This window comes from Schistocerca americana, chromosome 11 (genome assembly GCF_021461395.2).
Source record: "Schistocerca americana isolate TAMUIC-IGC-003095 chromosome 11, iqSchAmer2.1, whole genome shotgun sequence".
NCBI classification, from domain to species: Eukaryota; Metazoa; Arthropoda; class Insecta; order Orthoptera; family Acrididae; genus Schistocerca; species Schistocerca americana.
The window spans coordinates 63,271,970-63,416,148 of NC_060129.1; the positions used below are offsets into that span (position 1 = coordinate 63,271,970).

A 144,179-nucleotide genomic window follows, 5' to 3' on the forward strand; every position below is an offset into this window, starting at 1 on the left:
GGTCCCGAGTTCGAGTCTCGGTCGGGCTGTCCGTTTGGCAGAATGTGGGCGAGCGTCATGTTGCTGCAGGATGACACCTCTTCACAGTTCTCCACTACGTTTGAATCTGATTGTAGGTTATAGTTTCGTACGCAACACCTCACATCCATCATACAATACAGACCTGGCTCTAAAGCCTCGTTTACGCTGGGGCGACGTCTTGTAGAATGCTAGAACAGGCAACATCTTGCGGCGTATGTTGCATGCGGCAGGTTAATATATACCAAAGCAACAGAATTTGTGCCACACGTGTGTCGGTCTAACAGTATAAAGGATGATAAAGTATCGCAGCGTCGGCCTACTTGGTGCTTGCACATGCAGCTAACAACGGAAATGAAAACCAAAGAAAAAGAAAACGATGGTGGAAGAGAAGAGTACTTAAGGAAGATCCACGAAATAGTATCCCAGGAACTAGATGCAGACGATGGTGCGGTATTTAGTAATGTGTTCTCTCGTCCCAGGCGCGTTAGTCCGCGCCATACCGTTGCCATAATCTGGCCTAACAGTGAATGTTCGCACAGGTACTGGGACGGTCACCACCCTGTGTTAGGGCCTGGGGTGGGACTTTCAGCCCCCAGCTCACCCAACTCTGCGGTAGGACTGCTGCGGTATGACTGCCACACTACTTCCCTCGCAAGCTCGCAAGAAAACGGATGACGCACCCTAGACGAAAGCAACAATGACGACATGGGAATGATGGTTTAGTTCTAAATGTTTTGAAATGGTTAACTACTTCGTAACACTTTTTCAAAATTAACAAGGAAACACATTAATAGTATTAATAGTAAGACTGTATTAAAAACTTTCAGTGTTCGGCTCCACAAATTTAAATTACATGTAAAGTTTTACTCCAGTGCGTGGGAAATAAACATCCCAGGGTCGGATGCATAAATTAAAGCCAGAGGAGGGGATGGTCTGATACAGAGGGGGTGAAATCCCCCCAATCCCCCCCCCCCCTCTGCAAATCGCAGCACTGCCACTTGGAATGCAAATGAACACATTTGAGTGATTGGCTAGCACAGAGTGTGTTTGACAGTTGTTTTCAGACTCACTTCCTTCTGTTTGCCTCAGAGAAAGGATGACGGAGAGTAATTATTAGAGATAATCCCTCTTCTCACATCTTAATGAAAACTACGGGGCTGTGTGAGGAAAACAACACAAATTTCATTTGCATTCCACCGAACTGTAGTCTTATGCAGTCTTTAGATGTGGCTTATTTTTCTTCTCTGAAGAATGACTGGAGAGAGATTCTTTGTCAATGGAGGTAGACTGCAAGTGGAAAAAAGAAACATCGTTTTGCGAAGGGTGTATTTAGTGGCCCACTGTCGAAGATTTTTTAGATGAACAGACAGCTTCTACAAATTTAGTGAAAGGATTGAGGAATGTCAAATGCGCTGGAAGTGTGATAATGCCAGAAATAAGCCGTGTGTTATGAGAAGTGTCTAAACTGAATTCCAGAAACAATTGGAGAAGACGAGAAAGACAGTCAGAATTCATTGTGAGGATCGTCAAAACGTATTTGTTCCCCATAGAGTCAGGGATGATATGGACGTTGTTTCGGGGTAGGACATGCATTAAAAGAACAATCATCTTTCACAGCCATCTGTTTTTATGTAATTCAAAATACGTTTTAATTAGCTTGGACTTTGACAGAAGAGCGGTTTATGTGCCGTCGGCCTGCTTCGTATTGGTCAACCAAAGTATTAGCAAAGAGATCGACATTCTTGCATACAGGTGTTAATACTACTACAACTACACGTACTGCTGTGAGCCAAGGACCGGCTACCGCTCTGCCATCTCTTGGCGACGCCCCGCAACAGCTGTGCGGCCCGCCGTCCCCAACCAGTAGCAACAGACAGCTGGGAATCGCATTTATTTCCAATTTTGACGTCTTGTCGGATAGTATCTGAAGTAACGCTAATCTCAACAACTGCATATACTTTGTTCTGTAATGACGTTGATGTAAATGAACGAAGATTTACAATACTTCTTCGAAGAATGTTTAATACTCGTTCTCACGGTTGGTGGCAAATGCTATATAAGTTTCATTAACTTCATAAAACGTTGATGTGATACTTGACCGTAAGACATTGTGACAATTTTTGGCAGGTACAGACCGAGTTAGAGTCTGTGCCTGGCAATGTTAGTGAACGATGGGTTTAGTTAGCGACTAGTAGAATTGTTACTTTAATGTAGTGATGGGCTAAACTGCGATTTTCCGATATCAGTGATTTCTGTGAATGCTACTTTTCAGTATCTGTTATTCTTAACTGTGATTTGCCGCAGTTAAGAGTTACTTATCGACTAGTAGAATTGTTACTTTAATGTAGTGATGGGCTAAACTAGTGATGGGCTAAACTGCGATTTTCCGATGTCAGTGATTTCTGTGAATGCTACTTTTCAGTATCTGTTATTCTTAACTGTGATTTGTCGCAGTTAAGGAACCTAAGTCGCATATCCCTCCGCCACTGCTATTTCTGCCACTTCCGCGACTTCTGCGATTTCTGTGACTTCTGCTACTTCTGCGATTTCTGTGACTCCTGCGATTTCTGCAACGTACCACCGTACGAAAAAGTATCATCTGTCCACACAGAAAATTGCATCTCAACAAACCTGTCATTGGTAAGTATGTTTTACGTTTATTCTTCCGTTGGCTTTAATTTTGTATTAAAGAAACAACTGTGAAAATATTAATAGTGTAATTAATATGTAAGTAGCCGCACAGTACCGTAATAGTTCGTGTTTAGAAAATGAATTCTAACATATTGTTATGTTCACCATTCGAGGGTTGGATTCCCTCACTTCTTCGTCGAAGGGTTTCACTGCCTGGGCTACTCTCAGGGTGCACCTTCGACGTGGAAGATTCCCACCATTGCCTTGCCGTCTGCTCGACGTCACTACTGCGAGCAGCCGCCGCCGCCTGCCGGTGCTCGCCGCCGCCGTTTGGTCGCCGCCTGCCGGTCCTCGCCGCCTGCCGGTGCTCGCCGCCGCCGCCGCCGCCGCCGCCTGCTCGCCGCCTGCCGCCTGCCGGTGCTCGCCGCCTGCCGCCTGCCGCCTACCGGTGCTCGCCGCCTGCCGGTGCTCGCCGCCCTCGCCGCCGCCTGCCGCTGCCGCCTGCTGTCCGTCCGTCTGTTTCGCCGCCGCCTGCTGTCCGTCCGTCTGTTCGCCGCCGCCGCCAGCCGGTGCTCGCCGCCGCCGCCGTCCGCCCTGGTCGTCCGACCCTGGTCTTCGTCCGTCTGCGTCTTCGCCTGTTCCCCGTTTGTGTCCTTTCCTTTTCGTGCTGTGCGTTTTTTCTTCCTGTCGTCATGTCCGCCCCCACCACCACCGTCACTACTACCACCACCGCCATCGTCTATACATCCCCTTCCGCCGCCTCCACCACTATAACTTGGTGTGCCCAGTCCCCCCCCCTCCTTTCATCCCACCTCTCCTCACTTTCTCTTCTCCCTCTATCTTTGTCGCCCCCTCTCCCGCTTCTTCCTCTCGCTCGTCTCGTTCTGAGACTTTCCCCCCACTCCCCCAGCCTGTCACTGCAGCTCCGGCTCGGGTGGTGGCCCGTCGGGCCACTGTCCACGCCCCGCTCTTGCCGTCACCTTCGCCACCACCGCCGCCACAGCCACCGTCATCGTCATCGTCGCCGTCGCCTTCGCCTTCACCGTCCCCATCTCTGGCGCCGACTCCTGCCCCGGGACCTGCCACTCCCCGCCACATTCCAGTTGTTCCCGTCCCCCACACCTCCTCCGCCGCCGCCAAGCGCCCCAGTGGCACTCCTGTCTCGTCTGCCCCCAAAAAGGCTCCGCCTCGTCCCCCTTCCCCCACCCCTGATGCCATGGATGTCTCCCCGCCCGTCCCTGCCCCTCCTCCTCCTCCTCCTCTACCCCCTCCTCCTACCGCTACCTCCTCTCCCGTCCAGATCCCTCCCTCCTTGAAGCCCGGAACCTCACCCTCTTCCTTTGCCAGAATTGTCCTGGTGCCCCCATCTCCCTCCTCACTCCTCGCCGTGATTCGGTACTTATCTCCTCCCCCAGCCCTACCCTCCACACGGACCTCCTTTCCCGCATCCCTATCACCCGCTTTGGCCCTCATGCCTCTCTCACCCCTGCTCCATCGCCACCTCCCTCCCACCAACCCCAACCTCCGCGTCGCCCGCCGACCCTCACCGCCGTGATCACTCGGCTCAGTCCAGTGATCACGGAGGGGGAGGTGTTGGTGGAGCTTCAAGCCCATCCCCATCTGGAGGTGCGTGCGGTTCGCCGGATTCATAACGCTGCCGGCCCCACCCGCCTTATGCGCGTTTTCTCTGAGCACGCCCCCTCCATAGACCGTCTCCTGAAGGAGGGTGCCCTCCTTTTTAACCAGCGTTATAAAGTTGACCCCTCCCGTTCCCCTCCTCAATCCCTCCGCTGCCAAAGGTGCTTGCGATATAATGCGCACCCAACATCAGAGTGCCGCGAGGCCCCCACCTGCCCGCACTGTAGGCAAGCGCACTTTTTACGGCAGTGCCCCAATCTCCAGTCCTCCCCTCCTGTAATACCTGTAACCTCCCTCATCCCACCTACTCCCAGAAGTGTAAGGCCCGACCCCCCCCTACCACTCCTGAACTCACCGTTCCTGTCCGCCCTCTGGACGCCCCCACCCCTCCCGGAAACTCCCTTCGCCCAACCCCTACCGCCAAGGACATCATCCGATTCCTCACCATTGCCCTGCAGAATGTACATCCTTTTCAGCGCCCACACACCCTCCAACAGATCTCCCTCGCCGCCCGATCCGTATTCCACCTCAAAATGTACGCCACCTACTCCAACAACCAGGCCCATTTCACCTTCTCCCGTCTTGACACCCTCGTTTAAATCCCTGTCATGGCGCGACAGCAACGTATCCTTTTCGACAACATACGCTCCCTTCCCGCCAACAAACACCTCTTCCTGCACACCCTTGCCACCCACCGCGTGGATGCCTTCCTCCTCAATGAAACCTTCCTGCAACCCCACCACACAGTCCACACTTCGCCCTACCTCCTCCACCGCTCTGATAATCCCCTCCCGATTGCGCGTGGCGGAGTTGCCTTTGGGCACCACCGCCAGATCCCTGTTCGGCTCCAACCTCTCCTTCCCGACCCCACCGAACACCTGATCCTTAGTCTCTTCTTCCCTGGCCTTACCGTTACCTGCGCCACCATCTATGTCCGCCCTAACGCCCCTCTTCCCTTCGACTTCCTTTCCCACATTGACCGTACCTTCTCCTCCTACGTGATCGCCGCCGACCTCAACATCCATAGTCGTTCCGCCGCCCAGTTACGGCGGTGGCATCGGTTCCTCTCCTCCCTTCAAAGCGACCTCATTCCTATCCCCCAGCACACCCGTCCCGAATCCAACTCCACTCCTGATGTTATCCTCTCCTCCCCCAACCTCCTTGGCCGCATAAACGTGGATGTCCTGGAACCTATTGGTAGCGACCATCTCCCTGTCCTCCTCACCATTTCAGACGGTCGTCGCCCTCGCCCCGACCCTCGTACTGATCCTCCCCCTAAGTATGTCCACGACTATTCCCGAGCCGACTGGAATGCCTACCGGGATACCCTTTCCACCCAGGTCGATAGCCACCCTCTCACCTACCACCACCCTGACGATGTCACCCATGCCACCTCCTTTCTCCAGCAGACCTTGTCTGAGGCCGTGGAGGCCCACGTTCCTACTGTCGCCATCCACCCCCACCGTCCTACCTTACCCCCACAGGCCGTTCTCCTCCTCCATGAATCCCGTCGTCTCTACCGTGCCTTCCTCCGCACGCGTGACCCGGACACACTACGACGCCACCGGCAACTCCAGCGACACATTCGTAATTTGCTCGTGGCTAAGAAACGCCGGGACTGGCGACAGACAAGCACCCGTTTAAATGCAACCCTACCAATCAACTCGTCCAAGTTCTGGTCGGCCTTCCGTCGCGTTACCGGAACTAAACCTTCCCCCTACTTTCCTCTTCTCCACGATGATCACCCCTTGCCTGACACCCTTAGTAAGGCCAATCACTTTGCCTCCTACCTCTCCGATGTCTTCTCCATCCCCGATGATCCACAGTTCTATTACTCCCTCTTCCCGGATATCCGCGATCGAACTGACACCTCTGTCCCTCCCCTCGCTCCTGGTTTCCAGTACTTGGACAACATTACACACACGGAACTCAATGCCCCTATCACTACACAGGATCTCATTGATACACTCCGCACAAAACGCAACACCGCTCCTGGTCACGATCGTGCCACCTACCGTCACCTTCGTGAAGCTCCTGTCTCTTTCCTCTCCACCCTGGCCAGGCTCTACAATGTCGTCCTGTCCACCGGTTACTACCCCGACCTGTGGAAAACCTCCCGTATCCTCATGTTCCTTAAACCTGGCAAACCGCCGTCCGCCATCTCCTCCTACCGTCCCATCAGCCTTACCTCGGTCTTCAGCAAGGTCCTGGAATCTATCCTCACCCGCCGCATCCACCAGCATCTCCGCCAGCACCGCCTCCTTCCCGTCACCCAGTGTGGCTTTCGGCCATCCTTCTCTTCCGACGATCTTCTCCTTCACCTCACTCATCTCCTTTCCGAACAGCTTAATTCTCGTCGCTCTGCAATCTTCCTCTCCCTTGACCTCGAACGAGCTTATGACCGCGTCTGGCATTCTGGTCTCCTCTTCAAGCTCCAAACCTTTGCCCTTCCCATTAACTACGTCCGTCTGATCGGTTCCTTTCTCTCCCGCCGTCCTTCCTATGTCACCATCCATAACACAGATTCCTACACCTTTTCCCCCTCCGCCGGTGTGCCCCAAGGCTCCGTCCTCTCCCCCCTTCTGTACCTTTTGTACACGGCGGACATGCCGCCGCCGTCGCCCCCCATCCACCTCCTCCAGTTTGCCGATGACACCGCGTTCCTCGCCCTTGCCCCCACCCTGCAACGCTCCCAACGCCTTCTCCAATCCCATCTTGACCGGTTCACCGCTTGGTGCAACCAGTGGTTGCTCAAGGTCAATCCCTCCAAAACCCAGGCGATCATTGTAGGCAAAACCACCCCTTCCTTCCGCCTTCTTGATTTCTATCTCACCGTCTATGGCCGTCCTATCGCCCTCACTCCCACCCTTAAGTACCTTGGCGTCACCCTCGACCGTTGCCTCTCCTGGACTCCCCATCTCCAGACGATCCAAGCCAAGGCACGTTCCCGACTCCGTCTCCTCAAGCTCCTTTCCGGCCGCACGTGGGGTCTGGACCCCTCCACAATCCTCCACACCTATAAATCCCTCATCCGCCCTATCCTTTGTTACGCCCATCCAGCCTGGATCTCCGCCCCTTCTACCTTCTATAAATCCCTCCAAATCCTTGAACGCCATGCTCTCCACCTTGCCTATCGCATCCGTCTCCCCTCCCCCATGCGGATCCTGTATGATCTCATCCCCTTCCCTCACCTCCTCCTTTTCCTTGAAAGGATATGGATCCTGTACACCTCCCGTAAACTTGATCCTCCTCACCCGCTCGTGTCCCCGATCCTCTCCCACCCCCGCCCGCTGCCGCGCCTGTATTCCCACGTCCCACCCGGTCTCCATCTCTCCACCCTCCTTACCCTCTCCCAAGGTGGCTTCCGCCAGCTCCCCCTCCCTGATGATGTCCTCGTCCCCTCCATCTACCCCTCTTATCAACTTTGACCCTGCCCCCCCCACTTCCGATGTCCTTTCCCTTAGGCACCCTCCCTCCCTTCTCTTCCCTTCCCTTCTCTATCCTTTCCCCGTCCCCTCCCTCCACCCCTCTTCCCCCGGGCTTCCCCTCCCCCTTCCTCTCTCCTCCCTCTCTCCCCTGCCCGTGGCGTCTCTGCTCTCCCCTCTCGCTCTCCCACTCCCCCTCCTCCTCCTCCTCCTCCTCCTCCTCCTCCTCCTCCTCCTCCTCCTCCTCCCTTGGCAGGTCCCCGGACTCGCACACGCAAAGTGAACATTCGCGCGCCGGAGATCATCACCCTCAGTTTAGTGTCTGTGCCGCCGTGTTTGTGCATCTGTGTTTTTCGCCGTCCACGCTCCTTCGTTCACATGTGTCGTCTAACTCGTCAGTGTTTGTGCACAGTGCCGACAGTTTTCTTGTTTGTTTCGTCAATTGTGAACGGCTTCATGTTTTTTTTTTTTTTAATTATTGTATCTACTGTTTTTTTAACCGCCACTCTGTTCCTTATATGTCTCACATTCTTTTTTATTGTCATGCTTACGGCTGAAGAGCGGACTACACTTTTCCGCTGCCAGCCGACCTTGTATGGGGTGTTCAAATAACAATAAAGAAAAAAAAAAAGTTATGTTCATAGGTACCTGAACTACATTTCAGTCACTCAGTAAAGTGATAATTCAAAATATCATTGTCAACAGATCTGAAGAAATTGCCAGTCTTTAGACCGTTCTCGTCAGACGACTGGTTAGTTTCTAAGCGTTTTGATGGACTTAATTACTTCAGTGAGATCGTTCTTGCGAATGTGATATAGCAAATATTAGCAAATGTGATATAGCAAATATTAGCAATCTACTCTGTCAATTATATTGCTAGTAATTAGTGACAGCAAAAATTGTTTAATAATCCTTGTGTTTTTGCAGACGCAGTTCTGACTGATTACTGGTTGCTGTACATATCTATCCACATCAAGGCTGTTGAGAGAGACTCGTGAAGATTCAAGACAGCTCTTAGAGGATTTGCAGTTTAAAAGTGAAATAATTATGAAATAAGTGTGTGACTGATTAAAGTGTTTTAGTGAAGTTGTTGTGCGATTTTAAAGGAATAATAAATGTTAAATACATTGAGTGAATAATAAAAATCTCATTTTCCACATGTTAAGCCGTCCTATACCCGTAATTTTCCGCCACTTATTTATTGGTAAACACTTGTTGGATACCGACGTGCCGCCCCCCCCCCCCCCCCTTTCTCCACAATCTTGGTGTGACACTGAACAGTAACATATCCCGAAGTCTACAATATCCATTTTGATGCTGTTGATATGAAAGTGGGAAGTACAGATCTTCCAGTTAAATCAGGAATAGCTTAACTGCATTACTTGAAAGTGACACAGGAAAAGTGTCGGCAAAAAGTTCTTGTGTGTGAAGTTGCCATGTAGAACACCAGGTGTAGAACTTTTCTCCCGAGTCTTGAACTGTGTCGGAACAAAAGTGAGGCATTCATATGACTGTTTTCATTTCTCTACACTTATACAGATGTCTGAGTTCTGCTGTGTTAACATTGCAAAGTCCTGTAGGCATGTGGAGTATTAACCAAACCGGTCATATTGGAAGCAGAATCAAACACATTTGTTACGTTACTTGATATTTTCAGGAGAAAAAGGCAATGTTGCTTCTTATTAATATAATACATTCAGAGTCACAGCAGTATTTGACCAACCATAACTGATGCTGAATGTGCATGTCGTCATATAATATGAAGGGCTTATTTCAATAGTGGTACAAGTCCATTACCTACACTTTTCTGTCTATAATGCTTCTGAAATTAGTGATCCAAACAAACATAAATAAAGGTTCATCTCTAGCAAGAAGCCATATACTTGAATATTTCTGGTATCTCAACTGCAGATTTTTCAGCACTCATTTTTTTTTTCTTTATTGAATTTCAATTCCCCCCGAAGGGGGCGGGCTGGCAGCAGCTTAGTATGCCGCTCTTCAGCCGACAGATTTTGTGACAAAGATCAAGAGAACAGGCGATAAAATCGGAGACTTAGAGAGTAACAAGGCGAAAAGAAATCGTGGAACTTAAAACAACAACACAGGGATGATGACGCTAATAAAAATATATATGAAGCAGACAGGGAAAACAATAGACAATTGAAAAAAACACGGCGACAGTCTGGATTCTGTTCGCAAAGGACATAAAATTCACACCTAGCGACAGCATGGTTTCTGTTCGCAACACGAGAAAGACAAACAACACTGAATAGTCACTGGAACACTGCACTAAAAAGTTGGCAAATGTGACACCACAGTTGAGAGCAGGTGGGGGGAAACTGGACAGAAGATGGGAAAACAAAAAAGGGGGGAAAGGAGAGTAAAAGCGAAGGGGGGAACCAGGAAAGGAGCTGCTGGAGGATGAGGACTCATAAGAGGGGTGGGGGGCAGACGCGACAGGGAGTGGGGTAAGCAGAGGAGGGGAATACAAAAGGACTGGGGGGGAGAAGGGAGGTAGGGAGAGGTTTGGTGGGGAGAAAACAGGACGGAAGGGGGGGGGGGGGAAGAGGGAGCCCAGGGAAAGGACAGAGGAAAGGAGGGGGATTGAGGATCAGAGTTGATAGGAAGGATAAATGGAGGGAGAGAGGGCATCATCCGGGAGGGGGAGTTGACGGAAGCCACCTTGGGAAAGGAGATGGAGGGTGTAGAGATGGAGGGTAGGGGGGACACAACGGTGAAGACGTGGCAGGGGGCGGGGATGGGAGAGGAGAGGAGCAACCAGGGGGTGAGGGGGTTCAAGGGGAGGGGGAGTTGACGGAAGCCACCTTGGGAAAGGAGATGGAGGGTGTAGAGATGGAGGGTAGGGGGGACACAACGGTGAAGACGTGGCAGGGGGCGGGGATGGGAGAGGAGAGGAGCAACCAGGGGGTGAGGGGGTTCAAGACGGCGGGAGGTGTAGAGGATGCGGATATGTTCGAGGAATAGGAGCAGATGGGGGAAAGGAATGAGATCATAGAGGATCTGCGTGGGGGACGGGAGGCGGATACGGAAGGCGAGGCGGAGTGCATGACGCTCAAGGATCTGGAGGGACTGATAGAATTTGGGGGGGGGGGCAGATATCCAGGCAGGACTGGCATAACAGAGGATGGGATGGATGAAGGATTTGTAGGTGTGGAGGATGGCTGAGGGGTCAGCACTCATTTAACTTTACGACTCTATATCTCAAAATTAACAAAAATGGACTTGTACCACTATTGAAATAAGCCCTTCATATGCACACACAGCACATCGATCTCGTGAGGCACAAGGCTCTCATAACGAAGTACATACGTCGGTCAACAGATGACACTAGGAAAAGCATGTTAACTGCGCTTTTTAGTTGCTACTTGCGACTCTTAGTTGCGATTTGTCACAGAAATCGCAGTTTGACTCGGTAGCGAATAGCATAGTATGAACTTTTCTCAACAGATGGCAGTGCTAACTGCGCTTTTTAGTTGCTACTTGCGACTCTTAGTTGCGACTTGTCACGGAAATCGCAGTTAGACTCCACAGCGTACCGCAGAGATGGGCGTAGTACGAACTTTGACCCACAGATAGCACTGTTAAACGCGCTTTCTAGTTGCTATTTGCGACTCTTAGTTGCGACTTGTCATGGAAATCGCAGTTAGACTGCATAGCGTACCGCAGAGATGGACGTAGTACGAACTTTGGCCAACAGATGCCACTGTTAACCGCGCTTTTTTGTTGCTACTTGCGACTCTTAGTTGCGACTGTCACTGAAATCGCAGAAAGCAGTGCTAAATTCGACCAATAGATGGCTCACGTCTTTGAATGTGAAATACTACTTGCGACTGCTAACTGTGACTGAAATCGCAGTTAGATTCTGTAAAGTTGTGATCTGTGATTTCTAACAGATACGCGATTTCCTGCCCACCACTATTAAACACCACTGTAATTGCGAATATAATCATCCTCAAAGATAACAAAACAGGAAAGTTAAAAATCATTCTTTTATAAATCTGACACTTCACATTAAATATTATATATGTTTAAGTTTTGCCAGCAAGCTTTGCATCCTGTGGCGAAAATAATTTCAAGATCCTACATCGAATTTATAATAACACAAACGAAACCAGCGACGAGCGACACTGCCATCTTTTCTCAAAAGGAGCATTCAGTACAATTTTTGGCAGGTACAGACCGTTTTAGAGTCTGTGCCTCGCAATGCTTTTGAACGATGGCTTTAGTTATTGGCTTCACAGAGTTTCTACTCACTACGTGAACTTTTGGCAGGTAGAGTCTGTGCCTCGCAATGTTAATGAATGATGGCTTTAGTTATTGGCTAGTAGTTATTTCCCTTGGAAACTGCGAGCCAGACTCCGAACAGACAGGCTCGCAGAAGACAGCAGAGGTCTCAGCCGACACCCTCTGATGCACAAGCCTCACGGCGCAATTGTGAGTTCATTGCCTCTAGGTCGATGCTGCAAACCAGCGTTAGCGCAAGAGCTTTTACTTCTTTCCCGAAAGTGTAACGGTGTGTCATTTACGAAGAAATGGTGCCGCTCTTTATCTTTTACAAGGAAACTGTGTCGTTGCCGTCTGCTAAGGTGCAAAATGCATGTTAAGCTAGTTACAATACACTGTGACTTCCTTCTATTCTGCTGGAGGCTGTATGCAAACTTTAACTACTTGCGACAGAAACAGACACCATAGCCTGTAAATTACACTAACAGAGTTACTGTGACAGTGGTATCTAAAATAAAATTCAGCAGATAAGATGTCGCAATTATTCTGGTGATCGTATGTAAGTTTAATTACTTCGACAAAAATTTGATTCACTGAGACATAAATGACTCATTCACACAGAGAAAGTAAAATTATGTTCTACTATTATTTAAAAAAAAAAAGCTTCAAATATTTACCGAAAATTGCGAAAAAAGGATATAATAGACATACAAATAATAATAAATAAAATATAATAACATAAAATAAATAATAAAAGTAAATAATAGAAATTCAATAGGAAAAAAGAATATAAAATAAAAATATCGGCACTCGATACAGGCGTTTCGATATAAATATGTCGATATGTCAGAGTTGAATTTCACGTCGTAGAAAATCTATATATTTTGGAAAGGATATCGATATTTTAGGAACAGCTCTAGATGTTATGGCCGCACTGCCTTACCGTTCGACAGCTAGAGCGATACTAGCGCCCCGAGGGGTGAGAAAGCAATCACATACGTCTTAAGGATAGTGTTTTGTTTTTAGTTATTTTCTACTTAATTCAGGAAACAGCTGTTACATTTTTGCGTGCCATGTATTAGGAAGTTATCAAGAGACGTGAAGTATCATCAAATACATGTGAAAACAGCCCAACCACACTGGTTCAATGATGTAAGCTATAACTAATTCATTAAGAAATTCTTCCGAATACGTGTATTTGCAGTGTACTGCGCTGAAAGAAAGAGAATGTAAACGCATATGTCATGCACGAGTAGCATATATTTCTCTTGTTATTACCGTGGGCACTTTCCAAGCCACTTAAAAAAAATTTTATGGTGTCTAGTGATTTGCCCTTTCTAACACTTCACTCGACTTCCTAATACACAAGTATTTTTGTAAATGTATATGTATATGAATAGGATGCTAGTACTTCATCGTCTTCACTAGTACTAGTATCGTATTCTTCAACTGGACTATGTAAGTCACCTGAAGTACAGGACACAAATTTTATGTTTCTCCCTTTTCTCGCGTTCGCTAGTACTAGTATCCTATTTTTCAGTTGACACTAGTACCAGCGAAGGTGAAAAAACTGATAAACGTAAAATTCGTGTATATATCAACATAGGGCCCGTGCCAATGTAACGTATATCGCTTTATACTAGGGTTTTCTACTGTAAGAAATACACTCCCGGAAATTGAAATAAGAACACCGTGAATTCATTGTCCCAGGAGGGGTAAACTTTATTGACACATTCCTGGGGTCAGATACATCACATGATCACACTGACAGAGCCACAGGCACATAGACACAGGCAACAGAGCATGCACAATGTCGGCACTAGTACAGTGTATATCCACCTTTCGCAGCAATGCAGGCTGCTATTCTCCCATGGAGACGATCGTAGAGATGCTGGATGTAGTCCTGTGAAACGGCTTGCCATGCCATTTCCACCTGGCGCCTCAGTTGGACCAGCGTTCGTGCTGGACGTGCAGACCGCGTGAGACGACGCTTCATCCAGTCCCAAACATGCTCAATGGGGGACAGATCCGGAGATCTTGCTGGCCAGGGTAGTTGACTTACACCTTCTGGAGCACGTTGGGTGGCACGGGATACATGCGGACGTGCATTGTCCTGTTGGAACAGCAAGTTCCCTTGCCGGTCTAGGAATGGTAGAACGATGGGTTCGATGACGGTTTGGATGTACCGTGCACTATTCAGTGTCCCCTCGACGATCACCAGTGGTGAACGGCCAGTGTAGGAGATCGCTCCCCACACCATGATGCCGGGTGTTGGCCCTGTGTGCCTCGGTCGTATGCAGTCCTGATTGTGGCGCTCACCTGCACGGCGCCAAACACGCATACGACCATCATTGGCACCAAGGCAGAAGCGACTCTCATCGCTGAAGACGACACGTCTCCATTCGTCCCTCCATTCACGCCTGTCGCGACACCACTGGATGCGGGCTGCACGATGTTGGGGCGTGAGCGGAAGACGGCCTAACGGTGTGCGGCACCGTAGCCCAGCTTCATGGAGACTGTTGCGAATGGTCCTCGCCGATACCCCAGGAGCAACAGTGTCCCTAATTTGCTGGGAAGTGGCGGTGCGATGCGTAGGATCCTACGGTCTTGGCGTGCATCCGTGCGTCGCTGCGGTCCGGTCCCAGGTCGACGGGCACGTGCACCTTCCGCCGACCACTGGCGACAACATCGATGTACTGTGGAGACCTCACGCCCCACGTGTTGAGCAATTCGGCGGTACGTCCACCCGGCCTCCCGCATGCCCACTATACGCCCTCGCTCAAAGTCCGTCAGCTGCACATACGGTTCACGTCCACGCTGTCGCGGCATGCTACCAGTGTTAAAGACTGCGATGGAGCTCCGTATGCCACGGCAAACTGGCTGACACTGACGGCGGCGGTGCACAAATGCTGCGCAGCTAGCGCCATTCGACGGCCAACACCGCGGTTCCTGGTGTGTCCGCTGTGCCGTGCGTGTGATCATTGCTTGTACAGCCCTCTCGCAGTGTCCGGAGCAAGTATTGTGGGTCTGACACACCTGTGTCAATGTGTTCTTTTTTCCATTTCCAGGAGTGTAGCTATATGCGTCACATTACGTTTGAAATATGAATGTACATGACACAAGTCCCCGATCTGTTGCCTCTGTACTTCAATCGTTTGTTTCTCAACATTCGTCTATACTTTTAAATCTTTGCAATGCGAGATGTGTGGTAACATGTGACGTCATTGATCAAAGCTGACGGGTTGTATCCCATTCTTCAATATCCTCACACTTTTTCATCTTCGCTACTGTGAAATGATCTCTCCTACTGAACAAGTGCTCATAGCCATTTCAGTTACGAATTTTAGAGCTCACGTTTACTGTACTCCGTTCATCATAAGAACAAACCTGATTTAAACAAACACAAACGCGATGATTGATGAAAAACTGTAGCACACGTACACTGGTGTTGTTACGCTCTTGGAAATAGGTCCTACTTATCTATTAGATACATAGGATGTGTATTATTGCTAAGTTACGTTAAATGAAACTTCAAGATATTCAAATGTATTAACAGCCATCAAGGTTTTTCTTAATCACGCTTTAGCTACGTACTTTTCATTTCAAAAATCGTGTACAGTTACAGCCTCTGCAGTGTTGTGCTCGGATTGTCGCGTTGTTAATGAGCAGTAGGAAAATGGCTGAGGCTGCTTCCTGTTCCGTAGTGAAACACAAGTGAGGAACAATAGAGGGCCTATAACACTTCCTTGGGGAACGCCGGATACTCGATAACCTTTCTGGCAGGAAATCACGAATCCAGTCGCACAACTGAGGTGATAGTCCGTAAGCACGCAGTTTGATTAGAAGACGCTTGTGAGGAACTGTGTCGAAAGCCTTCTGGAAATCTAAAAATATGGAATCAACTCAGCATTCCCTGTCGATAGCACTTATTACCTTGTGAGTATGAAGAAGAATCTTGTGAAGTCGGGTCTGACAGTCTGCGAGGATCTGACCTCTGAAAGACTAAACATTTTGAAGAGCGCGATTTCGAAATTTGGGCTACAGAACTTATGGACAAATGACAGCAGGATAATGGTTAAGACCGAAAACGGAAAGAAAACAATTTCCAGTGTTAATGAACTCGAAAGCCTGTGCTTTAGAAGCTAAATCATGTCTAATCTTGCTGCCACTAACCTGTATGTTTATATTGTTTACACTGTCAACCATAACTTAACTAATGTATTATCAAATTTTTCGATTCTCCACGTAACTATACTTTATCCCTAATGGTTTTCTCGTGTAATTTTGTTATTATTTGTATTATCAACTTTTCGTTCCTCCACATAACTATTTTCATCTCTAATTGTTCTTCTCATGTAATTTTGTTAATTATTACATAAGGTAGTCTCGCTTCCATCTCTAATTAGCAACCCACCATCATACTTTAGTTGTTATCCTCATAAGTGCAATTAATATCACACTCTACCATTACGTGCAGGTTACTCCCGTTGTGTTTAGCGAAATTCCTTTTCCTGCCGGCCTATGGCTACTGCCAGAACCGTTGCAGACCTCGTTGACCTTGGTCGCAGATCCCGTTGCCTCCCCGGGGACGCACCCCCTCCGCCTCCCGGCCGTTTTCACTGCACAGAACTGGGGGGACACTCCCTCACCCCCCCCCCCTCCTTTACACGCCTTCCGCATCCCTCATGCCAGACCCTCTTGTCACCACTAACCACCACCTGCAAACATCGGTCGGCAGCCTCCTCGGGCAATCAACACCCGAACGCACCAAGCTGCATATTGCACATGCAAATTTCGTCTCTGCCAGCTCACTTCGACGAGTTCAATTATATATTTCAAACTACTGACATACACGTAATACTTTTGTCAGAGATTTGGCTCAAACCAAGTATTCCTACAACTTCCGTAAACCTAGATGGCTATATCTTTCTCAGGCATGACAGATGCAACAGACGAGGGGGCGGAGCAGGGGCGTACATATGCTCTGATTTGTTACCTACTGTACTAGGTACATTCGACAATAATGTAGATAAACAAGAGGAATATATGTTCGTAGAGATCAAATCAATTAACAGAAAGTGCTTAATATGTGTCCTTTACAAACCTCCTAAAGCAGGCGGCTTCACCTGCTTCGAAACTGCCCTCTCGAATCCTCATACCAACATGTAATTATAGCAAGTGACACTAACATTAATTTTATGCGTAATAGTCCTTCCACTGGGAAATTTAAGAGAATGCTTTCTTCTTCAAATATGACGCTACTTCAGCTGGCACCTACTCATCACACGACTACCAGTCATACTTTCATAGATATATTCGCAACCAAATCTCAAAACAGAATAATCTGCACCTCTCAAATATCTGCGCCTGGCATGTCTGCCCATGACATCATTTTCATGACGTCTTCACTAGAATGTCCTAGAAAGAAACCACAACTGTCTACACACCGAGACTTCAAACACATAAATTTGCCTAAGCTCGAAACTGAGACACAAGAAATGGTTTGGGGGATGACCTCTACTCCCCTCATGGACATAAAAGACAAACTCCAGGATTTCACTAACAAAATTACTCAACTATATGAGAAATATGCTCCAATAAAGACCAGAAAAGTAGAAAGGAAACCTGTACCTTGGCTGACTGATGAACTAAAACAGCTCAAATCTCATAGACGCTGCACATCGAGCATACAAGATGCACCCTACACCTGAAAATCATACTGTACACAAGCCGGAATGAAACATAGTCAGTCAAGCGGTGAGAAACGCTAAGCTCAGGCATGCCCGTACATTAGCTGACAATAGATGTAGACCAGCTATCCTGTGGAAAAATCTCTGTAGTCTCGGTTTAGGCAAAATAAACGTTGCAGAAAATACCATGGTTCCAGCTGAAGAACTAAACCGATTCTTCATATTACCTACAACCGCAACTGAACTGAAAAAAAAAGACAGAGGATCATTGATTACTTCATGGGGATGAACGACTGTAGCAAAGAAAAATTCTATCTACAGCACGTCACTTGCAATACTGTCAAGAAAGCGATAATGTGGATTAGATCAGGATCTACTGGACATGATGGCATCACTATCCAGATGGTAAAACTTATTATTGATCAACTACTGCCCTCTATAACAGACATTTTAAACGATTCATTAATCACAAGAGTTTTCCCTGAGGCCTGCAAACTGGGACAGTTTAAGTCACTGCCTAAAAAGGACATCGCCACAGCACCCTCTGACTACCGCCCCATCTGCACTCTTCCTGCACTATCAAAGGCCTTAGAATATATAGTCCATGACCAGCTCACCAACTACCTAACTACTAACAACCTACTAGACGAATACAAATCAGGTTTATGTAAACATCGAAGCACAACATCCACACTGATAAAGGTGACAGATGACCTGAAACTTGCCATGGACAGACAACAAGCGACTATCATTTGCTTCTTAGATTTCAGAAAAGCATTTGATACTGTCGCCTTCTACATCTTACTAGACAAACTTAGCGGTCTACATTTCTCACCAAGTGCAGTGCAATGGTTTCGCTCATACATGACGTCTCGTCAGCAACGCGTCCTGTCTGGGAATATAAAATCACAATGGCGGCAGGTAGAGTCAGGCGTTCCCCAATGCTCAGTATTAGGTCCTATACTCTTCTCTCTGTATGTCAATGATGTGTCCTCGGTTCTGACCTATTGCCAATATCATATGTATGCTAATGACCTTCAGTTGTATCTAAGTGCGAAACCAAGCAATCTTAAGAAAGCTATTGAAAATTTCAATACTGACCTCGATGCACTATCAAAATGGGCACAGGACATAGGACTCGAACTAAACCCATCTAAAACCCAAGCGGTACTTGTTGGTCTCTCTAAGCCCATTAGCCAAAAACATCGGGAATCCGTACCATCTCTTATCCTAAATGGAACAAATATTAACTTCTCTCCCTCAGCAAAGAGTTTGGGAGTAATAATAGACGAAAATCTAAATTGGACAGAGCACGTAACTGCAGTGTGCAAAAAAGCATCAGCATCCCTTCATGTCCTACAAAAATATAAAAAACTCTTCCCTTTCGATCTAAAAAAGAAATTAGTTCTAACGTTTATACTCCCAATTATTGACTACAGCGATATTATCCTACAAGGCCTCTCTCAGGAAAATTCGCGACGTCTGGAACTGGTCACGAATGCCTGCGTCCGATGTATCTGTGACGTTCGACTTTTTGATCACATTTCACCAGCATATGCAAAATTGTCCTGGCTGCGTGCAGACAAACGCAGGGATTTCCATACACTCTGTCTCATCTACTGCCTTATAAATGTACACTGTCCCTCATATCTCTCCTCGTCCCTAACACTCATGACGGAACAACATGACAGAAACACACGTTCCCGTCACAATGAAATCCTCTCTGTTCCACTGCATCGCTCAGTCACCTTCTCCAAGTCCTTTACAGTAGCGGGAACCCGACTCTGGAATAACCTCCCTCGTTATGTTAGAGAACTTAAAAACATGTCCAGCTTCAAAAAACAGTTAATGACGTATCTTCTTAAGCAACAGTAATGCCTTCCTCTGTACATGAAAGCACTTCACCTCATTACTACCCTCTTTCCCCCTCCTTAAATCTCCCTTCCCAAAACCCGCTATACTAGTAAACATCTGCACCAAGATATTAATGTACATCTGCTCAAATCTTCATTACTATTGCCAAATTTTTCTCATGTTTATCATTATTATTTGATTTTTTTTACTGTTATTGTTATTGCTTTTATCACAATTTGTATGTATATCACCTGTTGTAAAAATACTGCCAGCATTTACTTTATTAGGTCTTCGTCAATACTCTTTATTCATATTGTCACTAGAGTAATCTAATATTCTTATTGAGGCGTTACTTTCGTTTTGCCTCAGGTTACAGTAGGAAGTAATTATGTTTTATATATCGAGATATAAGTTTTTCTTTGAGTGTCAGCAGCTTCAATACTTTGCTGGGTGAAAGGAATATTTGGCGCATTTGTTTATTTATTTTCATTATTTCACAAAGAGGTCACACGCCGTTAATATGTATACTCCTTGTTCCACCCTGTATGAGCGTGCATGGGTATGAGTGGAAGTCAAGTGTAGCGAGGGCATGGACCAAAGGGAACAGTTTAAGGGAATAGCAGTCATTGCCAACATTACAAGAACAACGGCAGGTAGGCCAGAGCAGCAAGCAAAGATGGAACCAGGCACGGGGGTAGGTTACAAAGTTGGTGCGGGGGTGAGGTGAGTCTCCCGACCACCGCGTCTGAATAGGAACGCTGGTCGGATTTCGGCGCGTGGAGAGCACTGTGGGGCCAGCCATGAGGCGGACCGGACGCGGGAGCACAGCAGCTCGCAGATTTGGTGAGATAGAAATGACGTAATATGGCTAAAACTTCACGACAGGGTATGCTCATAGCACGCATTCAACATACATGCCTTCATCGGTACAGGTTACGGTTTTAATTTATTTGCAATAGTTTTCTCTGAAATGTGTTTGTGAAATTTTGCTTTGTGGTAGTGAGCATGCAACAGGAACCATCAGTTCATGCAGCTATTTCCCGAGTTATAAGCTTCACTTTTAGCTCAATGGGTGCAGATTGCGTATCGGATGGTAGATAGAGAAATTTCTGTCGCGAAATTTAATTGTTTTTGGTACTTTCTTTGTGAGTTCAGTTCGCACTTCATTTCGGTGCCAATAGTAGATCATTTTTGCCCAGAATCTTTTCTCTGATAGAGGTTATCTACCGTCAGCAGTGGCCTACCTTACATTTCTAGTGGTGCAATTCATGTATGACGATAAGTGAGTCTTAAAGAATGAATGACGATTTTCCCGCTAAAGACGGTGTGGCCCTCTTATGTATTTTTGTGTTATTATGAAATTATGTGTCATATATGAAATTATTCGTGTAGTGTTTTCGTTTTGTCATTGTCCTACCCATGAGAGGTAACGCTGATTCAGACATAAGTTTTGTAACTAAAGAAAAATTGTAATGTGTCGGCTTCTAAAGTTTTCATCAAAGTAGAAAATAAATCTATTAAATGAGAGTCAGCATTTCAGTTAAGAAATATTCCCCCAGTCACCTGACACATGAAATGGGTAGGATGTATCTTATTCAGTTCGATTTTCTAAAGTTAATGAAGGACAGAAATAATCTGCAATGTGAATTTGGATAGGCTCCCAGCTGCTATAGTGACGGCTTTGAGTTCAACCACCCCAGAACGTGTTATCTTAGAGAAACTCGTAATAGTTTCCGTTGCGTACATTTCAAAAATAATTAATTTGTTTACCAAGTTAATCAAATAAGGGTTAAAATATAGATACCATTTCTTATGGGCCTTGTATATTAGCAGCCAGGACGCCAAGTCGAGTACAATTCTATGAGGTAATGCGAGGAGATGGCCACACAGAGTCAATATAAAATATATATATATATATAAAGAACCAACATACAGCCAACCAGCAGTCATATAGTATTACTTAAGCTATTGTCATGATGTAACTGTGATGTGTGAAATGCTGCATGTGTGAAACACTGTTCTGATGTAAGAGAGGGCCTGATGGCCGTAATCTGATCAGGTTAAATAAATAAATAAATAAATATTGTCTGCAAATGGTGTGATCCCTCCGGTAAGCATTTGTTCCATTGTTAAAATCCACGCTTCATCGACAGTGTTAAGTGGAAGGTGTGCCACAGCAGCACCCATGCGATGAAACAGTCTGACTTCCTCCGTATCCCTGTAGTCTTCCGTTAATCCCAGTTCCTGTATCTTCTTCCGCAGACACTAGTTAAAGAGAAAATTACAACCGGAAAGTTGTGTTTCAGGGAACACTGAATTCATTGCTTTAATTTTAGCCATTTCAAAATCTAACACTACAGTTTTTGGTGACCACCCAGGCATCTTAGATTTCAAGTCTGTCCTATGATTTCTGACTTTTGTCTGGCGGCAAAGCTACTATACTTCCGATGTCGACATGGATTGTGTACAATTGTTTGAACTGTTTCGAACAGCTGTCAAATGTCCCATCCATAAGCACAGTTCCATTTTCACAAAGAATTTTCTCTGCTTCTTCACGAGAAAATACTACAAGTCTCTTGCCTGGAACAGAGCCATCATCATCAATCTTCAAAAAACTATTACCTTCCGTTAATTTCAAAAGGTCTCAGCTAAGATGAATTTCCGAACTACAGCCAGGGTTCTCGGTCGTTCCAATAGCTCCTCTTCTGGCCTTACACAATTGAGTCTTGGAGCTGTCACAATTCGGAATATATGCCACGAATGCTAATGCTTTATCTTTCAAATCTTGAAATTCCTGCTTAAAAATTTGGGCTACAGGCAGTGTCTTTACTTCACGAACTCTTTTTCTGCAGTTATGTAGTCTTTTCTATATCTCCACATCTGTTTTGTCAGGTGGACAAGAATGTTGCTGTTGAGCAACGATTTCACCATTTGCAATTTTTAAACGGCCTTTGCACCTACTCCGTTCATAATTGACGCACATTCAGTTTGTATATTCTTCATTTTTCCTATAAATACGGTAGCGATGACCATCCTTCATAAGACACGGCCACCCTTTCGTTGTTGTTATCACTTCCATCGTTTACACTGCATAGGACAGAAGCCATATAGCAAAACGGACGGAACGAAAGCTATCGAAGACGACACAGTCTGAGAAACGGTGACAACTCCTGCACTGAGGGTGAGCGACTGGGGTAGGCAAGCAGTGGGGGAGGCTCAGTTCGCAAACTCCTCGTTAGGGAACCGGTTGCTAGGGTCAGCTTCGCTACCTGCTGCACCCTTGTAGGAAACCCCACGATAGGAAACCCCACGTAGCCGTCTCTGCAGTGCAACTACTGTCATATCATTAAAGGTACAAAGCACTAGTTTAACCTTTTGTTTTTCAATTGAACCTGTAAACAGAGATTTTAAAGTTAGAGAGTTTCTGCATTGTAATAAATCGTCTTTTTCAATCATGTGAAGCACTTTAAGTGTTGTGACTAATGCAAAACCTCCCTCCGTGCTCACACTGAAATCAGGAAAAAACAGAATCTGCTCCTTTTCACTTAACCAGTTGTTACAGATACAGTTTAAAAGATGAATTATATCCACAAAATAGAACAGTGGGCGATATAGAGAAGTTTGTGCAGAGTGACAATATGCTACCTTTACTTCTGGCGGAGTACTACAGTTAGATATTGGTTTCTATTAATTGAATTATTGTCTGCCACTAAATCAACCACCACAAATCAAGCTGCTTCTAATTGAAGAATACTTCTTTTATGTATAAGAAAAGTACATCAGCCTCCATTGTTTAAGGTAGGAGAATGTATACCACATCCATGTAAGATGAATCTAAAATTTTTGTCATAAAAACATAAGCACTGGTTAAACAGAGGTCTAGCGGTTCTAGGCGCACAGTCCGGAACCGCGCGACTGCTAAGGTCGCAGGTTCGAATCCTGCCTCAGGCATGGATGTGTGTGATGTCCTTAGGTTAGTTAGGTTTAAGTAGTTCTAAGTTCTTGGGGACTGATGACCACAGATGTTAAGTCCCATAGTGCTCAGAGCCATTTTTTTTGTTAAACAGAAACATTTGTGACTGTTGAAGGCACCACCTACAATATTCACACTTTCGTAATGAAGCTGGGATTTCAAATGTATTTTATCAATTAACAGAAGAAATGTTTTATTCTGTGTGGTGAATGTTCCAGCTTTCTGTGAGATATAATTCATAAGCTGATCACATTGTTTTTGAATGACCGGAGTAGTTAAAAACTTACTACAAAGCCTACACAGTGCAATTGGATTTGGGAAGGAAATAATGCCAGTGCTTCTGAGAAACTTACATCTACGTGGGCTAATAGTATTTACTAATGGCCACATACGCAGAGTCGCGTAATATCTAAGCTGAAATGAACTTTTACATTTCAGGAGTGAAACCTGTCCCTTTAAGAAATATATTTCAGTTTCCATTTCTGGCAACTTCTCGACTAAATTTTGCAAATTATCCTCACTGAACGACAGAAGACTATCAACAGGAACCTCATCTTTACTAGACACCAAATAAATTTCCTTAAGAGCATGACTGCCTGCGACTTATGGGGTCCCCTTGGGCTGATGTTGGCGTATTGGAAAAATATGAAGGCCATCCCAGTAACTTTGAAGGTGTAGCATCTGAAAAAGAAAAGCATAATATAGAATGAGATGTAACTAAACAACCAGCTTCCTCCTTATGACATTGTAATTTACAAATGCAGGCCTCTGCCTAACATTTCGTTCTTTATCTAATTTTTCTTAAGTGTCGACGATCCAGTGGTGTTGTTAACAGTTTGCCATTTCTTGGGTGGTACATACTTGTACTACTTAATATACTTTATTCGCTGAAATGCAGCTCACAGACCTTCAAAGAAGAGTACAGTTGGTTGGTAGAGATGTTATTAAAATGACAGTTGAGTGGGATTGTGTATTGGTTTCATTCGTAATAGATTTCGAGATAAAATCTATTATGCATTACGATTTATGTAACGGTATTGTAATAGTTAACAAAAACAACGATAGTTACAACTGAATGTTGACTGTGCATCCAATCTTATCTGTGAACAACCGAGATCAATTTCAGTGTTAGAGATTCATCAAACGGAAAATAAAAGACAGAAACATTAGGCCCATTTCCGTAATTGCCTCTGCAATTTGGCACCCACAACCTCCGTGGTATTCTGATAAGCGCTGTAACTTATTTAGCACAATCTAAATCGTAAACAGTCACTCGATCCGAAGCACAACACACCATGTGATACTTGCAAAAGACTAAAACGGTAGGCATCTTTCTAAAAGATTGAGAATTCTTACAACAGCCTCACAGTGCATTTACTCATTACTGAAATTTGTACTCAACAACATGGACCAGTTTAAAAACAACAGTGACATCCATGATTATAACACCAGATAAAAGAAATATTTATACTATCCTTTACTATCTTTGGCACAAGGGGGAAAATATGCTTCAATGAAAATTTTTGCTAAGTTAAAAGATGAAATCAAATGTCTGACAGACAGTGGTAATAGCTTCAAACATAATCTGAAATCATATCTCCTTGACATCTCCTTCTATACTGTAGATGAATTCTTGAATAGGAATAAACAAATCTATAAATATAGTATATGCATTTTGTGCCATTTAAGGGAATGGAGTAAATAATAGAAACGTTAATCTTTAACACTTTTATATATATATATATATATATATATATATATATATATATATATGTGTATATATATATATATATGTATATATATGTATACATATATTAAAAGTCTTGTTTCATATGTGCATTTCTTGTGCACTTGACGCTTTCCACATCATAGCGGCTACTGTACTGTGCGATCGATCAATGGAACACCCAACCAACTAACTACCTAACTAACAGAAAGCAAAAGTGTAGGATTATCTGTCGCTTCAATACAACAAAATCTGGCTTTATAGTATGCCAATGTTTGGTCTGCTTGATACCATCTGAGAACTTATGAAAGCCCTTCATATCTTCATTTTAGTTTTAGGCACATTATTTACATTACTAAAATTTGATACAACGGTCGGCACTCATGCCTTACATTTCCATCAACAGAGAGGCTGTCAACGTATGAAGATCAGCAACAATTTTAACTGTTGGGTTGGGTAATGTCTCAGTGTTGAGAGACTACACAGGAATTCGAAATATCTATGTCTCACTGTGTGGAAAGATAGTCGCAGACAACGACAGTAGGATTGCGGTGAGATGTTGAGGCTGAAGCCGATGGAGGTTTTCTTCTTGATCTCGTGTTTTCATTCAAAATTGACGCAGCGAACATACCGTGAGTGTGACTCTCTGTAATTCCGTTCCCATTTGTAACAAATATTTAACCTAGAGCTGTTTTGGGGGCACTATTTCTTGTTAAATGCCACCTTAGGTGCTCTGTTGTCTGATCCTGACCATCTGAAAACTAGTGAGCTGGGGTGACTTGTAGTAACGAAGACTTCGGACTTCTGGCAGGATACTCGGACAGTGGAGCCCGTCTGCACTCGATATAGGTTACGAAGCACATGTTTGTCCTGTCATAGCACCATGCTCAAGTGTGTGGGACCCATACCAGACAGCACTGATAGCAGCTACTGAATGTATACAGAGAAGGGCTGCACAAACTGTCACAGGTGTGGCTGACGCGCGGGAGAGTGTCACGCAAGTGTTGAAACAGCTCAGTCAGCAGACACTTGAAGAGACCCACAAGTTACCCCACGAGAGACGTTTATGATATTTCGCAGGCGGCTGCTGAGCGAGGAGTCCAGGGGCGCTCTCCAGCCACTACGCGTCACTGACATAAGGAGGCGAGTCAGGCTGGCCACAGCACGGAGACGCCTCAGCACTCGCCCTTAACGCACTCCTTTCACGAACGGAATGGGAAAAAATTCGAAACTTTTTACCGTGCCAAGTACACTCTGCCATGCAGTTCGCAGTGGTTTGCAGTGTAGTACGGGGATGTAGATGTGACGGTCGCGTAAGTGGACGATTTAATGTCACAGTTGTGTACAATCGCGAAACACATGCAGCCATAAATGGTAATATATTGCACTTTTCCAAAATACATTTTTACGTCTCTGTATGCCTTTTAGCATCTGGTAAGACGATCATGTATTCTCACCACCGTGCGTGATGTAACTGCTTGCTGATTCAGAGATACAAATGTGAATAGTAAGAAACATCTTACAAATATTTTTGGATGGGGTCCGCCTTTAGCAAAACACTACTTTGTTTCACATCCCAAACGTGTTTCATTACAGTTGCACATCATCAGCGGACTTTTATTTAATTGCTGTTAAACATAAAGAATGTTCTTTGCTATTAGTTTTTAATATCCTAATTACTACCTTTTGAAGAACACGTAAAGTTATATACTCATACCCTTTTACCACGTGGTGTGGTCTTCCTGAGGGATTATGTCTTTATAGTGCCTGTTTTCTTTCACTGTGTCATCTGCATGTTAATGTAGACGAATTATTTACCAAAAAATACTATTTGGAAATTGTTACAGTTATGCCTGAAAATAATTAGTTCTCTGTGGAAGTGTGTGTGTGTGTGTGTGTGTGTGTGTGTGTGTGTGTGTGAAGGGTAAGGGGGCGTGGGGGTTCTATAAGTTGCTTCTTAGAGCACGAGAACAGAGGTCCATTGCAGAGAACTGTGTATTCATTTATCACTTGTTTTCCTTCAACTGTGGCTTTCACAGTATTTGATAGTTTTCTTCAATTATTAGCTTTTTTTGGGGGGTGTGGGGGCTCTTGTTGCATTTGAGAATTTTCTAGTTAGTATTGATTTCTGTTGTGGGTATTTTTCTTGTCCATAATGTCTTCAGCAAATGTGGAGTGAGAGCTGTTATTTTTTAATGCTGATCTTTGTATCTGGTATTAAAGTTTTGCTTGTCTGTCCTATATAAACTGATTTGCAGTCCTGACATGTTACTTGGTAAAAACGAATGTGTTGTCCTTAGGTTTCCCTGTGTTGAGCTGTCTGCCCTGTAGGCTATTTTTAGCCATTGTCTTTTGAGTATGTTCCCAATTCTGTGGGCTGTTCTGTTGTTGTAGGTAAGAGTGAACCAATTGTTTATTGTTGTTGGTGTTTCTTGTTCATCTGTCCTCGTATGTGTGTTCTTTGTGTTTGTAAGTTGGTGAGAATGCTTTTGTTTTTGTGTGTTGTGCGTCCTTTTCGAATGTGTTTTCATTTTGTTGTTCAGTGTATCTATAGTGTTTGTATCGTATCAGTTCTGTACAGCTATTTGTCTGATTGTCTGTTGTTCATTGTTATAGTTGTCTTCAGTGAGTGGGGTTTTGTTCAGGGTGTGCGGTATTTACTGGAAACCGACTAGTTTGTGTGCAATCGGATTATTAGAATATTTGTGAATGGCTGTGCTGGTGGTGTTCACTTTCCTGAATAAGGAGAATTGGTGCTGCTTGTTGCGCCTATATACTGTGAAGTCAAGGAAATTTAACATTTGGTCGTTTTCTGTTTCCATGGTGAATGTCTCTAATTTTATGTTCGTGGTCTTTTGGCGAGATACACGTAGGGAAAGGCAGTGTATTGATTGACTCTTCTAGCAATGGATGCTCTCGGAACATTAACACTAGACCGTGACGTGACGCAGAACGCCTCTTTTGCAGCGCCTGCTGCAGGAATTGGCTGAGGATCTCACAGACACTTTCCCGCTCACTAAACGAACCTGTGACGAAATGTGCTGCTCTTCTCTTTTTCCTCTATCAGTTCTGTCTGGTACGGATCCCACACTAATGAGCAGCATTCTAATATTGATCGAACGACTGTTTCGTACGTTACTTCTTTTGTCGGTGTATTACATCTCCTGTGGATTGTTTCAATGAATCACAGTCTGGGAATCTGGCTTGCCTCCTTTCTACGAGCAGTTTATCTTTGCAGATCGCTGGAGCAACTAAGATTATGTTGCAACAGGAGGAAAGCGCAGGTCATTCCAGTTCCAGGAAGGGTCATACGACAGATGCACGTGATTACAGGCTTATACGGCTGAAAGCAAGGGGAAACTACAGCCGTAATTTTTCCCGAGGGCATGCAGCTTTACTGTATGATTAAATGAAGATGGCGTCCTCTTGGGTAAAATATTCCGGAGGTAAAATAGTCCCCCATTCGGATCTCCGGGCAGGGACTACTCAGGAGGACGTCGTTATCAGGAGAAAGAAAACTGGCGTTCTACGGATCGGAGCGTGGAATGTCAGATCCCTTAATCGGGCAGGTAAATTAGAAAATCTAAAAAGGGAAATGGATAGGTTAAAGTTAGATATAGCGGGAACTAGTGAAGTTCGGTGGCAGGAGGAGCAAGACTTTTGGTCAGGTGAATACAGGGTTATAAATACAAAGTCAAATAGGGGTAATGCAGGAGTGGGTTTAATAATGAACAGCAAAATAGGAATGTGGGTAACCTACTACAAACAGCATAGTGAACGCATTATTGTGGCCAAGATAGACACGAAGACCACGTCTACTACAGTAGTACAAGTTTATATGCCAACTAGCTCTGCAGACGACGAAGAAATTGATGAAATGTATGAGGAGATAAAAGAAATTATTCAGATAGTGAAGGGAGACGAAAATTTGATAGTCACGGGTGACTGGAATTCGAGAGTAGGAAAAGGAAGAGAAGGAAACATAATAGGTGAATATGGATTGGGGCTAAGAAATGAAAGAGGAAGCCATCTGGTAGAATTTTGTGCAGAGCATAACTTAATCATAACTAACACTTGGTTCAAGAATCATGAAAGAAGGTTGTGTACATGGAAGAACTCTGGAGATACTAAAAGGTATCAGATAAATCATATAATGGTAAGACAGAGATTTAGGAACCAGGTTTTAAATTGTAAGACATTTCGAGGGGCAGATGTGGACTCTGATTACAATCTATTGGTTATGAAATGTAGATTAAAACTGAAGAAAATGAAAAAAGGTGGGAATTTAAGGAGATGGGACCTGGATAAACTGAAAGAACCAGAGGTTGTACAGAGTTTCAGGGAGAGCATAAGGGAACAACTGACAGGAATGGAGGAAAGAAATACAGTAGAAGAAGAATGGGTAGCTTTGAGAGATGACATAGTGAAGGCAGCAGAGGATCAAATAGGTAAAAAGACGAGGGCTAGTAGAAACCCTTGGGTAACAGAAGAAATATTGAATTTAACTGATGAAAGGAGAAAATATAAAAATGCAGTAAGTGAAGCAGGCAAAAAGAAATACAAACGTCTCAAATATGATATCGAGGAAGTACAAAATGGCTAAGCAGGAATGGCTAGAGGACAAATGTAAGGATGTAGAGGCTTATCTCACTAGGGATAAGATATATACTGCCTATAGGAAAATTAAAGAGACCTTTGCAGAACTGAGAACCACTTGCATGAATATCAAGAACTTTGATGGAAATCCAGTTCTAAGCAAAGAAGGGAAATCAGAAAGGTGGAAGAAGTATCTAGAGGGTCTATACAAGGGCGATGTACTTGAGGACAATATTATGGAAATGGAAGAGGATGTAGATGAAGATGAAATGGAAGATATGATACTGCGTGAAGAGTTTGACAGAGCACTGAAAGATCTGAGTCGAAACAAGGCCCCCAGAGTAGACAACATTCCATTAGAACTACTGACAGCCTTGGGAGAGCCAGTCCTGACAAAACTCTACCATCTGGTGAGCAAGATGTATGAGACAGGCGAAATACCCTCAGACTTCAAGAAGAATATAATAATTCCAACCCCAAACAAAGCAGGTGTTGACAGATGTGAAGATTACCGAACTATCGGTTTAATAAGTCACAGCGGCAAAATACTAACTCGAATTCTTTACAGACGAATGGAAAAACTGATAGAAGCCGACCTGGCGGGAGATCAGTTTGGATTCCGTAGAAATGTTGGAACACGTAATACTGACCCTACGACTTATCTTAGAAAAAGATTAAGGAAAGGCAAACCTACGTTTCTAGCATTTGTAGACTTAGAGAAAGCTTTTGACAATGTTGATTGGAATACTCTCTTTCAAATTCTGAAGGTGGCAGGGGTAAAATACAGGGAGCGAAAGGCTATTTACAATTTTTACAGAAACCAGGTGGCAGTTATAAGAGTCGAGGTGTATGAAAGAGAAGCAGTGGTTGGGAAGGGAGTGAGACAGGGTTGTAGCCTATCCCGAGGTTATTCAATCTGTATATTGAGCAAGCAGTAAAGGAAACAAAAGAAAAGTCCGGAGTAGGTATTAAAAGCCATGGAGAAGAAATAAAAACTTTAAGGTTCGCCGATGACATTGTAATTCTGTCAGAGACAGCAAAGGACTTGGAAGAGCAGCTGAACGGAATGGACAGTGTCTTGAAACGAGGGTAAAAGATGAATATCAACAAAATCAAAACGAGGATAATGGAATGTAGTCAAATTTACTCGGGTGATGCTGCGGGATTAGATCAGGAAATGAGACACTTAAAGTAGTAAAGGAGTTTTGCTATTTGGGGAGCAAAATAACTGATGATGGTCGAAGTAGAGAGGATATAAAATGTACAATGGCAATGGCAAGGAAAGCGTTTCTGAAGAAGAAAAATTTGTTAACATCGAGTATAGATTTAAATGTCAGGAAGTCGTTTCTGAAAGTATTTGTATGGCGTGTAGCCATGTATGGAAGTGAAACGTGGACCATTAATAGTTTAGACAAGAAGAGAATAGAAGCTTTCGAAATGTGGTGCTACAGAAGAATGCTGAAGATTAGATGGGTAGATCACATAACTAATGAGGAGGTATTGAATAGAATTGGGGAGAAGAGGAGCTTGTGGCACAACTTGACTAGAAGAAGGGATCGGTTGGTAGGACATGTTCTGAGACATCGAGGGATCACCAGTTTAGTATTGGAGGGCAGCGTGGAGGGTAAAAATCGTAGAGGGAGACCAAGTGATGAATACACTAAGCACATTCAGAAGGATGTAGGCTGCAGTAGGTACTAGGAGATGAAGAAGCTTGCACAGGATAGAGTAGCATGGAGAGCTGCATCAAACCAGTCTCAGGACTGAAGGCCACAACAACAACAATAACAACAACAACTATCATTTATGTCGATCTGCTGAAAATGTATGGGACAAGTTCACCGGACATGGACCTTGTCGTTCTTGGGTAACGAAAATATCTTCTATAAAATTGCAGACGGTTTCCACAAACAGGAAGTTTGCGAAACTCAGCTCGCGCTGTTCCCCCACAAGACATCGGCCCTCAGCTTCATGCCGTGTTTGTTGACTGCCAGAAGGCATTTGACACCGCCCCGCACTGCCGTTTGGTGAGAAATGCGAGCTTAGCGGGTATCGCATTAGATTTGACACAGGCTACAAGATTTCCTTACGGACAGAACTCAACACGTCGCTCTTAACGAAACAAAATGGAAATGTAACGGTTATTTCTGCAGTACCCCAAGGAAGTGTCAGAGGCCTTTTATTTAGATAGTATGTAAACTGTGTAGTAGGACGCATCGCGTGGCGTTTATGTCACATCCTGGCCGGCGTTTATTACATTTTTTTGCTGTGTTTCAATGCGCGGTATAGGAAGATTTTGCTCCAAGATGTGAGTCTTTTTATATTTACTGCTTAAATACTAATACACAGCTACAGCGGTGCTGGTGACGTTACTTGTAGCGAAAACATTTTAGTAATAATAATTTCAGTATCATTCAATTCTTTAGGAAATGCTACTTACAAATTTTACTTGCTGTCAGTGCTTGTTGATGGCACTTATGGACCGAGGGATAGGCGCCAAACTCTTAAGACAGCTGACGACTGGTCTACGATCGGTCTGCAAAGCGGCAACACGCGAACTAGAGTGAGAAGTGCATCTCCACATAAAGGCAGAGTTAATTGTTTCATTTGTGTGTACGATCTCACGCTGATTCTAGGATCGTTGAAGCATTTTTTACACGTTAGCGATGCTCGGGACCTAATGCTTATTGAGCAGGAATCTTGTTATGGATGTTAACGACAGACTGGCTTTAGATATCGTCTTTTTAACTTTGGGATTGGTGAAATAAAACAAAATTAGTCGCCATCCTAACATTTTAAGATGCTTGTCATGCTTAGCATTTAATCCTACAGAATAGTCACATGATTATGGACTGTTTACGGTTAGAGCGCTAAAGCGCGCGAAAAGTGGACGAGAAACCGACTGGGGCAACTCTTACGAGACGCGAGGTAAGAAAGTAGACTAAAAATCAGTTACGAGAAGTGTGTCGAGGACGCACCGGTCTTTCATATGTAAATCACACGTAGCAGCACTGTGCGTCCCCATGTACGTCTTGTGGCAGTCATCAAAGGCACACGATTCTGCCTTTGGCGCCGAAACCCCATATCGATGATGCTTGGTTGAACGGTTCGCACACTGACACTTGTTGATGCCCCAGTATTGGTGTCTGCAGCAATTTTCGGAAGTTTTGTAATTCTGTCACGTTGAATGATTCTCTTTAGTCGACGTTGGTTCCGTTCTTGTAGGATCTTTTACTGGCCGCAGCGATGTCAGAGATTTGATGTTTTAATTTTAATTTTGATAACTAACAGACTCAGTTGCACCGTTTGCCTTGAATTTACGTAGGTTTCAGTAGGGGTAACCCAACCTTCTTCAGAATAACAGTAACTACCGTCTTCACACAGTGGACATCGTCAAGCTAAAACTACAAATCCATAAATTAATACACTGAAACCTAGGTGAATTCTAGGCAAACTGTGCAACTGATGCTGTTAATAATTAAAATTAAAATTAATACTTAAACAGTTGCTGACCAGGCCGCGAAATGTTGACGGTATTTAAATTTGATGTTTTACCGGATTCCTCATATTCACGGTACACTCGTGAAATGTTTGTACGGAAAACTCCCCACTGCATCGCTACCTCGGAGGCGGTTCATCCCATCGCTCGTGCGCCGACTATAACATCATAGCAACCGCGCCAGTCTCTTGTTGTCTTACATACGAGATGCCGACCGCTGCCCCGTATTCTACCTGTTTACATACGTCTATATTTGAATACGCATGCCTACACCAGTTTCTTTGGAACTGCGGTTATCCCATCAGACATTATGTCTGTTTTTGTAATCGTCAGCTCTCTGGCTCTGAGCGCTATGGGACTTAACATCTTAGGTCATCAGTCCCCCAGAACTTACAACTAATTAAACCTAACTAACCTAAGGACATCACAATCATCCATTCCCGAGGCAGGATTCGAACCTGTCGCGCGGTTCCGGACTGAGGGCCTAGACTCTCTTAAGAGGTTGGCGCCTACCCTTCGGTCCGTCAATTCCATTAATAAGCCCTGACAGCAACTAAAATTTGTACTTAGCAATTCCTGAAGAATGAGTGATTTTGAAATTCTTATTAACTTGTTCTCGCTGCAAGTAACGTCATCAGCACCGCTGTAGCTGTTTATTAATATTCATGCAGTAAATGTAGGTGATGAAAGACTCGGTTCTTGGAGCAAAATCTTCCTATACCGTGCATTAAAACACAGCAACAAAAATGTAATAAACATCGGCAGGGATGTGACATGAACGTTACATCAAGCATCCTACTACACCATTTACATACTTTGTAAACAGCAAAGGCCTATCACACTTCCTTGTGGCACTGCAGAAATAAGCGTTACATCTGTCCATTTTGTTCCGTTAAGAGCGACGTATTGAGTTCTGTGTACTTTGGAAAAGCGTCGTGTATTACCGTTGATGGCTGCATATGTCACGCGATTGTACAAAACTGTGCTATTAAATCGTCCACTTAGGCAACGTCTTTACAGGCTCCAAATCCACCGTTATGTCTATATCTACATCCCCATACTACATCTACACGGATACTCTGCAATTCACACTTACGTGCCTGGCACAGGTTCATCGAATCATTTTCCTACTAATTCTCTACCATTCCACTATCGAATGGCGCGTGGGAAAAAGGAACACCTAAATCGTTCTGTTCGAGCTCTGATTCCTCTTATTTTATTATGATGTTCATTTCGCCCTACGTAGGTGGGTGTCAACAAAATATTTTCGCATTCGGAAGAGAAAGTTGGTGATTGAAATTTCACAAATAGATATCGCCGCAAAGAAAACCGCCTTTGTTTCAGTGACTGCCACCCCAACTCGCGTACCATATCAATGACACCCCTACAGCGCGATAACACGAAACGAACTGTCCTTCTTTGCACTTTTTCGATGTCCTCCGTCAATTCTACCTGGTAAAGATCCCATACCGTGCAGCAATATTCCAGCAGAGGACGGACAAGTGTAATGTAGGCTGTCTCTTTAGTGGGTTTGTCGCAGCTTCTAAGTGTTCTGTCAACAAAGTACAGTCTTTGTTTCGCCTTCCGCCCAACATTATCTATATGGTCTTTCCAATTTAAGTTGCTGGTAATTGTAATTCCTAGGTATTTAGTCGCATTGACAGTCCTTAGATTCGTGCGATTTATCATATACCAAAAATTTATCGGATTTCTTTTAGTACCCACGTGGATGATCTCGTACTTTTCTTTGTTTAGTGCCAATTGTCACTTTTCGCACCATACATAAATTCTCTGTAGATCATTTTGTAATTGGAATAGATCGTCTGATGATTTTACTAGACGGTAAATTACAGCGTCATCGGTTAACAATCTAAGGGAGCTGATCAGATTGTCACCTACTGGCAGATCATTTATGTAAATAGGGAACAGCAGGGGGCCTATGACACTACGTTGCGGAACACCAGATGTCAACTCTGTTCTACTCGATGATTTACCGTCTATAATTACGGACTGTGACCTCTATGAGAGGAAATCACGAATCCAAACTGAGACGATACTCTATATGCAAGCAATTTGATTAATAGTCGCTTGTGAGGAACGGTATCAAAAGCCTTCTGGAAATCTAGGAATATGGAATCGATCTGAGATCCCTTGTCGACAGCACTCATTACTTCATGGGAATAAAGAGCTAACTGTGTTGCACGAGAACGATATTTCTGAATCCATGTTCGTTATGTATCAATAAGTCATTTTCTTCAAGGTGATTCATAATGTTCGAGTACAGTGTACACTCCAAAATCTTACTGCAAATGGAGGTCAGTGATACAGGTCTGTAATTGTGGGTTACTCCTATTTCCTTTCTTTAATATTGGTGTGACCTGTGCTACTTTCCAGTCTTTAGGAGCAGACCTTTCGTCAAGTGAGCGGTAGTATATGATTGCTAAGAAAGGCGCTATTGTGTCTGCATACCTGCTTGGTATACCATCTGGACCTGAAGACTTGCCTTTCTTAAGTGATTTGAGTTGTTTCGCAACGCCTAAGATATCTACTTTTATTTCACTCATGCTAACAGCTGTTCTTGTTTCGAATTCTTGAATATTTACTTCGTCTTCTTTCGTGAAGGAATTATGGAAAACTGTATTTAGTAACTCCGCTTTAGTGGAACCATCATCGGTAACATTTCCATCGCGATCGCGCAGTGACGGTATTGACTGTTTTTTGCCACTGGTGTACTTTACATACGACCAGAATCTCTTTGGGTTTTCTACCATGTTTTGAGGCAATATTTCTCTGCGGAAACTATTAAAGGCATCTCGCATTGTTGTCCACAGTAAATTTCGAGCTTCCGTGAAACTTAGCCACTATCGGGGATTTTGCATTCTTCTGAATTGGCATGCTTTTTTCGTTGCTTCTGCAGCAGTGTTCTGACGAGTTTTGTGTACCATGGTGGATCAGTCCCGTCTCTTATTAACTTATGCGGTATGAATTTATCTACTGCGGTCGATAGTGTATCTTTGAATTTGAGCCATATCTGGTCTACACTTACGAAATTAGCTTGCGAGGAATGGAGACTCTCTATTAGGAAGGCATCAAGCGAATTTTTATCTGCGTTTATTTTTAGAGGTTTTGGTTGATATGGTTCTGAGCCTCGCTACCATGACCTTGTGTTCACTAGTCCCTGTATCCTTCATGACCCTCTCTATTACATCAGGATTATTTGTGGCTAGCAGGTCAAATGTGTTTTCGCAACCATTTACGATTCGTGTGGGCTCATCAACTAATTGTTCAAAGTAATTCTCAGAGAAAGCATTTAGTACAATTTCTGAAGATGTTTTCTGTCTACCATCGGCTTTCAACATGTATTTTCACCAACAAATCGAGGGTAGATTGAAATCTCCACCAATTATAACTGTATGAGTGGGGTACTAATTTGTAATGTGAGTCAAGTTTTCTTTGAAGCGTTCCGCTATTATATCACTTGAGTCGGAGGTCGGTAGAAGGAGTGAATTATTATTTTGGTACAGCTGTTGAGTATAACCTCTACCCATAGTAATTCGCAGGAATTATCTATTTCAACTTCACTACAAGATAAACTACTACCAACAGACACAAACAGACCACCACCTACTTTATTTAATCTATACTTTCAGAACACGGTTTGCGCCTCTGTAAAAATTTCGGCAGAATTTATCTCCGGCTTTGGCCAGCTTTTTGTTCCTATAACGATTTCAGCAAACCACTATGAAGTGCATGGTAGAGGGTACTTGGCACGGTAACAAGTTTTGAAATTTTTTCCCTTTCCGTTCGCGTACGGAGTGCGTTAAGGGCGAGTGCTGAGACGTCTCCGTGCTGTGGCCGGCCTGACTCTGCCTTCAGCCTCCTTACGGCTTTTCGGTCAAAAAATCGATTTTTCAAAAACATTGTTTTTTGATATAAGCAGTTTAATCTATGTTGTTTGTGAATTTTATCACGCTAGTAGCTTTAAAAATGCCTTTAAATTGTTAAACTGATTAATTCTTCACTTGGGGCCTCTCCCACCTTTTCTGAGATTTGGGAAACTGCTTCCTTCAGCGGAATTCTTTTCAGTGTGAAGGCTATTTTCTTTCTATATTTTGGCTGACATCTATATCTCTGGCTGACATCTACATCTTTGCCTGAAAGCTTTCTTGCAGTGGTTTATGTACGTTTCGACTATACTAACATATATTAGTGGGTGGACGCTTGAATTTGCAAACCTTTACGTGGAAGTTAAGATTTATGCATAATGTTGGTGGAAAAACTGTGTTTGGGTGACGCAGATTTAATGGAAATCGGTTTACCAACAAAAAAGAGGAAGCAGCTCGAAATGAAGAACATAAGCTCTCAGCTTCAGCATCGGAACTTGGGACAGGAGAATTGTACAGGTGCGTGGATGATGTTGATATCGATTCCACTGGATTCAGACTTATTGATTTAGAGCTTCTATGCCAGGCTATAAAGTTTCATGTTCGTGTGTTTGCTGTAAAAATACGCAATGCATGATTGTTGCTGGAGAAAGAAGAGTGGGAACAGCTTGTGACTTTAAATTAATTTGTAATTCGTGTGGCTATGAATTTTCATTTTCCTCCTCCAAGAAAACTGACACTGGTACCTATGAAAGTAATTTTAGGTTAGCATATGCTCTGATATGCATTGGACAGGGCAGGGAAGGAGGTAATTTATTGTGTGGTTTTCTGAACCTGCCTCCACCTTGTGCAAGGCGCGAAATTTAAATAAAGAAATGTCTGATGTTGTGTGAGATACTGCTACAATTTCTATGGAGACAGCAGTGCAGGCACTGGTGGAAACAATCCAGATAGATCCTTGAGTAGATGTTCATGACAGTGAATCTCCTACAAATGTTAATGATCAGTGTGTGTTTGTAGATGGGACCTGAATGCACATATCTCCATGGAGTTGCATCTGTTCTTGCTATTGACTCAGGTACAGTTTTAGATGTAGAAATTACGTCTAAATACTGCCATCAGTGTGCAACAAAGAAAATATCCAACAATGAAAGTGAGAAACTGTGGCAAGAAAAGAATGCAGTAGCATGCTCTAAAAATTATAGTGGCTCAAGTGGGGGCATGGAAGATGCTGCAGTTGTGAGGATGTTCTCCAGATCTGAGGACCAGTATGGTGTTAGATATACTAAATACCTTGCTGATGGCGACTTCTCTACGTTCACAGCTGTAACAGATATAAAGCTGTACAATACAACAACAGTAAAGTTGGAATGTGATGACCACATCCAAAAGAGGCTTGGTGGTAGGCTTCGTCGCTTGCTGAAAGAGAAGAGAGGTGAAGTACTTGAGGATGGAAAACCACTAGGGGGAAAAGGCATGGTTACTCTGAAAGAAACTGATTCTCTACAGTTATATTATGGGAGAGCTATCAGAAAAGGTACACATAATTTAGAGGCAATGTGGCGTGCAGTGTGGGCAATTTTTTTCCACAAACTATCCAGTGACCAAACACCAATGCACACTCTGTATCCGAAAGACGATAGGTGTAAGTTCAACAACAGCAACGAGATGTATTCACATAAACATGTAGTGGTTAATAAAAAAAAGAAAATGAGAAGAAAAGAAAAAGAAAGGGTTGAAAATGTGGGAAGAAATGGTGAATAAAATGGGGGTTTCAAAATCGTTATTGACCGTGAAAAAGGGAAAGAATGAATTGCAAATCGGACTTCGTATTACAGAAAAGTTATCGGACTTCGTGATTCGGAAAAGCTATTGTTGAGTGGTTCTTGTGGCGTTTCTGAGCAAAAGTCAAACAATTTCCACTACAAAAATTATTTGAAGGAGAGCAGAGAATAAGAAAACGTGATTAACAGGAGGAAAGGGCGTAGATAAGAGTTGATCCTTTACCATGTTAACATGTCTTCTCTTCTGCAGCGTCCAGGTCTTTAAAAATCTCCTACTTCATTTCGGCGTGAAAAGTAGTAGCTGCTCCGTAATCTTGCAATCGTCCAGTAATCACTAATTTATACAAATCAAAATCATCTTGATACCGAATGCAAATTATTTTACGTTGCTACTTCCCTCCTCCGAATTTCATACCAACTTCCACAATACCTCTGCACATCAATGAGTTTTTTCGTCTTAATCCAACCAAGAATAGCTAATAAGTAAGTTAAGCTTCCGCTCTCAAAGACAAAAGCGGGTAGCAAAACGGAAGGAGTTAAAATTTTTTGTACCTTCATATTCTTATTTTCTCTGCCGTCGAGAGCTCATACCGCTGTGACGGTGTAATTTATGTCTGAGGGAACGAGTGTAGCGCGGCGAAATTCAAAGTCCCGCTACAAACCCTCACTACCAGAACCAGTTATGAATTCAATGAAGCCCACATTCAGGTTTCTTGCCAACCCTGGTTTATTGAGGAAGTGTCTTCATGGAAAGACACAAAATTTAAATGAAATCCTCACTAATTTAATTTGTATTGGATGCTCAAAAAGGTCATTCTGCAGACTTGAAGCACTAAAAATAGGTGTCTATGATGCCGTTTTATGTTACAATAACGGAAATAATGGCAGAATTGAAGTACTGAAGAGAGTTGGTTTAGATCCAGGAACGTTTACAACAAAAGCATTCTACACCATCGACGAGAGCAGGGTCAAGAAAGCTAACAGATGAGTGTCTTACCGGCAAATACAGGGCAGTCAGATTCGAGCAGGAGAGAAGAGAAACCTGGAGTACGAGTATCAGTATGGAGAATAAAATTTTCAGATTAATTGCATGATTAGAATTTGAGTTATGGCTTTTTATGAAGAGGACAATAAAAAAATAAAATTATGTTCAGTGTCAAAATATTAATTTTGCATATTTATTATTTTTCCGTTAAAACAAAGCTCTTTTGCTTTACACATGAAAAATTTTGGGTTTGTACATTAATAAATACGGCTACAATGATTTTTTAAATAAGTGTTTACAGTTTCCGTTACATACCCCCTTAATAGTCACCTGCGAAATGTCGTAAGTGGCCTCTCGTGGGGTAACTTGCGGCTCTCTTCAAGCACCTGCCGATTGAGTTGTCTCAACACTTGCGTGACACTCTCCTGTGGGTCTGCCACACGTGTGACAATACGTGCTGCCCTTCTCTGTATAAGTTCAGTAGCCTCTATCGGTGCTGTCTGGTATGGGACCCACCACTTGAGTATCGTGCTATGACGGGACACACAAGTGTTTCCTAACCAACATCGACTGCAGACTGGCTCCACAGTCCGAGTGTCCTGCCAGAGGTCTGAAGTCATTGTGACTGCATTTCACCCCAACTCTCTAGTTCTCAGTTCGTCAGTATCAGATAACGGATCAACTAAGATGACATGTAACAAAAAAGAGTGCCACCAAAACAGCTTTGGGTAAAAATTTTGTTGCAACCGCGAACGGGATTTCGGACACTCACGCTCACGGTATTTCTGCTGCGTCAAATTTGAGTAAAAATGGAGTATTAGGACGGAAATCTCCATCGGCTTCTGCCGCACCATCTGACTGCAGTCCTACTGTCGATATCTCTCTGTCCGCACAGTGAGACATCAATATTTCGCATTCCTGTGTGATCTCTTAACGCTGGGACATTACGCGCCGCGACAGATATAGTTATTGCTGATCTTCATACGATGAACGGCCTCTCTGTTCATGAAAATGTAAAGCATGAGTGCCGACCGCTGGATCAAGTTGACGTAAAGTAAATACCTGTGCCTAAAAGTCAACAGCGAATATGAATGGCCATCTTAAGTACTCAGAGTGCGTCAAGCTGACCAAACATTGGCATATTATAAAGTCGGGGGTGCCATTGGTTTGTTCTAATAGAAGCTACAGATATTCCTACACTTTTGCGCTCTGTTGTGATAAATACTGACGGGAGAATGTAGTTAGTAGAAGTGAAACCACAAATCTTGGTACAGGTATGTTCCCATTAACAATAAACCAATGAAAGGTCTTACTTGACGTTATTGATATCTTGGAAAACTTCGCCAGAAAGAACAATGATCGTTCACAGCAGACTACTTGCTACTCATAACCATTTATTTGAAAAATAAGGTAAATGTTTTTTAAGAAACTGAAAGTAGCAACGTTAATTTTTTGTGTGAGGAAGTGAAATAAATGGGCGTGCAAAAGAAACAGTATAGATACTTGCTAGATTCTATTATGTTTTGAAGTATTTTATTTTCAATATCACCACGAGTTTAAAAAGAGCACACACTGTTTTGTGCTACCACATCCTAATACACTGCATAAGATCTCTCCTCATTTTGAAACGCACCCAGCAGGTAAGGAGCTGGGTGGCAATTTTCTGTTGTATACAAAGCAGAAGATTCGTATCCTTTGTGAATGAAATCATGTTGTTTCACTAATAGTTGACGAAATTATCTTGACGCCTTATTTGCACTTCACGGGAGATAACATTTTGGAAACTGGTTCAGTTCTAAAAATGCACTAGGCTCTGGTTTTTATCCTTACAGCGAGAAACATAAATGGTGAAGAACTCTTCACTCTAATTAAGAAAATAGTTTCTAGACTACATGCAATTGGTTATAATTATCTTGTGTTGTTAGTGACGAGAATTCAATTGAAGGGGCCACATTCTCTGCTTCCTTTCCTCAACTGTCAATAGTTTACAAACACCACTGTGATGAATCACAACCCCTCTTAAAGTTTTATTTTTTTCGCATATTAAAATGTGTCAGAAACAACTGAATCGATAAAAAAGATACTGATGAGGCAATAAAGTAACTACAGTTTTAAACAGATTCAAAAAGTATACAACTGGTTATGGCCAAGTTCTCTGCCGTTAAAAAGCTACATGATGCAGGGTGTATACAGATAATAAAATCTGCCAATCAACTTAAAAGTATCATTATAAAAGCCACCTAGAGCGACCAAATGTCAAACCTGTGCTTAATAGTTTCAATGAGATGACTGTTCAAGGTTTCTTAGCCTTGAGGGGACATCATCTTACTAAGTTCTGGGAGCACTGCTAAACTCATCAAAATTAATTTACACATGGCGGAAGATTTTAAATTTTACCTCACCTGGTAGAGATAGCCATTTCAATAATGCTCTTCAGTAACCACTTTCTAGAAAAAGTGACGAAAATATCAGATATTTAGAAAGATTTTTATCGTTGTTGGATATACAGACATATTGTCCTGAGTGCACATTTGGATTATCCAATAACACACATTTGGCCATATCAGATACCATTCACAGTCTAGAAATGACCAAGTATTGCAGTGAGGAAGTGCCAGGAAAGGTTCAGGTAGCTACTCTAGAAGCGAGATTTGGAAAACATCGAACAATGGCAGGATCTCAACGCTTGTTTTCTTGAGACAGGGATTTGATATTCAAATTAAAGCTAAGAATTCAGACCTGGCTGCCCTTGAAAATTCTGACATGTGCTCTTGAAGAAGTTGGAACAGATTCAGATTCTTTTTAAACTGACTGTGTAGTTGATAAGGCATTACCTCCACTCCCACCAACTTTGACAGTGAAATGGATTTCAGTGAGGAACATATTCAGTCTGTTCAGGAATACTTGACTATTTTCACATACTTGTCAGGGTTTTATACCAGATCTGTTCTTAAGAAGCTGAGATGTGAGACATCTAAAACGTAATTAGTGCTAGATAAAAGACTTTTAGTAATAGAAAATGATGAACACATAAGAAAGGTGAACAGATTTGTGTCGTGGTGTCCTAATAATGGGTCATTAATGTTGTTATTTTTACTTATTTTGTTGTTAAAATCATGGCATCTAGAGAACATGAACACAGCTTCATGAGATGCTCTTCACGCCGGCCAGTGTGGCCGAGCGGTTCTAGGCGCTTCAGTCTGGAACTGCGCGACCGCTACGGTCGCAGGTTTGAATCCTGCCTCGGGCATGGATTTATGTGATGTCCTTAGTTAGGTTTAACTAGTTCTAAGTTCTAGGGGACTGATGACCTCAGCCGTTAAGTCCCATAGTGTTCAGAGCCATTTTAGATACTCTCCCCTGAGATATTTACTGTTGTTGTAATTAAAAGAGAAGATTTCTAGCTAAGGGACTTTTCTTGTAGTAAGGTAGATCAGACAGACCACAGAATTATTCAGTGTGTAACAAAAGTACCGTGTATATTTTCTTCAATAATTATGTTTAAACATTTAACGAGAGCCATAATGGTAATAACAGCAAGATGAGAAAATATTCAACTTTATATTAGTTTGGAATAAATTTTCTGACAGGTTGACAAACATTTACTTTTGTCATTTTCCCCTCATTCCTAGTTTTCTCTCCTCAATATGCGTAACTGCACTTTTAGCACTGAATGTCCATAAAACTAGGCCTATATATTATTTTTTCATGTGTTGTTTAAAACTTGGTTACATGAGGGTTTAAAATTTAATTAATCCCAGCGACAATATCGATACGATCTTTGGTGAGTCATTTATGTCTCAGTGAACTACACTTTTGTCAAAGTAATTAAACTTAAGGTCATCAGAGTAATTACTTCATCCTGTCTTCTAATTTTTACTAAAACTATCTCTATCACAGATACTCTTGTAGGGTAATTTACAGGCTGTGATGTATGTCGGTTTCACTCTCAGCATTTTTCTTAACAAGCAATAAAATTTTGTATATCATCTCAGACACAATGGCAACGCGTTTGCGATAAATTTTCAGCGCCCTGTGACCTTGAAACGGCAATTGATAAAAACGTTAATATTTAACTTGAAAATGATTGACGATAAAAACTGACTCCTCAAAGAGCACTCCTATACGTAGACATTAACTGCCGATAATCGTTATATGGGTCTTAGTATTGCAATGACTATAATAAATCATTTCAAGGCTGACGTGTTTTTGTAAATATCCCGTATGCGCACATGAAGTCCTGTGAGAGGCCCGTATCGAACGCTGACGAAATTCGCGGTCGTCGACTTTTGCGTGTGCGGTGAAAGTGACGTCACGTTTGCGGGAAGTTGTGCGAAACGAGTGTTACCAAATTGGCTGTGAAGACAGCAATACAGGTAGAGATTTCAGTGCAGTGACCTCCTTCATAATGTTTCATTTTCAAGCAGTCAAATAATTCTTTCAGTTTACAGTGGAGTAATGTTATTTCAAACGATTAGTTACTGTATCGAAATTAACACTGTGACACAGTTAGTTGCAAGTTCATGCTCGTTTTAGAGAAACATTCCGTCGGTGAAAGGTTGCCACTACTATAGTATAACGTCTACTAAATTGAAACTGTAATAATAAATCAAGATACTACTACAATAAAATTGAGAAAGTGACTCGCTTTATCGTGAATTATCTGATTTTGATGATGGACCCTGTCAATACTACTATACTACTTATGCATGTAAGGATTGGAAAATTCTTATCCCAATTATAAAAAAAGAACTTCTGGTAGACAGTTGCACAATTTCTGATGTCACTTGAGACGAAGCAAGTTCAGTATCCTGGCTCATCTTCTATGTTTTTCAACCCCGATAAATTTTCGAAAGTAACTATAGTAATGATAACTGTAATAATGACAATATGATACTGTACCTAGTACTCAGGGAGTGCATAGTAATTTCAGGTTCTTAAATAAGCTTAGCCGTACTGACTTTCATTCTCATTACACACTACTTACTAATACAGTTGCAGTTATCTAATTAGTTAACTCAGAAACTTTGTTTATTGTGAATTATTGTTAATTGAAAAAGTTCATACAATACGACCATACAAATGTAGCATGTGGTAGGAAACGTATTTCAGCATGTTAACGAATATCATTTGAAAGTACCTATTAATTCCACAAGGTATCTAAAATTGTCTGAAACTAATTATCTTGTGAATCTATTATTATTAAAGCTAACTACTGTTACAAATTATGTCGAAATTACTGATAGATTCTGAACTTGGATTTTATAATTTTATTAGTAAATTTTTATGTTCCATTTGATATGCAGCATTTGTTGATTACATAGCTAATTATAAAGCTCAGTATTCAGAGGGTTATAAAATATTTTATGCAAGATGGTTGCTATCCATAATGAGTAGCATAGAACATATTGTTCATAGGCGAAACTATATACAGACCTAGTACATGTGAGGTAAGGCAGTCTGTGGCTGAGGGTAAATGGAGCAACATTTGTATCTCTTGTCATGAGCTGTGTGCTGTAGTCTGATAACTAACATTCTGAAATATTCACATATATTGTGTACTGTACGATTCCTTCATTCGTGACTTTTCTGACAGTAATTACTTATTAATTCCGAGTGAGAACTTATTATTCACTCCCATGAACGATGACCTCTTAGCAGGGCAGTGTTGTCGGACTTTATTATTTTTGCACACTATCTCAATGGTTTAGAGTTCCTTAAATGTGTATGAGAGCAATGTCATGGATTACTGATACGTAAAATTTTTGTTACATGTGAATCGCTTTCAGTTGCTGGGCTGTGTAGTGTGATTACTAAAACTAGGACAATTTAACAATATATGAATCAGTGTAGTAGATTTTCTTTGATTCGAACTACATGCGAGACCCAAATCCGGCCTTATCGATGAATACTTTACACTGTGAGTGTAATTAAAGTGTTTTAAACCTACCTCTGGTGTCAACCACAGTATCGCTTTAGACTATTAGTAGAGGCAATTGTGGAGGCTGCACAGCTACCGAAAACAACAGTAGAAACTTATGCAAAAGAAAACAGAATTATTCTATATTCTTCCTTCAAAAGTACTATAGGTTCAGTTCTAAATAAGCATAAATATTCATTCTAAGCCTCCAATTAGCCACGAATGTAAATCAGTAGGCTTACTATGTTTTTCTTCTACAGACCACTGGATGACAGAAACGTCCATACCCAGGTTCTCAGGGATGTGACACAAAACTTGTTATTCGAACAAAAATCAAGAAGATATTAAAAGAAATTACTTCTTTACGAATTTGCGAGAGCTGCAGGGAAGTGTGACATTCCAAGACAAGAAACATTGTGAACAAATTGAGAAACAAGAATAATGGGAAAGGTGGAAGGCCCACAGTTCTTACCAGGACTGGAGAAAGATCTTTTGTAAAAGACAGTATTTGTGTCAGTGATGTGGGTCTCTCAATATCAGTCTTTGAATTGAGGTGCATGGTTAAATCATAACTTGTTACCTATAAAAGGAAAGTAGACTGCCTTGCTGATAACATTGTGCAACAATGAAAATGTAAATCGAATGAAACTAGCCGATTCCTATCAGTTCTAATGTACTTATCGCGAATATCACAAAGACAATTCAGAATTAGCTCTAGTTTTCATTTTACACTGTTGAATTACGGTGAGATTATTATATACGGATTTTTATGTTAAGTTTAAAACCAAATATTATATTGGTTTGTTAAAGTCATAATTACTAGTAACAATGCATTATATTATTGTCCCTGCCCTTACCTGTGCATTATTTTAGTTATAAACATTTTGATATAAGTCTTAGTGATCTTTTTGTCTCCCTCATCTTCAACTTCATAGACCTTATGAATGCATGTAATAGTTTTTGCTCATTTGTTTCCAGATTAACTACCAATTGTTCAAGGTGACTTCTACTGAAGCGAACAAAAATGCCACGAGTTTGTGTTAACAGTGCTGACACATTTTTCTGTGTGTGGGGAGAAGTGACATTTGCTTTACAAAAGAGAGTGAACCTCTAGTAGACCCTAAAAGATTCTTCTCCCGCCCTTGCACATCAAGTTGGGTCTCATGAAAAACTTTGTTAAGGGATGAACAAAGATGGTGACGCATTTAAGTACTGAAGGCAAAAATTCCCTTACTTAAGTGATGCCAAAGTAAAGAAGGCCACCTTTGTAGGCCCACAGATTCAAGAGCTTTTTGGAGACCATACTTTTGATAGAATCATACAAGGTGATGAGAAGCACACATGGGAATGTTTTAAGGCAATCTATTAACAGTTCATATGGAACAAATGCACAATAAATTACAAGGAGATTGTAGATAACATGTTGTCATCTTATGAAAAACTAGGTCCATACATGTCACTGAAAATGCATTTCTTACATAGTCATCTTGACTTCTTCCCCAAAGATTGTGGTGCAGTAAGTGATGAACATAGGGAGCGATTCCATCAAGATACTGCCACATTTGAGAAGAGGTATGCCAGAAAGTGGAGCCCTACTATTTTAGCAGATTACTGCTGGACTGTCATAAGGGATGTTCCCTAGTTTGTGTATAAATGTAAAGTCAAGCGAAAACGGTCATCTTCTGTATTTATCTCCGAACAAAATATGTAATTGTATATACTATACATATGGATGTTTAACATTTCTAATCCTTTATATATATTTGTGGCCAGTTACTTTATATATTTTCTTTTGTGCTTTACATAGTTCTGGTACAATGTACACTTACAAAGTATTTTCATTCATGTAATATCATCTTCATTTTTTTCCTTATTACTTTACTTTTGTACTCCCAGAATGGCACTGAAATTCATCAATGCATAACATGTAACATAATTCAAGTAATTATTCAGTCAAAATTTGTTATGCTGAATCTTGGAACATGAATACATATTTAGTTAGTAAGTTATTTATACAAAAATGTAGATTACTTTTTCAAAAACTAGAGCTAAATGTTTATCAAGATGATGCATTTGTATCATTTTATATTGAAAGAAACATAACTAACTCAAAATCATGCAACTTACACGCTTCTACTTCAAATTTGTTGTTCAGTGTAATATGCTTGGATGGGACTGGGGAAAGGCATTTTTAGAGAGACAAATTCTGAACTGTCTCACATATTACAGTCAATATTTCAAGGAATTCTGCTAATGTAAATGGGAATGTATAACTTTTTAGGGAAATAGCAAGCTGAGGTTGAAGGCGTCCCTGTGAAATATCTTCAGTTTTGATAAAACTAAGTTTCAAGACATGCCAGCAAAAGAAAGCTCTTGTTTTGCCAGACATGTCGACGTCCTGAGAAAACCTCTCATGTTATTTGGGAATGCACAGGAGAATTCCTTCTCCCTTATCTTATTTAAAAAGAAAAGCCAAAATGGCCTGACTGGATTTACAGTCACCTCCTGGAATGGAAATGAACACTGCAGATCGGCTGGCTAGAACAGAGTTGTTTGGCAATTGGTTTCAAACTCTCTCCCTCCTGTTTGCCTTAAAGAGAGAAGGAAGGAGAGTAATTATTGAAGATAATCTCTCTTGTCACATCTCAATGACAACTTCGGAGCCGTATGAAGGAAACATCATAAAGTTCATTTGCATTCCACTGAACGCTACTAGTCTTCTGCAATGTTGTTTCTTTTTGTTCTCTGAAGAGTTTCTCTGGTGGAGGAGGATGACTGCAAATGAAAAGAAGAAACAGCGTTTTCTGTTGTACATTTAGTGGCGCATTGGCGAATATTCTGCATTTAGTTGAACAGACAGCTTCTACAAATTTAGTGAAACAATTGAGAAATGTGGATATTAAATGCGATGTGAGTCTTATAGCATCTCCCTGTTATGCCAGAAATAAGTCTTGCGCTATGAGACATGTGGGAACTGAATTCCACAAACGTTTGGAGACGGTGAGAAAGACAGTCAGTTTTCAATGTGACAAAATGTATATGTTGCCCATAGAACCAGGGGTGATATGGACGTTATTTTCGGATAGGATATGCATTAAAAGAACAAACAGCTTTCATAGCCATGTTATTATTTGATTTAAAATATCTTTTATTTCCCCTGAACTGTAAAGAGTGGTTTATGTTCCTTTAGCCTTCCCCTTAGTGGGGAATTAGTTTAAGAGTAGAGAAGTCGACATTCCTGCATACCAACACGTACTGCTGCATGCAATAGAATGACTACCGTACTGCCATCTGTTGGCGACGGCCGGCAACAGTTGCGCGGCCCGCCCTTCGCCTTCCAGAGCGGCCGACAGATGGCAGTCACGTTTATTTCGCTTTTTGACGTCTTGACGGAAAGTATTTGAAGTAGAGTTCATCTCAACAAAAGCATATCTCTTGTTCTTTAAAGACTTTGGTATAAGAGAACATAGATTTGCAGTAACTTATTCTAAAAATATTTAATACTCCTTCCTATATTTTTTGTCATATGTTATATATTTTACAGCACTTTCGATGAACAGTTGTTTAATATTGGCATCAGTTATGATTTTTGGCTGGAGCAGATTCAAAATGCGATCCGTTTCCCATAACTTTTATTGAACATTGGAACGTGTGGGTTGGATCTATGCATTAGTGATTCACGTCATATTTTGGAACCAGCGAAAGCCATTAGGTAATTCATTTCAAAACCCAGAAGCTCTAGAACTGATGCCTTTCGAACAAGCAAAATAAATTTGCTTCCAAGAAATAATAAAGGTGCTATAAAACAATAATATTCAAAATTGGTGTCACTTCCCTTGTAAACTGTGACTTAATAAAACGTGTTTTCTGTTGTTTGAACATAGCTGGAGGAGAAGATGTTCGATACTGGAACATATTTCGATGAATAGAGAACTTCCGCCCATTAAAATAATTTTCGACTGAGGACAAGGCTGGAACGACATAACCAGGCAGTTCAACGTCACATTCAACTGTCGAGTCAGGCGCACAGAAGGCTGTAGGGGGTTGAACCCATAGCTTCTGATTTACAGGCCTCATGGAGCAACTGTGACGTCATCGCCGCTAGGCTGTGGCTGCAAACTTCCATCATACTGCAAGAGTGAAAGCCTAACAAAATCACGAGACTTACATCTCGACTATCAATCTGTACGCCATTTACAGAGAAATAGTGCCGGCCTTTATCATTCATAAAGAATCTATGTGGTTCCTGTATGCTGTAGTGCAAAATCCATATTACGCTAGTTACAATTCTCTTTGATTTCCTTCTATTGTGTTTCAGATCATACTCAAAATTACGAGTGAAACCAACATACAACACAGCCTATAATTTGCACCACGTGAGAGAGATAGTTTTAGTAAAATCTATCAGCCGAGATGAAGTAATTATTCTGGTAACAAAATGTCGTGTGACTAGGGCCTCCCGTCGGGTAGACACCACGTCGGCGACTTGCGCGTAGACTTATTTTGGTGATCGTAAGCTTAATCACTGGGACAAAAATGTAATTCAGTGAGACATAAAGATCTTATCGATATTGTCGCCGGGATCGGTTTAATAGTAAATCGTCAGCGCACCAAGTTTTAACCAACGAAGAAGATAGAGAGATTTCATAAATCTGACACCTCCATCTCTCTGTGTCATCAGAACTGTAAATATGTACTTGAATACTTCCGTTAATGAAAGTAAGCAAAATATAGGCTTAGTATTACGGAATTTCAGTGTTAACAATGTATAGTGTGTGCAGGCACTATCAGCAGCTGATTGGCCTCCACGGGTACAATTCTGCGAATGGTTCATCCGACAATGTGTCAATCCTCATTTCAGAGCAAATGTTCTCTTTACGGATGAGGCTTCATTCCAACGTGATCAAATTGTAAATTTTCACAACGACACGTGTGGGCTGACGAGAATCCGCACGCAATTGTGCAATCACGTCATCAACAAAGATTTTCTGTGAACGTTTGGACAGGCATTGTTAGTGATGTCTCAATTGGGCCTCGCGTCCTTCCACCCACGCTCAATGGAGGACGCTATCACGATTTCATACGGGATACTCTACCTGTGCTGCTAGAACATGTGCCTTTACAAGTACGATACAACATGTGGTTCATGCACGATGGAGCTCCTGCACATTTCAGCCGAAGTGTTCGTACGCTTCTCAACAACAGATTCGGTGACCGATGGATTGGTAGAGGCGGACCAATTCCGTGGCCTCCACGCTCTCCTGACCTCAACCCTCTCGACTTTCATTTATGGGGGCATTTGAAAGCTCTCGTCTACGCAACCCCAGTACCAAATGTAGAGACTCTTCGTGCTCGTATTGTGTACGGCTGTGATACAATACGCCATTCTCCAGGGCCGCATCAGCGCGTCAGGGATTCCATGCGATGGAGGGTGGATGCACGTATCTTCGCTAACGGAGGACATTTTGAAAATTTCCTGTAACAAAGTGTTTGAAGACACGCTGGTACGTTCTGTTGCTGTGTGTTTCCATTCCATGATTAATGTGAAGAGAAGTAATAAAATGAGCTCTAACATGGAAAATAAGCGTTTCCGGACACATGTCCACATAACATATTTTCTTTCTTTGTGTGTGAGGAATGTTTCCTGAAAGTTTGGCCGTACCTTTTCGTAACACCCTGTATTTTCAGCATTTCCTTGGAACTGATGACATTCATACGAACACCTATACTGGGCAAGGAGGCATATCTCACTCACTCATCAGGCGTACAAATTAGATGCGTCGGTAAGAGGTTCTTACCACATGACACACCTACTGTCACTAATGCCGTGTATGACACATCAGACGTGTTTTCTGATGGAGGTTTCGGTTGACCTGTCGCCTTGTCCTCAAACGTTAGCGGTTCCCATTTGAAAGACAATTCCTTTCCGCTTCTAATAGAGAAGTTGCGCAGAATCAACTGTCAATGTAGGTCCCATTCTTACACCCTGTTGTTGCAAACGGATGTTACACCACGACACAGACACAAATTTGAATATAGCGAACAAAGAAAAAGCAAGCTGGCACGAGGTGGGTTTGAACACCACTCTCCCGCGTGGCGGCCCATCACCGTGATGCTACTATTTGTTTTACGTTATTGTTCACTGCATTTTTTCGGAGCGGATGTCCCATGACACCCGTTCTAGTTGTATCACAGAGGGCACTTAACCCTCTCCCCAAACACGCTGAGCTACCGTGCCAGCCCTTGACCACAACGCTGTTGCTGCACTACAAGCACTAAAGAAACTGGTATAGGCATGAGTATTCAAATACAGGGATATGTAAACAGGCAAAATATGGCAATACGGTTGGCAACGCATATGTAAGACAAGCGTCTGGCGATGTTGTTACATCGGTTAATGCTGCTGCAGTGGCAATGGAAAGATTTAAGTGAGTTTGAACGTGGTGTTACAGTCGGCGCACAAGCAATGGGACACAGCATCTCCGAGGTAGCGATGAAGTGGAGATTTTCCCGTACGACCATTTCACAAGTGTACCAAGAATGCCAGGAATCCGCTAAAACATCAAATCTCCGACATCTCTCCGCCGGAAAAAGATCCTGCGAGAAAGGGACTTACGACGACTGAAGAGAATCGTTCGACATGACAAAAGTGCAACCCTTCCGCAAATTGCTGCAGATTTCAGTGCTGGGCCATCAACAAGGTTCAGCGTGTGAACCATTCAGCGAAACATCACCCATATGCGCTTTCGAAGGCCCGCTTGCGTACTCTCGATGACGGCACAACACGAAGCTTTATTCCTCGTCTCGGCCCGTCAACGCCGATACTGGACTGTTGATGACTGGAAACACGTCGCTGGTCGTGATGAGACTCGTTTCAAATTGTATCGAGCGGATGGACGTGTGTGGGTATGGAGACAACCTCATGAATCCAAGGACCCTGCATGTCAGCAGGGGACTGCTCAAGCTGGTGGAGGCTCTGGAATGGTATGGGGCGTCTGCAGTTGGAGTGATATGGGTTCTAGATACGACTCTGGCAGGTGACACGTACGTAAGCATCCTGTCTGATCGCCTGCATCCATTCAAACACATTGTGCATTCCGACAGACTTCGGTAATTAGAACAGGACAATGCGACACCCAAACAGAGTGGGTTCAGGAACACTCTTCTGAGTTTAAACACTACCGCTGCCCACCAAACTCCCCAGACGTCAACATTATTTCGCATATCTGGGATGCCTTGCAACGTGCTGTTCAGGAGAGTTCTCCAGCCTCTCGTGCTCTTCAGGTTTTATGGACAGCCCTGCAGGATTCATGGTGTCAGTTCCCTCCAGCACTACTTCAGACGTTAGTCGAGTCCACGCCACGTCGTGTTGCGGCACTTCTTCTACGTGCTCGCGGGGGCCCTACACGATATTAGACAGGTGTACCAGTTTCTTTGGCTCTTCAGTGTAGTTACAAGTAGTTCGAGCTTTCATTGTCCACAGATTACTGGTTCAATTATTAAAGAAATCAATAAAAATGTATCGACTTTTATGCAAATTTCAAATGTACTCTAAATATAAATATACTGTAAATAATTGGGAATTCAGTTTTGAAAGGAAAAAAAAAAACGTAAGTTTTAACAAGTTGAAGATGATGAAAAGAGCGTACATGAAATCCATTTCGCCAAAGATAACGCTGTAGCGTGCAGTAAGCTTCGTAGTATTGATCTCACTGGTAGCTTGTCACTGTCATTCATCTGTCTCGATTGTCGTTGGGAAGGAGTAAAAGTTCTAATGATATCAGCAAATGTTTTGCATGCCTAGTCTGCGTCTAAATCTGGGAGGAATCTTCTAGACGTGAACGTAATGCTCTCGCCATGTAAAGTCCACCTACTCTACGTGTGGCTTCTTCTGCTTTGTCACAATGCGTGGCATGTTGCGAGTCTTAAGGGAGGAAAGGATGTGGTAAGTACATTGCGCTTTCTCAAAGTTCGATAGTCAACGTAACTGTTTCGTCTTAAGTATCCAAACACCTGAAACGTACATGCGTAAACGTGAAATTGAGGTTTAAGATCGTGGAATTGTCACAAATATACGTATAGAGCAATACTGAGTCTGCCATTTCGCTCGGAATTAATCAAGATCTACAAACTGTAATAAGAAATCAAGTCCTTTCTCGATGGAGTAACTGATTACGTAGACATCCATCGAGACTTAGCGTAGTTTGGCGATTTGTATTAGGGAATAAGGTTTTTCTTTTATTGGTACCGTTTGTCGCGGTGTCATTACAACCACAGTCTAATATAATTGCGACATTCATTACTGTGGATATTTTTGCCGTCTTGACAGCTGGTGTGATACTAGCGCCCCAAGCGACGAGAAAGCGACCGCAAAAGTAAAGTTGGTTTTTAACGGTTTTTCTAATCGATTAGCGAAATAATTGTTAAATTTTTGCATTCGAAGCATTAGTAAGTTGGCAAGAGACATGAATGACCGTGAAACACATGTAGGAACAACCGAATTTTCCTGGTTCAATGCCTCCCGTAGTGGCCGAGCGGTTCTAGGCACTACAGTTGTAAGTAGGCTGTTTAGGTTTTCTTATTGGTAACGCCACGTAGCGCTCTGTATGAATATCACTGGCTGTGCTGTGTGCAGTCTGTGGCTAGTTTGCATTGTTGTCTGCCATTGTAGTGTTGGGCAGCTGGATGCGAACAGCGCGTAGCGTTGTGCAGATGGAGGCGGGCTGCCAGCAGAGGTGGATGTGGGGAAGTGAGATGGCGGATTTTTGAGAATGGATAATCTGGAGGTGTGCCCATCAGAAACAGTACATTTGTACGAATGGATGTCATGAACTGCTATATATATTATGACTATTAAGGTAAATACATTGTTTGTTCTCTATTAAAATCTTTCATTTGCTAACTATCCCTATCAGTAGTTAGTGCCTTCCGTAGTTTGAATCTTTTATTTAGCTGGCAGTAGTGGCGCTCGCTGTATTGCAATAGTTTGAGTAACGAAGATTTTTGGTGAGGTAAGTGATTTGTGAAAGGTATAGGTTAATGTTAGTCAGGGCCATTCTTTTGTAGGGATTTTTCAAAGTCACATTGCGTTGCGCTAAAAATATTGTGTGTCAGTTTAAGCACAGTCTTGTATAATTGTTCTAAGGGGACGTTTCATACGTCGACCCTTAGCCGAAGATACCTCACTGGAATCTTCTGATTTTTTCTTGTAGTTTGTGTAATTAGTGTAGTTTTGTTTATTGCTATCGCGTAATTGTAGAGAGAATCTCCTTTGTAGTTGCAGTCTTTCATTGTTGTACAGTAAAACAGTTGTGGCATGCATGTAGATTTGCACCAAGTATTTCGCAGCTGCGCTTGCAATTAACTACATATTATTTTCAGTGCTATGTTAATGTGATCTCTTATTTTTGCTCTTCAAATTGTGTTTTTCTGTGTTGTCGTGTGAAATATTGTGACAATAATGGCGTGTGAAAAACGTAATACTAGGCTCCAAAGTAAACTGAGAAATGACAGTGAAGGCGAAAGCAGTGTGTTAGCGCCACCATGTAATGAATTAACTAATGTTCAAAGTAGTAATTTGGTAATTGTGCGTAGGGACATGGAGCGGGCTGCGCATAATGGTGTAGGCAGTGAAACAATTAGTGAACAGGGAAGCATTATCGATCGATCAGTCCGCAACGGCTCGCCTCAGGATTCAGAAACGACAGGACACAATCTTGCAAATACTGTAGATTCAGGTTTTGCGTCCTCACCGTTTTCTCAAATAAATCAAGACACATTTTCTGCTTTTCAAAATTCGAATATTACCGGTGCAAATTCACTGCCGAAAAACACTGAGGAACATGTTTCAGACACCAGTGCACTGTTATTATAGTTAATGCAACAAATGGGACAAAGGCTTCAAACGTTAGACACAATGGAACAAAATCTTCAAAAGTTAGACACCACGCTTGAACAAACACGTGTAGATTTAACTACTGAGTTACATAACATCGAATCGAAATGTCAAAAAGTCTGTAATGACGTAAAAACACAAAGTTGTGAGCATTTCCAACCTATTTTTTCGCGTCATCAAAATGCATTACAAAATCACGAAGCAGCCATAAAAGAACTGCAAACTATTGTTCATGGAAATCACGACACCTTGCAAGCTAAAATTGACTCAGTTGCATCTACCGATCCGGTTACGCAACTTGCAAAAACTCAAGAAAACTTAAAGGACACAGTAGATACGATTTCAACACAAATGGACATTCTGAAACTTGGTTCAGAAAAACACACTGAGGAAATAAGTGCACTATCGGAGAAAGTAGCCGAACTTTCGGATCAGTTCACTAACTTATCTGCAAAGGTAGATGATGATCTGAATGACACAAGACCTGTAGCCATCACTGACACAGAAGAATATGAACAAATTAGAAAATTCAAACAAAATCAAAATCAAATCAATACACAGTACAAAAGAGAAATCCAGGAAGTACAAGATCAGTTGGCACAAGTAATACAAGAATTACACTCGCGTTCCAGTACGAGAAGAGGGACATAGAAATACGGAACAACCACAAAATAATAACACAGGACACTTCGGAAATTATGAAAGAAATTGGCAAGGCGCATTGGATTTTGAGATGGAACCGCGGAAACGAAGTAACAATGAGCGATGTGCGACTCGCCGACACGATGATTTTGACTATAAGCTGTTCATTACTACACATAAATTCAAAACATTTAAGAATTCTGACAACGACATTCATCCACAAGCATGGCTCCATCAATTCTCTCATTGTTTTCCACCCAACTGGTCGTTAGAGCACAGATTAGAATTTATGTGTGGCTACTTAGAGAATGAACCAGCTGAAAGAATGCGATCGGTCATTCACGATTGTCACAGTGAAGGAGAATTTTATCATGCCTTCCTCTCACCGTATTGGTCTCATGCTACACAAGACCGTGTAAAACATAGCATCATAATGATGAAACGTCCCCTTTGAAAAATTATATACGACTGTGCTTAAACCGACACACAATATTTTTTGCGCAACGCAGTCTGACTTTGAAAAATCCCTACAAAAGAATGGCCCTGACTAACATTAACCTATACCTTTCACAAATCACTTACCTCACCAAAAATCTTCGTTACTCGAACTATTGCAATACAGCGAGCGCCACTACTGCCAGCTAAATAAAAGATTCAAACTACGGAAGGCACTAACTACTGATAGGGATAGTTAGCAAATGAAAGATTTTAATAGAGAACAAACAATGTATTTACCTTAATAGTCATAATATATATAGCAGTTCATGACATCCATTCGTACAAATGTACTGTTTCTGATGGGCACACCTCCAGATTATCCATTCCCAAAAATCCGCCATCTCACTTCCCCACATCCACCTCTGCTGGCAGCCCGCCTCCATCTGCACAACGCTACGCGCTGTTCGCATCCAGCTGCCCAACACTACAATGGCAGACAACAATGCAAACTAGCCACAGACTGCACACAGCACAGCCAGTGATATTCATACAGAGCGCTACGTGGCGTTACCAATAAGAAAACCTAAACAGCCTACTTACACAGTCTGGAACCGCGAGACCGCTACGGTAGTAGGTTCGAATCCTGCCTCGGGCATGGATGTGTGTGTTCTCCTTAGGTTTGTTAGGTTTAAGTAGTTCTAAGTTCTAGGGGACTGATGATCTCAGAAGTTAAGTCCCATAGTGCTCAGAGCCATTTGAACCTGGTTCAATGACAGAAGCTACAACCGAATGATGAAGTAATACTTTCGAATATGCGTATAATTGTAGCTTACTCTGCTGAAAACAAGAGTATTTGATCGTATATTTCATGCTTGAGAAGAATATATTTGTTTTGTTGTCTGTTCTAATTAAAACAGACGCTTTCCTTGACGCGTAACAACTTCGTAAGCAGCCTAATGTTTCGCATAGTCTTACACGTCACTTGGCTTTCTAATACATAAATATTTTTGTAAATCTAATTACTTTTGCTTCAAAATCGAATGTGTTGAAGATTCTAACTGTTTGTGAATCAGACGCAGCAACAATTACGGAGTTGGTTTCATCTGTATTGGGAAACAGTTTTATTGCTTCTATTCTTTTATTGTGACTCCAGTCGGGTTTTTCGTTGAACTACAGTTGTGGTGGTTTATCTGCTACTTTAAAGAACGTAGGTATTGCATTGCTTACACGTTTCCTATATTCCACGTGTACTGATTTGACTGGAAGTGCAGTGAAGAAAAATTTACGTTTTTGAGTAGATATATATCTACATCTACACAGTGGCGGATACAGAAGAACCTCAAGGATGGGGCGCTATAGATATCTTGAGCTACCTTTACTTTTACTGTAATAAAAATGCGTTTTTAGGCATTTTCTCGAAAATCACTATTACCGTAGATTACGAGTTAGGTAAGGGAAACTACTGTTACGTTATTGGTAAAAATGTTGTTACGAGTCTCATAACAATATTTTTCCTGAGAAGTTACTACGAATTACTATTATTAATACTTCACAATCAATTGGTCAATCTCACTCTTGACTAGCCTTCACACTTGCACTTGCTACAACTAGGACTTTTTGCTTATTCATTCTTCAATATTCATATTTCTGCTTCTGAATGTAAACTAGCTTCCCATTCGGCGAATAGTCCGTATTTATAACGCTACGTATCAAAGGTTCTCTGTACAAGGAAACAGTAGAATATTCGCGACTTTCTTGAACAAATGCCAGACAGGATAACGAATCGAGGTTACTAGAATGGTCGCGACTTTACTCGTAGGTGTGTGTTAGCTATTTATGTCCCAGACAAAAACGTATAAAATACGATCACGCGGACGCGCGTGCTACATAGGAAAGTACAACTAAAACTGGGTTATTTTGGAAATCAGCCTTATGTAAGCACAATTATTTTATTTTTGGTACAACTACTCCATATCTCGATTCAGTCGAGTCGACTGCCGAGAGAAACGAACGAATTGGCTCCGCAAGGGGGTGGGGGTGGGGGGGGGGTTCGACCCAGTATGTATCCGCCACTGCATCTACATGGATCCTCTGCAAATCAGACTTAAGTGCCTGGCAGAGGGTTCGTCCAACCACCTTCACAATAATTCTCTATTATTTCAATCTCCGAACAGTGCGTGGAAAAAACGAATGCATATATCTTTCCGTGCGAGCTCTGATTTCTCTTGTCTTATTATAATGATCGTTTCTTTCTATGTAGGTGGGCGTCAGCAAAATGTTTTCGCATTTGGAGCAGAAAACTAGTGATTGAAATTTCGTGAGAAGATTCCGCCTCAACCGAAAATGCCTCTCTGCAAGCTGTCACGTCTCCTTCTGTTTACTAGCGATGTTTTTGTTCTTAAAGAACACGACATTCTCTAGGAAATATTTGTAGGTTACAAGAAAATTGTAAATGAACTGTTCCATAATGTAGCAGTTCACATCTGCTAGGTATGTTAGGAAACTAAAAAAGAAAAATGTGATGTCTTCTTCTTGTTGTTGTTCCAATGTGCAGCGCTACATACGCTTCCGTTTGTGAAAACCATTCTAAAGACCAATAGAAACAATTACGCAACGCTTTCGCTTTTAAAAGATCTCACCGAACTCAACAGTGTAACTTCCTGGCCGCTAGGTGCGCTGCAACCGCTGTGGGCAACAAGAAAGAAATGGAGCGCCGTGAATGTTATGATTAGATTAGATTTAATAGATTTATACCAGTTTCATGGATCATGAATACGATATTTCGTAATGATGTGGAACGAGTCAAATTTTCCAATACATGACATAATTAAGTTAATTTAATAACATACTTAAGTTAATATAACAACCTTTTTTTTCCTTAATTTATATCTTAAAAGTTCCTCTATGGAGTAGAAGGAGTTGTCATTCAGAAATTCTTTTAATTTCTTCTTAAATACTTGTTGGTTATCTGTCAGACTTTTGATACTATTTGGTAAGTGACCAAAGACCTTAGTGCCAGTGAAATTCACCACTTTCTGTGCCAAAATTAGATTTAATCTTGAATAGTGAAGATCATCTTTTCTCCTAGTATTGTAGTTATGCACACTGCTATTACTTTTGAATTGGGTTTGGTTGTTAATAACAAATTTCATAAGAGAGTATATATACTGAGAAGCTACTGTGAATATCCCTAGATCCTTAAATATATGTCTCTAGGATGATCTTGGGTGGACTCCAGCTATTATTCTGATTACACGCTTTTGTGCAATAAATACTTTATTCCTCAGTGATGAATTACCCCAAAATATGATGCCATATGAAAGCAATGAGTGAAAATAGGCGTAGTAAGCTAATTTACTAAGATGTTTATCACCATGTTAAGACTGTGCCACAGCTGTAGTCTTTCCTTGTTTCACGGTACTTGGTTCGTTCCCATTTCGATAAATAGTTAAAGTTCTTTTGTGATAACCGTTCCAATTTTCTGCTGTCCCAGGAGCAACGGTCAATATTCAGAGATATGACAGGAATGATCATTCGAAGCAAAAATGTCTATTAAACATGAGCTCTAACATGCATACCTTAACAGCTATGAGCACTTCGTCATCTCAGATGCTGTTAAACCAATCTCTTCTATTGCAGCTCTTTGTTTTCCATATTTTGGGAGGTGTTCAGGGTCAAACGAAGAATGGGATAAAACTCGTCGGCTTTGACTAATGACGTCATATTTTAGTCATAGATATTAATTTATTTTCGAATGATAGGTAATAAATTGGTTACTTTCTGTGGTAATAATCGTAACTAGGAATAAATGACTGTTTTATTAAGAAATAAATAATGTGTACGATTTTTGATGCTGGTGGTAATTTTGAATCACTTGCGTAGGTCTTGCGAATTATACCTGTGTCTGATAGTCAGTCGTTCTAATTGCTGTTTCCTCTGCACTCGATTCATATCTTGTACTATGTAGGTCAGCTGAAGAAGTATTGGCGAAAGAAGAAGAAGCGACATACGCATAACTGGCATCACGTACCTCAGTTGAATTACGATGGTTGTATCCTGTTCTTCAGCTGACCTATACATGTATATAGGATACAAGTACTTTATCAAATGGCTCTGAGCACTACGGGACTCAACTGCTGAGGTCATTAGTCCCCTAGAACTTAGAACTAGTTAAACCTAACTAACGTAAGGACAACACAAACATCCATGCCCGAGGCAGGATTCGAACCTGCGACCGTAGCGGTCTTGCGGTTCCAGACTGCAGCGCCTTTAACCGCACGGCCACTTCCGCCGGCAGTACTTTATCGCCTTCGCTGGTACTAGTATCGTATTCTCCCACTGGACTATGTAGGTCACCTGAAGTACAGGATACAAATTTTATGTTTGTCTCTTTTTTCGGCTTCGCTAGTACTAGTATCCTATTTTTCAGTTGACGCTACTACCAACGAAGGTGAAAAAACTGATAAACGTAAAACTCGTGTATATATCAACATAGGCACTCCATGCCAATGTCAGATATATCACTTTATACTAGGGTTTTCTACTGTAAGAGAAAGCGATATGCCTCACACTACATTCGAAATATTGATGTACATCATACATGTGCACGATCTGTTGCCACTGTACTTCAAATGTTTGTTTCTCAACATTCGCCTATGGTTTTAAATCTTTGCAATGCAAGATGTGTGGTAACGTGTGACATCATTGATCAAAGCCGACGGGTTGTATCCCATTCTTCAATATTCTCACACTTTTTCATCTTCGCTGCTGAGAAATGATCTCTCCTACTGAACGTGTGCTCATAGCCTTTTCAGTTAAGCATTTTAGAGCTCATGTTTACTACACTCCGTTCGTCATAAGAATAAACCTGTTGTAAACAAACACAAACGCGACGATTGATGAGAAGCCGTAGCACTCGTAGACTGGTGTTGTTATGCTCTTCGAAGTACACTACTGGCCATTGTAATTGCTACACCAAGAAGAAACGCAGATGATAAACGGGTATTCATTGGACAAATATATTATACTAGAACTGACATGTGATTACATTTTCACGCAATTTTGGTGCATAGATCCTGAGAAATCAGTACCCAGAACAACCACCTCTGGCCGTAATAGCGGCCTTGATACGCCTGGGCATTGAGTCAAACATAGCTCGGATGGCGTGAACAGGTACAGCTGCCCATGCAGCTTCAATACGATACCACAGTTCATCAAGAGTAGTGACTGGCGTATTGTGACGAGCCAATTGCTCGGCCACCATTGACCAGACGTTTTCAATTGGAGAGAGATCTGGAGAATGTGCTGGCCAGGGCAGCAATCTAAACATTTTCTGTATCCAGAAAGGCCCGTACAGGACCTGACCTGCAACATGCGGTCGTGCATTATCCACCTGAAATGTAGGGTTTCGTAGGGATCGAATGAAGGGTAGAGCCACGGGTCGTAACACATCTGAACTGTAACGTCCACTGTTCAAAGTGCCGTCAATGCGAACAAGAGGTGACCGAGACGTGCAACCAATGGCACCCCATACCATCACGCGAGGTGATACGCCAGTATGGCGATGACGAATACACGCTTCCAATGTGCGTTCACCGCGATGTCGCCAAACACGGACGCGACCATCATGATGCTGTAAACAGAACCTGGATTCATCCGGAAAAATGACGTTTTCCCATTCGTGCACCTAGTTTCGTCGTTGAGTACACCATCGCAGGCGCTCCTGTCTCTGATGCAGCGTCAAGGGTAACCGCAGCCACGGTCTCCGAGCTGATAGTCCGTGCTGCTGCAAACGTCGTCGAGCTGTTCGTGCAGGTGGTTGTCTTGCAAACGTCTTCATCTGTTGACTCAGGGATCGAGACGTGGCTGCACGATCCGTTACAGCCGTGAGAATAAGATGCCTGTTATCTCGACCGCTAGTGATACGAGGCCGTTGGCATCCAGCACGGCGTTCCGTATTACCCTCCTCAACCCACCGATTCCATATTCTGCTAACAGTCATTGGATCTCGACCGACGCGAGCAGCAATGTCGCGATACGATAAACCGCAATCGCGATAGGCTACAATCCGACCTTTATCAAAGTCGGAAACGTGATGGTACTCGTTTCTCCTCCTTACACGAGGCATCACAACAACGTTTCACCAGGCAACGCCGGACAACTGCTGTTTGTGTATGAGAAATCGGCTGGAAACTTTCCTCATGTCAGCACGTTGTAGGTGTCGCCACCGGCGCCAACCTTGTGTGAATGCTCTGAAAAGCTAATCATTTGCATATCACAGTATCTTCTTCCTGTCGGTTAAATTTCGCCTCTGTAGCATGTCATCTTCGTGGTGTAGCAATTTTAATGGCCAGTAGTGTAGGTACTATTTCTGTATTAGGAACATAAAATACATAAGATATGTATTACTGCTAAGTTACGTTAAATGAAACTTTAAGATATTCAAATGTAGTAACAGCCATCAACGATTTTCTTAATCACCCTTTAGCAACGTAGTTTTCATTTCAAAAATCGTGTGCAGTTACAGCTTCTGCAGTGTTGTGCTCTGATTGTCGCGTTGGTAATGAGCACTACGAAAATGGCTGAGGCTGCTTCCTGTTCCGTAGCGGCCAGTCGGAGTGGCCGAGCGGTTCTAGGCGCTACAGTCTGGAACCGCGCGACCACTACGGTCGCAGGTTCGAATCTTGCCTCGGGCGTGGATGTTTGTGATGTCCTTAGGTTACTTAAATTTAAGTAGTTCTAAGTTCTAGGGGACTGATGACCTCAGAAGTTAAGTCCCACAGTGCTCAGAGCCATTTGAACCATTTTTTTCTTGTTAGTTCTCAGGCCAAATCCCGCAGGTTGGCTCCAGGTCAGTTCTCCCGTAAAAATGCAGCATTTGTATGATGTGCTCGATGCTGTGAAAATGATAGTTTTTCATGTTTCTACGGTACTTGTCTACCTCTGGGGCATAAAACGATGGAAATAGTCCAAATAAAGAGTATTTGGTTCTTCATTTTTGCGTTAAAAATTAAGTTGTTATGTTTTCTTACATAAATCAACTTTTATGAATAGTCTTTCATAAAACATCGATAGTTAGGAATTTGTATTTGAAATGGAAACAGGAATTTCGCGTCCAATATGTAATTAGAAACAAGAAGTCATGCATTATTCATAGAAAATGATGATAAGTTTTATAATTACGAGACCTAAGGATTTCAAATTGAAAGAGAGGAAAAAATAATGCATTTAGAGGAACGGCCCAAGTGTGACACTGAAGCATGGGAGCGTGTAGCCAACTGATCCCAACCCTCCCCATACCTGTCACGAATGGCGAATGTTAAAAATGATTGTCGGTAGCGTTAACTCTAATTTCTCCAATTTTTTTGTTGTTGTCATTTCGCGAAATGTTTGAGGGAGGAAGTAACGAGCCGTCCGACTCATCCCTTCTCGAAATTTCAGCAGCAAAACTCTCCGTGGTACACAGCGCCTCTCTTGTAGCGTGTGCCGCTGGAGTTTGTTGGGCACCCCTGCGACGCTCTCGCGCCGACCAAACGATGACGAGACGAAACGCGCCGCTCTTCGTTGGATCTCCTCTGTCCCTCCTACCAGCCCTACCCGGTAAGCGTCCCAGACTGCTGAACAGTACCGAAGAATCGACCGTACAAGCATCTTGTAAGCCACGTGTTTTGTGTATGTGTTACATTTCTTAATTCTTCTCCTTATGAGACTACTCATTGGTTTACATGGTCATTCCACATAGGGTCACTCTAGATAGTTACTCCTGGATATTTTAAGGTAGATACTGCTTCCATCAATTTGTAATCAGTAGTGTAGTTGTGCAGTAGTGGATTTCTTTTCCTGTCTATGCGCAATATGTTACATTCATTGACGTTCAGGGTCAACTCACAGAGGCTGCCGCATTCATCAGTCCTCTGTAGGTCATTAAGCAAATCGATACTTTCTTCTCGCGTCGCCACTCTCTTATAGACTGCCGTATCGTCCGCAAACAGAGTCGTAAGGCTTCCAACAATAACACTACCACAAGAGGGCTACAAAAGCTCTTGTTCAGTATATCGTTTCCCACTTTAGTCACACATCCATGCACAGGGATGCAAAGCGTAACTCTATCACAACAGACAGCGGAACGAATGTTTGAAATATCGTCTGCCACAATACGTAGACGGGGGTGCACAGTGCCCCTATGTGTGATTCACGTATCGAAGTCCAGTGCGTCCTCCCCTCACTTCTCGTAACTGGTTTGTAGTCGACTTTCCCACCTCGCATCTCGTATGACTTGCCCGACTAGGTTTTTCCTCCACCGGTCGCGAGCTCTAACGTTTGAGCCGTTAACAGTGCATAATAATGTGACGGTTGGGTAGTTTGAATGCTAAGCATAATAAGAATCTTGAAATGACAGGATTCCAACTAAATTTCAAACTTTATTTGACCTACCGTAAGATTAGCAAGACGATTTATAACGCTACTCTATCGTTAGTATCCATGACAAGATTCCTGGTCATTTATCGTTAGAGAACGCACGGACAAATCTAACAATTGAATCTGTCTTTATGTGGAGCTGCACACAAAAGTTCGCATCTTGCTGCTTTGGAAGTATCTACATCGCGACTTATTTACGAGCACCGAATATTCACTGTCACGTCTACATCTACATCCCTGTATGTACACTGCAAGCCACTGTGAAGTGCATGGCATTGGGTACTTGGCACGGCAACTTGTTTCGAAATTTTTTCCCGTTCCGTTCGCGAACGCAGTGCGTTAAGGGCGAGTGCTGAGACGCCTCCGTGCTGTGGCCGGCCTGACTCTGCCTTCAGCCTCCTTACGGCAGCGACGAGTAGTGGCTGGAGAGCGCCTCTGGACTCCTCGCTTAGCAGTCGCCTGCGACATTTCGTAAGCGGCCTGTCGTGGGACAGCTTGCGTCTCTCATCATTGTGTTGTTCCAGCAATTGCGCGACACTCTCCTGTGGGTCAAACAGACCTTTCACGATTTCTGCTGCCCTTCTCTGTAGACGTTCATTACCCGCTGTCAGTTCTGTGTGGTATGGGTCCCACACAGTTGAGTATCGTGCTATGACGGGACCCACAGATGTTTCGTAACCGATATCGGAGGTCCGAAGTGATCGTCACTATATTTCAGACCAGCTCACTAGTTTTCAGTCCGTAAGGATCTGGTAAAGCAACAACTAAGATGACATGTAACAAGAAAAAGTGCCCCCAGAATAGCTCTAGGTCGAAAAGTTTGTTACAATCGGAGACGGAATTTCGGACGTTCACCGTATTTCTGTCGCGTCAAATTTCAACAAAAATGCAAGATTACGATGATAACCACCGTCGGCTTTTGCCACAACAACTGACTGGAATCCTGCTAGGACTCTGTTTCTGCACAACGAGACGTAAATAATTCTGCAAATTCCTGTCTAGTCTCTTAACCCTAAGACAATATCCGCCGTGACAGTTAAAGTTATTGTTCAGTTTCATACCCTGACGGCCTCCGTTGACGGAAATGTAAAATATGAGCGCCGACAGTTGGATTTGAAGTAATGTGAATAATTGTGGCTAAAACTTAACAGCGCATGTTTATAATCATTACTAACTATTCTTTCTCATAACTTGAGCTACACATATCGGGGTAACGCGATGTTTCCACTACTTTCACACGTGCTTGTGAGTGTCGGCGAGCAATTGCACCATAAGCAGCGACGAAAACTCATCGCCATGTGAAAGGCATATACTGACGTGAAACACATCTGCGATGCTATAATTGCTGTATTCTTCAGTAAATGTCTGGGCTAAACGTAGCGTAGCGATATAAAGAAAAATCGTGATAAAACAAAAAATAACATTATACAAAAAAAAAAAAATGTTAGACAGTACCTATTGAAATTAGGAACAAAAACCACTAATTTAACTTAAATCAGAGAACCTCATTTATGGTAAATACATTGTAGATATCGTGTGCAAATTGCGACCGTCGATTATCTACTGTATAATAAAATATTTTAACAGAAAATGAAAAAGCGGCGTCGTATATCACTAACAGAGTATATTTAAGTAACAATTCTATTTTTGCAAGGAGTATTTATTACTTTCATCAAAAACTTGACGACGAAGGTGGGAATACTGCAGGTGGTGCATTCAACAGTGACAACTTTTTGTGTGCAACCAGTGTTTATGTTTTTAGGATACAAAGATTACATTCACCTTACAAGGATGTGGTATAAATTCTCCCATTTAAAACAATTGAGGCTTATGTAGTTTTCTCATACATAAAAGAAGTAATTTTTAAATTAGAAGCAGCTTGATGTGAGGTAGTTGGGTTAGTGGGAGACAATAATTCAATTTATAGAAAAGCAATATCTAACTTTAGCACTCCGCCAGAAGTAAAGGTAAAGTGCTGTCAACCTGCAAGGTCTTCTGCAGATCGCCCACTGTACTATTTTGGGGATACCGTTCATCTTTTAAAGTGTATTTGTAACAACTCGTTCAATGAAAAGGAGCGGATTCTGTGTTTTCCTGATTTCAGTAGGAGCATGGAGGGAGGTTGAAAAGGATGATTTATTACAATAGAGAAACTCTCTAGCTTTAAAATCTCTGTTTCCAAATTCAATTGAAAAGCAAGGTGCTAAACAAGTGCTTTTTAATGATATGACAGTTGTTGCTTTGCAGAGACTAGGCTCGAAGAAAGGAATTCAAAATTTTTAAAGTGCTGTAAAATTTATAAGAATAATAAAACTTCAGTGGTGTACTGTGAATGCGAAAACATTACTTAAGGGTCAGAGGCTAAGAAATGTTTTTCAGGAAACTGCAACTTCTTATTCCTATCACATATTTGATTTTTTAAAGAGCTTTGTGTCTTGGTTAGGTTTATGGCATGGCTTGAATGATAACAGGAAACTTTCTAAAGAAACACGCTTTGCTTTAACACATACAACAGCTGCTTTGACTGATTTCAGTAGTTACTGGCTGTCTATTGGCTCCTTGGAAGAGTATAGACTGACTGTTTGGAATTAAGTGGGGGAAAATACCATATTTCTCTTAGACAGGCTTTTGAAACTGAGCAAAAACCTAGTGCTGAGAGCACAGTCTATGGTAGTTGGAGATGTGGTTATTTACGTGTCATTTAGTTTTTAAACAACTTTTGAAATCCAGGGGTTAAATGATATCCCAGTACCAGATTTATTAAGTTTGGTGGTAGATGAGAATGATGTTGAAGGGATAGTGGAGGACAAATGGCTGTTATTTCACTACATATCAGGATACTGCTCACACCAAGTGCTGAAAAAAAACCTCACTGTGAGTATTGCACTGTGAGTATTTCTTATTTCAGATGATGTAAAGCAAGATGATCCTATGATAACGGCAAAGGATCGAGGAGGCTTGGCATATCCCAAAGAAGATGTATCATGTGTAACATATGTTTATTTAACTTTTCAAAAAATGTAAAAGAACATCAAATTTTGTTTCTCCAATAGGGAAATCAAAGGTGTGTACTTCTGAAGGTAGCATCCTGTAATATTCCCAGTGATTTGTTTGGTGGATTTCAATGTGAAAAACGAACATAGTCTTGAATCTATCAGGTGTTCCATACTGCTCTGTTGTGTAAATATCATATTAGATAATCATATTAAGAGAAGAAATTATGCAGCTATGAAGAAAAATTTAAAAGTTTTTTAAAAGAAGTAAAAACATCATTAGAGCATACTTGAATTTTTTTATTGATCTGTAGGAGAGTGTATTGGAAATCACATTATGAGGTGAAATAAAAAGTCAGTTTTATATTTTTAAATAATTATTCCATTTCTTCCCACCCCTCGCTTTCTGTGTGTGTGCTTTTTTTTCTGCCTGATGTGTGTAACGGAATATCTCTATTATTTTTAAGGGTCATGAAAGTGTGTTTTCTTACTCATTGATGACATTACATGAATCAATAGATTCCAAAATATTTGCATTGATTTGTGTGCCGCTCTTTAGATGTTTATTTGTATGAAAGAAAATTTTGGTGGCTAGGTTTCAGCTAATTCGGTAATTTTCCATTAATAAAAAATGAACATGGTAGGCTGCCTCTATATTTTGCAATTAGTGAATCACATCTGCACCCGTTTCCCATTAAGAGATGTTAATGTTTTATTCTGATTAAACATATACGTTTTAACATAAAAATGCGAATACGTGGACTGCTAATTGTAGCACAAAATGGTGCAAATTACGATTTATGTTTTGTCACTCTATGAGCCTATGTTAAAATTACGCAGCTGCACTTAAAAAAAAGTCGAAATATTGCAAACATGAGATTTGCAGTGATAATAGGAATCAGTGAAAGAAATTATGACCATATTTATTTTACGTTGTTTTAAATGATAATTTACGTTTATGCAAGACGCAGGAAGTAATGATATATTCACTTAAATGGACACTCCATGTTGCAGGGCATCCCAAAGTGCAGATATTGTTTGACTCCTGTTGTGACGTCACAACGCATGCTGTGAGGCTTTGTTTCCAGGAGGCAAGCTATACGCTAAAAACTGCACGTCGAGTAACGATCGTTCAGGACAAACATGAGGCTACTTACCGTGCTGCCATCTTGTTGCGCCGACTTGCAACAGGGTGTAGTTACGTGGCATACCGCTCGATGGCAGGACCAGCCGTGGCTGATTTCATTCCGTTTTCTTGCGTTTTGCAGGAACATGTCTTAACCAATTGAAGTTTTCATAGTTGCATGCATTTCTTACTTTGTTTTATTTACACTCTTGATATATGCGACAGTTAAGTGCAATGATTCGAAATGGTGTAGAAATGTTGTGTACCTCGTTGCAGACGAAATTATGGAAATGAGCCACGAGTAGCGGTGTTTTTTTCTCCTAAAATGTCAGAACTCCAGCAGAACTGGATAGCTCACTGCAATACATCATGAAAATTTCCATGTTACCCATAATTCAAAGGTAAGCTCAGTGTCTTTACAAGTCACTTAGATTGTGTCATGGTATGAGTGCTTTAATACAGAGAGCAAGAACAACTTGTCATGTGTTCGTGTGTGCGTGATGTCCAGTTGTTCAGGAACAACGTGATTTCAGTTGACCTGATGCCAATCTATAGCAGAGCTATTTCACTGTATAAAGTACCGAATCACTAGCGGACTGTGATATACTTATGCAGCTTTATAGCTCAAAATACTGAGTCAGTATTGAACTATTTGTTCTGAAAATAACCGACACTAATAGCATCTGTGCGTTAGTGGCAACCTTGCCGTTGGGTGTTATCACTTGTAGCTAATAAAATGTTTTTGTAAAATTTCAAGGTCTGCAAACTCCATTTCGCTGATGACCTCATTCAGAGACGTGGTGAATATTTCTACACATCTACAGGAAAGAAATATTCTGTGCCTCTTCTGAAACCTCGCCTTAGACCAGCAACTGTACCATGGATTCTACCTAACTCTCTGGAGTACCTTTCGTCACCTCCTTTTTCATTGGAAGAGCCTGGAAAACAGACACTAAGTACTAGCTATTGTAGCCAATGTAACAACTTATGCCCAGTATGAACAGGAAAGACATTTCGTAGACTTGAATGTTTTTCTTCAGTGCTTGGAGGGGATCAAGCTGCTCAAAGAGTGGCATACTATAAAGTCAGATAGTGTCATTAGTTTTGCTCTAATAGAAACAACAGTTACTCTTACACTTTAATGTTCTGTTGTGGTGAATACTGGCCCAAGTATGCAGTTACATCTTGGTAATGTGTAACCACAAAACCTGGTACAAGGAAGTTCACATTAACAATAAACCATTTGAACCTGGTATGCATACCCTGAGTCCAACAGACCTGCAGACAGTAGAAACTTTTAATTACAATATCAAAGACTTAAAATTGTGGCCCAACTCATTGGGTATGCTCTCTTGCAGTATTCAGTAACACATTAAATGTACCACTAGAAATCCATGTCATCAGTTATAAGTGTTACATACATTGTCATCTTTATACCACATACTTATATAACCTGTTATATACATATAGCTATGGTTTATGTTGCAGCGTTATCAAATTAGACTGGGCTGTAATCGATTACGTTTTGTTGAAATACAGAGAATACATTATTAGTACACCTACACATTGTTTTCATTGCAGGAAATATATTGTTACAGCTCGCAACAGATGGTGTACTCCTGTGTGGTGTAATAGAGCGAAATCCTGTAGTGGATTATTACGAGTATAATGTTGTGGGAGTCTGCTGCACAGCAGTGGTGTGTTTGATATTCGATAGGAACTCGGAAGAAAGGTAAGTGTCATTTGTAAAACTAAACAATAAAATGAGTTACAGTCCTACAGTCTACAGAAGAAGAGAGGTTATTTCTTCACATTTTTTCAGATATAATATCAGAATCCACATCTATAAATAGGAGCAGGAAAGGAAATAGCATACGCTTATCAAACCCAAATTTTGAATCAGATGTTAGTCAGTGGGGAGCTGAAGATGATGATTTCCTTTCAGATTAAAACCGTGAAATTGTTCCTTAGGCAACGGCATGCAGCTCTCTGAGTGAAGGACAACGTAGTGTTGGTGGTGATGATGATGTTAGTGACGATGATGATCGTAATGATGATGACAATGACATAGCTAATAATGCCTCAGGACAAATAAGCAGTGAAAATGCTACCATATATATTGCCCCAAATGGTATGCAGTGGGTTTAGTGCCCCCAGTGCCAAATAAAATGCCTGCACATAATTTGGTGAATAAATATTCCAAGACCAGCAAGGGGCGTAATCGCTTACACTCCCAAAGATGCTTAGGATTTATTTACTCCTCTAACTATTGCGGATGAAATCGTGAGATGCACAAACCTAGAAGCAAGAAGACTTTGTATACCAAAAAAATAAACTGGAATGATGAAGCTACAGACGAAATGTTCGCCTTCTGGGTAATTTTACTTAATAATGGCGCAGATAAGGTTTGGGATGTTCCAATTAGGGAATTTTTTCATGCACATTTTCCAATCCGTTATACAGTGCTACAATGTCTGTGAATCGGTTTGAGGCAATAAGAAGATTCATTAGATTTGATGACAAAAGAAGAAAGAGGCTAGGTTACAAACCGATAACCTTGCTGCTATATACTATGTATGGAAAATATTTACCAGACAATGCAAGAAAATAATGATACCTAAAAGTAATGTCGCTGTGGATGAACACCTAGTTGCATTTAGGAGCCATTGTGAATTTGTGCAGTATATGCCAAACAAGCCTGGAATGTATGGAATGAAAATATTCTGGATGTGTGAAGCTAAGCTGGTTATGCCATTGACAAGACTGTGTACACAGGAAGAGAACCAGGTTAGTCACCCCAGAAAAATGTGGGCCTTACCACAGTGAAGATGCTTACAGGCAATATTGCTGGTACAGCCAGAAATGTTACTGTAGACAATTATTTTACAAGTATAAAATTGGCAGAAAATCTGTTGTGACAAAACCTTATTGTTGTGGGAACAATGAGGATGAATAAAACAGAAATTCCAAAAGAGATTAAGCCTACTTGGAGCAGAGCAGAAAATTCAAGTCTATTTGCATTTACAAAAGAAATGACGAAGGTTCGATTATCACGAAAGAAAAACAAGTGTGTAGTCCTATGTACCATGCATCATGATAAATGTATAGATGAACAGTATCCAAACCTGACCCCTGACATTGTGAAATTTTATAACCGAACAAGGGATGGTGTGGATATTATGGATCAACTAGTGCGTGATTATACATGCAAAAGAGGAACTAAACGATGGCCAATGGCTCTCTGGTGCAACATAAGGGATGCACACACTCGAAATGCCTTTATTCATTACAAAACACAACATTCCACGTATCACAAAGCGACTTTACGCAGGAGGAGACTTTTCATCAAGGACCTTTCAGTGGAGTTGATCCAACTGTTTATGAACAGAAGACCGTCTAACCCCCTTCAACAGAAATCCATATACCTGGATATGGAGAAGTTTATTACTATTCCTAAAACAAAAAACTGCAGTAGTAACAATAGCAGCACTGTCAGTCATCAGAAGAGTCGCTGTTTATTGTGTCCTGCTCCAAAGGACACTGTTCTGTAAATGCACAAAACGTGTGGCAAGACCATAGAAGTGTGGTGCGAAACAACTGTAAAAATTATCATCCTTGTTTCCTTATTGATTTGTTCTTCGTGAATACTATAGCCACTGATCCGAGAACAGTCTGAGATAATACTGGTGGCTTGTTTTTCAGTATAAGTGTTAAAAACAATCAAAGCTGTCTTCTATTATACTGATAAGCTTTAAAACAAAATATTTCTGCATGTTAATGTCCACAGAATACGTTTCTATTTAAATTCTCGATTTATACATTATGGGTCCATTGGACCCAGGGTATGTAAATATGCAGAAAATATAGGTCATGCAAAGTAGGATTAAATGACTTAATTGACGTTATAGATAACTTGGAAAACCATGAGAGAACAAAGATACTTCAGAAACGGACTACTTACTATTCATAACCAATTATTTGAAAAAAAAGTTAAATTTTTTTGATAAAACTGAAAGTAGGAATATTAAATTTTTTGTTAGCTAGTGAAATGAATGGGTGTCCAAAAGAAGGGTTACAGATACTCGCCAGATTGCATTATGTCTTGTAGAATTTTATTTTCAATATCACCACACACTTACGAGTTTATAAGGAGCGCAAATTGTCTTGCGCTACCCCATCCTAATATACAGCATAGGATTTGTCTGAATTTTCAAACGCATTCAGTAGTTGAGCAGCTAGGGGGCAATTAACTGTTGTATTCAAAACACAAGCTCCTATTTATTTGTGAATCAGTCTTTGTTGTTCACTGATTAGTCTGTGATCTTAGTGACAAAAGTTCAGTTAACACATGGGTCACGTCATTCTTTGCTTCCCCTTCTCAACTGTCAATTGTTTACAATCTTCTTTGTAATGACATACAACCCCTTTTTTAGTTTAACATTTCGTTCACATATTAAAATGTGTCACATACCACTGGATCGATAAAGAAGATCCAGATCAGATAATAAAGTGCCCACAGTTTGAAACTGTTTCACAAAGCAAAGAACTCCTTATGGCGAAATTCTCTGCATGACGTGGAGTACAAACAGATAACAAATTTTTACGAAAAAAATTAAAGTATCTGCATAAAAACAACCTGGAGTGAGAAAATTTCAAAGTTGTGCTTGATATTTTCGATGAGAGGACTGTTCAAGGTTTGGTAGCCTTGGGGGAACATCATCTTACTGAAAGTTTCGAGAGCGCTGCTAAATTCATCAAAATTAATTTGTGCATGGTGGAACATTTTTAATATTGAAACTTCCTTGCAGATTTAAACTCTGTGACGGGCCGAGATTCGAACTCGGGAACTTTACCTTTCGCTGGCAAGTGCTCTACCAACTGAGTTACCCAAGCACGACTCACGGCCCCACCACCAAACTTTGACAGTATAATCGATTTCAGAGACGATCAAATTCAGTCTGTTCAGAAATATTTGCCTTTTCTTACACATACTTGTCAGGGCACTGTGCAAATGGTGTTCTTAAGAATCTGAGACACGACACATGTAAAACATATTTAGAGAGAGATTATATATTATCAGCACTAGAAAACAATGCAGGGTAATGAGGTTATTAATGTTGTTATTTCTGCTTATTCGGTTGGTAATAGCTTGGTCTCCTGAGAACTTCAACACAGCTTCATTAGATACCCTTCCCAGGGAAATTTACTCTTTAATTCTAGATGCTGATGAAATTTAAAAAAAAGACTTTTTCCGAAGGGAGTTTTCTTAGGTAGATCACATAGACGACAGAATTCTTCAGTGGGTGGTAAAAGTACCGTGTAATATGTTTCTCAATAATTAGCGATAACGGTAATAACAGCAAAAAGGGAAATTGTCAACTGTAAAGTAGCTTGAAATAAATTTTGTATCAGGTTAACAAACATTTACATTTGTCATTTTCCTCTCATTCCTAATTTTCTCTTCTCAATACGTGTAATTGCGTTGTTAACACTGAAAGTGCATAATACTAAGTCTATATTTTACTTATAAACATTTCATTTCATTAACGGCAGTATGCTGGTACATATTTGACAGTTCTGATCACACAGACAGAGGGACGTGTCAGATTTATGAAATCTTTCTTTTTGCTTTTTTGGTTAAGTCTTGGTTACATGAGGGTCTACAATTAAACTGATCCTGACGACAACATCGATACTATCTTTGGTGAGTCATTTATGTCTCAGTGAATTATATTTTTGTCGAAGTAATTAAGCTTATGGTCACCAGAATAATTACTCCATCCTATCTGATAAGTTTTACTAAAACTATCTCCATCACGTAGAATAATTTACCGGCTGTGGCGGTTTCACTCCCAACGTTTTTGTTAACAAACGGTAAAATTCTGCAAATGATCTCAAACACAATAGAAGGAAATCACAGAGCATTGCAACCAGCGTAACATGCATTTTGCACAACAGCATACAGGAAAGGCATAGTGTCTTTCTAACCGAAAAAAGAGCGACACAGTTTCATTGTAAGTGGCACACAGATTGATAGTCGAGAACTAAGTCTCGTGATTTTTTTACACTTTCACGAAAGAACTGCAGGCTTTTGCGGCAATCAGCGACGGTCTATCGGCAACGAGGTCACAGTTGACCGTGAGGCCTGTGTATCAGAAGCTGTGGGCACAACCCCCTGAAGTCTTCTGCACGCCTGGCTATCGAGAGCTGAATGTGACGTCGGACTGCCTGGTTATGTCGTTCGTCTCGCCTTCAATCGAACATTTTTAATGGGCTTAAGTTCTCCATTCATCGAATTCTATTCCAGTATCGAAAGTGCTCTGATGCAACAGAAAGAAGTTGAAGCACGTTTTATTATGTTACACGTTACGAGGGAAATGATCACCATTGTAGAACATTTTATAGCGCCTTTCTTTTTTTCTTGCAGAGTAATTCTGTCTTGCTCGTTCGAAACGCGTCAGTTATAGTGCTTCTGGATTGTGAACGGATTAACATATTGATATTACAATGAAACTCTGTATGTTGAACACGATTACCTAATATTAAATAATGTTCACAACACTGCATTCAAATCCTCGAGTGTCCTCATTCATCCGACATATTATGAACCTACTCCTAAGACAGACAGACTACTCCGTAGCTCTATGTTAACAATATAACATAGACACTGCAAATGCTTTGCCCACGTTACAAGGTAGAAGGTACAGTCCATGTTGGGATGTACCTCTCCAAAAATTGAAAACACAAATTTACGGAAATAAAGTAATATCATTCACGCTACTCCTGCAATAGCTGCGAACTATATAGCATTTGCCACGAACTATCATAACGAGTATTAAATATTTTTGTGATAAGTACTGCAAATATTCGAGCCCTTACATCAAAGTATTTAAAGAACAAGAGATATATCATTGTTGAGATGAACTCTACTTCAAATACTATCTGACAAGACGTCAAAATGCGAAATAAATGTGACTTCCAGCTGTCGGCTGCTACTGGTCGGCGAAGGGCGGGCCACACAACTGTTGCCTGGCGTTGCCAACAGATGGCAGGGCGGTAGTTAGTCTTTTGCTCACGGCACTACGTGTTGGTTAACTATGTAGTATTAACACCTGTATGCAAGAACATCGACTTCTTTACTGATACATTAGTTCCCACTAACGGTCAGACTGATGAAATATAAACCACTCTACAAAGTTTAGGCGAATTAAACAGCATTTCAAATTAAATAAGAACATGGCTATGAAATATGTTTTTTTTTTTTTCTTTTTGATGCACATCCTCTCCCGAAACAATGTCCATATCATCCCTGGTTCTATGGGGAACGTATACATTTTGGCGATCATCACATTAGAGTCTGACTGTCTTTCTCGCCATCTCCGAACGTTTCTGGAATTCAGTTCCCATGTATCATAACACAAAACTTCTTTCTAGCGCAACAGGGAGATACTCTAAGTTTCCCATCGCATTTAATATCCACATTTCTCAATCCTTTCACTAAATTTGTAGTAGTTGTCTGTTCACCTAAACGCAAAATATTCGCCAATGCGCCGCTAAATGTACCCTTCAGAAAACGCTGTAACAAAGAATCTCTTCAGAGGAGAAAAATAAACAAGATCTGAGGATCGCAGAAGACTAGTAGCGTTCGGTGGAATGCAAATGAGCTATATGTTCTTTTTCTCACAAAGCTCTGAAGGTTTCATTGAGATTTGAGAAGAGAGAATATTTCAAATATTAATCTCCTTCACTCCTTATTTGAGACAAACATGAGGAAGTGAGTTTGAATTCAATTGTCAATCAACTCTGTTCTAGCCACCCACTCTGCTGTGTTTATTTGCATTCCAGGAGGTGGCTGTATATCCAGTCAGTCCATTTTCGTTTACGTTTATCAGTAAGATAAGGCGGAAGGAATTCCCCTGCTGCATTCCCCAACAACATAAGAGTGAAGCACGGTCTTGAGGTGTCCTCAGTTTTCTCAGGACGTCGACATGTCCAACGAAATAAGAGCTTTCTTTTGCTGGTATGTCATGAAACACATTTTCATCAAAACTGTAAACTTTTCAGCAGGACCGCTTTCAACCTCAGCTTTGTATTTCTCTAAAAAAGATATTGATTACATTCTCATTTACAGCAGCACCCTTCGTTTAAATATTGACTGTAAATTTGTGAGACAGTTCAGAACTATGTCTCTCTAAAAATGCCTTTCCCCAGGCCAATTCAAGCATATTATCAGCAAGGCAGTCTACTGTTCTTTTTCAGGTGACATGATTTAACCATGCACCTGAAGTCAGATATTGATATTGGAAGAACCGTGTCACTGACAATGATACAGTCTTTTACAAAACATCTCTCTTCAGTCTGGGTAAGAACAGTGGGCCTTGCAGCTTTTCCGTCATTCTTGTTTCTCAAGTTGTTCACAGTGGTTTGTCTTGGAATGTAATACTTCCTTGCAGCTTTCCTGTGTCCATTTAGTCGAGAAGTAATTTCTTCTAATATCTTCTTGATTTTCATTCGAATGACCGGTTTCGTGCCATATTCCTGAGAACCTGGTTTTGGACGTTTCTGTCGTTCTGCAGTCTGTAAAAGAAAAACATAGTAAGCCTACATTACTGTTTTAATTCGTGGCTAATTGGAGGCTTAGAATGAATATTTAAGCTTATTTATAATTGCACCTACAGTACTTTTCGAATAATTTGGAAGAGTGTAGAACAATTCTACTTCCTTCTGCATAAGCCTCTATTGTTCTTCTCGATAGCCGCACTGGCTCCAAAATTTCCTGAAAGATGTTACTTCTACTAATAGTCGATAGTGATATTGTGGTCGACACTAGAGGTAGACTTAAAACACTTTAATCTTTAATTACACTCTCAGTGTAAAGTGTTCACCGATATGGCCAGATTTGTGTCTCACATATAGTTCGAATCAAAGGAATGCAGAGTACTACCTACTACACAGGTTCATAGATTGTTAAATTGTCCTAGTGTTAGTAACCACACGACACAGTCCAGTAGCTGAAAAAAATTCACCTGTGACAAACATTTAACCTATTAGTTCACCATATCACTGCCCTCATACAGACTTAGAGAACTCGAAACAATTATGATAGTGCACAAAAATAATCAAGTCCGTTAACACTGCTCTGCTAAGCGGTCATTGTTCATGAGAGTCATTAATCACGGATGTTCCTCTAATAAGTTTTCACTCGGAGTTAATTATTGATTACTGTCAAAAAAGTCACAAATGAAGGCCATAGTTGAAGAAAACGAACCGCACACAAATAGCGCGAATATTTCAGAATCTTTGTTATCGTACTATGGCACACAGCTCACGACAATAGACACAGGTGTTGCTCCACTTACCCCCAGCCGCAGACTGCCTGACCTCAGCTGTGCTAGGTCCATACGTACATTCGCCTAGGAACACTATTATTGACAGCAGTCATTTTGCATGAAATATTTTATTATCCTCAAAACACTAGCTTCAGAATTAGCTACTTAATTAACAAATGCTGCAAATCAAGGAGAACAAAAAAATCATTAACATAATTATAATGCCCCAATTCAGAATAATCAGTGTACTAGAAAAGTGGTAATTTTTTGCTGGTGCAATGTTACTCTAAAATGACATGAACTTGCAATTACATGTGTCACAGTGTTTATTTCGACACAGTAACTAATCGCTTGAAATAACATTTCACCACTGTAAACAGAAGGAATTATTTGACTGTTTGAAAATGAAACATTATGAAGGAGGTCATGGTATTGAAATCTCTGCTTGTATTTCTTTTTTCACAAACAACAAATGAGATAACACTCGTTTCACTTTACTTCTTGCACACGTGACGTAATTTTGACGTCATACGCAAAATCGACCACGGCTATCGAATTTCGTTTGCGTTCCATATGGGCCTCTCACAGGACTTTATCTTCGCGTACAGGATGTTTACAGAAAACGTCGTTCTTGGAATGATTTATTATAATCATTGCTATAATAAAAGTCGCATAATGATTTATCGACGGTTAATGTCTTCTTATAAGAGTGTTCTTAGGAATGAGTTGTTATCGTCAATAATTGACAATTTAAACATGAAACAGCTTATTTTATAATCCGCAGTATGCCGTTTCATGGTTACGAGGCGCTGATAACTTATCGCAGAGACGTTACCATTTATGAAGTCAGTTAATAACGTATCAACCGTTGAACCCTTCAACAGAGAATATGATAACGAAGACACAAGAAACAAATCACAACTGTGACGTCACCGTCACTACGCTGTCGCTGCAAACCAGCATCAGCGCAAGAACGTGTACTTCTTCCGTGAGAGTGTAACAGACTTAGTTCGCGACTGTCAGTCGGTGTGCCATTTACAAAGAAACTGTGCCATTCCTGTAGGCTATAGTGCCAAATGCATGACACGCTGGCTGCAACTATCTGTGATTTCCTTCTATTGGGTATGAGATCAAATACAAAATTTTACTGCTTTGCTAGTGAAACCGACATACACCATTTGCCTTTAAAGTATGCTATAGCAGTTAGTGTGATATAGTTTTAGTAAAAGCAGACAGGATGCAGTAATTATTCTGGTGATCACGAGTTTAATTACTTTGACAAAATTGTAATTCACGGAGACATAAATGACTCACTAGAGATCGTATCGATATTGTCGCTCGGATAGTTTAGTCCCTCATGTAACCAAGTTTTAATCAACAAAGCCAAAAGAGAGATTTCATAAATCTGATATGTCCTTATGTCCGTGTCATATGTACCAGAATACTGCTGCTAATGAAACGAAATCTTTGTAAGTAAAATATAGGCTTAGTATGATTATGCACATTCAGTGTTAAAAATGCAATTACGCATATTGGTAAGAGAAAATTTGGATAGAGGGGAAAATGACAAATATAATGTTGGTTTACGTGTCACAAACTTTATTCCAAACTACTTTACAGTTGACAATCTTCTCTCTTAGCTGTTTCTACAGTTATGGCAACGTTAATTTTCTTAACATAATTATTGAGAAACATATTACACCCAATTTCACTACACACTGAAGAAAGCTATGATCTGTGTGATCTACCTTGAAAGGTGGCTACACTGAGCCACAGCGCCAGAGATTGCGCCAAAGAGTTTTATTCGGCCGCCTCCACTGGCAGTGCTTGTCGAGATGTGGCAGTAGTCAGTGCTTGTGGAGTGGTGGTAGCAAGTTGGTGTTGAGATGTTGTAGTAGGGAGTGCTTGTTCCATGTTTTATGCAGTTTGTTTGATGGGCTAGACAGCAGATGTTGTTCGAATGGAGATATTGTAATGATCAGAGTGCTTTTCGTCAATATATATGAAGGTAAAAAAATTCCCTTTTCTTTTATTATTTCAGTGTCTTAAATAATGCGTCATTACAGGTTCAGTCAACAAAGCATCTGGCTTGTGTTCTTGTATTAGAGTGTAATTCTGGTTTCCTTACGCAATTACAGTATTTCTGTTCATTTTTTTTTAATTACTTCAGTATAAATGGTGTTTAAAATATCTGGTCTTATTGAGGAAGAACCGTGCCAGATGTGTACGTTGAATCACACTTCCACACACAGAACAGGTACACTTGTGCCTTGTTGTTTCGTAGCTTTCATAGTTGCTGGGGACTTAATTAATTAATTGTGTTAACGGAAATTTCATTTCATTCTTTGTTGTTGTTCTATGCAGCCAGATTGCGTACAAATACTAGTCAGGGCCAACCAGTTACGAGACTTCGTAATCGGGCAGACAGCGACTGAAAATTAAAATTGTTTGCATTCTTTTTAATAATTAAGCCCCCATGCACGAAGAAATTTAGAATCACAGATAGCAGAAGGGTTTGAAGAAAGTAACTTGTTTCATTTACGGGATGCAACAAGAGAGTGCCAGGCACGCGAACTTGACAATAATCGCCACTGTGACTGGGACAGACGCGGTAGGTCTTTGTCGCCACGAGGCGAAAACTTTGACTATAAACACTTTTTGACTGTTCGGAAATTTAAGATCTTTCGCAATTCCAAGAATGACATACATCCATGTTCATGGTTAGATCAATTTATGTACGCACTTCCACCAAATTTGTCACTAAGTAACTGTTATTTCTGCAGTACCACAGGGGTGTGTCATAGGGCTTTACCTTACACAGTATGTAAATGTTGTAGAACGATGCTTCGTGTGACGTTCATGTCACATCCCTGCCGGCGTTTATTACATTTTTGTTGCTATGTTTTAATGCACGATGTAGGAGGATTTTGCTCCAAGAAGCGAATCTTTTATCACCTATATTTACTGCTTAAATATTAATCCAGAGCTCTAGTGGTGCTGATGACGTTTCTTGCAGCTAGAACATGTTAATAACAACGTCTGACGGTTTATAAGACGATTGTGCCTCTCTACTACGACAGCTGTACCACTCGCAATAATAATTTATGAGACATGTCCGTCCATCATTGATTCCCGGTCAGTATTATTTCTTATCGCCAGCAATCAGTTATTTACGAAACATTATACTTAGTAGTAGGGGATGTGTGATAAGTTCCCCTTGAGCCCCAGGCTTATAAAGTATGTGTTTGTGCTCTGACATGTGCAAAAGAAATGACTGTGTCCAGTCGTAAGGAAGGTATGGATTTGACGTGGAATACTGTGATAGCAAAGCAAAGAGTATGTCAAGTCATAATAATGGTACAGATATTTCAATTTCCAGAGCCACAGCCGTCAGCGGGGTCTATTTCTGATACTTTGCCCATTGTAGCATGTCATCCAATTGAGACCGTGATCCTAATATTTGTTTGTAAGTACAGTGACGAAACATATATGTGTCCGATGTCGTAGGATGATTCTGTGTGTGTGTGCTCGGCGCGGCGGTGGCTGTGGCCTGCAGTGGGAATGACCCACGTCTGCCACTGACGGTAGGAGCCCTCCGAATGGAGAGGCCGTCCTCCAGGTTACGTTTTTTATGTGGACTGAGTGTTTGTGCACTGCATTGTTTTTGGGTGTTTAGGAATTTTGAGGGTTTTTGGATAGCATTACACATGCATTATTTCGGTGATCTATGAGCAGTTTGCATGTCTGTATGCTGTGTGTTGGATTATTACGGTTATTTACAAGTTTTGCGTCTCTGCAGATCAGAGTACTGCATTATTTACGAGTAGTTTCCTGGTCTGTAAATTGTATATTTTGACCCAAAGCATGTCAGGGTTACTGTTTTGTATCAATGTAATAAATAAACTACCGTCTCTAAATAAATTTTTTAAAAAATAAAGTGCACTCCTTCCTCTCACCAGCAGACCGAAACAGGCTGATTCCTTATCCCGCAATTTTCCCCTCCAGACCTCTGGGGCGATGAGTAGGCTGGGGCACAAGTGCGGCCAAGAAAAAAACTAGCTCAGTTCTCTGTTCTGTGGGATTGGAGGAAGTTGTCTCTTTTGTAGTGGGGGCTTATTCATAGGTTTTAGAAATGACAGACAATTCCAGCAGAGACAGATGTTTCCATGCATTGTGTTATGCAAAGCATTTATTTGCAGGACCTTATTCTTCTTCCTCTTCATATTTTCATGCATTAATGCCCGCTTCCGTCCTTCATGCATTGAGCTGTGGATGCAGTCCTTGGCTGAATGAGTGCATGTAACACAGTTATTACAACTCCCCCTGTCTGGCATCAAAATCTCGCTAGTTGAACACACGCTAATTCCACACTTATAGGTCAACAAGCACTGATATCTCAGCCTGCTGTGGTCATAGCACTACACTAAGCCACTAATGCTGGAGGTGAATAACTAATTTAAACAAATTTCGACAGATTTATACAAATTCGAACAAATTTAAACAAGAATGAGAGTGTGCACTGATATGAAACAGATTAAAACCGTGTGCCAGACTGAGTTCCTCGTTTAGAGTCTTGGTCTGGCACACAGTTTTAATCTGTCAGGACATTTCAAACTTATACAAATGTATACAAATTGAACGACATGAGCAGACTCTAGTGGGGGCAACACCATCTTATCCTCCCCCCCCCCTCGGCTGCATGAGTAAGTTCTTAGAGCATAATTCCCTCCAAATTTCTAAATCCCCACCCATTTTCCAAGAGTATGACACACCATTATGCAACAAAGTCGGAAAGGGGAGGGGTGGGGACCCATAGAAGCACGTAATTCAATTACCTGAAAAAATCTAATCTTCCGAAGATGGTGGCATGGCAGAGGGGGGGGGGGGGCGGGGGGTGCCGTGGTACTTGCCTGCCAAAACCCGCCATCTATAATATTGGTACTCATGTCATCAGATGACGTGACGGCCGCAATCTTGGATGGTGTCATGCTCTGTTGCCAAGTCTACAGGCCGCCATCTTGGATGACGTTATCGCCGCCATCTTGAATACATTTGACAACAATGGAGAGTGGGGTGGTATGAATGTTACCCTTCTACACATGGATTCGTGAAGTTGTTTCCATACCTGTACGTGTATGAGCAGAACGGCAATGTGAAATGAGACTCGTCCGACCAAACAATGTGTATCCTGTCATCAAAAGTCCAATGTCAGCGTTGACAGGCATATGGCCATGTGTAAGGCTTTTTGTTCTGTGGTCATCAAAGCTGCACGATTGGGCCATCGGCTCAGAAAAACAATATCGATGATGTTTGGTTGAGTGGTTCGCATGCTGAAACTTGTTGGTGCCCCAGCATTGGAATCTGCAGCAATTTGCAAGTTGCACTTATGTCGGATTGAACGGTTCTCTTCACTCGTCGTTGGTACCGTTCTTGTACAATTTTTTTCCAGCTGCAGCGATGTCAGAGATTTGATTTTTCACCGGAATCCTGATAATCATGATACACTCGTAAAATGGTCGCTGGGGTAAATGCCCACTGCGTCGCTACCTCGGAGATGCTGCGTCCCATCGCTCGTGTGCCGACTGTAACATCATAACAACGCGCCAGGCACTCGTTGTCTTATATAGGCGATGCCGACCGCAGCGCCGTATTCTGCCTGTTTAGGTATCTCTGTATTGGATACGCATGCCAATACCAGGTTCATTGGGGCTTCAGTGTATTCGCAATACGCTACATCTGTTTGTGCTGAGGCTCCTTTGTTGCTTCTTGCGTCGACCCAATGCAGGTCTCGCTGCCTTTCGCTACAGTCCTCTACCGCCGCGACTTCTCTGCATACAACGGCATTACACGAGTAAAGCCTCATGGAACGTCTGAAGATATCTACTAGGATCTCCAAATATGCCGTGTAAAGTAACGCACCTATGACACTCCCTTGCGACACGGCCGAAGTTATGTATGAGTGGAACGCTGAGTTCCGTTTGCTGAAAACTCTTCAATCGGCCGTGGGGAACTGTGTCGAATGCCGTAGAGAAGTGAAGGAACGTGGCTGCCCCTACCTGGGCGTCCTCGTCTGCTGCTCTCTGCGCCTCGTGGACGAACGGAGCGAGCTGGGCTTCACACGGCCGTCGCCTCCTGGGCCCACCTCGGTCGCTACACGGGAGACTTCCAGTCCCCAGAAACGTCACAGTCCGAGAGCGTGAGGCGTGCTCCAAACTTCTACAAGACTCGCATCAGAGGTACGGGCCTATAGTTTTGTGCGTCTTTTCATCGACCTCCTCGAAAGACTTATGGCGCACTGCTGCTAGAATAGGGACATGTTTCACTAATTCTGTGTAGAATCGAACTGGTGTACCGTCACGTCAAGTGGCATTCTCCATGTAAGAGCGATTTCAGATGCTTTCCTGTCCCTCTGTTACTCATTTGCATAGCTTTCATTTTGTCGTTCGTGCGTCGTTTAACGGGAGTAACTGCAATGTGATCTTCCTCTGCAAAACATAGATATACACATGCTGACCACATCTTAATCGTGAATCCAAGGAAATGCGTGAATTGGCGGAATACAAGAGCCATCGAGTGAGTAAAGTGGCAAACTGCATTTGCGAGAATAATGCTGAGTATTATCAGCCGAAAATTACCGTGGTTCAAGTTCGTAATAATACCGAGAAACTGAGTAGCCAGTGTGGAAAACTGGAAAGCAAAATGTAATTACATTTTATCACTACCTCGCTAAATGTAGCTCTAATCCAAGGTGATAAGTAATTTGTAGAGATTTATTTACAATACATTAACAGTTTGCACACAAAGCTGCTGTCCACTGTTGAATTAGAAGATAATGATAAATTAAGAGTTCTGGCTTTGACATTGACAGATCTGGTGGTACGCATTCGTTTCAGATGCTCAGGAAACGACGTACCACTGCTGTCTGAATATAAACATCGAATCTTGCAGCAGCTAGCCTATCAAATTCTGGCAGTTCGCCTATATGGAGCACTTGCAGCAGTATAGTCGAAACAGTAAGTGTTTAGCTCCATCCAGGAGACAAACATGACACCTATTTATTCACGTATTTATTATTATGCTTGTGCCACACTTATTTAAGAAGATACCAAGAGGATTTCCCATCTCTGTATTTGTCACTCTGACTCAGATTCATGAACGAGGGCGTACTGAAAATTTATGCCTCCGAAATTTTTATGTGAAAACTGTTAAAGATTTGTAAATAAAACAAACGTTTTTAACAGTCTACGTCTTTATTTTTGTGATCTACATACTTGCAGCCCTCTGCTGCTTGACGGCTCCGAATTGTAGCGTGTAACATGGCGGAGTGTAGTGTAGATATGTCGCTGTGTGAGATACAGCGCAGAAAACTGAGAGCCTTAACGACAGCCACCAACTCACTCAGTGGCAAAGGCTGCCGCACACTACCAGTGGCTGGTGGCAAAAGATAGGGGGTATGAATGTGTTGTTACTCGATTACAAGTATTTCTGGACATCCCTAAACGCCTGAAATTTTGGGTGGAATACTCTTACACGAATGGCCACCTCGCACTCCTTTCCACAGCAAGTGTAATTTTGGTCGCCCAATAAAGCACCTCCGAACCCTGTAACAGACATGGATAGCAGTTTTGAACGTCCCTTTGTGTGCAGTCTCTTCCTCTTCCTCTTCCTCTTCCTCCTCCTCCTCCTCACGTCTGTAAGAAATCCATATCCTCCATTAATCGTTAATGTCTCCCCTTCATATTAGGAAAACATCAGTGCGCTGCACCAAGGACAGTTGCACCACAGAGACCGTGCGTGAAAAAATTCTGATCCTCTCAACATGGAAGCTTGTTAGGACTGTCAAAGGATGTCAAACTAAACACCTTTCAGACGTCAAATTTCCAACCTTATTTTATTTGGCAATCAATTTCTGCATTTTACTACATTATCTTCAGGCCCCTCACCGACGTGTAGGAAGAATCTGTGTTGGTTGTGATCAAAACAGGGGTAGGAATACTGGTACGAGTAGATCACAACCCAGGTAGATTTTTCCTATACGTCGGTCAGGGGCCTGAAGATGGCGTAGTAAAATGCTGAAACTGGTTGCCAAATAAAATAAGGTTGGAAATTTGACAGCTGAAAGGTGTTTAGTTTAACATCCATTATCGAACAGCCAAGTCCCCCAACCATGTATTAAAAGGCGGACAAACAACGACTTGTTAGGACTAGGAACGCCGATTAAGACTCAACATGTAAATACGACTAGAGAAAAATGGTTTCCGAAATTTTGTTAATCTGAATGTTGTGTCGAATGTAAACGTCGTATCCGTCGTACTGTTAACACTATGTTGTCAGTAAATACATCGAAAGTTTGCAGCAAATATTAAATTCTGGTAGCCCACCTTGATGGAGACCATGAGGCAAAATTTAATAGCTTTTGATGTAGTCAAAACGGTTAATAATTGTAACTCTGTCTGCTTCTGGTCAGGAAAAAAACGAGGGCTTCTTGTTTCCATAAATTATTGTCCTTGTTTCGTAGGTACATGCAAGAGGAGCCAATAATACCGTATTTAACAGTCACTGAGTCATCACTTCTAAATTAAAAACGCTACAAAAGTATTTTGTCTTTACTCACGATGAGGGGAGTAATGTGACCGACGAAGTTAAAAGCTTTGTTCCAATTTCAGTTATTTAGCAATTGATGAACGGTATGTAGACTCCCCTTTCATTAATAACGGTTGTGTGGGGTTGCTTATGGTGCCCTATAACAGCGTGACACACATTCTTGGCTCGGTGTTTTTACATTTACTACTGCAGTAGACAAGTATTATAATCAACGTACATATGTCTTACTTTGTAGCACCTTTATTACATCTATCGCATTTCCTACTGTCTACTAGATTTTAAAGTTCTAACTCACCAACATCGTATTCCATAATTATGTCCTTTTTAGCACATTTTACCAAAGAATAAGTATTGGACACCTGAGAATGCGATCATCCTCTCTCACGCCACGTCAGTCGTATACAACGCTGCTGGATGACAAAACCTCGCTCAACGATCCCTGCTGACGTTAAGCCTTTTCTCTCAGTCGGGCCGTCTGCCTATGTTCCCCACGTCACTGCAACGCCAGCACGAGCCACACAAAGTCACGAAACCAGCGTCAGATTCGGATGATTATACTGGTTTGGCGTGCATTCAGTCACAAATGCAGATCACAGTATTGCAGAGGCTGAATTTACTTTTCCGTCAGTTCCCCATTACCCGAAGGCAATAAAGCTTTGTTGCTGCTGGCTCTCCGAAATGTTGGCAATTAAATTCTCTGGCAAGTAATGGCGGTATTGCGACGTAAATGAATGTGGGTAATTTCGTAGAATCTACCCACAGCAGAACTTCGCGTATCCCGCCATTTGCGAGATGCATGTCCATTCCGACATGTGAATCACACTTGCTAGTTGCTGGCCAGTTGTACTATTTTAATGCATCCGGACAGTGCTGTTTTGACCCGCACCTTCAGTGGTGGCCTTCAGCCTCAGATGGCTCCAGTTGATGTCAATCTAAACTCCTGAGGGGGAGGATATTGGGTGCTAAGATCTTCCAGAATAGAAATCATCAAAAGATACCGTCAAAACATTTTTATTCCAGCCAATTAACGTATATGATATTGTTCGACTATGTGCAACTGGATCACACGCGTTGTCCAGTAAGAGGTGTAACTACTTATACTCCAAGATTATGAAGACTAGTAACGGCTGGAAAGAGTCCTCTCGAGACAGGGCGAAATCTGAACCATGTATGTAGAATTAGCGCATAGTTTGTCACCAGCCATCGATTGTGAAGATGTAATGAAAAAGCTAACGCCATCATCCGTTTTTATCGATGCGGAGTTTAAATGCACTGTGAGAAACTGTTTCATTTCGAAGCAATGCGTCCAGTTGTTGTTTTTCTGTTTGAGATTGTTGAAATGGCTCTGAGCACTATGGGATGTAACATCTGAGACCATCAGTCCCCTAGACTTAGAACCACTTGAACCTAACTAATCTAAGGACATCACACACATCCATGCTCGAGGCAGGACTCGAACCTGCGACCGTAGCAGCAGCACGGTTCCGGACTGAAGCGCCTGGAACCGCTCGGCCACAACGGGCGGCATTTCTCTGTTTCGACAGATTCGGTTAGTAACTGGCAACAGATACGAAAGGTTCTAACCAGGAGCTTCACATAAACTCCACTTAGGCGGTACAAAATTAAAACAAAAAACTTGTGTCATCCACATTCTTTTGTCGTGATGCTGGGAAGAGCCGGTCACAAGAACGAGCTTTGGTTTACGGTGCCTGACTGCATTATAGCTGCTCGTGGCCTGTGTATAGCTTTGGATACACCCCACGCTTCATACCTTCGTCCATACAGACACACACATAGACGGCGCAGAAATTATGTTTTATAAAGAAGAGATTTCATTTGACCCTCATAAGTTATTAATGGGCATACATTATTAATTAATCAATACATGTTATGAAATACTCATTCTAAATGTTATACATATAAATACATGTTCTAATAATGTTCCACATCTCCTAAACCACTGCAGCAATTTGAAGCAAAGTTGGTATACATATCACTCACATACTACTGTGAAAGAAGAACAACCATTTACAGTTCATACACATCATTTGCAACGCCAGTAAAATTGTTAGTAGTTTAAGTAAACTATTCAATCATGAGGTACTATTCGCCCCCACACTTTTCGTTTTAAATTTTACATCTCGAAGAATTCACACTCATAAATTTTCAGTATATTTAGGATCCGTTTTTGGCTATGGGAAATTATTGTATACTTTTTAGTCCGTATTAAGAACGTTTTATATTAAGGTATTTACGTATTTTTTTTATTTTTCTGATAATAAAGGGAAACTGTGTGTGTCGGTTGCACCGCTCACGCAAGCACAGTGGGGCATCCTGTCAGATTTCAACTATGTTACAAGATAGCGTAGACACACTGACATGGAAAAACAACTTGGCTCTGTCGTAAAAGGATGAATCTTTCTGAGTACTAAATGGGTTACGTTAGTGAGAGAAATAAAAGTCCAAGCTCATTTGGGTGTACATCAGGGTGCAGAATCGATCGTAACGTTCTGTTACATCACGCCTCATATCTCGATACTGTGACGGTACCCGTATCGGATGAAGCAGAATTCATAATTGTACTTCAAGGATGTTATTTCTTAAAGCATCACAATAAAATAAATCGCACATATTGCTGAACAAATCACCAGAAAACTACATGAATCCTGCCAAACCGATATCTGGTTTTCTCCACACGTGTAAGTGTTGAACTAAATGAGTCACACAGTCAAAACAAGAAGAGTTCACACCATTTCAGAGCTTCCAACAGCTTGAGCAGTCCCCTGGTGACATGCAGGGTCCATCGTTCATGTGGTTGTCTCCATACCCGTACACGTCCATCCGCTCGATACAATTTGAAACGAGACTTGTCTGACCAGGCAACATGTTTCCAGTCATCAGTAGTCCTGTGTCAATGTTGACTGGTCCAGGCGAAGCGTAAAGCTTTGTGTAGAGCAGTCATCAAGGGTACACAAGTTGGCCATCGTCTCCAAAAGCCCATATCGATGATGTTTCGTCGAATGGTTCACACGCTGACCCTTGCTGATTGCCCAGCATTGAAATCTGCAGCAATTTGCAAAAGGGTTGCACTTAAATCACGTTGAACGATTCTCTTCAGTCGTCGTTGGTCCCCTTCACGCAGGATCTTTTCCTTACCGCAGCGATGTTGGAGATTTGATGTTTTACCGGATTCCTGATATTTACAATACAGTCGTGAAATGCTCGTACAGGTAAAGCCCCACTTCTTCGCTACCTCGGAGAAGCTGTGTCCCAAACTCACATAAATATTGATAACCTGCCTTTGTAGCAGCAGTAACCGATCTGACAACTGCGCCAGCGCTTGTCTTACGTAGGCGTTACCAACAGCAGCGCCGTGCTCTGCCTGTTTACATACCTCTGTATTTGAATACGAATGCCTATACCAGTTTCTTTGGCGCTTGCGGTGTAGTAACGGAGTTGATAAACTTGAATGGGTGTCATGGGACATCCACCCCGAAAAAATGCAATGAACAACAACGGAAAAAAGTAGTAGGGTCACGCTAGGCACAAGTTGATGAGACACGTATAGCTCGTGTGGCAGGGCGCAGCGCATCGCGCGTGTTTGTAACCTCACAGGTTCAAATGGGGCCGCGCAGATTGGGACGCGACGCGACACAACCCTGCGCCAGCAGTTTCTCGCCTGGCGAGTCCTGCAGGAGGGGTCGAGCCGTGGAACGGGGAGGGTGCAGGAGGGGGGGGGGGGGGGGGGGGGAGAGCAGTGTGTGCTCGCTTAGGCACTGCCTTACTGTGTACTGAATTTTATTTTCGCTGAGTAGTGTTTCGATTTTCGACGTTTAAGCGCTTCATCTCTTTTCGTTAGTACATAGTAGTTTTCACTTACACATATCTGTGCAGTTCTTTTCTTTTGTTTATTCTTTTCGCTAGAACAATGCACAGTTCACTCAGTGGTGAGCCATTAGCCACTGGGATTATATCTTCTGCCTCCACAATGTTTTCAGATAGTGAGAAGGGACAGACGATTCATTGTAAGAGTAGTTAATTACGAAGTAAGGAGCATCATAAATTATTGTGATCTGGAAGCAAGGCAGGAAAGTAAAACAAGGTTATGTACTTGTTGCCTGTGCTGACGTATCTCCACGACCTGTTACAAAAAAGTCGAAGAGGCGTGATTTCCACAGATATGATGCCTTTGTTCTCCTGGCGAAAATCGCCCGAGATTGTCGTGAGTTCCACTATCATTATCTGTATACGGCTGTAATAAGAGACATACTATTTGCATGTGGACGTAACGTTTACACTGCAAGCCAGAAACAGCCGAGAAATGCTCACGAATAACAATGTTTTAATCCGTTCGTCGTGACGAGAAAAAGCATTTCAGTGGTTGTATACACACTATCAGCATAAGTAAATTATACAACAGGCTATACAAATGGAGTAGTGATCCGTATTATTCCGAAAGTATGAGTATCCTGAAAGTGTGTGGTGATTTGATACATTTAATTTGTCGAAATGTATCGCTGACAAAGGCAGATCTACTTACACGAACGACGTGAACCCTTGCTCTCACAAAGCGCACTTGGCTAACTTCCGCATTCTGTGGCGCGCGCTATTCTCGGCTGCTGAACGACACACGGACCATTGTGTTGTGCCACGTAGCAAAATGGCTTTGAGCACTATCTTCTCATGTCATCAGTCTCCTGTCACGTAGCAATTGTTTACCTTTCTACTACTGTATTCGCGAATCGCACATTGTCAGTTTAGCAGGGCATAGGTGAGTAACCAGGATCTGGCATGTGCCTATCATTCCGCCTGAAGGATAAGCTCGCCATTATTTTAATACTGCTCAGATGAACAAAGGGAATAAAATCCTTTCGTAAGTTTCCATTCAGGGTTAAAAATGCGATTGGTTATGGGGATTCAACCAAAATTGCAGCAGAATGGTCAGTTTATTTTTGTGCCAATTGTTAACGTTTTCTCATTCGAAGAAGCATCAGCATTTATGAGCAATGGTCACATTTCTCTTATTGACAGGTTTAACTGTACTCCCTTTGCCAAAACACAGCGTAATTTGCACAAACTAATCTCACAGCAGCTATTGCGACAGAATTCTGAAACAGAGTGACTCATTACACAAGTAACTAGCAATCAGAGAGCTCAACAGCTAACGACAAACTTCATAGCGTCGGTTTGCAGTAACATTAGAGATTTCATGTTTATTTTCATACACGGAAACTCATGTTTCAGTATCTGTCGATAACTCTTAAAAAATTTCACTGGAGTGAAAAAAAAATAAGAAAGGGAGTGTAACTACTGATATATCGCCACATGTAAGAATGTGCCGTGTGTTTACTAACTGGCGAGACACACTCCTCTTCCTGTGCCGTCATTCGCAAAACTCTCGTTTCGATGTCTCGAGCGTTTAGGAGATATCAGGGATGTTTCGAATATTTCATTCTCTCGGGCGTGAGTGCGATACACAGGATGCATTTTCTCGAGATCGGAGGCAGATAGAGACCTTCTCCCAAGTCTAAGGAAAAATGTAGCATGTTAGCTAAATTTCATACGCAGCAACATATGGTGTACTACGCACCGAACGCAAAATCCTAGCGAGCCGTAATTTTCATTGCAAGCTTTTCGAATTTTGCGTAGCCTCTTACTAAAATGTGTATACCACAATAAGTGTGAACGTTAGCGAGATGATGTGCACTTCGCCACGAAGCTGACATAACACTACGAATAGTTTCTGTAAAATAGTTTTAGAAAGAATACAGTGTGCGCGCGCTTCGTTTCTGTCAGCGCAGAGCGTCGCCAACCGGCGCGTGCAAAGTATGTGTACGCGTCTCTGTATGCGTAGGATCCGCGTGAGACACGCGGAACGTGCGCGTCGCGCTGTAGTGTCGTGTGACGTCACACGTGCTGTACGAGTCTCAGTTTGCGCTCACCGTCACGGCGGGCGAGTCGTGTTCAAACCTACCTCGGGATACTTATTTTTTTTCCGCTGTTCGCTACATTCAAATTTGAGTCCGTGTTATGGTTTAACGACCGTTTGCAACAACAGGGTGCAAGAAAGGGACAGTTGATTCCGCACAAGTACTCTATTAGAAGCAGAAAGGAATTGGCTTTCGAATGGGAACTGCTAACGTTTGAGGACAAGGCGACAAGTCAACCGAATCCTCCATCGGAAAACACGTCTGGTGTGTCAGCCACGGCGTTAGTGACAGTACGTGTGTCATGTGGTAAGAACCTCTTACCGACGCACCTAATTTGTATGCCTGATGAGTGAGAGATATGCCTCCTTGCGCGGTATAGGTGTTCATATGAATGTAATCACTTCCAGGGAAATGCTGAAAATACAATAATTTGTCACATAAACTGCAACAAATGAACGCAACAGTTGTTACACAGTTTCACTGTGCTCTGTCAAAACATATGTTTTTAACGGTTTTTTAAGTTGCGTTTCATGTTGGAAGTTTTGACTCTTGAATTCCCATGTTGTAATATAGTTCACACCCGTTTGTTTTCATTTCCGTGAGACGTGTGTGTGCTATCTCAACTGCTTTCACTATTCACGTTTACTCGCAACGGTAACGTATTCATACCACATGACTCATATTCTATAACCAACGTATAGTATGACAACTGCTTAGCAAACAGAAAGAGGAGAAAAATTGACGGGACGTACAGTTAATAATGTTGTGAAAAAAAGAAACAAAAGTAAATGGCACGAGGTAGTTTTCAACATGACCCATTTACTTGATAGTCCAACACCATGACCACTTAACCACGACACCGTGGATCTTCAGATCAATATTGCACTTGTCCGTTCACTGTTTGTATTTTTTTCTTTTTTTGCTGTTCAGAACACTTTCTTACTGTTTCCATGCTTGATCTGTGTTCATTTTTAGATGGGATATCCACTGTGCCACCAAATCTGATGGGGGCGCTTTTTTCTTTTGAATTTCTGTAATTTATTTTTACTATTTTATATTATATTCTTTTATTTTATTTATTATTATTTAAAATGTCTATTATATTCTTTTTTCGAAATTGTCGGTAAATATTTGAAGCTGTTTTCTTTTTAAATTGTACTAGAACATAATTTTACTGTCACTGAGTGAATGAGTCATTTATGTCCCAGTCAGTCACATTTTTGTCGAAGTCATTAAATTTACGATGATCAGAATAATTACGACATTATCTACTAAATTTTAGTGTAGATACCACTGTCACAGTAAATCTGTTAGTGTAATTTACAGGCTATGGTGTCTGTTTCTGTTGCAACGTTTTTCTTAGCAAGGAGTAAAAGTTTGCATATGACCCCCAGCAGAACAGAAGGAAATCACAGTGTATTGTAACTAGCTTAGTGCATTTTTGCAACGTAGCATACGGCAACGGTACAGTTTCTTTGTAAATGATAAAGATCGGCACCATTTCTTCATAAATGACGCACCGATTGACAGTCGAGAACAAAGTCGTTATACTTTCGGGAAAGAAGTGAGCGCTCTTGCGCTGCTGCTTGTTTGCAGCAGTGACCTAGCGGCAATGACCTCACAGCTGCGCCGTGAGTCCTGAGTATCAGAGGGTGTGGGTTGAGCCCCCTGCTGTCTTCTGAAGGCCTGGCTGTCCAGAGTTGAAGGCGACATCGGGCTGCCTGGTTTGGTGGTTCCAGCATCGCCCTGAAATGAACATTATGTTAATGGGCCGAAGTTCTTCATTCATCAAATTATATTCCAATACCGAACATTCTGAAACTCATTTTGTAAATTCACAGTTTTTGATGGACGTGATCTTCTGCAGAATTTAAATACCGTCTATATCATACATTGCACGGCACAGAATTTTGCTCTATCTGTGTCGTTCAAAAATTGGTGGTGTTTAAGGGTTAAGCAATTATGACTCACATTGAAGTTACATTGTTTTTTTTTTTTACTTTATTGTTATTTTAAAACCTGTACAACTCAGGTAGGCTGGCAGCGGTACACTACGCCGCTCTTCAGCCAGAGCGTTTTACAAGAGTATAAAAAATGGTGGATGACAATGAACAAAGTGATGGGCAAAAGAGAGAGGTCACAGACACAAAAAACACGGAGTCGTTCACATGTGACGATAACAACACTGAAAACACGTTGGCACGGCGCACAAAACACTGATGAGTCCGACGGCACAAGTGAACGTAGGAGTGGCACGGCGGACACCAAAAAAACACTATACGACGTCACACACACAAGACACAGAAGGTGACGATCTCCGGCGTGCAAATGTTCACTATGCGTGTGCGAGTCCGGGGACCTGCCAAGAGAGGAGGAGGAAGGGGAGTGGGAGAGCGAGAGGGGAGAGCAGAGATGCCACGGGCAGGGGAGATAGGGGGGAGGGAGGAAGGGGGAGAGGAAGCCCGGGGGAAGAAGGGGAAGGGAGGGGACGGGGTGATGGAAAAAGAAGGGAAGAGAAGAGAAGGGAGGGAGGGTGCCGAAAGGAAAGGACACGGGAAGTGGGGGGCGGGGCAGGGTCAAAGTTGATAGGAGGGGTAGATGGAAGGGACGAGGACATCATCAGGGAGAGGGAGCTGGCGGAAGCCACCTTGGGAGAGGGTAAGGAGGGTGACAGATGGAGACCGGGTGGGACATGGGAATACAGGCGCGGCAGCGGGCGGGGGTGGGAGAGGATCGGGGAGACGAGCGGGTGAGGAGGATCAAGTTTACGGGAGATGTACAGGATCCGTATCCTTTCAAGGAAAAGGAGGAGGTGGGGGAAGGGGATGAGATCGTACAGGATCCGCGTGGGGGAGGGGAGACGGATGCAATAGGCGAGGCGGAGAGCATGGTGTTCAAGGATTTGGAGGGATTTATAAAAGGGAGGGGGGCGGAAATCCAAGCCGGATGGGCATAACAAAGGATAGGGCGGATGAGGGATTTATAGGTGTGGAGGATGGTGGAGGGGTCCAGACCCCACGTACGGCCGGAAAGGAGCTTGAGGAGACGGAGGCGGGAACGTGCCTTGGCTTGGATTGTCTGGAGATGGGGAGTCCAGGAGAGGCGACGGTCGAGGGTGACGCCAAGGTACTTAAGGGTGGGAGTGAGGGCGATAGGACGGCCATAGATGGTGATGTAGAAATCAAGGAGGCGGAAGGAAGGGGTGGTTTTGCCTACAATGATCGCCTGGGTTTTGGAGGGATTGACCTTGAGCAACCACTGGTTGCACCAAGCGGTGAACTGGTCAAGATGGGATTGGAGAAGGTGTTGGGAGCGCTGCAGGGTGGGGGCAAGGGCAAGGAAGGCGGTATCATCGGCAAACTGGAGAAGGTGGACGGGGGCTGGCGGCGGCGGCATGTCCGCCGTATACAAAAGGTACAGAAGGGGGGAGAGGACGGAGCCTTGGGGCACACCGGCAGAGGGAAAAAGGTGTAGGAATCTGCGTTATGGATGGTGACATAGGAAGGACGGCGGGAGAGAAAGGAGCCGATCAGACGGACGTAGTTAATGGGAAGGGCGAAGGTTTGGAGCTTGAAGAGGAGACCGGAATGCCATACGCGGTCATAGGCACGTTCGAGGTCCAGGGAGAGGAAGATTGCGGAGCGACGGGAATTAAGCTGGTCAGAAAGGAGATGAGTGAGGTGAAGGAGAAGGTCGTCGGAAGAGAAGGACGGCCGAAGGCCACACTGGGTAACGGGAAGGAGGCGGTGCTGGCGGAGACGCTGGTGGATGCGTCGGGTGAGGATAGATTCCAGGACCTTGCTGAAGACCGAGGTAAGGCAGATGGGACGGTAGGAGGAGACAGCGGACGGCGGTTTGCAAGGTTTAAGGAACATGAGGATATGGGAGGTTCTCCACAGGTCGGGTTAGTAACCGGTGGACAGGACTACATTGTAGAGCCTGGCCAGGGTGGGGAGGAAAGAGACAGGAGCTTCACAAAGGTGACGGTAGGTGACACGATCGTGACCAGGAGCGGTGTGCGGAGTGTAGCAATGATAGGGGCATTGAGTTCCGTGTGTGCAATGTTGTCCAAGTACTGGAAACCAGGAGCGAGGGGAGGGGTAGAGGTGTCAGTACGATCGCGGATATCCGGGAAGAGGGAGTAATCGAACTGGGGATCATCGGGGATGGAAAATACATCGGAGAGGTAGGAGGCAAAGTGATTGGCCTTACTAAGGGAGTCAGGGAAAGGGTGATCATCATGGAGAAGAGGATAATAGGGGGAGGGTTTAGTTCCGGTAAGGCGACGGAAGGCCGACCAGAACTTGGACGAGTTGATTGGTAGGGTAGCATTTAAACGGGTGCATGTCTGCCACCAGTCCCGGCGTTTCTTAGCCGCGAGCAAATTACGAATGTGTCGCTGGAGTTGCCGGTGGCGTCGTAGTGTGTCCGGGTCACGCGTGCGGAGGAAGGCACAGTAGAGACGACGGGATTCATGGAGGAGGAGAACGGCCTGTGGGGGTAAGGTAGGACGGTGGGGGTGGATGGCGACAGTAGGGACGTGGGCCTCCACGGCCTCAGACAAGGTCTGCTGGAGAAAGGAGGCGGCTTGGGTGACATCGTCTGGGTGGTGGTAGGTGAGAGGGTGGCTATCGACCTGGGTGGAAAGGGTATCCCGGTAGGCGTTCCAGTCGGCGCGGGAATAGTCGTGGACATACTTAGGGGGAGGGTCAGTACGAGGGTCGGGGTGAAAGCGACGACCGTCTGAAACAGTGAGGAGGACAGGGAGATGGTCGCTACCAATAGGCTCCAGGACATCCACCGTGATGCGGCCAAGGAGGTTGGGGGAGGAGAGGATAACATCAGGAGTGGAGTTGGATTCAGGACGAGTGTGCTGGGGGATGGGAATGAGGTCGCCTTGAAGGGAGGAGAGGAACCGATGCCGCCGCCGTAACTGGGCGGCGGAACGACTATGGATGTTGAGGTCGGTGGCGATCACGTAGGAGGAGAAGGTACGGTCAATGTGGGAGAGGAAGTCGAAGCGAAGAGGAGCGTTAGGGCGGACATAGATGGTGGCGCAGGTAACGGTAAGCCCAGGGAAGAAGAGACTAAGGATCAGGTGTTCGGTGGGGTCGGGAAGGAGAGGTTGGAGCCGAACGGGGACCTGGCGATGGTGCCCAATGGCAACTCCGCCACGCGCAATTGGGAGGGGATTGTCGGAGCGGTGGAGGAGGTAGGGCAAAGTGTGTACCGTGTGGTGGGGTTGGAGGAAGGTTTCATTTAGGAGGAAGGCATCCACGCGGTGGGTGGCAAGGGTATGGAGAAAGAGGTTCTTGTTGGCGGGAAGGGAGCGGATGTTGTTGAAAAGGATACGGTGGTGTCGCGCCATGACAGTGATTTAAACGAGGGTGTCAAGAAGGTGAAATGGGCCTGGTTGTTGGAATAGGTGGCGTACATTTTGAGGTGGAAAACGGATCGGGCGGCGAGGGAGATCTGTTGGAGGGTGTGTGGGCGCTGAAAAGGATGGACATTCTGCAGGACAATGGTGAGGAACCGGATGATGTCCTCAGCGGTAGGGGGTGGGCGAAGGGAGTTGCCGGGAGGGGTGGGGGCGTCCAGAGGGCGGACAGGAACGGTGAGTTCAGGAGTGGTAGGAGGGGGTCGGGCCTTACACTTCTGGGAGTAGGTGGGATGAGGGAGGTAACAGGTATTACAGGAGGGGGGGGACTGGAGATTGGGGCACTGCCGTAAAAAGTGGGCTTGCCTACAGTGCGGGCAGGTGGGGGCCTCGCGGCACTCAGATGTTGGGTGCGCATTATATCGCAAGCACCTTTGGCAGCGGAGGGATTGAGGAGGGGAACGGGAGGGGTCAACTTTATGACGCTGGTTAAAAAGGAGGGCACCCTCCTTCAGGAGACGGTCTATGGAGGGGGCGTGCTCAGAAAAAACGCGCATAAGGCGGGTGGGGCCGGCAGCGTTATGGATCCGGCGAACCGCACGCACCTCCAGATGGGGATGGGCCTGATGCTCCGCCAACACCTCCTCCTCCGTGATCACTGGACTGAGCCGAGTGATCACGGCGGTGAGGGTCGGCAGGCGACGCGGTGGTTGGGGTTGGCAGGAGGGAGGTGGCGAGGGAGCAGGGGTGAGAGAGGCATGAGGGCCAAAGCGGGTGAGAGGGATGTGGGAAAGGATGTCCGTGTGGAGGGTAGGGGAGGGGAGGAGAGGAGTACCGAATCACGGCGAGGAGTGAGGAGGGAGATGGGGGCACCAGGACAATTCTGGCGAAGGAAGAGGGTGAGGTTCTGGGCTTCAAGGAGGGAGGGATCCGTACAGGAGAGGAGGTAGCGGTAGGAGGAGGGGGTAGAGGAGGAGGAGGAGGGGGCAGGGACGGGCGGGGAGACATCCATGGCATCAGGGGTGGGGGAAGGGGGACGAGGCGGAGCCTTTTTGGGAGCAGACGAGACAGGAGTGCCACTGGGGCGCTTGACAGCGGCGGAGGAGGTGTGGGGGATGGGAACAACTGGAATGTGGCGAGGAGTGGCAGGTCCCGGGGCTGGAGTCGGCGCCGGAGATGATGACGGCGACGGTGAAGGCGAAGGCGACGGCGTCGATGACGATGACGGTGGCAGTGGCGGCGGTCATGGCTAAGGTGACGGGGAGAGCTGGGCGTGGGCAGTGGCCCGACAGGCCACCACCCGAGCCGGAGCTGCAGTGACAGGCTGGGGGAGTGGGGGGAAGGGATCAGAACGAGAGGAGCGGGAGGAAGAAGCGGGAGAGGGGGCGACAAAGATAGAGGGTGAAGGGAGAGTGAGGAGAGGTGGGATGGAAGGAGGGGGGTGGGACTGGGCACACCAAGTGATAGTGGTGGAGGCGGCGGAAGGGGATGTATAGACGATGGCGGTGGTGGTAGTAGTAGTGACGGTGGTGGTGGGGGCGGACATGACGACAGGAAGAAAAAACGCACAGCACGAAAAGGAAAGGACACAAACTGGGAAACGGCGAAGACGCAGACGGACGAGGACCGGCGAAGACGCAGACGGACGCAGACCAGGGTCGGACGACCAGGGCGGACGGCGGCGGCAACGGCGGCGGCGAGCACCGGCTGGCGGCGGCGGCGGCGGCGGCGACGGCGAACAGACGGAAGGACGGACAGCAGGCGGTGTCGGCGGCGAACGGACGGCCGACGGACGGACGGACAGCAGGCGGCAGCGGCGGCGAACGGACGGACGGACAGCGAGCAGGCAAGCAGGAGAACGGACGGACGGACGGACGGACGAACGAACAGCTACAACAGTAAGCGGCGGGCAGACAGACAGACAGACAGACAGACACAAACTTCGAAAGCGAAGATTCCAACCAGGGAGTAGCCCAGGCCGTGGAAACTAGCGCCTTTGAATGAGGGAATCCAACCCTCTGATGTGAAGTTACATTGATTTTTTTTTTTTTTTTTTTTTCCTTTATTGAATTTCAATTCCCCCCAAAGGGGGCGGGCTGGCAGCAGCTTAGGACGCCGCTCTGCAGCCTACAGATTTTCTGACAAAGAGCAGGAGAATAAATAATAATAAAAAACAGGCGATAAAATCGGGGACTTAGTGAGTAACAAGGTGAAAGGAAAATGGGGAAATTAAAACAAGCAACAGAGGGATGATGAAGCGAATAAAAATACATACGGAGCAGACAGGGAAAACAACAGACAGTTAAAAAAAAAAAAACACGGCGACAGTCTGGATTCTGTTCGCAAAGTATATAAAATTCACGCCCAGCGACAGCATGGTTTCTGTTCGCAACACAACACTGAATAGGCACTAGAACACAGCACGAAAAAGTCGGCAAAGGTGACACCACAGTCGAGAGCAGGTGGGGGAAACTGGACAGGAGATGGGAAAACAAAAGGGGGGAAAGGAGAGTAAAAGCGAAGGGGGGGGGGGGGGGGAACCGGGAAAGGAGCTGATGGAGGATGAGGACCCATAAGAGGGGTAGGGGGCAGACGCGACAGGGAGGGGGGTAGGTAGAGGAGGGGAATACAAAAGGACTGGGGGGGAGAAGGGAGGTAGGGAGAGCCATAGTGGGGAGGAAACAGGACGGAAGGGGGGGGGGAAGAGGGAGCCCAGGGCTGACGGAAGCCACCTTGGGAAAGGAGATGGAGGGTGTAGAGATGGAGGGTAGGGGGGACACAACGGTGAAGACATGGCAGGGGGCGAGGATGGGAGAGGAGAGGAGCAACCAGGGGGTGAGGGGGTTCAAGACGGCGGGAGGTGTAGAGGATGCGGATATGGTCGAGGAAGAGGAGCAGATGGGGGAAAGGAATGAGATCATAGAGGATCCGCGTGGGGGACGGGAGGCGGATACGGAAGGTGAGGCGAGTGCATGACGCTCAAGGATCTGGAGGGACTGATAGAATTTGGGGGGGGGTTACATTGAAGTTACTGTTAACTGTATAGCATTTGCCACAGACTAGAAGAACGAGTATTAAACATTCTTGGAAGAAGTGTTGTAAACCTTCGTTCATTTACATCAACGTCATTACAGAACAAAGTATATACAGTTGTTGAGATTGGCGTTACTTCAAATGCTATTCGACAGGACGTCAAAATTCGAAGTAAATGGGATTGCCATCTGTCTGTTGCTACTGGTCGGCGGACTGCGCCCCACACAGCTGTTGCCGGGCGTCGCCAAGAGATGGCAGAGCGGTAGCCGGTCCTTTGCTCACAGCAGTATGTGTTGATATCCGTCCATAAATATGGTAGACTGGCCCTGACGTCATTTTCGTGCCTCGAACATCTCTGGGCTGAAGTCACGTGAATGTTGGCAAAACATAGTTGTTTCGTGTTGCACTTATGTCTGTACTCAGCGTTTTGTCGGGGGAAATGGCATTACATTTCAGGTGTAAGTGTTTTTAGGATAGTGCAGATCCGTTTATTGAAATCAGCTGAAGTGACTTTTATATGGTTTTTACACTTGAAATAGAGTATCACGTAAATTAAAGTGTAGAAAGTGATGCCTGTAGAGTCAGACTCATATTACATTTTGGAAAGTATCCGTGATAATTCGCTTACAGAAGTAAGGTAACTGTTTCTCGTTCCTACTCATAGGTTCGCTAAGGATGAAAACCGAAGGCAGCTTTGCATACAGGCCCTGAAACGGAAAAAACTAAGCCGTCTGCACATACGCGCCTTGGTCGAAGCACGTCGAGGAGAAGTGTTTCGATAGGTTAGTTACTATTTACAACGTATATTTATAATTTATATTTACAGTGTGTCATTTTTAAACCTGATGTTTTTATCGGACTAAAACTGGCGGGAGCTGGCTAAGTAGTGATGCTATCCCTTTTTGATTTTCCGGAGCATATGAAATCGAAGAGGCCTAAGCACCGTAAATCACACACACCAGAAGGCGTTCGTCAGATGATGCCTGGTCTTCTGAAATCTGTGCTTCTAATGCCTGTAAGTCTGAATGTTGTTAGAATGTCTGTGATAACTGCGAGTTACTAAAATATTGTATTAGAATAGAACTGTAACATGTTACATTAAGTGTCACTTCGGACATGGTTCCCCTACAAATTATACCTCAAAACATGCATTTTTGTTTTGTTTACAGTGCCTTTATGCGATATGGAAACGAAGCCGCGAAAAACAAAAGTTCCAGGTATATTGGGGACTTTTCGAATAGCGATTTGTGTACTCTTGGCATAGCAGAAAATGTGGTAGGTGTTGCAACACGGCAGATTAGCATCAAAGCCAGAAAGTTAAAGAACTTGCAGCGGTCATCTCGTGGGATGAAGAAGGAAGTCTTGTCTTTCAAATATTTGATAAATAATCTTGAAAATAATCGTGTTATAAATGAATCCCTGGCTAATTTACTAAAGGCAAGTACATTTAGAATGCCTGTCGTTATTAAACTGTATGACTGATTGCAGGTTGGAATACTTATGCTTAAATGATTGTGGCTTTTCGCTATCAGATGCTGCCACCTGGTACTTCACAGTTGCTCCAACGTGCCAGTAAAGGTAAAGAAGCAAATAAGTATTCAGCAGCTCTTCGGACATTTGCTCTAACACTAAATTTTCACAGTAGCAAGGCATATAGCTATGTAAGGAAAAATTTTAAAACATCACTGCCTGTCCACGAACTTTAAGAAAGTGGTACAGTGTTGTTGGTGGGGGTCCTGGTTTCAGTACAGAAGCAGCAATAGCGCTTAGAATAAAGAGTCAGGAACTCATTAGTAAAGGTAAGAAATTGCTTTGTACCCTGTCATTTGATGAGATTGCCATAAGGAAGCATGTTGAAATTCGTGGAAATAAGTTTATTGGTTACATAGATTATGGTACAGATCTTGACAATGACAATCTGCCTGTTGCAAATGAGGCATTAACGTTCATTTTCACTGCTGTTAATGGTTCATGGAACATTCCAATTGTATATACTTTTTAGTCAATGGCCTATGTGCTGTTGAAAAATCGAACCTACTTAAGGAGGCATTGAAATTTGAATATGATGCTGGAGTAGAAGTAATTTCTGTTACTTTTGATGGTGCTCACGTAAACACTGCAATCGTAGACAAGCTAGGGACCTGTCTTTCAACGTGCAGAATGAAATCTTTTTTAAACACCCTGTAAGGATGATGTTTGCATATTCCTTGAGCCATGTCACATGTTCAAGTTAATACGCAATGCATTAGCTGGTAAAGGTGTCATTTCTTATGTAAGTAGAAATCCAATAAAATGGGATTTATGTATTAAAATTACATGAGCTGCAAAAAAATGGAGAAGCTTCTGACTGCTACAAAAGTAAGAACAAAACACGTTCAGTGGTATCGTCATAAAACGAATGTAAGGTTTCCTGTGCAAACATTTAGTGGTAGTGTAGTTAATTCCCTAGAATCCCTTGACAAAGATTTGCAGCTAGCTGACTTTAAAGACTGTTAACATACAGTTAAATTTATAAGGACAGTGAACAACCTTTTTGATTGTTTCAGTAGTAGGAATCTCCTGTCCAAAGGGTATAAATCACTTCTGTCAATGCAGACAGCTCGCCATATTTTACCATTTCTTGATGAAGTGGAAAAATATATTCAGGAGCTGAGACTCGAGGCTAATGGGCTATCTATTTTGTATACTAACAGAAAGACTGGTTTCCTTGTCTTTCTTGTATGTATACAGAACCTAAGAAAATTATATTTTTCTGTCATAAACAGCTCAACCAAAACTAAGTTTCTTGCTTACATATCAATTGCTACAGGACCACATAGACACATTTTTCAGCTCAATCAGAAGATGTGATGGTAACAACAACCCGACAGCAGCTCAATTCAAAGCAGCCTACAAACTATTGCTTATCCATCAGCAGGTAAGAGGGTCAGAATTTGGCTCTACTTTGGATACTGCAGATTGTCCCATTCTCAGTGCATCTTCCGGACTGGATGTGACGCAATCTAACCCATTTAGATGAGTTATCAATTGTAATTCAGAAAAGTTAGGCCTAGATGTTGCATCAGTCTCTCATGATCACTCATACAGCATTCCTGCTGTCTCATTTGAACAGCTGTCAAATTATGTACGGAATGTTGTTGCATACATAGAAGGATTCATTGTGCGTAAATTGACTAAGTCAGTACATTGTGTAGAATGTGCAAATTCCTTATGTGGGGCAGTGGACAGTGACATTGGACTAATCAGAAGAAAGAATATGGGAGGTTTGGCTACGACTTCTGCTGACGTTATTAAAAATTGCAAAGCAGCAGAGCAAGCTCATGGGGTTGCACCAGGCGAAGGGAATGTTGCAAAAGAAAAATGTTATGCTTGTTCTTGTTTCATGTGCTATGGAAGATGTTGATTGTAGCGTTTTTCAGTCCATCGACGAACATATTATGGCCTTTGAGTCCACAGAAAATCACAGAAATGCTGTAATTAAATCAATTTTATTTGAGTATTTTAAAATTAGAAATCACCATTTTGGAAAGACTGACAGAAACATTCCAGAAAGGTTGTGTGAGGAGTTTATACACAAAAACTGTGTTGTTTAAGGGACATTAAATATTCTATGCCTGATCCCTATTACATTAGAGTTAATAATTGCGAAGGTGATGTTTATTATTATTATTAATGTTTGAACCTTGATGTCTACACAAAGTACAGACAGAGGTACCTGGAGTTCTTAGCCTTTCTAAGTGCCCATATTGCATCCACAAAGCCTTTTTCAGTATATGTTTGGAGTTCTGTTTTCATAACAATTGGATTCATTTCTTTTATGTAAACCGAGATATACTTTTTCTCTTAACAGAATATATATTTATGTACTTTTTATTTTTTGTTTCTTCTAGATCTGTATGTTGTGTTAATTTGTTTGGGCCCTTATATTTTTACTAGATTTACTCTCTTGTCAGTGTCTTCTATATCTTTTTATCTTGTCCATTATAATTATCCGGGCTGTTATGCCGTGCTCGGTTGATGAATTCTGTGTCGATTCCCAACGTTTCGTCTCCGACTGTGGGAGACATCTTCAAGGGGGTCCGTAGCTCAATGGAAGGTCCAACACACCCGCTGGCTCGCTACTGACTGCCGCTAAATTCCGTGTCCGCGCGCTCCCACGCCGAGGCGTGACGTCACGTGTTTTGAAAACGTCAGTGCAATTGGCCGCTGTCCGTCGCCGTCTATCGCCGTTGCCATCACCCAGTAGTGGGCGGGTGGTACACATCTTCTTTAACACCGGCATCCATATGCCGTTTAATTTCACACCCTCCTCCTTACGGTTGAAATTATTTGGGTTTTTAGCGATTTCGATTGCCTCCCTGTAGAGCCTTTCGTAAAATCCGCTTGTGGCCGCTAGTACTTGCGTCTCCTCGAAACGAATATTGTGGTTCCATGGCTGGAAAGCATGCTCCGCAACAGCTGATCGATCCGTTTCTCCTCTTCTGCAGTTTCCCTTATGCTCTTCCAAACGTTTAGAAACAGTTCTTTTAGTGGTACCCACATAAACATTACCACAGCTGCATGGGATCCTATACACTCCAGCTTTTGCCAGTGGTTTGCGAGCGTCCTTGGCAGGCTTAAGGTATTCCTGTATCTTCCTGGTGGGCTTGTAAATTACGGTGATATTCCGCTTCGTCAAGATCCTCCCTATTATTTCCGTCACATTTTTAACAAACGGCAGGAAACCCTTAGATCTTGCAGTAGCCTGTACGTCAGTATGATTTCTGCGTGGCTGCCTCAACGCACGTTTTATTTCGGCGGACGAATATCCGTTCTTCATTAGTGCATTGTGGAGATGTTCCATCTCAGCGTTGAGCAACTCAGGTTCACAAATGTTTCTAGCTCTGTCCGCTAACGTCTTGATAACACCCCGCTTCTGTTGTGGGTGGTGGTTCGAATCCTGGTGCAAATAACGGTCCGTGTGCGTGGGTTTGCGGTATACTGAGTGGCCCAAACTACCATTTTCGTTTCAGAAAACAAGCACATCGAGGAAATGTAACTTGCCGTCTACCTCCTCCTCCACTGTAAACTGAATTCTCGAGTTTATACTGTTCAGATGTTCGTGGAACCGGCTTAGTTCCTCCCTACCATGTCTCCACAGCACAAACCTGTCATCCACGTATCGGAACCATACATTTGGTTTTTTGCTGGCAGTACCGAAGACCTGTTCTTCGAATTTCTCCATAAAGAAGTTTGCAATTACGGGACTTAGGGGGCTTCCCATAGCCACGCCATCCGTTTGCACATAAAACTGTTCATTCCACTTTAAGTATGTGGTCGTCAAACAACACTTAAACAGTTCTGAAATATCAGCAGGAAAAATTCGATCCAGCTGTTCCAATACATCAGTAAGTGGAACCATGGTAAACAGCGATACCACATCGAAGCTGACCAGTATGTCCTATAGCTGGACCACTATGCCATTCAATCTGCTGATGAAATGTGTCGAATTCTTTATATAAGAGTCCGAACGGCCCACATGTGGTTTCAGCAGCGTAGTCAAAAATTTGGCTAACGAGTAGGTGGGCGAACCAATGGCACTTGGTATCGGTCTTAACGGCACATTTTCTTTATGAATTTTGGGCAATCCATAAAGCCTCGGTGGTAGCGCAACCGAATTGCAGAGACCTTTCTGTACACTCTTCAATGGACGACTTTTTTATTAACCGCGACACAGTTCTGAGAACGCTGTTAGTGGGGTCCTTATTCAGCTTCCTATATGCTTGCGGATCCAGTAGATCAGTAATTTTACTCCGATAGTCGGCCACATCCATAATCACCGTTGCGCTTCCTTTGTCAGCTGGGAGAACCAAAATACTATCGTCGTCATTCAGGAGTTTTAAAGCTCTTCTCTCACCCACAGTTGTATTACTTTTCGGCGGTTTTGCATTAGCTAATATTCTTACTGTTTCTATACGGATTTCTTCAGCTGTTACAGAAGCCACACTGCGAATTCCTGCTTCTACACTGGCTATAATTTCTTCTGTGGGCCCAAAACGCGGACTAACAGCAAAATTTCCTCTCTTGGCAAGTACATATGTCTCATCGTCAGATAACGAACGTTTGGACAAATTGATAACGGTCCAGGAAACGTCTAAATGCCGAACAGTCTGATTAGATAGCAAATTATCAAACTTCTTCTGTCTACTAGACGTTGTCAACATACGCTTCCCCATGGTATCATGCAGTAGTCTATTTTATCCCAGTCACCGCTGCACAGTTTATTACTGATCGTAATATGGAGAGACATTGACTTACAGTTTGTGCTTGCCTAGTCCCGTCGGGTCTGCTAAATGCGCTCTCGTAGTAAGGCCTCCTCAGTCCGTTTGAAAATGCGTTGTGCCTTTCCCGAATAGAACAGTCGCTTTATCTTCAGAAACTTCGGTATAACGCCGACGGCTCTGCAACAAGCAGGAATGTGAGGGAACACAAAAGATGCACTCTCTTCTTCTGGAGTCCTTCCAGGCGTCGCACTTCTCTAGACATCTCCTCCGCAACGGCGATCGACGGCGACGGACAGCGGCCAATTGCACTGACGTTTTCAAAACACGTGACGTCACGCCGCGGCGTGGGAGTGCGCGGACACGGAATTTAGCGGCAGTCAGTACCGAGCCAGTGGGTGTGTTGGACCTTCCATTGAGCTACGGACCCCCTTGAAGATGTCTCCCGCAGTCGGAGACGAAACGTTTGGAATCACCACAGAATTCATCAACCGACCACGGCATAACAGCCCGTATAATTATAATGGACATGATATTTCCGGCCGTGAAAGTCTACATTTTAGTATCATTTTATCTGTTAAACATTGTTCTGCCCTCTTAGAATATGGGCTTAAGAAATAAATCTGTTGGAAAATATTGTGTTGTAAGAAAGAAAATGTGAAATAAAATTTTGTAAGAAATAAAATAATGTTGTGAAATAAAGTATTGAGTTAATTGTTTCTGCATATCTATTTTTTCCCAAGAGATGTTAGCTTTCTTAGAATACTTGCAGCAACTGGGAAAAATGTGTAATAAATTTAAAATGAGAAAAGCACTTGGAAGAATCAACATGTACTTTTCTTGTTATCCATAGAAATTCAAACCCCCAATAGTTGTTTCACTTAAAAGTTTAAACCAGTTTCTTGATTCTTAGGCAACTGTAGTTGGTGCAATGGATAGTGTTCACTCCGATAAAATGTGTCTGCTATAGACACGTAATAGCCACCAGGTAGTAAGGATTTGACAGATGAGATTGTAATACAAAATTCAGTAGGCTCTGAGTGAAGCATGTAGAGGTACATGTATTTCATTCATATGCAACAGCTTTCAAAATTTGCTATGGAACTTAGTGAAAACACGGCATTGTGCATGGTGTTGGCAGTGCGTGCTTGTAAATATCATTGGAGTGTCAAGCACAAAAGTATTTCTATTATCTCAGTTGTTACTGCAATGGATAGTGTTCACCTCTGGCAAAATACGTCCACTACAGACACCAGGTATTAATGATTTGTCGCATGAGCTTGCAATAAAAAATTCAGAATGGTGTTTGAGTGAAGCAAGTACAGGTCTGTGTATTTCATTCATATGCAACAGTTTCCAAAATTTGGTACTAAACTTCATGAAAATGTGAAATTGTGCATGGCATTGGCAGTTTATAAACTCTGCAGAAAACACCTCCCTTTTCAGTGTAAGAACAACTTTTCCTATCTTTTAAGGTTACTCCTAAGGTAAGCCTAAAATTTCTGTTAAAAAGTAAGTTTTTAAGCTCTAGGTTGACTAATTGTCTTCTACTGGATTTGTAGTAAGCTATTCAAATTGTTCACAAACTGCAATGATAAATATCAATATGTAATTAATGGGGAGTTTTATTTAGTTTATGCTCACATGATTATTATGCAGAGGCAAGGAAAAATGTTCTCATGATCCCACACAGTGTCAGAACAAAATCAGATCACTATACAGGCATTTTTCTAAAATAAGAGCCCCTATTCTTATTGTACTGAGAGACTGTCAAATGTAAGCAGACAGTTTTTGTTTCGGCAGATGAGCTGTAACGTGTTTGTGCCCTGGAAAATAGCTCTTAATCTGGATGAGCGTCAGTACAGTTTTGCAATATTCGGAGTGGAAAGTATCCCTTAGATAGTTTTCTTATAAAATTATATACTGTTACAGTTCATTGTGGGAATTATTTTGCAGTTTCCCCACGGAATGACTATCTTAAGACAGAAATTGACAAAAGTGTTTTAACCTTGAAAAGAGCTTTTCTTGAGATTGTTCTCATCAACTGTGAAGAAATACCTGTAAAAAATTAAAATCATTGCATAGTCCCTTGGAACTTTTAATTTATGGCCTGCCCTGGTTAAATTGAGAGCTGTAACGACTGTTGCAGTTGAAAGTTTATAGGTGTTTCTTGAGTCATAATTGACAGCTTTTACTACGGTGCACAATATTCACTTTGGTGTATTCATTATTCATTTTGAGGCACTTAATATCCCACAGATACCAAGGATTTGTATATACAAGAGAGGTTATAATAAGGTAAGAGCACCTATAGCCGACACATGAAGAGAATTTTTTTCTACCTTCTAATACTATTAAATAAATGTAGGCTCCAAAATTATTTTCTGAAACTTCAAAGTCTCACCTTTCATCTAAAATATAATTTTTTAAGCTGATAGTTTAAACTTTTGTAAAAATAGTGGGAACTGAACCTTTGAAGTCCACCTAAAAATGATACTCTAAAATGGACCTGCTCCTAAAGTCGACGATTTTGCCACCTATAGTTGCCATAATTCCTATATCCCATTTTCTTTTATAAGTAACTAGAGCTCAAAATGCGGAGACTCCAATGTTTAAAGTTTTGACATCAGCCCCTTCTTACTGTTTAAAAGAATTTTAATGACGTTTTACTTTAACTGATAGTTTATAGTAGTTTCGTCCCACTGCCCACCAGAGAGGCGTTCGATGTATTTGTTAGATTTTATAAATGGTACTGTGAACAAATCCAGGTCAAATATAGCTCTGGCACAATTTTTCGCAAATAAAAATGTAATTTTTGTTGGAAGCGTGTGGCAGTAAATTGATAAATGTGGGGAAAATATGATACAAACATAGCAAGGGAAGCCGCTGTTTTGAAATCCCGCCACGTTTTGCCAACAGTCACGTGGTTTATGTTGGAGCCACACCTTCCATATAGATTCAGCACAGCAAGGCCAGTCTGCTGTGTTCGAAATACACAGGTGTCCCAAATTAAAGCAACAAACAGCAGGCAGTTTGTAGACATCGAAACTGTATCCCGAAGGCCAGAGCAGGGCCGACGGTGTGTGACATCAGAGGGGGTGGGCAGGAGAGAGAGGTAGACAGACAGAGTGGGGGGGGGGGCAGGAGAGAGAGAGAGAGAGGGGCAGGAGAGACAGAGAGAGGGGCAGGAGAGACAGAGAGAGGGGCAGGAGAGACAGAGAGAGGGGCAGGAGAGACAGAGAGAGGGGCAGGAGAGACAGAGAGAGGGGCAGGAGAGACAGAGAGAGGGGCAGGAGAGACAGAGAGAGAGAGGGGCAGGAGAGACAGAGAGAGAGAGGGGCAGGAGAGACAGAGAGAGAGAGGGGCAGGAGAGACAGAGAGAGAGAGGGGCAGGAGAGACAGAGAGAGAGAGGGGCAGGAGAGACAGAGAGAGAGAGGGGCAGGAGAGACAGAGAGAGAGAGGGGCAGGAGAGACAGAGAGAGAGAGGGGCAGGAGAGACAGACAGAGAGAGGGGCAGGAGAGACAGACAGAGAGAGGGGCAGGAGAGACAGACAGAGAGAGGGGCAGGAGAGACAGACAGAGAGAGGGGCAGGAGAGACAGACAGAGAGAGGGGCAGGAGAGACAGACAGAGAGAGGGGCAGGAGAGACAGACAGAGAGAGGGGCAGGAGAGACAGAGAGAGAGAGAGAGAGAGGGGCAGGAGAGACAGAGAGAGAGAGAGAGAGAGGGGCAGGAGAGACAGAGAGAGAGAGAGAGAGAGGGGCAGGAGAGACAGAGAGAGAGAGAGAGAGAGAGGGGCAGGAGAGACAGAGAGAGAGAGAGAGAGAGAGGGGCAGGAGAGACAGAGAGAGAGAGAGAGAGAGAGGGGCAGGAGAGACAGAGAGAGAGAGAGAGAGAGAGGGGCAGGAGAGACAGAGAGAGAGAGAGAGAGAGAGGGGCAGGAGAGACAGAGAGAGAGAGAGAGAGAGAGGGGCAGGAGAGACAGAGAGAGAGAGAGAGAGAGAGGGGCAGGAGAGACAGAGAGAGAGAGAGAGAGAGAGGGGCAGGAGAGACAGAGAGAGAGAGAGAGAGAGAGGGGCAGGAGAGACAGAGAGAGAGAGAGAGAGAGGGGCAGGAGAGACAGAGAGAGAGAGAGAGAGAGAGGGGCAGGAGAGACAGAGAGAGAGAGAGAGAGAGAGGGGCAGGAGAGACAGAGAGAGAGAGAGAGAGAGAGGGGCAGGAGAGACAGAGAGAGAGAGAGAGAGAGAGGGGCAGGAGAGACAGAGAGAGAGAGAGAGAGAGAGGGGCAGGAGAGACAGAGAGAGAGAGAGAGAGAGAGGGGCAGGAGAGACAGAGAGAGAGAGAGAGAGAGAGAGGGGCAGGAGAGACAGAGAGAGAGAGAGAGAGAGAGAGAGAGAGAGAGAGAGAGAGAGAGGGGCAGGAGAGACAGAGAGAGGGGCAGGAGAGACAGAGAGAGGGGCAGGAGAGACAGAGAGAGGGGCAGGAGAGACAGAGAGAGGGGCAGGAGAGACAGAGAGAGGGGCAGGAGAGACAGAGAGAGGGGCAGGAGAGACAGAGAGAGGGGCAGGAGAGACAGAGAGAGGGGCAGGAGAGACAGAGAGAGGGGCAGGAGAGACAGAGAGAGGGGCAGGAGAGACAGAGAGAGGGGCAGGAGAGACAGAGAGAGGGGCAGGAGAGACAGAGAGAGGGGCAGGAGAGACAGAGAGAGGGGCAGGAGAGACAGAGAGAGGGGCAGGAGAGACAGAGAGAGGGGCAGGAGAGACAGAGAGAGGGGCAGGAGAGACAGAGAGAGGGGCAGGAGAGACAGAGAGAGGGGCAGGAGAGACAGAGAGAGGGGCAGGAGAGACAGAGAGAGGGGCAGGAGAGACAGAGAGAGGGGCAGGAGAGACAGAGAGAGGGGCAGGAGAGACAGAGAGAGGGGCAGGAGAGACAGAGAGAGGGGCAGGAGAGACAGAGAGAGGGGCAGGAGAGACAGAGAGAGGGGCAGGAGAGACAGAGAGAGGGGCAGGAGAGACAGAGAGAGGGGCAGGAGAGACAGAGAGAGGGGCAGGAGAGACAGAGAGAGGGGCAGGAGAGACAGAGAGAGGGGCAGGAGAGACAGAGAGAGGGGCAGGAGAGACAGAGAGAGGGGCAGGAGAGACAGAGAGAGGGGCAGGAGAGACAGAGAGAGGGGCAGGAGAGACAGAGAGAGGGGCAGGAGAGACAGAGAGAGGGGCAGGAGAGACAGAGAGAGGGGCAGGAGAGACAGAGAGAGGGGCAGGAGAGACAGAGAGAGGGGCAGGAGAGACAGAGAGAGGGGCAGGAGAGACAGAGAGAGGGGCAGGAGAGACAGAGAGAGGGGCAGGAGAGACAGAGAGAGGGGCAGGAGAGACAGAGAGAGGGGCAGGAGAGACAGAGAGAGGGGCAGGAGAGACAGAGAGAGGGGCAGGAGAGACAGAGAGAGGGGCAGGAGAGACAGAGAGAGGGGCAGGAGAGACAGAGAGAGGGGCAGGAGAGACAGAGAGAGGGGCAGGAGAGACAGAGAGAGGGGCAGGAGAGACAGAGAGAGGGGCAGGAGAGACAGAGAGAGGGGCAGGAGAGACAGAGAGAGGGGCAGGAGAGACAGAGAGAGGGGCAGGAGAGACAGAGAGAGGGGCAGGAGAGACAGAGAGAGGGGCAGGAGAGACAGAGAGAGGGGCAGGAGAGACAGAGAGAGGGGCAGGAGAGACAGAGAGAGGGGCAGGAGAGACAGAGAGAGGGGCAGGAGAGACAGAGAGAGGGGCAGGAGAGACAGAGAGAGGGGCAGGAGAGACAGAGAGAGGGGCAGGAGAGACAGAGAGAGGGGCAGGAGAGACAGAGAGAGGGGCAGGAGAGACAGAGAGAGGGGCAGGAGAGACAGAGAGAGGGGCAGGAGAGACAGAGAGAGGGGCAGGAGAGACAGAGAGAGGGGCAGGAGAGACAGAGAGAGGGGCAGGAGAGACAGAGAGAGGGGCAGGAGAGACAGAGAGAGGGGCAGGAGAGACAGAGAGAGGGGCAGGAGAGACAGAGAGAGGGGCAGGAGAGACAGAGAGAGGGGCAGGAGAGACAGAGAGAGGGGCAGGAGAGACAGAGAGAGGGGCAGGAGAGACAGAGAGAGGGGCAGGAGAGACAGAGAGAGGGGCAGGAGAGACAGAGAGAGGGGCAGGAGAGACAGAGAGAGGGGCAGGAGAGACAGAGAGAGGGGCAGGAGAGACAGAGAGAGGGGCAGGAGAGACAGAGAGAGGGGCAGGAGAGACAGAGAGAGGGGCAGGAGAGACAGAGAGAGGGGCAGGAGAGACAGAGAGAGGGGCAGGAGAGACAGAGAGAGGGGCAGGAGAGACAGAGAGAGGGGCAGGAGAGACAGAGAGAGGGGCAGGAGAGACAGAGAGAGGGGCAGGAGAGACAGAGAGAGGGGCAGGAGAGACAGAGAGAGGGGCAGGAGAGACAGAGAGAGGGGCAGGAGAGACAGAGAGAGGGGCAGGAGAGACAGAGAGAGGGGCAGGAGAGACAGAGAGAGGGGCAGGAGAGACAGAGAGAGGGGCAGGAGAGACAGAGAGAGGGGCAGGAGAGACAGAGAGAGGGGCAGGAGAGACAGAGAGAGGGGCAGGAGAGACAGAGAGAGGGGCAGGAGAGACAGAGAGAGGGGCAGGAGAGACAGAGAGAGGGGCAGGAGAGACAGAGAGAGGGGCAGGAGAGACAGAGAGAGGGGCAGGAGAGACAGAGAGAGGGGCAGGAGAGACAGAGAGAGGGGCAGGAGAGACAGAGAGAGGGGCAGGAGAGACAGAGAGAGGGGCAGGAGAGACAGAGAGAGGGGCAGGAGAGACAGAGAGAGGGGCAGGAGAGACAGAGAGAGGGGCAGGAGAGACAGAGAGAGGGGCAGGAGAGACAGAGAGAGGGGCAGGAGAGACAGAGAGAGGGGCAGGAGAGACAGAGAGAGGGGCAGGAGAGACAGAGAGAGGGGCAGGAGAGACAGAGAGAGGGGCAGGAGAGACAGAGAGAGGGGCAGGAGAGACAGAGAGAGGGGCAGGAGAGACAGAGAGAGGGGCAGGAGAGACAGAGAGAGGGGCAGGAGAGACAGAGAGAGGGGCAGGAGAGACAGAGAGAGGGGCAGGAGAGACAGAGAGAGGGGCAGGAGAGACAGAGAGAGGGGCAGGAGAGACAGAGAGAGGGGCAGGAGAGACAGAGAGAGGGGCAGGAGAGACAGAGACAGGGGCAGGAGAGACAGAGACAGGGGCAGGAGACAGAGACAGGGGCAGGAGACAGAGACAGGAGACAGAGAGAGAGGGGGGGAGAGGACCGTCAGAGAGAGAGACCTCTAAGCATCAGTGAACTACGAAGGCCTTACGAAAAGGGGGACAGGAAGAACAGGTGAGTTCACCAGAGCAGACTTGATTGCCTCAAATGCTGACTGCTGGGACTAACCCCACTGAAATGCTCGATTTTTCTTGCGCAGAAGATTCAAGGGCGCAGCCAACTGAGCGAATTGGGGTACGAACTTCCTAAAGAAGTTCGCCATTCCAATAAAGCGAGCAATTGCCCGTCTATCCTTTGGAGGAGGAAGTTTTTGAAGGTCCTTAGTCCTGTTTTGATCAATACGGACTCCACCGGCCAACACCAAGTGCCCGAGGAATGAAATCTCCTTGGATGCTAACTTAATCTTAGATGGTTTGACGGTAAGGCCCGCACTACACCATGGAAGGACCTGTTCGAGGTGTCGAAGATGCTCCTCAAAACTAAATATTACCATGTCGTCAAGATAATTGTAAACAAATTTATGCTGAACATCGCCTAAGACATTATCCAACAACCTAGAAAGGACGGCAGCACCGGCAGACAAACCAAAAGGGACTCTATTGAACTCGAATAATTTCCAGTCAGTGCAAAAAGCAGTGACTGGTTTAGACTGCTCAGCAAGAGGAATCTGGTAGTATGCCTGGTTCAAGTAGAGTAAAGTGAAGATCGTTGCCCCCACAAACCAAGTAAAGCAGTGATGTAGGTCTGGCAATGGCACCGATTCCAAAACTACCTTCTGATTAAACTGCCTATAATCAACAACTGGCCTGTAGCCTGAATCCCCCTTAGGGACCAGGAACATGGGCGACGAATTGGCAGAAGTGGATGGTCTAATTTCCCCATTCTAACATTTTATCTATAATACGGCGCAAAGCATCCATCTAAGGAGGTGACAGACGATAAGGCAGCAGCCTAACAGGAACATCAGTATCTTATAACATACGGTCAGTCAAACCTAACTCATCAGTTAACACATCAGGGAACTGGCGCAAGAGCCCCAAAATGCTTTCTCGCTCCCCATTCTCCAGATGACAGACACCAAAGCCGGAATCAGCACCAAAACCTTATTAACACCCGATACCCTCTGGCAAGAGCACAACGAAAACTCCCTATTAGGACAAAAATTAAAGAAAATCTTAGCAGTGTAATTCAAAATCATGCCGGTACACTGGATCCAATCACATCCGAGCAACAGACGAACAGCAAGATTCTTAGCCACCAACAATTCGATAGGCCAGGAAAAATCACCTACAGACACACTCCCCCTACAGCAGCGTACTAGAGGTAACATCTGTCCATTGACAGCACGACATCCCTGTAGGGCAAATGGCAAGGACGGTAAGCGACACTTCTCTTTATTATCCAGATACCACTGGTAATCCATCAAAGAAACACTACTTCCTGAATCCGACAAGGCGCAGACTGGTTCGTGGTTAAGGGAGGTACAGATCAACGGCAAGGACTGACCGAACACGGCCCTTATCCGTTTGCAAGACCTCAAAGGTGGCTCATCGCGTCCAGTACCTCCCAAAACTTGGCGTCAGCTGCTCTGCTTGGACGCGGCTTCCTCTCCTCAGGACATTCACGCACCAAATGATTCAAAGCACCACAACGGAAACAAGCGCCTTTTGTACCTGCCATCCCCGATCCCCCACCTCTGTTAAGCTGACGGTTACATAAATTGGCCACGGGGTTTCCGGAACTTACATTTCAACTCCCGACGTATTCTCCTACACAGGTCTGCGCCCCCGCATGACTTGCCCCACCACGCCTACTGTCAGCATAACGCAATCCTTCAATGGCCAACACGAGGCTATCTAGATCCCACAAGGACGTGGGCTTATTGGCAAACATTATTCGTGACCTATCCTTGGGCCTAATACCTTCCAAAATAATGTCTATCTCTCCTTCAACAAGAACTAGATTCAGAGCTCGAATGGCAACCTTAACACCCTCAATATACTGCTGGAGTGTGTCAGTCGACCTCTGAACCCGGCGGTATTACTGGTTAACTAAATCTGCTCTCATGCGTTTGGTCAAGCGAGTATCAATAATCCTCCTACGCAAGTACAACGAGCCCTCTCCATGACCGAGCGAGGTGGCGCAGTGGTTAGTACACTGGACTCGCATTCGGGAGGACGACGGTTCAATCCCGTCTCCGGCCATCCTGATTTAGGTTTTCCGTGATTTCCCTAAATCGCTTCAGGCAAATGCCGGGATGGTTCCTTTGAAAGGGCACGGCCGATTTCCTTCCCCATCCTTCACTCACCCGAGCTTGCGCTCCGTCTCTAATGACCTCTTTGTCGACGGGACGTTAAACACTAATATCCTCCTCCTCCTCCCTCTCCATGCTTCAAGACTTGACCAATGATAGAACTCAACACTCCTTCATACAAGGGATAAAGAAACTGCAAAATAGTACGATGTGTCACCTCTAATATATCAGCTTTAATTTCCAAACGTACTAATAACCATAGAACTTCGTCAACTCCAGGCAGCTCATCCAAGGTCACTTTATTTATTCCGTGCACTAATACGAGCATAGGGTTAGGTAGCTTAGCAAAGGGCTCAGGGGGACAAGGACTAGTCCTAACGCCACCACGTGCTAGATCAATCATCCCCCTGCGGTAAACTAACTGTTCAACATGCCCTACGCCCTCTTCAAGGCAACCTACCGCATTGAGTTGAGTCTGCAACTGCATTACCTTCCTGACTAACTGTCCAATAGTAGTACTTTGCTGCGGAGTAACAGGCACTCGTTCTAAATCCTGCAGTCTACCCGCCCAGTGATTGAGATGGGCTTGAATACGACCGATCTCTTTGCGAGGATTACTACCACCCATAAACTCCAAATTGTCTTGCCCACTTGAAAGGGACGTGCTACACAACGCAAGCGCGGCACCTACCTCACCGACGCGCATACCGGCTGGTCCAAGACGCCCCGAAACCGCGCGCTCAACTCGGCCACGGCACCATCGGAAGGAGCCCCACGAACCTCCAACTCATAAGCTAGCTGCTCTCTGCGCAAATAATCGATACCAGGGCTACTCCTCAGCTGCGAGTGGCTCGTCTGCTCAGGCTGAAACATTTTTACAAGAGAAAGTATGCGCTCCAAACAAATTTCAAACTTAATGCTACCTAAGCTCGCAATTGTGAATAGTGCTGCTAGCACACGTACCCCCAAACAACCACACTCTGCTACCGTTTGTACTGGTAGATAGGACAGCTTTGCTGTGAAAGTGGAAGGGTAGTCCACAACAAACAGTATTCACAATTACAAGCACCCAAGCTTTAATGATCTTTCAGCAATAAAGGCTCTTAACAAATCTCAATTAAGAAAGGACATAAACTTGGTTACAAACGTATGTTAACCTTCAACCAGTGAATAACCCCAATAAAGAATTACCAATCAATAAAACGTAGATAAAGGACTGCTTTACAAGAATTAAGTAAAATCATGAAAGCCAAGTTACAAATTTTATGTTATGCTTCAACAGGTGAATAACCCCAATAAAGAATTCTCATTTAAATAAAACACATAGGAAAATGCCTTACCAAATGGCTTAAATTGTGTAAAATCATGAAAAGCTGAGTTGCAACTTTTCTCACAAACTACTTAGGAATTTACAGCAAATAAACAAGTTTAACCTATAACCAGAAGGTAACTGCCAAGTCCAAGCGACCGAAGCCACTCAGAGCGGACGACCGCCAAAACGCTGGTCATCAACCGACATCGTCACGGCCCAGTGGCCACCCTGCTAAAACAGACTGACGTTTCGGTAAGCGGCCGACAGCAACACACGAGTAACAGTGACAAAGTCGGCGTACGCCTTACGAAACACGGCACACCCTGATGCGGGAGCAGGCACAGCTGACTAGCGGCCATACAACCGCGAGCAAACAAATCTCACGCCACCCGTACTAACGCAGGAAATGATAGCGAGCGACAAGACGCCACGCGCAAAGCAGCAACCGTGCCTACCCCTCGACCACAGAATGTGCCCTGTCTCCTTGTCTATGGTAATAAAATTTACAGCACACAAGAAACGATTTAATAATGGCATTAGTTCAACGCAAGATTAGTTAAGTTAGGTCCAGTAAAGATTTACCAACGGATTTACCTTCAAACCAACTTCCAGACCACCGATAAACAAGGAAGCAAATTAAACAGTTGCCAAAAATACAGTCACGATACGCAATCCCTACAAGACCTTGCTATCTTACAGTTATTATGAACGGCGAAACATACACAAATCAATGACAAGAAATTCACCATTGAAAGCAAAAAACACCACAAAGGTTAAATTAATTAATTTGTATACGAGCCAGCCACTGAAGGCTCAGTTCCACAAGATTAGGACTAACCTCACTCGGCAGCAATACATTTGTGTGCGTGATAACTAGGTTGCCCAAACAGGACTCCAAAAACCAAAACAACAGGTCACACGTTAGCTGTCTTGTTCTCAGGTACTAGGCACCACCGGGCTGAGACAATCGCGACGAAAAAAAATCTCTGAAGTTACAGCTGCCTGCAGCAAAACAAATGAGTCAGGGTGCATGAACGTAAAGCACAAGCCACTGTTCCAGCCGGAGCGTAACCTTTTCAATGCACATACGGACAGAACAACACACGTGGGCATAAAGGGAGCAGCAGATGCGTACCAAGCAAACTATACTGCGCCAAAGTACGATCCACGTCACGTCCACAAACCGGAGCACTGCTCCCGGATCTGGTGTCTGCTCACTGCACTGCCGCAACTCTCTGTCCCCTGGAAAGCGATGCGGACGCCCGCCTTGCTCAACGCTCCCTTCTCGGCTGTGCACAACTCTTCTCTTGCCGCCTCAGAGTGCGGCCGCCATGTCCGTTCTCCCCTGCTGTGCGCCCCAGACTCTCGTTACTCGTACTCACTCCCCGTCAGCCCCACTCCGACAGGAGGCGCTCGCGATCGCACACAGTGCCAACCTCAACCAGAGGAGTCATCGATAGCGTCTTGCGCCAGAGAGCCGCGCCACGGCTAAGTAAGTCTACCGCACTATTTAAATTCCTGACTAATTGGAGGCTTAGAATGAATATTTCAGCTTATTTATAATTGAACATACAGTGCTTTTCGAATAATTTGGAGGAGTATAGATTGTGTGAAACGTTTTTGTTGTAAACTACCAGTATCTAAACCAATTATCCTCAGTAATTCAATTCTGCCATTATTTCCGTTATTGCAACATAAAACTCCATCATAGACACCTATTTTAGGTACTTCATGTCCACAGAATGTTCTTTTTGAGTATCCAATCTTAATTAAATTATTGATGCTTTCATTTGCATTTTGTGTCTTTCGATGAAGAAATTTCCTCAATAAATGAGGGTTTGCAAGAAAGCTGACTGTGGGCTTAATTGCATTCATAACAGGTTCAGGTAGTGAGTGTTTATGTGAATACGTCTCGTTTCTGTTGATTAACTTACATCAATCGTCTTTCAGACCCAGATTGTGCATTCCTGTTTGGTCAGTGGAAAGTTTTGGGGGGTGGGGGAACTGCCACACAGCACGCCTCATTGCTTCTAATTTTTGTGTGTCTTTCCTGAAAGCTCTCCCATAAAATAACTGAAGAGAATCAATTTCTTTCAGAGTAAGCCTGCCTTTTCCTCCTAGTGGTTTTCCATCCTTAATTACTTTATCTTTTCTTTCTTTCAGCAAGCGACGAACTCTACCACCAAGCCTCTTTTGGATGTGTTCATCGCATTCCAACTTTTCTATTGCTGTATTTTCGGAGATTTTTATCTGTTACAGCCTTGAACGGAGAGGAGTCCCCATCAGCAATGTATTTAGTATATCTAACACCATACTGGTCCTCAGATCTGGAGGACATCTTCACAACTGCAGCAGCCTCCATACCCCCACTTGAGCCACTATAATTTGTAGAGCATGCTACTGCATGCTTGTCATGGCACAACTTCTCACTTTCATATTTGGACATTTTCTTTGTAGCACACTGGTGGCAGTATTTAGACATAATTTCTACATCTAAAACTTTACCTGAGTCAATAGCAAGAACAGATGCAACTGCATAGGAGATATGTGCATCCAGGTTCCATCTACAAACACAAACTGGTCATTATATTTGAAGGAGATTCACTGTCATGATTATCTACTACAGGATCTCTTTGGATTATTTCCACCAGTGCCTGTCCCGCTTTCTTCATAGAAACTGTATCAGTATCACATACAGCATCAGACATTCCTTTATTTATTTTTTCACACCTTGCACAAGGTGGAGGCATGTTCAGAAAACAGCACAATAAATTTCCTCCTTCCCTGCACTGTCCTACGCATCTCAGAGCATATGCTAACCTGAAATTGCTTTCATAGGTACCAGTGTCAGGTTTTTTGAAGGAGGAAATTGAAAATCATTGCCACACGAATTACAAATTAATTTAAAATCACAAGCTATTCCCACTCTTCTTTCTTCAACAACAATCATGCACTTCGCATTTTTACAGCAAACACACGAACATGATAACGTTATAGCCTGGCATAGAACTCTAAATCAGTAAGTCTGAATCCAGTGGAATCCATATCAACATCCTTCATGCACCTGTACAATTCTCCTGTTCTTGAAGCTATGTTCTTCATTTCGAGCTGCTTCCTCTTTTTTGTTGGTAAACCAATTTTCATTAAATTTCCGCCACCCAAACACAGTTTTTCCACCACCATTATGCATAAATCTTCCACGTAAGGATTGGCGAATTCAATCTTCCACCTACTCATATGTGTTGGTATTTCAAAACGAATATAAGTCACATGCAAGAATGTTTTCAGGCAAAGATCTAGATGTCAGCCAGAGATATAAATGTCTACCAAAAATAACGAAAGAAAACAGCCTTCACATTGACAAGAATTCCATTGAAGTAAGTAGTTTCTCAAATGTCAGGAAAGGTGGGAGTGGTTGCCAGTGTAGAATTAATCAGTTTAACAATTTAAAGGCATTTTTAAAGCTGCTAGCGTGATAAAATTCACACACAACATAGATTAAACTACATATATATCAAGAAAATAATATTTTTCAAAAATCGATTTTTTGACCCAAAGTCCGTTACATTTCCCTGAAGCGAGGAGTCCAGGGGCGCTCTCCAGCCACTACCCGTCGCTGCCGTAAGGAGGCTGAAGGCAGAGTCAGGCCGGCCACAGCACGGAGACGTCTCAGCACTCGCCCTTTTCGCACTCCGTACGCGAAGGGAACGGGGAAAAAAATTCGAAACTTGTTGCTCTTCCAAGTACTCTCTGCCATGCACTTCACAGTGGTTTGCAGTGTAGTCCGCGGATGTAAATGTGACAGTCATGTTGGTGTTTGTAAATACGTAGCGTAAGTGGACGATTTAATGGCAAAATTGTGTACAATCGCGTGAGAAATGCGGCCATCAACGGAAATTGTACTTTTCCAAAGTACAATTTTACATCACCGTGTGCGTTTTAGAATCTGGAACGACGGTGATGTATTCTCGCCACCGGGAGTGATGTAATCGCTTGCCGATTCATGGAGAAAATGTAAATATTAAGAAACTGAACATACAAAATATTTTTCGCTGGGGTCTGCCTTCAACAAAACACTATTTTGTTTCACAATCTAAACATGTTGCAACAACATCAGTGGGCTTTTATTTTATGGCTGTTAAACATAAAGAATGTTCTTTGCTCTATGTACACACGTAAATATTATTTTTTGAAATCGCAATTACAAATTTTTGTAGAACTCTTCGTTATGTATTCATACCTTTTTATGTTTTTATAGTACATGTTTTCTTTCACAGTTTGTCATCGGCAGCCATATAGAGCTTAGTGTAGACAAGTTGTTTAGCAAAAAGTACTATTTGAAAACTGCTATGGCTATGCCTGAAATTATTTAATTGTATGTGGAAGGTTGTGTGTGTGTGTGTGTGTGTGTGTGTGTGTGTGTGTGTGTGTGTGAAGGGTAATGGAGGGGGGGGAGGGGGTTCTGTACGTTGGTGTTATCTAATAATTCTTTGAGGGCAGAGAACACAGTTCTAGGTCAGTATTGATATCTGTTGAGCTATTTTTCTTGTCCATAAAGTGTTCAGTACCTGCCATTTTTAGCGCTCTTCTGTGTTCTGTGTATCTGGTATTAAAGTTTCTGCTTGTCTGTCGAATGTAAATTTATCTGCAATGCTGACATGTTAGTTGGTAAATACGAGATGTGTTATGATTGTCTGTCTTATGTTGGTTGTTCCTGGCTTTCTCTATGTTGAGTTATCTGTCCTGTAGGCTATTTTTAACCCTTGTTTTTGAGTATGTTGCCTATTCTATGGGCTGCCTTGTTGTTGCAAGTGAGAGTGAACCAGTTGTTTATTGTTGTGGGTGTTTCTTGTTCATCTGTGCTCATATGTGTGTTCTGTTTGATTGTAAGTTGGTGAGAAGACTTGTTTTTATGTGTTGGGTATCCTTTTTGATCGTATTTTAATTTCGTGATTCAATTTATCTATAGTATTTGTATAGTATCCACTCTGTACAGCGATTTGTCTGTTTATCTGTAATTCATTGTTATAGCTGTTTTCAGTGAGTGGGGTTTTGTTCAGGCTGTGCATAATATATTGGAAACTGGCTAGTTTGTGCGCAATGGGTTTATTAGAACGTTTGTGAATGGCCGTGCTGGTGGAGTTCACATTCCTGAAAATGTAGAATTGGAGTTGGTTGATGCGTCTATATATTATGAAGTCAAGGAAACTTAACGTTTTGTCGTTTTCTGTTTCTGTGGTGAATGTCTCTCATTTCATCTTCGTGGTCTTTTGGCGAGACGCACGTAGGGGGCGGCAGTGTATTGATTGACTCTTCTAGCAGTGTACGCTCTCGGAACATTAACACTAGACCGTGACGTGACCCAGAACGCCTCTCTTGCAGCACCTACTACAGGAGTTGGTTGAGGATCTCCGAGACGCTTTCGCGCTCACTAAACGATCCTGTGACGAAACGTGCTGCTCTTCTCTGGATAATCTGTTTCCTCTATCAGCCCTATGTGGTACGGATTCCATATTGATCAGCAGTATTCAAGTATTGGTAGAACGATTGTGTTGTATGCTACTACCTTTGTGATGGATTACATTTCCGTTGGATTCTTCCAGTGAATCTCAGTCTGGCATCTGCGTTTCCTCCTTTCTTCAAGCAGTTTATCTTTGCAGATCGCTGGAGCAACGAAGGGCATTTAGCGACAGGAGGAAAGCGCAGGTCATTCCAGTTCCAGGAAGGGCCTTCGACAGATGCACATAATTACAGACTTATATCGTTTATGGAAATCTGTTGAAAAATTATGGGACATGTTCAGCGCACATTGTTTTGACGTTCTTGGGTAACGAAAATATCTTCTATAAAAATGCACGCGGATTCTGCAAACAAGGTGGTTGCGAAATTCAGTTCGCTCTGTTCCTCCACAAGACATCGTTGCTCAGGATCAAGCCGTGTTTGTTGACAGCAGACAGGCATTTGACACCGTCCCACGCTGCCGTTTAGTTAAGACATGCGAGCTTAGCAGGTATCGCAATAGATTTGCCACTGGCTACAAGACTGCCTTATGGACAGAACTCAACACGTCGCTCTTAACGGGACGAAATAGACCGATGTAACGGTTATTTCTGGAGTGCCACAGGGATGTGTCATAGGCCTTAACTTTATACAGTATGTAAATGGTGTAGGTCGATGCTTCGTGTGACGTTCATGTCACATCCCAGCTGGCGTTTATCACATTTTTGTTGCTATGTTTTAGTGCACGATGTAGGAACATTTTGCTCCAAGAAGCGAATCTTTTATCACCTATATTTACTGCTTAAATATTAATCCACCGCTCTAGCGGTGCTGATGACGTTATTTGCAGCTACAACATGTTAATAACAACGTCTGACGGTTTATAAGACGATTGTGCCTCTCTTTCTATGACAGCTGTAGCACTCGCAAGAAAAATTTATGGGACATGTCCGTCCATTATTGGTTTGCGGTCAGTATTATTTCTTATTGCCAGTTATTTACGAAAGATTATACCTAGTAGTAGGGGAATTGTGATAAGTTCCCCTTGGGCACCAGGCTTATAAAGTATATGTTTGTGCTCTGACATGTGCAAAGGAAATGACTGTGTCCAGTCGTAAGGAAGGTATGGATTTGACGTGGAATACTGTGATAGCAAAGCAAAGAGTGTGTCAAGTCATAATAATGGTACAGATATTTCAATTTCCAGAGCCACAGCCGTCAACGGGGTGTATTTCTGATACTTTGCTCATTGTCGAATGTCAGCCAATTGAGGCCGGGATCGTAATATTTGTTTGTAAGTACAGTGACGAAACATATATGTATCCGATTTCGAAGGTGTTTCTGTCTGTGTGTGCTCGGCGCGGCGGTGGCTGTGGCCTGTAGTGGGAATGATCCACGTCTTCCACTAACGGTAGGAGCCCTCCGAATGGAGAGGCCTGTCGCGATGCGGGAATGTAGTTGTCTTAACCGTGTCGTCCTCCAGACAGTCAAATAGAGGACAAATAGTATGTGTTGGACAGCTTTTGTGATCGTGTGGAAGTTTGAGAAGATTCAATAAGGACATGAGTTTGCACTGCACAGTTATTCCATCCTGTGTAAACTGTCCGATTGACTGCTTCTTCACATTTCCCGCCTTTATCTGGTTGAGAGAAGATCGGTTGAGGTGTGTGTTGAGCGCACCTAGCAGGTGAAAGGCGGGTGGAGGACACGTTTGCTGGTTCTGTAGGCATGAGACACACCTTAGTTGACTTTGTAATTTATATGGATGGTTTGGAATGTTATACCAGAGGCATCGGTTTTCGAGAGGTTCGCAGATGGTATAAGTTTCTCAGTCGAATGTAAAAAAAAAAAAAAAAACTATACCGATTTTGCTCATGCAACTACATGAAAATGGACTTTGTCTATTTTCGTCGAAAGAGGACGTTTATTATTGTCGATGACGTTTCTTTTTCTTTTTTTAGTTGTTGAGCTATTATAGGAGTCGAGTTGATCTTATGTAGTCCAGTGCAGAGCGGTGGGTGAGTTCTCTACGAGACCGCGGCTCCCTCGTTTCCAGCTTGAGCGTCATGCGCGACATTAAACAACAGTGCTTTCCATCCTACAGAGAGAGGCCTGTTGGAGGCTTTGGGGACCTGTGTACTCTGTGACAGCTTGTCGCTGCAACAGCGCCCCAAAACAATAACAGCCAGCTGCGACACCAAGATGCATTTGGGAAAGCTGCCGTTTTACCTCCTATTGTTTAGTTAAGTAGACCTGCTTATGTACTGGCGAAGGACCATCATCCCAAGGCGGATGGCACATGTCCGGTGGAGTAGCCTCCTCGGTCGTTCCACCTCACAGGCGGGTTTTCGGCAGTTCGTGGTTGTACATTGAGGAGATCGCAAGTTCAACTACCACCTCATGTGTAGTCTTTTAGGACGACGATTTTCCCCAGTACACATGATGCATTATGACCTGTTGAGCACGAGTGCTGATTTGTTTCGCGACAATTTCGAAGTGTAATTAGAGTTGTGGAGCATTTTTTCCATCAGCTGTGATAGCGTGTATTGGCTTCGACTACCTGGGCTCTAGGGTGGTTTTTAGTAGGTGTCTGTAGTGAACTCTTATGTCAAACAGCGATATATGCTAGGTGCTTTTTTAAATTCCTCTCAGTCGAACATCAGCATCTAGTCAGTTGAACGTGTTTAGCACCAAATATAATTAAGACAGTAGCTCACACCCCAGCCTTTTCACCCATAACTTGTAGGTGAAGGGTAGAGTTTGGCCGGCCGTGGTGGCCGAGCGGTTCTAGGCGCTACAGTCTGGAACCGCGTGACCGCTACGATCGCAGGTTCGAATCCTGCCTCGGGCATGGATGTGTGTGATGTCCTTAGGTTAGTTAGTTTTGAGTAGTTCTAAGTTGTAGGGGACTGATGACCTTACAAGTTAAGTCCCATAGTGCTCAGAGCCATTTGAACCATTCTTTTGGTAGAGTTCGAGTGTTCCTGTCGCTGGTTTCGAGTGGTATTGCGAAATATTTTTCCCAGCAGGGTAACACCAGTTGTATGGTATGTTAGCTTTTGGGGGCGTAGTATGCTTTTTCGCCGTCCTAACATAGCGTATAATTATTACCGATTTTTGTAATTAATTAATTTGTTACGATCGATATCTGAGTCAGATACGAGTGGTATTGCGAATTTTTTTTCCAACCAGGATAAGAAAAGTTGTATGGTATATTTACTTTTTGGGCTTTATTGAGATTTTAAGCTATCTTTGTGCAGCACTATGCATATTGCTTTGTAATTAGGACCAATCATTGTCATTAATTACATAATGGGGATTGGTATTTCAGTCAGTCTCCCGACCAAAATATATAAAGTACATTAACTTAACATTCTTCTCCCGCATCTGGACAGTTTACATGTGTTGGGGGGTGCACTTATGCTTTCCATCCAGTAGTATCAGGTTTCGAGTCCCTGATAGGTTACGTTTTTTACGTGCACTGAGCGTTGGTGCTCTGCATTGTTTTATGGTGTTTAAGCATTGCGAGCGTGTTTGGATAGCATTACACATTCATTATTTCGTTGATCTACGAGTAGTTTGCATGTCTGTATGCTGTGTGCTGGATTATTACGGTAGTTTACGAGCTTTGCGTCTCTGCAGATCAGAGTACTGCATTATTTACGAGTAGTTTCCTGGTCTGTAAACTGTATATTTTGACCCCAAGGATGTCAGGGTTAGTGTTTTGCATCAGCGTAATAAATAAGGTAGGTGAAATCCGTCCCTAAATAAATTTTTCCAAAAATCAATAAAGTACACCCCTTCCTCTCACCAGCAGATCACAACTGATTCCTTATCCCGCCAATTTTTCTCTCCAGACCTCCAGAGGAATGAGGAGGGTGTGGCACAGGTGCAGCTGAGGATAATGTGTGATGTCATCATGATGCCGTGCTCCTATGGACCAAACTGCACTATTATGTGACCTATCACGGTGTCCTCTGGAGGTGAACTCGCCAACCAGCTCAGTTCTTTGGTCTGGTGGAACAGAGACAGTTGTCTCTTGTGTCGTGGCAGCTTATACGTAGTTTTTAGAAATGACAGACAAATTCAGCAGAAACAGATGTTTCCATGCATTGTGTTATGCAAAGCATTTATTTGCAGAACCGTATTCTTCTTCCTCTTCATATGTTCAAGCATTAATGCTCGCTTCCATTCTTCATGCACTGAGCTGTGGACGCACGGCTCAGCTGAATCAGTGCATGTAATACAGCTATTAAAACCATCTCGATAATTGAACTAATGCTCCTTCAACACTAACAGCTCAGCAAGCACTGAAATCTCTGCCTCTTGTGGTGGTAACACTACACTAAGCCATTAAAGCTGTAGGTAGATAATAAATTTAAACAAATTTCAACAGATTTAGACAAATTAGAACAAATTTAAAACAGAATGAGAGTGTGTGCTGATATGAAACTTCCTGGCAGATTAAAACTGTGTGCCAGATTGAGTGCCTGATTTAGTCTCAGTCTGGATCACAGTTTTAAGCTGTCAGGACGTTTGAAATTTATACAAATTGAATGAGATCATGAGCAGTCTCTATTGGTGCCAACACCATACTAACACGCCCCCCCCCCCCAGCTGCAGTTTTAGGGCAAAATTCGAAATTACCGCCCATTTTCCAAGAGGATGATGCACCATGATGCAAAAAAGTCGGAAAAGGTGGATCGGGTTACACATAGAGGCACATTACTCAATTTCCCGCCAAGATTCAAACTTCCCACCGGGTTGGTGTGGCAGGGGGGCGTGGCACTTTCCCGCCAAAAGCCACCTTTTGGATAACAGTATTCATGTCATCAGCTGACATCACAGCTGCCATATTGGATGACATCATGCACTGTTCACAAGTCAACAGGCCGCCATCTTGGATGATATTATCACCGCCATCTTGAATAAATTTGGCAACAGTGGAGAGTGGGGTGATACGAATTTTGCCCTACTACTCCCATGGACCCTGCATTTGGGCAGGGGAGTGACTCTGCAGCTCATTCAGCAAATCGATACTGTCTTATGCCGCCGCTACTTCCTACATCTAAATCTACATGGATACTCTGCAAATCACATTTAAATGCTTGGCGGAGGGTTCATCGAACCACCTTCACAATTCTTTATTATTCCAATCTCGTATTCCGCGCGGAAAGAACGAACACTTATATCTTTCCGTATGAGCTCTGGTTTCCCTTTTATTATCGTGATGATCGTTTCTCCATATGTAGGTTGGTGTCAACAAAACGTTGTTTTATTCGGAAGAGAAAGTTGGTGATTGGAATTTCGTGAGAAGATTCCGTCGCAACAAAAAACGCCCTTCTTTTAATGATGTCCAGCCCAACTCCTGTATATTTTCTGTGACACTCTCTCCTATATTTCGCCACAATACAAAACGTGCGGCCCTTCTTTGAACTCTTTCGATGTACTCCATCAGTCATTTATCGTTAGGATCCCACACCATGCAGCAGTATTCTAAAAGAGGACGGAAAAGCGTAGTGTAGGCAGTCTCCTTCGTAGATCTGTTACATTTTCCACGTGTCCTGTCAATAAAACGCAGTCTTTGCTTAACCTTCCACACAACATTTTCTATGTGTTTCGTCCTAATTTAAGTTGTTCGTAATTGTAATTCCTAGGTATTTTGTTGAATTTATGGCCTTTATATTGGACTGATTTGTCGTATAAGTTTTACGGATTTCTTGTAGCCCTCATGTGCATGACCTCACACGTTTCGTTATTTAGGGTCAACTGGCAATTTTCGTACTATTCAGATATCTTTTTAATCGTTCTGCAATTTGTTTTGATCTTCTGATGACTTTATTAGTCGATAAACGACAAAGTCATCTACGAGCAACCTAAGACGATTGCTCAGATTGTCTCCCAAATCATTTATATAGATAAGCAATAGCAAAGGGCCTATAACACTACCTAGGGGAATGCCAGAAATCACTTCTGTTTTACTGATGACTTTCCGTCAGATACTATGAACTGTGAACTCTCTTGCAGGAAATCACAAATCCAGTCACATAACTGAGGCGATATTCCATAACCATGCAATTTCACTACGAGCCGCACTTGCGTGGTACAGTGTCAAAAGCCTTCCGGAAATCCAGAAATACATAATCGATCTGGAATCCCTTGTCAGTAGCACTCAGCACTTCATGTGAATAAGGAGCTAGTTGTGTTTCACAGGTACGATGTTTTCTAATGTTGACTGTGTGTCACTGGACAGTTTTCTTCGAAGTAATTCATAACTTTTGAACACAACTTATGTTCTAAAATCCAGCTGCATATCGGCGTTAACGATATGGGCCTGTAATTTAGTGGATTACTCCTACTACCTTTTTGACCTGTGCAACTTTCCACTGTTTGGGAACGGGTCTTCCGTCGAGCGAACGGTTGAATATGAGTGCAGAGTATGGAGCAAATGCATCAACATACTCCGAAAGGAACCTAATTGCTATTACAGTCTGGACCAGAAGACTTGTTTTTATTAAGTACTTTAAGTTGCTTCACTACTCCGAGAATATTTACTTCTACGTTAGTCATGTTTGCAGCTGTTCTTAATTCGAATTGTGGAATATTTGCTTCGTGAATGTCCTCGAAAGTATCTCCACTGCTATCGCACAAAGAAGGTATTGATTGTTTCTTGCCGCTAACATACTCCACATACTACCAGAATCTCTTTGGATTTCCTGCCAGGTTTCCAGACAAAGTTTCGCTGTGGAAAAGGTTATAAGCATTTTGCATTGAAGTCGGCACAAAATTTCGAGCTTCTGTAAAAGATCGCCAATATTGGGGATTTTGCGTCTGTTTGAATTTGGCATGTTTGTTTCGTTGTTTCTTCAACAGTGTTCTAACCCGTTTTGTGTACCAAGGAGATTCAGCTCCGTCGTTTGTTAATTTATTTGGTATAAATCTCTCAATTGCTCACGATACTATTTCTTATATTATTAAATAGGAATGATTGGAGATTGTCTCTCAGGAAGGCGTCAGTGAATTTTTATCTGCTTTTTTGAATAGGTATATTTTTCACTTATTTTTGGAGTATTTGGGGATTACAATATTCAGTCTCGCTACGAAAACCTTGTGTTCACTAATCGCTGTATCGGTATTGATGCTCGTTATTAACTCAGGATTAATTGTTGCTAAGAGGTCAAGTGTGTTTTCACAACCGTTTACTATTCACGTGGGCTCATCAACTAATTGCTCGAAATAATTTTCAGGGAATGCGTTTAGCACAATTTCGGAAGACATTTTTTGCGAACATCCGGAATTAAACATGTATTTTCGCCAACATATCGAGGGTAAATTAACGTCATCACCAACTATTATCATATGAGTCAGGGTATGTGTTTGAAATCAAACTCAAGTTTTCTTCGAACCTTTGAGCAACTGTATCATCTGAACTGGGAGGTCAGTAAAAGGATCCAATTATTATTTTATTCCAGTTGCCAACAATGACCTCTGCCCACACTAACTCACAGGAACTATCTACTTCAATTTCACGACATGTTAACCTACTTCTAACAGAAAGAAACACACCACACCACTGCCAACCATATTTAGCCTATCCTTTCGGAATAACATTAGGTTCTTCACAAAAATTTCGGCTAAGCTTATATCTGACTTTAGTGAGCTCTCAGTGCCTATAACGATTTGATCATCAGTGCTTTCCATTAGCGCTGGAGCTCTGATTCTTTCTCAACACAGCTACGACAGTTTACAACTGTTATACCAGTGGTTCCTGTATCTACCTTCTTCCCGTGTTCTGCCTCCACCCTTTGTAACTGAAGCCCTTCTTGTGTTTTCCCGAGACTCCCTAACCTAAAAAATCGCCCAGTCCACGCCACACACCCCTGCTGCCCATGTAGCCGCCTCCTGTGTATAGTGGACACCTGACCTGTTCAGCGGAACCTGTAACCCAACCGCCCTTTGGCGCAGGTCGAGGAATCTGCAGCCTACACGGTCGCAGAACCGTCTGATTCAGACGCTGCACTCGGCTCTGTTCCAGAGGTCGGCAATCGGTCCTGTCCTCTATGCTGCAAATGTTCAGCTCAGCTTTCATCTTGCAAGAAAAACTGGCAGCCTTTACCACTTCTGTTAGCTGCTCAAAGCCAGAGAGACTCTATTCTGATCCAAAGTGACACACATCATTGGTAGCGACATGTGCAACCACCTGCAATTGGCTGCAATGGCTCAAAATGGTTCAAATGGCTCTGATCACAATGGGACTTAACTTCTCAGGTCATCAGTCCTCTTGAACATAGAACTACTTAAACCGAACTAGCCTAAGGATATCACAAACATCCATGACCGAGGCAGGATTCGAACCTGCGACTGTAACGGTCGCGCGGTTCCAGACTGTAGCGCCTAGAACCGCTCGGCCACACCGGCCGGCAATTGGCTGCACCCTGTACTCTTCATGGCATCCGGGAGGCCCCTTTCCATATCTGGAATGACTCCACACAGTATGCACACGGAGTGCACATTGGTTTTCTTTCCCTTCTTGTCAACCAAGTCCCTAAGGGGCCCCATAACGCGCCTAATGTTGGAGTTCCCAAAAATACCAATAATCCCACCCTCTGTGATTGCCCGGATCTTGCAGGCTGAGTGGTTTCCTCTGAAACAGGACAGCCGACAGCATCTGGCTCGGCGACAGTGTCAGCCACTGACAGCACCTGCCACCTGTTTGTCAGACAAACTGCGGAGGCATTACGTGTGGCCACCTGGGAAGTCTTTCACAGCATGCTTCGCCCCGGGGTGACCTCCCACTCGATCACAGGTGAGGGGTCAACCATAGTGCGAGCAGAAACTGGGTTGGCCATCGGTGAGGACCAATCAGAGGCCTTGGACATGCTGGACGGCAGTTGGATCTCTATGCCTGGCCCACAACAGAGGTGCCCATCCACTGTAGCCTCAAGCTATGTAACCGAGGCCATCACAGCCTGAAGCTGAGAGCGAAGTGTCACCAATTCGGCCTCTCATCCACACTCACACTACTGAAGCACTCAGGTGAAAGTAAATAATTCGCCCCTGCTCAGGAACTTGTAATATGTCATAAAATCGGTTTACTTTCCCACGCAAACGAAAACGCGAGAACTGTGGCTATTAGATATTAAATTTACACCCAGAAACTCAAGAAACTAAACTCTTAAGGCACACATACGATATAATAAAACTCGCTCCTGATTAGGAACTCGTAAATGTCACAAAAGCGATCACTTCCCTGTTGCTGCATCTGTCTCGGTCAGCTGCTACTGCCTGACATACAACCGCATCGTCTGCGAACAGGATTAAATGGCTTACATCTGTAACAGTTTCACGTGAGGGCTACAAAAGCTCTCGTGCCTTATCTAGTCTGCCACTTTATTCACACATGCACGCACAACGGTGCACGGCGTAACACTGCAACAGCAGACAGGGGAATGAAAGTTCGAAATATCGTCTGCCACAATACGTACATAGGGAAGCACAGTGCTGCTACGTGTGATTTACATACCAAGTCCGTGGCGTCCTCCCACTACTTCTAGTAACTGATTTGTAGTCGACTTTCTTACCTCGCGTCTCGTAAGAGTTGCCCTACTTGGTTTCTTCTCCATCGGTCTTGACCTTGAACGCTTGAGCTGTAGACACTCCACAATCATGTGACGATTGTTGTAGGTTTAAATGCTAGGCGTTAGACTTCTTCAATAAAATTCTTCAGGGTATCAGACCGCATCGTCATAATTTAAAATGCGCCAACGTTTCGGCCAGCGTTGCAGCTAGCCTTAACGTAGCGTTAACGAAAGGCCCTGATGAAGGCTAGCTGCAACGCTGGCCGAAACGTTGGCGCATTTTAAATTATGACGATGCAGTCTGATACCCTGAAGAATTTTATTGAAGAAGACAACGGCCGCGGAAGCCTACGCTTACTAGGCGTTAGAGTTGCAGGTGCCAGCCAGCCAGCCAGCAAGCCAGCCAGCTAGCCAGCCAGAAAGCTGCGGTCAAGCCAGCGGTAGCGGCAGCAGTGGTGGCGACCCCGTCCACGGCAGCAGCAGCTGTGGTGCTCCTGCCAGCAGTCGCCAGCGCCAGCAGTGTGGGACTTCGGCGTCCATCTTCGTCTGTCCCCGATTTTGCTCTGTCGTTTTCTGTCCTGTATAGTCTTAGTTTCTACCTGTTGTCATGTCAGCCCTACTGCCACTACTACCACCACTGCCATAGTTTATACTTCGCCCTCATCCACCACCACCACCATTACATGGTGTGCCCAGACGCCCCCCCCTCTTTCCATCAGTCCTCTTCTAACTCTCCCTTCATGCACCCTCTTCGTCGCCCCCTCCCCAGCTTCTTCCTCCCGCACCTCTACCTCTGATCCCTTCCCCCCACTCCCCCAGCCTGCCACTGCAGCACCAGCTCGGCCACTGCCGATGCCCAGCTCTCCCCATCGCCTTCGCCATCACCGCCATCGCTGTTGCCTTCGCCTTCACCATCACCATCTTCGGCGCCGACTACCGTGTCCATGTAGGGACCTGCCTCATCCTGCCACCTCCCTACAGATCCCGTCCCTCATGTCACCACACACCCTTCTGCCGCCAAGTGGCACCACCACCTCCTCCACTCCCAAAAAGGCCCCACCCCATCCTCCTTCCCCCCAGGATGCCATGGATGTCTCCCCGCCTGGCACTGCTCCCTCTGCCTCCTCCTCCTCCTTCTCCTCCTACCCTCCTTCTTCCTATAAATACCTCCTCTCTCGCCCCAATCCTTCCCTCCTTGAGGCCCAGAACCTCTCCTTCATTCCCTACCAACACTTCAACACTTTCCTGGAGCCCCCATCTCCCCCCTCACTCCCAGAAGAGACCCAGTTCTCATCTCCTACCCCAGCCCCACCCTCCATACATCCTCTACCGCATCCCCATCACCCAGTTTAGCCCCAACGCCCCCCAACTCCTTCCCCATCTCCTACCCGTGCCCCCAGGTCACCCGCTGACCTTCACCACCATAATCACTTGGCATACTCCGACGATCACGGAGGAGGAGGTGTTGGCAGAGCTCAAGGCGCATCCCTTACTGGAGGTGTGAGCAGTCCGCTGCATTTTCAACTCCGCTGGCCCCACTTACCTTATGCGGGTTTTCTCAGAGGATGCCCCCTCCATTGGCCGCCTCCTGAAGGAGGGTGCCCTCCTCTTCAACCAGCACTACAAGGTCGACCCCTCCCGTTCCCCTCCTCAATCCCACTGCTGCCAGATGTGTCTGGGCTACAACGCACACACAACAGCTGAGTGCTGTCAGGCCCCCACCTGCCCGCATTGTAAGCAAGTGAACTTCCTCTGGCAGCGCCCTAACCTTCAGTCCCCTCCCTCCTGTAATACCAGCAATCTCCCGCATCCCACCTACTCCCAAAAATGTAAAGCCCGACCCCCTCCGACCGCTCCTGAACTCACTGTCCCTGTCCGCCCTCTGAACGCCCCCACCCCTCCTGGCATATTCCCTTGGTCCCCCCCCCCCATCCACTGAGGACATCATCAGGTTCCTCACCATTGTTCTGCAAAACGTCCACCCTTTCCAGCGCCCTAACACCCTCCAACAGTTGTCCCTCGCCGCCCGTTCTGTCTTCCATCTAAAAATGTATCCCACCTACTCCCACAACCACGCCCATTTCACCTTCTCCCGTCTCGACACCCTCGTCTAAACCCCTGTGATGGCGCGACAGCACCGTATCATGTTCAACAACATATGTTCCCTTCCCGCCAACAAGAACCTCTTCATGCACACCCTCGCCACTCACCGCGTGGATGCCTTCCTCCTTAATGAAACGTTTCTTCAGCCCCACCACAACGATCACACCTCGCTCTACCTCCTTCACCGCTCCAACAATCCCTTCCCAATAGTGCGTGGTGGAGTTGCCATTGGTCACAACTGCCAGATCCCATTTCGGCTCCAACCTCTCCTCCCCGACCCCACTGAACACCTGATCCGTAGTCTCTTCTTCCCTGACTTTACCATCACCTGCGCCACCATCTATGTCCGCCCAAACACCCCTATTTCTTTTGACTTCCTCTCCCACATTGACCATACCTTCTCCTCCTACGTTATCGCCGCCTACCTCAACATCCATAGTCGTTCCGCCACCCAGTTACGGCGGTGGCATCGGTTCCTCTCCTCCCTCCAAGGCGACTTCGTCCCCATTCCCCAGCACACCCGCCCCGAATCCAACTCCACACCTGGTGTCGTCCTCTCCTCCCCTAACCTCCTTGGCCGCATAATGGTGGATGTCCAGGACGCCATTCCTAGTGATCATCTCCCTGTCCTCCTCACCATTTCAGACGTTTGTCGCCCCTGCCCCGACCCCTGTCATTACCCTCCCCCAATGTACGTCCATGATTATTCCCGTACTGACTGGAATGCCTACCGGGATACCCTCTCCACCCTGACAATATTACACATGCCGCCTCCTTTCTCCAGCAGACCTTGTCTGAGACTGTGGCGGCCCACATCCCTTCTGTCCCCATCCCCCCCCCCACCGTATTACCTTGCCCCCACAGGCTGTCCTCCGTGAATCCTGCCATCTCTACCGTGCCTTCCTTCGCACACGTAACCCGGACACACTACGACGCCACCGGCAACTCGAGAGACACATCCGTAACTTGCTCGCAGCTAAGAAATGCTGGGACTGGCGACAGACATGCACCTGCATAAACACTACCCTTCCTATCAACTCGTCCAAGTACTGGTCAGCCTTCCGCTGCCTTACTGGATCTAAACCCTCCCCCTACTATCCTCTCCTTCATGACAACCAACCCTTCCCTGACGCCTCCTACCTATCTGATGTCTTTACGATCCCTGATGATCACCAGTTCGATTACTCCCTCTTCCAGATGTCCGCAATTGAACTGACACCTCTGTCCCCCCCAACCCCCTTGCACCTGGTTTCCAGTACTTGGACAACATTGCACAGACAGTACTCAATGCCCCTATCACTACAAAAGGATCTCATTGCTACACTCTGCACGAAACCATATACCACTCCAGGTCACGATCGTGTCATCTATCGCCACCTCCGCAAAGCTCCTGCCTCTTTCCTCTCTACCCTGGCCAGGCTCTACAATGTAGTCCCGTCCACCGGCTACTACCCAGACCTGTGGAAAACCGCCAGTATCCTGATGCTCCTCAAACCCGGTAAACCACTGTCCGCTGTCTCCTCCTATCGTCCCATCAGTCTTACCTCAGTCTTCAGCAAGGTCCTGGAATCCATCCTCACCTGACGCATCCACCAACATCTCCACCAGCACCACCTCCTTCCCGTTACCCAGTGTGGCTTTCGGCCATCCTTCTCTTCCGATGACCTTCTCCTTCACCTCACTCATCTCCTCTCTGAACAGCTTAATTCCTGTTGTACCTCTATCTTCCCCCCCATGAACCATGGACCTTGCCGTTGGTGGGAAGGCTTGCGCGCCTCAGTGATACAGTTAGCCGTACCGTAGGTACAACCACAATGGAGGGGTATCTGTTGAGAGGCCAGACAAACGTGTGGTTCCTGAAGAGGGGCAGCAGCCTTTTCAGTAGTTGCTAGGGCAACAGTCTGGATGATTGACTGATCTGGCCTTGTAACAATAACCAAAACGGCCTTGCTGTGCTGGTACTGTGAACAGCTGAAAGCAAGGGGAAACTACGGCCGTAATTTTTCCCGAGGGCATGCAGCTTCACTGTATGATTAAATGATGATGGCGTCCTCTTGGGTAAAATATTCCGGAGGTAAAATAGTCCCCCATTCGGATCTCCGGGCGGGGACTACTCAAGAGGATGTCGTTATCAGGAGAAAGAAAACTGGCGTTCTACGGATCGGAGCGTGGAATGTCAGATCCCTTAATCGGGCAGGTAGGTTAGAAAATCTGTAAAGGGAAATGGATAGGTTAAAGTTAGATATAGTGGGAATTAGTGAAGTTCGGTGGCAGGAGGAACAAGACTTCTGGTCAGGTGACTACAGGGTTATAAACACAAAGTCAAATAGGGGTAATGCAGGAGTAGGCTTAATAATGAATAGGAAAATAGGAACGCGGGTAAGCTACTACCAACGGCATAGTGAACGCATTATTGTGGCCAAGATAGATACGAAGCCCACACCTACTACAGTGGTACAGGTTTATATGCCAACTAGCTCTGCAGATGACGAAGAAATTGAAGAAATGTATGATGAAATAAAAGAAATTATTCAGATAGTGAAGGGAGACGAAAATTTAATAGTCATGGGTGACTGGAATTCGAGTGTAGGAAAAGGGAGAGAAGGAAACGTAGTAGGTGAATATGGATTGCGGCTAAGAAATGAAAGAGGAAGCCGCCTGGTAGAATTTTGCAAAGAGCACAACTTAATCATAGCTAACACTTGGTTTAAGAATCATGATAGAAGGTTGTATACATGGAAGAACCCTGGAGATACTAAAAGGTATCAGGTAGATTATATAATGGTAAGACAGAGATTTAGGAACCAGGTTTTAAATTGTGAGACATTTCCAGGGGCAGATGTGGACTCTGACCACAATCTATTGGTTATGACCTGTAGATTAAAACTGAAGAAACTGCAAAAAGGTGGGCATTTAAGAAGATGGGACCTGGATAAACTGAAAGAACCAGAGGTTGTACAGAGTTTCAGGGAGAGCATAAGGGAACAATTGACAGGAATGGGGGAAAGAAATACAGTAGAAGAAGAATGGGTAGCTCTGAGGGATGAAGTAGTGAAGGCAGCAGAGGATCAAGTAGGTAAAAAGACGAGGGCTAGTAGAAATCCTTGGGTAACAGAAGAAATATTGAATTTAATTGATGAAAGGAGAAAATATAAAAATGCAGTAAATGAAGCAGGCAAAAAGGAATACAAACGTCTCAAAAATGAGATCGACAGGAAGTGCAAAATGGCTAAGCAGGGATGGCTAGAGGACAATTGTAAGGATGTAGAGGCTTATCTCACTAGGGGTAAGATAGACACTGCCTACAGGAAAATTAAAGAGACCTCTGGAGAAAAGAGAACCACTTGTATGAATATCAAGAGCTCAGATGGAAACCCAGTTCTAAGTAAAGAAAGGAAAGCAGAAAGGTGTAAGGAGTATATAGAGGGTCTATACAAGGGCGATGTACTTGAGGACAACATTATGGAAATGGAAGAGGATGTAGGTGAAGATGAAATGGGAGATACGATACTGCGTGAAGAGTTTGACAGAGCACTGAAAGACCTGAGTCGAAACAAGGTCCCCGGAGTAGACAACATTCCATTGGAACTACTGACTGCCTTGGGAGAGCCAGTCCTGACAAAACTCTACCATCTGGTGAGCAAGATGTATGAAACAGGCGAAATACCCTCAGACTTCAAGAAGAATATAATAATTCCAATCCCAAAGAAAGCAGGTGTTGACATGTGAGAATTACCGAACAATCAGTTTAATAAGCCACAGCTGCAAAATACTAACACGAATTCTTTACAGACGAATGGAAAAACTAGTAGAAGCCGACCTCGGGGAAGATCAGTTTGGATTCCGTAGAAATACTGGAACACGTGAGGCAATACTGACCTTACGACTTATCTTAGAAGAAAGATTAAGGAAAGGCAAACCTACGTTTCTAGCATTTGTAGACTTAGAGAAAGCTTTTGACAATGTTGACTGGAATACTCTCTTTCAAATTCTAAAGGTGGCAGTGGTAAAATACAGGGAGCGAAAGGCTATTTACAATTTGTACAGAAACCAGATGGCAGTTATAGGAGTCGAGGGACATGAAAGGGAAGCAGTGGTTGGGAAGGGAGTAAGACAGGGTTGTAGCCTCTCCCCGATGTTGTTCAATCTGTATATTGAGCAAGCAGTAAAGGAAACAAAAGAAAAATTCGGAGTAGGTATTAAAATCCATGGAGAAGAAATATAAACTTTGAGGTTCGCCGATGACATTGTAATTCTGTCAGAGACAGCAAAGGACTTGGAAGAGCAGTTGAACGGAATGGATGGTGTCTTGAAGGGAGGATATAAGATGAACATCAACAAAAGCAAAACGAAGATAATGGAATGTAGTCGAATTAAGTCGGGTGATGTTGAGGGTATTAGATTAGGAAATGAGACACTTAAAGTAGTAAAGGAGTTTTGCTATTTGGGGAGCAAAATAACTGATGATGGTCGAAGTAGAGAGGATATAAAATGTAGACTGGCAATGGCAAGGAAAGCGTTTCTGAAGAAGGGAAATTTGTTAACATCGAGTATAGATTTAAATGTCAGGAAGTCATTTCTGGAAGTATTTGTATGGAGTGTAGCCATGTATGGAAGTGAAACATGGACGGTGAATAGTTTGGACAAGAAGAGAATAGAAGCTTTCGAAATGTGGTGCTACAGAAGAATGCTGAAGATTAGATGGGTAGATCACATAACTAATGAGGAGGTACTGAATAGGATTGGGGAGAAGAGGAGTTTGTGGCACAACTTGACCAGAAGAAGGGATCGGTTGGTAGGACATGTTCTGAGGCATCAAGGGATCACCAATTTAGTATTGGAGGGCAGCGTGGAGGGTAAAAATCGTAGGGGGAGACCAAGAGATGAATACACTATGCAGATTCAGAAGGATTTAGGCTGCAGTAGGTACTGGGAGATGAAGAAGCTTGCACAGGATAGAGTAGCATGGAGAGCTGCATCAAACCAGTCTCAGGACTGAAGACCACAACAACAACAACCTCTATCTTCCTCTCCCTTGACCTTGAACGAGCCTATGACCATGTGTGGCATTCCAGTCTCCTCTTCAAGCTCCAAACCTTCGCCATTCCTATCAACTATGTCTGTCTGATCGGCTCCTTTTTTTCCAAACGTCCTTCCTACATCACCATCCACAACACGGATTCCTACACCTTTTTCCCCTCCGCCGGTGTGCTCCAGGGTTCCATCCTCTCCCCTCTTCTGTACCTCTTGTATACGGTGGACGTGCCGCCGCCTTCAGCCCCATCCACCTTCTCCAGTACGCCAATGACACTGCGTTCCTTGCCCTTGCCCCCACCCTGCAGCGCTCCCAACATCTTCTCCAATCCCATATTGACCACTCCACTGCTTGGTTCAAACAGTGGTTGCGTAAGGTCAATCCTTCCAAATCCCAGGCGATCATTGCAGGCAAAATCACCCCTTCCTTCCGTCTCCTCGATTTCTACATCACCATCTATGGTCGTCCTATCGCCCTCACATGCACCCTTAAGTACCTTGGTGTCACCCTCGACCATCGCCTCTCCTGGACCCCCCACCTCTGGACGATCCAAGCCAAGGCATGCTCCCAACTCTGTCTCCTCAAGCTCCTTTCCAGCCGTACTTGGGGTCTGGACCCCTCCACCATCCTCCGTACCTGTAAATCCCTCATTCACTCTATCCTTTGCTATGACCACCCTGCCTGGATCTCTGTTCCCCCTACCTTTTACAAATACCTTCAGATCCTGGAATGCCTTGCTCTTCGCCTCACCTATCGCGTCTCCCCTCCCCACATGGATCCTGTACGACCTAATTCCCTTCCCCCACCTCCTCCTCTTCCTCGAACGGATACGGATCCTCTACACTTCCAGTAAACTCGATCCTCCTCACCCGCTGGTCTCTCCCATCCTCTCCCAACCTTGTCCGCTGCTGTGCCTGTACTTCCACGTCCCACCTGCTCTCCATCTCTCCACTCTACTCACCCTCTCCCAAGGTGGCTTCCACCAGCTCCCCCTCCATGATTATGCCATCCTCCACTCCATCTATCCCTCCTACCATCTTTGATCCTCCCTCACTCTTCCTGTGTTTGTTCTTTTGAACACCCTATCTCCCTTCCCTCCCCCTTCCCTCCCTCCTCCGTTTCTCACCACTGCTCCCCCGGGCTTCCCCTACCCCCGTCCCTCTACTCCTCCCCCCATCTCCTCTGCCATTGGCATCTTTACTCTCCCCTCTCCCTCCCCCTCCCCTCTCTTCCCCTCTAGGCAGGTCCCCGGACTCGCACACATTACGTGGACATTCGCGCGCCGGAGATCATCGCCATCAGTTGCTCGTGTGTGTGCCGCCGTGTTTGTGTTAGTGTTCACTGTCACATTCCTATGTTCACCTGTGCCGTCGAATCATCAGTGTTTGTGCGCCGTGCCAACGTGTTTCAATGTAATTTTCGTCGAGTGTGAATGGCTCCGTGTTTTGAATTTTTGTGTGTCTACAGTTTTTTACCCATCACTATCTATTATGTATCTTCTTAATGTTTTTTCTCATTGGAAAATCGAGGGCTGAAGAGCAGCATACGATGATGCTGCCAGCCTATCTATGTATCTGTATAGGTATGAAAATTACAATAAAGGGAAAAAAATCTTAATAGGATACTCGATTTTAGAGCGACTACAGTTTTTATTAATTTTTGAATGAGGCACATCCAAATGTGATTTGTGCCTCTTAATGTTTGGTCAAAATTGGTAGTGTGTGCTTGCTGCTGTTACTTTAAGCCAGTCATGGTACCAGCGCAGCAAGGCCATTTAGGTTAGTGTTACAAGGGCAGATCAGTCGCCGGCCAGTGTGGCAACGCGGTTAAAGGCGCTTCAGTCTGGAACCGCGCGACCGCTACGGTCGCAGGTTCGAATCCTGCCTCAGGCATGGATGTGTGTGATGTCCTTAGGTTAGTTAGGTTTAAGTAGTTCCAAGTTCTAGGGGACTTATGACCACAGCAGTTGACTCCCATTGTGCTCAGAGCCATTTGAACCATTAGCCAGATCAGTCAGTCATCCAGACTGTTGTCCCTACAACTACTGAAAAGACTGCTTCCCCTCTCCAGGAACCACACGTTTGTCTGGCCTCTCAACAGATACCCCTCCATTGTGGTTGCACCTACTATACATCTATCTGTATCACTAATGCAAGCAAGCCTCCCCACCAACGGCAAGGTCCATGGTTCGGGGGGGGGGGGGGCATCTTTTGCATTCGATAGTATGGTGCGCATCTTCTGATAAAAATAATTTTGGTTCTAGGAACTAAAAATTGGCGTGTGTGAAATACTTAATTAATTTACTTTTAGTTAATTATGAGGAGTGATACGTCTAGTTAATCCATGTATTAATAGTTGTGTGTGATAGTTAAGTAATAAAAACAACCAATCTCACATTCATATTGAAACATAAATGATAAAGAATAATTGGGATACATTCATTGAAGCAATTATGCTTATTAATCACAAAATGCTAATTTGTTCGAATTATGGTAAGAACTTGAGCTTTCGTCAAACTGCTACTTCGAAACATAGTTTGAAATATTTATTCAGTTATTGAATTATTACACATATATGGCCTGCCAGAGTGGCCGAGCGGTTCTAGGCGCTACAGTCTGTAACTGCGCGACCGCCACTGTCACAGGTTCGAATCCTGCCTTGGGCATGGATGTGTGTGATGTCCTTAGATTAGTTAGGTTTAAGTAGTTCGAAGTTCCAGGGGACTGATGACCTCAGACGTTATGTTCCATAGTGCTTTGAGCCTTTTGAGCCATTTTGAACAAATATATTAATTTACTTAAGCTTATTTATATCCATTACAATCCGCACTACCCGAAGCATAAGTTTCAATAATTCCATAATTGTATCCATCCATATGCATAAACTACAGTAGTTACAGCTTTAGTATACTACCCACTGAAGAACTCTGTCGTCTGTATGATATACGTGACTATAAGAAAACTCCCTTAGGAAGAAGTCTTCTTTCTTAGTTACATCAACATCTAATCTTTAAAAGTAAATTCTACTAGGAAGAGCATCTAATGAAGCCGTGTTGGTGTTCTCCAGAGACCCAGTTTTTACCAACCGAATAAGCAGAAATAACAACATTAATAACCTCCTTCTCCTTCATTGTTTTCTTTGCTGATAATATTTTACCTTACTCTAAATATGTTTTGCCTGTGTCGCATCTCAGATTCTTAAGAACATCATTGTCACAGTACACTGACAAG

At 43.8% G+C, this 144,179-nt stretch overlaps 1 protein-coding gene across 1 annotated transcript; it reads left to right on the forward strand.

Moving 5' to 3' along the window:
• The first annotated feature begins 20,093 nt into the window (after positions 1 to 20,093).
• On the forward strand, positions 20,094 to 118,708 carry LOC124553240 (RNA-binding protein 25-like). Its single transcript, XM_047127129.1, has 4 exons — positions 20,094 to 20,227; positions 111,656 to 111,854; positions 112,251 to 112,354; positions 118,705 to 118,708. Exons 1-4 carry the CDS (start codon positions 20,094 to 20,096, stop codon positions 118,706 to 118,708), a joined length of 441 nt encoding a protein of 146 aa, XP_046983085.1.
• The last annotated feature ends 25,471 nt before the right edge of the window (positions 118,709 to 144,179 follow it).

Bases quoted from the DNA above. Each gene is read 5' to 3' on its own strand.
- LOC124553240 (XM_047127129.1), top strand. From the start codon at position 20,094: ATGGACCAAAGGGAACAGTTTAAGGGAATAGCAGTCATTGCCAACATT. The intron at 20,228-111,655 runs GTGAGTCTCCCG...GGGGCAGGAGAG, and splicing joins AAAGTTGGTGCGGGGGTGAG to ACAGAGAGAGAGAGAGAGAG. The intron at 111,855-112,250 runs GCAGGAGAGACA...CAGGAGAGACAG, and splicing joins AGAGAGAGAGAGAGAGAGGG to AGAGAGAGAGAGAGAGAGAG.